General features: G+C 40.7%; 2 protein-coding genes across 2 annotated transcripts; one reads left to right on the top strand and one right to left on the bottom strand.

Moving 5' to 3' along the window:
* Positions 1-31,218: 31,218 nt before the first annotated feature.
* Positions 31,219-132,058, bottom strand: LOC139452428 (cilia- and flagella-associated protein 46-like). Its single transcript, XM_071233901.1, has 70 exons — positions 131,928-132,058; positions 129,050-129,315; positions 125,735-125,799; positions 125,082-125,246; positions 124,695-124,818; positions 122,594-122,688; positions 121,343-121,531; positions 119,945-120,022; positions 116,284-116,383; positions 114,359-114,457; positions 113,872-114,062; positions 113,191-113,287; positions 112,551-112,682; positions 111,912-112,029; positions 110,842-110,971; positions 109,281-109,415; positions 108,629-108,797; positions 108,089-108,222; positions 107,146-107,358; positions 105,710-105,944; positions 104,297-104,446; positions 103,491-103,601; positions 102,464-102,642; positions 101,421-101,552; positions 100,885-101,056; positions 99,797-100,003; positions 98,271-98,341; positions 97,698-97,773; positions 87,476-87,490; positions 86,329-86,436; positions 85,700-85,853; positions 85,268-85,324; positions 84,420-84,608; positions 82,900-83,069; positions 82,368-82,487; positions 80,040-80,129; positions 79,413-79,481; positions 78,565-78,713; positions 77,759-77,857; positions 76,079-76,232; positions 75,822-75,923; positions 74,796-74,849; positions 73,535-73,642; positions 72,901-72,999; positions 71,485-71,591; positions 70,947-71,037; positions 70,067-70,210; positions 68,816-68,896; positions 68,149-68,295; positions 66,969-67,039; positions 66,414-66,492; positions 65,607-65,693; positions 64,177-64,302; positions 63,881-63,970; positions 63,167-63,256; positions 62,226-62,408; positions 61,327-61,424; positions 60,255-60,337; positions 56,930-56,953; positions 53,714-53,907; positions 50,885-51,006; positions 49,937-50,154; positions 49,210-49,313; positions 48,792-48,852; positions 47,911-47,946; positions 44,339-44,441; positions 39,624-39,736; positions 39,031-39,112; positions 33,149-33,285; positions 31,219-32,383 (listed from the first exon to the last, which is right to left on the bottom strand). The coding sequence occupies exons 1-70, from the start codon at positions 131,974-131,976 to the stop codon at positions 31,989-31,991; spliced, it is 8,685 nt and encodes a 2,894-aa protein (XP_071090002.1). The 5' UTR covers positions 131,977-132,058; the 3' UTR covers positions 31,219-31,988.
* Positions 132,059-132,359: 301 nt separating this feature from the next.
* On the top strand, positions 132,360-140,395 carry LOC139452672 (PACRG-like protein). The gene is made up of 7 exons (XM_071234216.1): positions 132,360-132,819; positions 133,012-133,079; positions 134,210-134,300; positions 136,253-136,387; positions 136,980-137,087; positions 138,190-138,270; positions 139,446-140,395. The coding sequence occupies exons 1-7, from the start codon at positions 132,616-132,618 to the stop codon at positions 139,500-139,502; spliced, it is 744 nt and encodes a 247-aa protein (XP_071090317.1). The 5' UTR covers positions 132,360-132,615; the 3' UTR covers positions 139,503-140,395.
* Positions 140,396-144,179: the final 3,784 nt, after the last annotated feature.

Here is a 144,179-nt window from a genome sequence, read left to right as displayed (position 1 = left end):
TATCTAGAGCAGTGACTGATCAGCTGTGATATTAAATCATTCGTCTCTCAGTCGCTTCTATTCAGCTGGTGAGATTATTTCTGCCAGTGTGGAAGATTCTCATGAACAATGGAGCCAAGGAATGCACGAAGTGTCGATGTCATCGCAAAATATTACATTTCTGGCGGCGGAAATGAATCAATTCACGTGGCGTAGTGATGCGATGGTATCTGGCCAGCTCTAACCCCAGGCTGACCCCGTACTCCATCAGATGAGTTGGCTCCGGCAATCAAACATGGCGGCATCGATATTCACACCAGGTGGCGCTGTATTACTTTCCTCACTAGAGGGCACTGGTTTGGTATTCTGGGACGAGAGAAAGAGACAAACGCACAAGCATGCAAACGGGGAATTTCAGTGGAATTGAAATTAAATTTGAGTGTCGTCGTGCGCCAACGTGGTAGTTCTATGCCAAAGCAGAAATACCCTTCGTGTGTCTGTCCCAACCGTCATAACAAGTTGAGGGTTCGATCCCGGGCCCCGTTATACAAAAGACGTTAAAAGATGGTACTTGTTGTTACCCTGTCTGGTACTCGGCATTAAACAAAGACTGGTCGGCTCGGAGTCAGTATACTGTGTCTGAGTGGGGTATTCATGTTAAACTGCGGCATGCTATCTCAGTGGGCTAGCACTATAAATCGGCATCAGTCCGGACTAGGACAAGCAGCTACACACACACATATGCGTGCATGCACGTCGCTGTATAAGTGCAATAATCTTGGACTCGACGTTAAAACCCAATTTCACCTCACCTCACCTAACAAGTTGAGGCGAAATTGTATATTTGAGCTACCACAGGTCAGAGTATTCTGATACCACAATATTTTGTATGCCCATCAAAAAATAAATCACGCCTCAAATTGTTTTTTGGCATATAGGCATTTAGAAATTGGAAATGTGTCATACCCTTAGTTTATTAAGGAATCTGAAATTAATAGAGATTATTGTTCTAAAGTTTGTGGCTTTATTGTACGCAAAGCTAGATTTGTGTGAGGTAGGAAAATACTTTTATACGAGGAACCGTACAAGGTACTGAGCCAAAATGTTGTGGAGAGAACACTTCGTGACTGTAGTCATCTCAGTTATCGGTACATAGGAAAAGTCCAAGGTGAAGGTTAACTACCATCAATAACGCGTATGAAACCAGTTGAAATCGATGGCGGCCTGACATCTCCTGCCCATGGGATAGACGAGTATGCGAATCACATCCTGGGGAATGGTAGCCCACTCGGCCTTCAACGCAAAAGCCAACTGCTGCAACGTCTGATGTTGTGGTTGACGTCCCACAGGTGCGCAATCGGGTTCAAAACCGGCGACCTGGAGGGGCAGGGTAGAACATCAACGTTGTTGTGTAGACAGGCTCTTGTGATCCGTGCTGTATGCGGTCGAGCGTTGTCCTGATGGAATACACCGTTGCCGTTGGCTGAAATTGGGAGGACGTGTGGTCGGAGAATTTCGTTGATATATCGTTGAGCCGTAAGATTGCCCTGAATATGGACCAAACCTGTCCTCTCATGATGAGAGATAGCCACCTACATCATAACGCTACCCCTACCAAATGTGTCCACTTCCTGTACGCAGTTTCCGGCGTAACGTTCTCCCCGACGTCTGTAGACCCGTGCTCTTCCATCCCCTCGATGGAGTAGAAATACTGATTCGTCGCTGAACCAGACATCTCTTCATCGCAGTTGACGGCATACCCTGTGTTTACGATACCAATGCAGTCGTTGTTGGCGATTCAATATGACGCGTCGAACAGGACGTGTTGCTCGTAGACCTGCTGCTCTTTAACGGATTCGTACGGCCTGGTCGGAGATCCGGGTATTTGGGATGCGGTTGAGGTGGCTGTGGCCGTCCTTTCACGTAGGCGGCGCAGTCGGATGTAGCGATCTTGGGCGGGGGTGGTTACTCTTGGTCGTCCCGACCTTGACCGATCACATATTGACCTATGCTGTTGAAACCGATCCCATAGCCTTGTTATGGTGCTGGGCGCTACATCGAAAACCCTGGCTACAGCTGATCGGGATTCCCATCCCTGCAAGCGGCATATGACGTTGTTTCTTTGCACTCCTGTTAATCCTGGCATGTTTTTGAACTGTCACTGTTCGATTGAAGACGCCAGGCGACAAAAAAACCTGCACTTTAATACCGTTCATCGTGCTGCTGCATGTGCAGTTCGTGCAGCTCCATGACCCTTTTGTTAATGTACTGGGTGCGTTTTTTAGAATCGTTTCCCGACTGATGGTTTGCATGTCCTTATGATAATTTTGATCCGGGAAATTTGTCACTGACACTATAACACATTAAACCTCTTCATTTTGCACCTCTTAGTCCGCTATTTTGCTCTTATTGCCAAAAATATCCGGTTTTTTTTAAAGAGTATATGTTATGTCCATCTGTTATTTCTTACATGTATGTCGTGCACGCTCCTTTGAACATTGCCATGTGCATGTACACAAAGGTATGTAACATACACGCACTGAATGATAATGAAAATACACAGAAGAAGTTGGAGATCCATATGACATGATGTAGCCCTGATACGTTGTTTGTTTCTTTGGTTGTTGTTTAACGCCACATTCCAGCTGTAGGGCAGCGGTCTGTAAATAATCGAATCTGGACCAGACAATCCAGTCATTGACATCATGAGCATACGCCGTGTATGCATACATGTGGTAAAGACGTTGGTATCCATAATATTCCTGGTCATATATATCTAGAAATAATAATAGAATATATCAAACGCAATTTGGGTTGTCGATGCATTCTGAACACGGACAGCAGACTAATTGAGGTGAGGTGAGGCGGTCTTTAACGTCGCAGTTTAACATGAATCCGAGCCGACCAGTCCTTGTTTTATCCCCTTAATGCCGAGCGCCAGGGAGGGTAACAACAAGTACCATCTTTTAACCTCTTTTGGAATGACCCGACCGGGGATCGAACCCCGTCCTTCCGCTACCGGAGGTGGTAGTTGACTAAGTTCTGGAAGGGGACACTAACGGAGATGATGAACTTCCAGTCTTCACGTCAAAGATGCCTTGAAGAAAATGCCTTAATATGGCGGACGTGAGTGGTTACCATTTTGGTGAAATCCATGAGCACTGGTAACATGGCAACTGATAACAAACATGTCGCATCTTGGATTCGAACAAATAGTCAGCGAATCTGAACATGACTAAGGGGCGAATTTGATGGTGGCACGTGGTCCTGTGCACAGCGCACAGCTAACACATCAGGTTAAGCGACGTCGGTCGCGGAGAATCCTTTGATTGGCTCCTGAAAGTTTCTGGAGCTTCGCGCCTGCCCCACTCTAGACACATGTAACAGATGTGGCGTCTCCTTGGGCAAGTGACTTTGTTCGAAATGTGCCTCTGTTCACCCAGCAGTGAACGGTTACCCGGTAGGATGAAATGGTTGTTAACCTTCTATCGCCTACCAGGCAGCTTGGGTTGTATACTCCCCAGGGAGATGAGACTGAATCTTGAGTGCACAATGATCCAGTGATCGGGGTAATGATAGCGCTTTGAGCATGCCCCCGAGTGGTGTGGAAATATGCGCAATATAAATAGCCTATTATTATTTGGTCATGATCGGGCCACCCATGCGCTCAGTCTTCAACTGGACGATTAAGTGTCATCGTACCCTGATGGCGTGATTCGCTCCTTATGTTACAGAAACTGTCTGATTTTACATGCATCCGCCGAAACACCACTCATACGTTGCTGTTCACTCATTCGTCCATGTGTTTTGCATCTTGTCGTTGGGGGCATGGGTGGCCCAGTCGTATAAGGCACCGCAATTAGCTGTGCCTCCCTTGCGAGCCAGAAACCTTTTATCGTGGTTCGAATCCCGGTTAGCCCTCATTATGTTTCATTATGATTCGTCAGCATCATACCCCTGTTCGTAGGTTTCACCCAGGTTATTAACGTCTAAAACTTGCATCACTTCAGACATTTCTCCCACATCGTGACATGCCATAACATAACGAGAATAATGTTCAACCCGGTTTTAAACCATACTCACTAACTCATTGTGTTACAGTTAATGACGAAAGGCGAACGATTGCTTAGATGGTAAAAGTGATAAATATATTATTGTTCCACTTATGAATGTATTGTTATTATGTATTATTTTCTAAACAAGGGTCCTTCCTTAATGAATAGTTGGGTGGTCTAGCAGCCAATTGCAAGCGGTTAAAGTGTTGATTTCGTTCGATTTAAAATACAAGTAATTGGATATTAAATAAGAGGTTTGCAGTGCCAGTATATAGCATCAATCATCATATGAGACGCTGGCTTCACCAGTTACGGAAGCTACAAAGGTAGAACCATGATACGGCCACCACTATGATGAGGCTACGGTCGGCCAGATGGGACACGTTCTTCGTTCTTCAGCTGTGACAGATGGATCCAAAGTAATATTCGTAAAAGAACAGATTAACAACTTGGTGGTGCATAAGTACATTTATCGATTTTCTGTAAATCATTTTTTATTTACACTGATACAATTAATCAACGCAATTGTAAAACGACGAGGTATCATAAAGATCCCTTTTAAAAACTCGAGCTGTATAGTTAATAAAACAAATAAAACGTGCTGTGTTAACATTATTGAGAATGAGATTTGTTTTTTTCTTAATCGCTTTGCCCTTATATACTTATAAGATGTTAACAAAGACCGAGCAAATACATCTTTCGTGACGGGTTTGCTGATAGTTCATATAGGCGATCGTCTAGATGTCTCATCATTCACTTCAGTCATACAACTTTACTTGATCATGTCGAAAGTGCAAAACGGCCACGTTAGGAAAAGAATGGGCTCGTTGCCAGCCATATAAACATGTCTGCTGATACCCATACCAATATATCAACGTTATAAGATTTGACTTTTACGGTGGCCTAACAAGGGCCTTCATCGTAACTCTCCCTTGCTGGCAAAGCAGTTGTCAAGGCTGCAACGAGATATTGCTAACAACACAAATAAGGCGATCGAACCTTTTCATTATTCGAAACTCGATAGACTCTTTAACCAGTGGTGGCCAATGCACACAGCGTAAGCACTAACTGTAGCAACTGTGATCAATCCATCAATTGAATACTCATCCATCTCGAAATGGTTTGGTTACAATTATGAAACACAATACAATGATTGCTTTTTCAAGTACAATGTACAAGTATTTCACATCAGTGATGCCTTGTCGAGATAATTAGTCTCTCATTATTGGGGAAATGACTCCATGAAACTATATCCGGAAAGTCCCAATAGATGTTTAATTAAGTAAATCAGGTGGTTGATATCTTTTCTGTATAGTAGTTTTATTATAATATAAATGCGATCCAATGGAGTAATCTTTCGGTTTGTTTAGACAGTGAGTGAGTGAGTGAGTGAGTATGGTAGCCTAGTGGTTAAAGCGTTCGCTTGTCACGCCGAAGACCCAGGTTCGAATCCCGACATGGGTAAAATGTGTGAAGCCCATTTCTTGTGTCCCCCGCCGTGATATTGCTGGAATATTGCTAAAAGCGGCGTAAAACCAAACTCACTCACTCACTCACTCAGTAGACTAGCACTATAAACCTGGCATTAGGCATGACTAGCACTATCAGTCACATACAAACTTGCATGCGTGTCGCTGTGCCATTGCAATGATATTGAACGTGACGTTAAACTCCATTTTGCCAGTAGCCAGGTGCTACAGCACTATACCGTCGGGAAACAATACCACCAATCAGCCAGATCACACATCGCACCCACCCGATCCCAATTAGGTTAGCTCTTTCTACAAACATGGCGTTCTGTGGACCTATGACCCGGAATGCCCTGAGGGGTATTATGTATTAATACAATTTACATTCATATTGACATAGTGACGTAGTTATTGATGTGGCATATGTGAATGTATCACCCATGGGACACCATTTACACATTTAACATTGTCGTTTGTGCGTATGATTGCTTGTTTGTTCTTTTACGCCGCGCTCTCCGCTATTCCAGTAATGTCGGCGGTCTGCACAAAAAGTGTGTGGACCAAAAAACGAAGATTGATGATATGAACGACGAACTGAGCAATTCAGGTGCATGAATACGTAATACTTAGACTCCATTTATGACATGTGAGGAGAGGTGAAACGGTATAACGTTGCGTTCAATATCATTTCACTTACATGGCGACGATTATGCTGAGTTTATAGTGCTAGCCCAGTGAGATACCATGCCGCAGTTTAACATGAATACCCCACTCGGACACAGTAAACTTCATCCGAGCCGACCAGGCCCTTTAATGCAGAGTGCCAGGCAGGGTAACAATACGTACCATCTTTTAAGGTATTTTGATATGACGCGGCCTTCGGGCGGACGCTCTACCACAAGACCACGGATGCAATCTAATTGACTACTGTTTGCCTATTATTAGCTGCTACACTTTACCATCTGGTCATTATACATGTGAGGAGTCTGTCATGTAGTATTGTTTACATGGTATCCAATGGTTTCCGTTGTACCTTACATGTACACAACAACGTCAAAGTCGCAGAACTATAAAAACGGAACAATGTAACTGTTCCTTTATAGTGGAATAAAATGGTGTGTTACTGAAAATAAAAAACGCCTCGGCAATCCTCGGAGTCGTTCCACTTTTATCTACTCGTGTTGATATATTTCATATCAAAAGGCACTCGGGTGAGATTCTCTATTTGTCCATTAGTGAGTGAGTGAGTATGGTTTTACGCCGCTTTTAGCAATATTCCAGCCATATCACGGCGGGGGACACCACAAATGGGCTTCACACATTTTTCCCATGTCGGGAATCGAACCCGGGTCTTCGGGGTGACGAGCGAACGCTTTAACCACTAGACTACCCGACCGTCCCTTGCCCATTATGATCCTCCACTGTCATTCAGTGTACAATGTGCGTATTTATTAACTGCTGAATATCGGAAACCAGTTTTTAAACAGAAGAATGTGGAGTCAGACAGTAATGTTAGATCTAAATTATGTCACCACAGTTAATCCCTTGCTAGCTACACTGTAGGCGTAATGTGGCTCAACATGACTACCTCCGTGAAGATCCGTGTTAATGAGATCAGGGAGTCAGGCTCGCTGATGAATGCCATCGTATCCCAACGGGATAGATCGATGCTCATGATGTCAATCATTGGATTGTCTGACTCGATTCTTGACAGGCCGCCGTCGTATAGCGGGTATGGTGCTGAGTGCGGCGATAAACAACAAATAACGAACAACCGAACTAGGTGAAATATTACCCAGTGCCTATATCTTAATTTTACACTGATTATTCAAAATATCGGGACCGCTGTGAAAGAAAACAGCCGTTATGCTCAGACTACCACCCTTCTCGTTTCTTTATGAATAAAAATAGTTTGTTTGTTTGTTTGTTGTTTAACGCCACAGTCAACAATATTCCAGCTATATGACGGCGGTCTGGAAATAATCGAGTCTGGACCTGACAATCCAGTGATTGATATCATGAGCATCGATCCACGCAATTGGGATCGATGACATGAATCCACCAAGTAAGCGAGCCTGACCACCCGATACCGTTAGTCGCCTCTTATGAAAAGCATAGTCGACTTGTATGGCAAGCATGGTTTGCTGAAGACCTATTCTACCCCGGATCTTTACGGGTCGGAAATAAGTAAAATATATATGTGTGTTACCAAACCCGTGTCCATCTAGACAATCTAGACAATCAAATGTTTATCTTAACCTGGAAGTTTTGTAACCATTGTTATATTTGGGATAACACTTACTAAAGTACTAATTCTTGTACTTTTTCCCGCCCGGGATTCGAACCCACACTGCCAGAGTGAGGCACCTAATCGCAAGCACACAAAGTCAGCGATCTAACCCACGAGGCTGGAAATATTGGTTTGGCGTCAAACCTCGACGGCATTGCTTTCAATTGACAACTGGTTTGCCGATGTCTACTGCAATAAGCTGACCACAACACGGAGATCTGGAATAACTATTATGCTTTATGGGGCGTAACACATAATTCACAAACTCACTCAAATATATTGGAAGGTGATAGCCGGAGATCACGACAACACTCTCGGGGGTCTCGTCAACAGAAGACGGCCGGAGCGCAGTTAGCGTCAACCGTATACAGTGACAATGATTTATGTTGTCAGAGCAGTTAGATCGATTTAAAGACGAGGTTCCCGAAAACCACCACCTCTTCCTTGCATCCCGATTTGAAGTAACTGATGTAACAATTTCGGCGGAAATTATAGGTATTTCCTTGTCATAAAAGCGAGATGCACGGCAGTTCTCCACAGGATGCGACCCATTCCATCTGGGGGTATTTATTGATTAAACCGCACCGTCATATGACAGCCATCTGAAGCCGAGGTACAACCGAAGTAGCCTAATGTCTATAGTTATTGGCACAATGCGAGCCAGATCGTCATAGAGTCCTCTTCATTGCCTTCCCGAAATGCTGAAACCCAATCGCAATGTCTCCCGAATCCAATCGGCCGTGCTTTGCTTTCATTGTTTGATCACATGTCAACCGAGTTGGACAAATTCAGGCACATCACTCTTGTGAATCTTATTATTGGAAAACATCGTCAGCAAAACAAACAGCCTGGAGCAACCTTTGTCTTCAATAAAAGAGCCCCAGCTCGTGTCTTGATCAATATACAGTTCCCTATTCCAAGCTGCCAAACTGCGGGTCCTTAAGACGATTCCTCAGATGTCTCATCAGTGTCGTGTTGTAACTGAGCTGTTTCACTTTGATGTGCATCTATTTATAACTGTCGCAGGTAATTAAATCTATTTTGAATATTATTACAAACAATACCACTGACTTTGTTCCCAAGGGCGTGATTCACTAAAGCTCTTTAGAACTAATGAACTTCAAAGAGTCACATTACTTTCAAGAGCTGTTGGGGATGGTCTCTTTTTCCGGACATCGTGTTACCGTATATGAGACATGGCTTTATTATACAAAGTGCATTGTCATTTTCGACCCAACGCCGCGGAATACAAGCAGTATGGTACAATACCAGTGTCCCCAAGAAGAGATGCTAGTCAAAACTCAATGAAAAGAAGTCAAAATGGGGAAACAAATATCAATCGAAATCTTATTTATATTTAACGTTTGTTTGCTTGTTTTTTGTTTAACGCCGCACTCAAAATATTCCAGCCCTTTGAAGGTAGCCTGTAAATAATTGAGTCTGGGCCAGACGATCTAGTAAATGATATTGTGAGAAACGATCAGCACTGTCGGGGTGCATGTCATCAACCCAGCGACAAGCCTGATAGCCCGATCCATTAAGTCGTCAGGCAAACATAGGTTGCTGGGGACCAATTATTACCCGGCCACTCCACGGGGAATATTTGAACGTGTGAATAGCTGCTACAGGTTACAAATGACGAATATACAATCATATCAGTGATCCTTTGAAAAGGCCACACGGAGTTTTTCCCAGTCATCCATCCTGGAAAATAGGTTCAAGGGACATCATGGGGATGTGAGTGGTACGAAGCCCATTAGGGTCACAAAATTATTCATATTTATTTAGAAAATTCGAGTTTTTATGAAAATTCAAGATGCTATCCTGAAAATTAAAAGTTCTATTCTGGCAACAGCGTCAACTCAAAGCAAAAAGTGACGCTTTGAGAAGTTCAATTTTTTTTTCAGTTTATCTTAAATAATTCAATAGCTGGAATTTTCAACACAGCAATGTGAATATTTAACGTAGCTTCTTGAATTTTCAACTTTTCATCTTGAATTTTCGCTCATAATATCCAGTCTAAAGAAATGAATCGGCAAAGGTCACGCCCATCAGAGGATAATTCTGATATAAATAGCATTAACATTGTAGACGAGAAAAAACAACACCTACTTTCATGGGGATTTTTTGGTCCACATTAATATGTATGCATGAGGATATGAATGAACAGATTGGGTTAATGCGTGAGAAATTAACTCATTTTCAGGAAATGTATGAAGGTGACATGCGTCATTTGATTGAGGAACAAGAAGAGAAAAGTAAAGAGGTCGTCTATCTCTCTTCTGAATCACAAGAACTATATAATCTCGTGAGGGGAAACTGAAATCTGATGTAATACAAATGAGAAATGACTTCAAGCGTAAAGACATTGAAATCAAAGAACTTCGTGAAACGCTCACCACTACATCCACTGTTAGGCGAGCGCGTACCTTTGATGGGAAGCTTGATTGTACCAATTCCCGAAACAAACTATTGCATTCTCAAACTGTGAACTATTTCAATAAGAAATCAGACAATTACCCAAGCCCAAATTCATGACGATTTTCATGTCTACAGCAAATGCAGCTGTAGTTACACCATAGATAAACAACTGAAACAGACTGGATGCTATGTCGTCACGAAACACCAAACTACTTCTGTAAGGTAAATGACGATATAACTCGATTCTCAACCATGAAACTGTATTGACTATTCAAATCACTATATCACTCAATCTGTGTTTGCTTCAGCTGATATGATCATTCCATATACCAAATTTTAAATAAGAATGACATTAGTCATTGCCCCGAGCCCCGATACTTCAGAGTCATGTCTGTACCAAATGCAGACAGGAACTGTTTTCCCACAATGAAGTCTCACGTCAAGTTTAGGCCCTAAAAAGTGGCAAGACCCCGGGACCAAACGGGTTAACCAGTGAGCGTCTAAAATACCCAGGAAGTTCTTAGATACAATATACTAGAGTATATTACTATTATTTCACACTATTGTTATCTACGAATATATTCCACATGTATAATGCCGGTCAAATCCTCCCTGTATGCAAAGGTCACGGAAAATGTAAAAGTGACCCTTCTTGCTACTGGGTACAACATTAAATCCCGTCTTAAGTGAGTGAGTGAGTGAGTTGGGTTTAACGCCGCTTTTAACATTATTCCAGTCATATCGTGGCCCCGTCTTAAGCAAATTGTTAGAAAGATGTATTCTTGAAACAATAGAAACGTGGACTAATGAAAATGTGAAGTCTTGCCTACTATGAGAGAGAGTCACCTGTACACTGGGCTTACCCCGATAATGAGAAAGCGTCCGCCCAGGTTTGGCCTGACGGCCTCTTCTACAGCTTGTATAAATTAGGAATTATAGGATAACTATAGATAATTCTGCATTTATCATACATCACAATGGAATCATGTGTTCGTAATGCTGGCTTCAAGTCTGATGTATTTCAGGTCAAACAAGGAGTTGGCCAAGGTTGTGCCATATCTGCATGGCTGTTTACGCTCCATATTATTGGCATACTGTATCAACTAAACGTCTCTGTTTATGGACTTAATCTCCCATGGGGACATTATCCCGGTATACTCCTTGCAGATGATACAACTTTATTAAGTAGTAGCCCTACGGGCTTGTAGAAACTAGAACATATCACTGAAACGTATGCAAACCGATTGCAGTATAAATACAATGCAAGTAAAAGTGCGATATTATCATTTAGGTGTGCAAGAAAACTAACGCCACCCTCAAACTGCTATATATCATACTCCCGGTGAAGGAGTCTGTTGTATATGCAGGAGTATTTATCTCCACAGGCAGGTTGTCTCTTGAGGGTACAACCTAAGCTTGTGAATAACTCAGACAATTTGTTCATATTAATAAGAACTTTGGATTGCACCTTGGTTGTCTTAAACCAATTGCTGGTGTTCATATATGGGAAAGACTTGTTTTACCAAGTAGTATATATGGCTATAATGTATGGACAAGTCTTTCGCTGAACGTATGTGAAATGTTAGAAATAATACAACGATATTTCTGTAAGAAAATGCAAGGGTTCCCAAAACAAACACCTAATGTAATTGCTCGAGATATGGTGCGTCTAATATCTTCTGCTGGGGAAACCTTTCAACACAAAATCAAAGTTCATCTGAAAACACCTCTTCATGGCCAGGCTAGCACAGTATATATGTTAAGTAAAAGTCATTGAAAAGCGGAAATGGAATATGAAGTCGTCAATCATTAATACAGCTTGCCTCAAAATATTAGCTGGGTGATGAAATAGACAGCTATGTATATGATTCTCGTTTCATTCAGAAAACATTTTGGACCCAATCAGTTAAGCTAAGAGTAAACCTCCATGATAGTGTAAATTCCCGTGTTATCAAGGTTAACTGTCACTTCAAAGATCATACTTCTGGCCTTTTTTGACAGTGGGACAACTCACACTCATCACACTAATTTCCATCATGGTAACAGCATCATGTTGGTTGTTATTAAGATGACATTCCTTTATGCAATATTTTTAAAAACCACAGAATCAAGTTTAACAGTAAATTCCAACTTGAATAACTTCAACTTCAAAGGGTTTTGTCTACCGATGTTAGAGAGATCGTTCCAGAATCGATCCTATGTATTTAATTCCAAGCTTTTATTAGGATTTAACTTCATGCTGACGTTTGACAGTTCTTGGAGGTGTGGCCTCATTGTCATTCACTCTGGGTCACGTGACTTCCGGAATGTATTGTTTACATTACATGGATCCATTTCCGGTTGCAGCCAAGTTCGTATACTTTCAAGTTTCAAAGTTTATCGTACAGTTTAATTGTTTTAACAGTTCAGATATATCAATCGTGGGAGGGATACAGAGACGTACCGGATTCTAGGGCCATAATGTGACGGACCATGCCGAGCGACTGATGTTTCCAGTACAGTTGACAGCCGGTATCGCATCTCGCGATCTCAAGACTATGTGCACGATTTTTCAGTTCAGTCAATAATTAATAAACTCATTATTGAACTTAACATACTTCTTGTGTATATCTTCTGCATTTCGCTAGTTTCGACGTTCGTAACTGTAGATCCTTGCGATATATTTTCGCTAAACCTCGACTCCAAGCTCTGGGATTTATTTTCTCACATTTTGTAACTGGTAGCAGCATCCATGTATTTTAGAAGTTTGTCCACTGGTGTAATTATCGACCAGTCTTTGCCCGTTCCGTTACAATACATTCAATTTAGCAACAGAAAGAGTACTGCAGTCCAGATTGTCACTGTCTAGATACATCGTTATCAGATCCGGTAGTGCACAGAGGTTATGGAAACTTGCTAAACTTCACCCAGACAACTTTGCTTCCATTGCTAGGCTTGCACGCATAGGATCATCCTCTGTACAGTCTAAAGAATGCCAGTGTGGCATTTTTGCCAATTATATTGTGAAACACGTTTTTATGTCATGTTAAATCCACCAAGAAAGATACCTCCTTTTTAATAGAATTGATGTTCTACTTGATGTCAACATATTTATAGAACTACGGGAAGACGTAGATGACCTATTTCTGTCTCGTGGTATACCTGCGCAATAGGAAACAAGTTCAGATTTCCATGTATGGCAGCAGATGGTCCTCACCATATCTTGCACACTAAGAAAGTGGGCGTCAGTGTTATAACAATGTATATCTACTGCAACTGTTGAGATCAACTACCATTAATTTAACTCTTGTGATGCAATAACTATACATTTTATATATGCTGTAATCTTCATATTATTGAGGAAATAATTTAAAAGAATATCCATGTACATTAAGAAAGTGGGCGTCAGTGTTACAGCAATGTATATCTACTGCAACTATTGAGATCAACTACCATTAATTTAACTCTTGTGATGCAATAACTATACATTTTATATATGCTGTAATCTTCATATTATTGAGGAAATAATTTAAAAGAATATCCATGTACATTAAGAAAGTGGGCGTCAGTGTTATAACAATGTATATCTACTGCAACTGTTGAGATCAACTACCATTAATTTAACTCTTGTGATGCAATAACTATACATTTTATATATGCTGTAATCTTCATATTATTGAGGAAATAATTTAAAAGAATATCCATGTACATTAAGAAAGTGGGCGTCAGTGTTATAACAATGTATATCTACTTCAACTGTTGAGTTCTCCTACCATTAATTTAACTCTTGTGGTGCAATAAATATACATGTTATATATGCTGCAATCTTCATATTATTGAGAAAATAAAGAATATCTATCTCCTGCTACCATCTGATATCGAGTTAGTGAATGCTGTTTAAAACTGCTGTCAAACATTTAAAAGCGGCAAAAGAATTATATCACATCGACCGTACATAATGGTGTCTCGGTCGGGCAAACCAGTGGTTGATAGCATGAGTAACGATAGACACCGCCCGGTCATACGTTTTTAACCAACCAATCTTCATTAATCAACTTTCATAACACGCATTGTGAAGTGGGGACGTAATCTGCCCCTGAATCCCAGTTGTCTGCGGATAGTGTGCCATGGCAACGCGTATCACCGCTCACTGAATGAGCCACTGGTGGTTTTCCCTTCCCACGTGCCTCTGATTTATAGGTGTCCTATTACTCTACGTGCAATTGGACTCACTGTATTCGAACAATCTACATCAAATGGTTGCATGTCTTGCGGTGGTACCGACACAACGACATGGCCTTTGGGTATTCATGAAAGTGTATCATCTTTCTCTTCCTCTTTGGTCCTGCACATTGCAATAGAAGCGGTGAAAGAAATCTTTTCCCATTTCATCATCCCTGCTTCAAATATTGACCCTCTATCTGAGAAAGGTTTTTGTTATAAGGGATTGCACTCCACTGCATGTTCTGAACAGGCTGGTCGGGTTTGAGCTGAGGGTACTGATGCGATCAGACTGCTTCCCCCAGACAGATATCCATGATTGAATGACTACGCGTAATTATATAACATCATCGGCAACACTGATCTTGAGGGTTTTGTTTGTTTGTTTGTTTTTTGGGTTGTTTTTTTGTTTTAACGCCGCACTCCACGTTATTCCAGCTACATGACGTCGGTCTGGAGATAATCGAGCCTGGGCCAAACAATTATGAGCATCGATCTACGCAATTGGAATACGATGACATGCATCAACCAAATCACCGAGCCTGACCACCTGAACCCTTCTGTGGCATCTTACGACAAGCATGGGTTGCTGAAGACGAATTCTAACCCGGGTCTTCACGGGGTGATTTGGGGGTTACCCGTATAAACATGTCGTCAGATTACCGGTATCTACTGTGAAACCCGTTCATCCAGCCGGTTCCGTTCCCATTGAAGTCAACCGATTTGCAAATGGTAATTGTCAAGGGGTATGGGATTGGAGGTTAACAGGTATGCAAGTTTGCGTTTCCAAAATAAACTTTTCATGATTTATACAGTTCAAGATGATACATAACAGCTCAGATCGCCATACGTTCTGAACATGATCACTATCGTGAATCGTGAAGATCTTCTGCAACCCATGCTTGTCTCCCCCCGTGAATATCTGGGGTAGAATAGGTCTTCAGAAACACATGCTTGCCCTAAGAGGCGACTATGCTTGTCTTAAGAGGCGACTAACGGGATCGGGTGGTCAGACTCACTGTCTTGTTTGATGCATATCATCGTATCCCAATTGCGTGGATCGATGCTCATGATATCAATCACTGGATTTTCTGGCTGCCGTCATATAGCTGGAACATTGCGGAGTGCGACGTTGAACAAACAAACAAACAAACACTATCGTGGTAAATAGATCTTGCCCGTTCAAAAACCTTCCTTCCTTGTTCTGTTGGTGTTGCGCAGTTCTGCAATGTTAAAACAAATTCATGCAATGGTACATGTACAGTAATGTGCAAACTTTCCAAACTTCTCTGAGAGGAAAATAAACATTTTCGCAATTAGGTTTAATGGGTGTTTAAAATCGAAGGAGTTAATTTTTTTATCCGACATCAAACTTGGAACTGCTCACTAACAATAACTTCGACGACTTTTTTGTGGTTGGAAACGCATTGTCAAGTAACTTCCGTCTCTGTATGTACAACTACGAATCCCTTGCGTAAATCATCTAAGTGCTGTAGTTTCATTTGACGGTTGTCTCTCAACCGCATCTCTTACGGACGAAAAGAACAGACTTAGACGCACAAGTTCCCTCCTCTATGGAACGATCAATCACAGTGACGTCCACGAATAGTTGGACCAGAGTTTCAAGTGGTTTTGAATGTTTTCCACACAAATATCAAGCTTCATTAGTGTGTGGATGTACAGAAGGGTCACAAAGATTTCCTGAACCTTCTTCAAGTCCTTGTTAACAGAAGGCTTTGATGGTGATACGAACTGAACGCCTTTCTCGATATAACCTTTGGACAGTGATAATATTGTCTTTCTAATCTGAATTATAAGGCCATATTGAATGTATTCTTGTTTTTCAACAAATATTTTTTTTAAAACAAATAGATAGCTGGGTAAAAGGAATTTTAAAATGTTTTTATTTCGAATTCATAATTGTATATTAATATACTATGAATTTGTATGGTGCACTTTCCTATTTATAACTGCTCAAATGCGCTCAAGCCATTATAGATGTTATTACTACCCCCATGAAGCATCAGCGTGCACTCAATTTTCATTCTCAGCTCCCTTTGGAGTATACAACCCAAGCAGCCTGTGAGCCGCTAGAAGGTTAACAGTCACATTACCATCTTTATTACCTACGTGGTGAAGATACAGGTGGTAAGATACTAAATCCGTACGTCACATGTGTGTCGTACAAGGTTGACCTCGTTTTATTCGTTTTGATTGGATAACCGTGACCTCTGTCACACAGGAACTACCTTTTTAATTCATAAAAAATCGCGAGACGTCATTCGCTTTTACAACTACATGGCTGAACAGAAGGAATCTCACGAAAGCGAGATACATTTACACACACTTTACTAAACCAAACAAAATCGTCATACGCATCAAATTCGCTTTGCATTCTATATCAGTTATGCATGGAACTACAGCAGACATTATATAATCTAGCCATATCCATATGCAATGTCTACCGATGAAACGTGACGCACCCAACCACTTTCGCGACTTTCAATTTGATTTAACATAAAAGGATAAGCGTGGTGAAATGAAGTCAGTTGAAACTATCTGGACAGATATCTAGACTTACGTTTGATGCTCCGGTTGTGCCATCAGTGTCGCCATTCGAAGCGTATTTTGTGACATTGCTTCCGAAGGAGTTTGTTCATGAATGAACATACACGACTGCACGACCAGATCACTAAAAGTGAAAATTTCCGATACAAATCATTCGAAAACACCGTAGAAGTGTGCCTGACTTCTAAATTTTGTGGCCAAAAACATCCCAAATGTGAACAATAACATTCCCTATCTCCAGCGTAAATCGCTGTGAGTAGATCACGGTTGTCTTTTCTTATTCCGGTGGTGACCTTGCCCTTCGTTCGAAGCTGTCACTGACATGCAAGTTTGTTGATTTGAACGTCTACAGTATCGGGTCGTACAGTTAACATGAATGTCTTTGGCGAACACTCTGATTTCCCCTCTTCCAAAATAGTACGGACATGATATAAATTCAGCTGATAGATCAAGGAAATCCAACCATTTTGATTGCACATCCGAGACACCGGCAGTGCAAGTGACCGACGGTTGGTCCTATAATCAAAGCGCGGCGCTAATGTGATTTTTTAAATTTTCTTTCTTGCGTACAAACAACAGTTACGATTGAATTACCATAAGTTGAAGAAATTCTTCCAAAGGGATCTTGAGCGTCGGTGCTGTTATGTTTGCAAACACAACAGCAAGAACATGTTGTAATGCGTATGCATAGAAACGTCAACAATGCACATATTTGGGTATATATCAATATTCATGCGCAACCAGATTTTGCAACCGGTTTCAGTTTGGTCTGTCAACTAACGAAAGTAGTTATGTATTTATACTTTAATATATATTTAACGTGGGTAATAAATAAAATACCACACACATTCTCGTTAGACACCATTTTACGAAACTCGTGAACTTTCGCTTTCGCTCGGTCAGATATCACAGAAAGTCCACTCGTTTCGTAAAAATGGTATCTAACGAGAATGAGTAGTATTCTCTATCCTCCTACCAAGTATCCCTTCACTTCGAGGTAGGTGGCTTGCGGGTTTTCTCTTCCTTCAATGTTGATCTATGGAGCACCTATTTGTCAAATAACTGATACTGATGTGTACAACGACCTTTAAATAAGACCCTAGTGGAACCCCTGGTAGAATTGGTCCCCAGCAGCCTATTCCTAGTCGTAAGGGGCGACTAAATTTGGAACCTGTCGTTATTCCGGGTTAGAGTTGGTCCTTAGGAGCCTGCTAGTCGTAAGAGCTAGGCCTTAATGGAGGACGTAAGACTTGGTGACATGTCTGATGCATGCCATCGTACCCCGCCGGCTGGCGTCGTTGCTCATGATATCAATCATTGGATTGTTTGGTCAAGACTCGATTATTTACAAGCCACCGTCATACAGCTGGAATATTGCTGAATGCGCTGGGGGAACAATAAACACACACACACACACACACACACACACACACACACACACACGCAATCAAATATGACGAGCTGATAGGGCTGATAGCTACTTACAATTAATGTACTTAGAGGTTGGTTGGTTTGTTGTTTAACGCCGCACTCAGAAATATTCCAGCTATATCACAGCGATCCGTAAATAATCGAGTCTGGACCAGACAATCCAGTGATTAATATCATGAGTATCGATCCACGCAATTGGGACCGATGACATGCATCAACCACGTCAGCGAGCGAGCCTGACCACCCAATCCCGTTAGTCGCCTTTTACGACAAGCATAGTCGCCTTTTACGGCAAGTATGGGTTGCTGAAGATCTATTCTATCCCGGATCTTCACGGGCATAATGTACTTAGAGAGCATCAACACTGTGTTTGTAGTTACAGATGACTAATGAGGATTGGGTGGTTATAATGTGAGACCTGGATGATTGTGTGTCATCGTACTCGGACCCATGCTGTCAACCACTGGTTTGTCTGGCCCAGGCGCATATATTTACATTCGGTTGTGATATACGTTTTCATTTTTTAATGCGTTTTAGCAACCCTCACTCACACATGACGGCTTGAATCGTAACCAATTCAACAGCTGACTTGTCTCCTCGTAGCGGGTGTGATCCGAATGCAAAAATATCCATTGCATTTATTTTTTGTAAGCGGAAATGTGAGACATTATTTAAATATTGGTTTAAAAGACTTCATATAACAGACAACCCTGTATAGACTATTGTTGGCTGAGCAATGTTGACAAGCGTAAAACAAACCTTACTCGGGCAATTACTGTTGACGCTTTGAATATAGATATGGCAATGCATGTTAAAACATCCAGTATTGCCTTTCACAGTGCCACAAGGACATTTTCTACCAGACGGGCGTTGTTATAACCTTCTAGCGTCACCTCGTCATGTGCATGCTCGATTGAAACCCGTGACGATTCGGCATAGAATAGGTCTCCTGCAACCCATGCTTGTCGTAAGAGGCGACTCTGCTTGTCGAAAGAGGCAACTCACTGGATCGGGTAGTCAGGCTTGCTGACTTGGTTGATGCATGTCATCGTATCACACTTGCTTAGACCTTTGCTCCTGATGTCAGTCACTGGATTATCTGGTCCAGACTCTGATTATTTACAGACCGACGTCACTACGTCATATAGCTGGAATATTGCGGCGTTAAACAACAAACAAGCAAACGAGCATGCTCGATTGCAGCCAAATTAATTTATTATCTAATCTGACCAGACCATTCTCACAATACCCTGCTGCCGTAAAATATCTGAGTTGTTATCCCACAGGAATGTACCACCTCCAAGCTCATGTCGACGTGGTACCAGGACCAGGAATGTAACGTGGGTTAATTTTAATATAAGCAAACGTGTTACAGTACACCTTTTTCTTTAACACTTTTAACACTTATCAAACACTGGCAGGCCCGTACAATATATATAAAAACCAGAGATGTCACAGAGATATGCCCCCACGTTCTGGGCATAAAGCAATGTTAGCGCAGAACAGATTAACTGTTGAGATCAAACACAGATATCTTCAAAACTAATGCAACATGCAAACAACAATATCGAACTATCTCCTCAATGACAATCTTCACAATGGTAGCCGGTCAGCCTGTTAATTAAATAACGATCGTATAACTGTAACAAACGACTGAAAGAACAAACTGTAGTTTTTTTAAATTAATATTTTATTATTTTACTATTGTAACGACTTCAAAGATAATCAGATGCATTTTCTGCTGCGTGGTAGCTACGTCACTGCTCAGATTGGATACTATGAGTAACGGAGACCGGTCACATTGACAGTGTAAATTGGTTTTCTCCGGTTGAAGGTGAGGTGAGGTGAAACTGGGTTTAACGTCGCGTCCAAGATTATTGCACTTATATAGCCGCGTGTATGCACATGTGTGCGCGCGTGCGTGCGTGCGTGCGTGCGTGCGTGTGTGTATGTGTTCGTGTGTGCGTGCGCGTGCGTGTGTGTCTGCTTGTACTAGTCCGGGTTAGTGCTAGCCCACTGGGATACCATGCCGCAGTTTAACATGAATTCCCCACTGACACTGACTCCACCAAATACCAGACGTTGTCTGACGTTGTCTGACGTTGACGTCAGCAAATCATTCGCCTGGGTGACGGTTCGCGCGGACTGGAGCATTGTTAAATTGTAGGTTGAACAACGTTCGTGTCACTAAGAACGTTGCCAACGGATGTGACGTGATCTGTCAGTTCACTCTAGCCTCAGTAATGCTATTTTAATAACACATTTGGGGTTTATCAATCGACCGATGCTCATCTTTAAGAAAATTTCAGTTAAATTACTTGACGTCAGTAGATTGGTGATGTTTAAACACCAAGTGAATGACACTATTTGTTTTGATAGTTGTATGTATGTGTGTGTTTTCGTGAATGTTACAGAGAATTAATGCTTGGCTGTTTAAACGTGGGATGTTTTGGTTTGTTATGGTTTTTGATGATGGTTGTATGAATATTTGCATATCTGTGGGTGACTGTGAAAGATTGCGCGGTGATAAACTTATGTTATGACATTTCAACGGCGAATGTTTTGTTCTTTATCCCTACGATATGAATGGATTGCTCCACTGTGACGTCACACAATTCACGAGAATTCGCGATAAACATGGACGTTCGAAAATGTAAGATGATTAAGAACCTATACAAAAATTATTATAGGGCGCTAATATAACCGGTTAGTCATATACTTAGAAATACTAAATAGGGAACGAAATTCTCAATTTTATGGGTACGAAGTTGTTTTGAGTACGAAATTACCGCAACCCAATATATACACACATCCAACACAGCGAATTTCAGAATCTAGTTCGTATCATTAACAGCAATACTCATTACGAAATCAGTATGTTTACATTTCTACGAAAGAGAAGGCTATTTTACTTGGCCGGCCCCCTTTTTATGACTAGGCATTAACTGACTGAAATCTCAATTCAACACGACTTGGCCATGACGGAACTTCTTTTTCGTATCACACGAGGCGCCCCGTACTGTAACTAACCTTTTCCACGATGAGATACCATGGTCCGAGTGTATTGACCTACATACATGTATACATTATATGAGACCATAGACTATGTGTTTAGTTTCCAAACTTCGACACAGAGTACCTATGCTCAATGCTAGACCATCTGGATAACAAAGATTCTGCCATGTAGTATCAGAGACGTAACGTCGTCTCAAACGATGTGTTCAGGTACCGAAGCTCGCACACACACACACACACACACACACACACACACACACACACACAGAGTATGATAATAATATGCTTTCTGAACAAGGGTTGAGACACACGCGTTACTGCAGTGCGATAGCCTTTGCTCCGGCAACACTCTACAGTTCCCTTTCTGAAAGCATTAAATAACCTCAATGGAGTAAATTCAACACTTTCCGTACTATATTAAGGTACTCCACGTGAAACGTGGCCTCAGAATAACAATTACAGACTTGCCTTTCCATCAGGTGTGCCTATGCTCAGTGGGACTGACTTAGGTCGTTTCTGTAATAAGAACAGCTGACAGGGCTACAAGACGTCCAGCTATAAATAGAACTTCATAATAACATACGAGAAAGCGGTCAATAGTTTGTGATATTCATTATCTAACCTCCGATAATCCAATTCATCTCTGCAGAGGTCATCCTCAAAACCGACGAACTAGCCGTAAACTTTTGCCCCCAATGACATCACTTCTTTTGCTCGACATGGTGAAGGATCTGTGAGGTGAGCCTATTTCGGCCCAACCCTGCCATAACACTGACTGGCAGTAGAGTAGACAGAAAAAGTCATTAAAACGAACAAGAACCGGTCCATAACAGCAACAACTCCAACAGGGTCGATGAAGTCGTTCCCTCTCCTTGGCAACGGGGACTGTTGCGAATACGGCCTGCACACAACGCGGAGGAAGAAGGGCTGAACACCAGAGGCGTCATCGGGACTGGGTTCGGCCCCTTGGTAACCGGGTCACATTTAGGAACAGCGGTACCTCTCTGGATCGATGTTGCAATACTCTGCTGTGTTGAACATCATCGCAGTAAATTCGTCATCAGGGAAACAAACCGGTAAACATATCAAGCGTCACCACGCTTGATGAGTTGTCAATGTCAGTGTCAGTTTTATTCTATATCGGTACAAAGCTTTGGCACCCAGGGTCACTAATGTCATGAGTTTGAGGGGTAAAGTTAATATCGCTTCTCGCTAAATTCACACTGCACATCCAACTCAGAGAAATGAGGTCAACGAGTCAATAATCATAACCCGGACTTAGACCTTCCAACCTTGATATTCTGGAAAGATTTGTTGTGTACTTAACCTTGATCCAGATTGGGACTAACACCCCCATGCACTCTTATGTGGCTCAGTGAACAAGGTTTTAGGAAACTTTTGATCTTTGTTTCGCTTCAACATAACAGTCATACTACCTTGGACTGGTATCAACAAGTGAAAAATCCAGATTGGCTCTGTAAACCAATGACGTATTGGTGCAGTTTCACCTACCGAATTTCCTCGATTAAAAGCGCGGGCGTATGTTTCGTTCAGACACTCTTTATCGCAAAGATAATAATGGGGAGATTTCCGTGCATTAAAATATCCACGCTTTTAATCGAGGCTTGGCGTATTTTCGACGACCGTTTAACCGAGGAAATGCGGCAGTTGGTTAAAGTTGTTTCCTAAACAATAATGGTTGGCAGTATTGTCAATGTATTGTGTTCGGTCCACGTTTAACAATCTTACAGCCACAAGACCTGGATAGGAAAAACAGACGTCACACTTCTACCCATATTGAAATCATTATGTAGCCATTACTAACTCAAACACTAGGACGGGTATTACCTCTAGGATAGTCATAACCAGTATCAATCACATAAATCCAAGGTGACTTTACTAGGAGAAACTTGTGGCCCGGTGGTTAAGGCTTTCGTTCGTCACGTGAAAGATTTCCATCATTGGTACAATGTTTGAATCCAATTTTTTGTGTTCCCTATGATATCGCATGCATATTGCTAAATTCAGCATAGAGTCTCGCTTTGGGGCAATGATTGTTTTATTCATTTGCTGTTTTGTGGGGTTGTAAGAGGTTAGCACAGCTCAGAAACATATTCGCGAGTGTACGCACTTCGATCGCTAATTTTAGAAGATGCTGAATATTTAAAGTATGGTTGTTGGCTAGCGCTGTGCTCACAATATATCCCAGTTATATGTTGGTTTGGTTGGTTTCTTGTTTAATGCCAACTATATGACGGCGGTCTGTAAATAATCGAGGCTGGACCAGACAATCCAGTGATTAATATCATGAGCATTGATCCACGTAATTGGGATTGATGAGATGCATCAACCAAGTCAGCGAGCCTGACCACCCGATCCCATTAGTCGCCTTTTACGACAAGCATAGTGACCTTTTACGGCAAGCATGGGTTGCTGAAGACCTATTCTACCCCGGAATCTTCACGGGTCTCCCAGTTATATGAGGGCCGAGTTATATGACGGCCGCTTGTAAATATTTATCGAATCTGGACTACCAAAATCAATGACTGTTATTATGACCAACTTCTAGGACATCGAGGTATGATGGCACGCAATCAACCAAGTCACCGAGCCTGGCCATCCGATCCATGTACTCGCCTGTAAATAGCATGTTACTGGGTTCCTATTCTAACCCGGAATCGCCACGGTGTGGCAATGAACTGTATAGCCAAATTCGGCGTTATGCAAAGCAGATGCACGTCAAACCATCTGCTTGGCGAGAATGAACAGCCTGGATGAAAGTTACCCCAAAGACCTGGGGGATTATGTACTTCAGACACCTCTCCAAAACATATGGGGTCTATTTCTCTAGAAGGGTCTGTTTACCGTTTATGTTTTCAGTCCATGTTTTTCCAGCACTTACGGGATCAAATAATATATTTTTTTATAAAAATCCCAGCAAATGGGTGCCCCCAAACAACAAAACTCGCAGTAAGGGAACACAGAAATTGGACGCGGGACGGTATTCTAACCCAGAGAGTCTTCACAACTTTCTATGGATGGTGTGTAATCGTTTGTCGATACCCTCCTTCCCCTCCGCAGCCCACGCCTTAATGAAGAAATCGTATTTGCCAGTAGATGGACCAGACATTAAAACTCAGATTGTGATGATTCACAAAGGAAGCAAGTTTCTACACTTGGGGTCGATTGGATCTAATCCCATCTCTTCCAGAAATCGATGCATTGTATTGTGGACATGATGAAGTACGTAAATATCTTGTCTGAGTGGACATATGGGGTCTGGAGTGACCTATGGTCAGTCATCAAGCACATCAAGTGGGCCAATGCTATCGGAATCCGGCCGAGGGATTTTGCATGCGGAGTATGTCCTTTGACATTGATGTCATTTGCAATCCCCAGTCCCAAGTTAAACTAGTTTACTATTGGATTTTTAAGTGACAAGTGTGGTTAGGTTGGTCGGTATGGTAGTGTATTGTGGACCAGTTCCAATGGAATGTGAACATAAACGTGATTTATCATGGACAAACACCCATAAAGGTCACCACTTGAAAGAAGTAAATCTGTCCTGGTGTTTCCTTAATCCAATTATACTTGAGGTACGTTACGGTTGAGTGTTGGTTTAGTGCCTGATCGTTTACTTAAACAGGTGTTAATCTGATAGATGGGTTCAATAAGTAAGCGTATCACATATATCTCGGTGACGTGTGTTATTGAACTTTGGCCATACATCGCCAACGTGAATGAGTTTGATTTTACGCCGTTTCAAATGTACTGAAGACTGAGCTCATAATTTCATAAAAATATCCCCCAAAATATACATGATCCCTTGCAGTTTTTTTCAGTATAGTTACTGCATTTCCTTTTTAAATATTACGAATGTCAGTTTAATGTTTGAGGAACGCCAACAGTGGCGCATGTCCTTGCAATTTCGATATACATTACCCATATATTTACAAAGGTTAAACCACGGACGTACACAAGTCCGTGGTAAAACCAGTCAGGTGGTGCTCATGATCAGGGCGAATTTGGGATTCGAAACCTCGTTCATCGGATTCTGACACAACTAAAAGGATCACTTCCATTCGTGCAGCAAATTGTTTCACCAATGCTAGAAAGTTACAGCGAATAACGCTGCTTTTGGGGATGGTCTAGTCCGTCATACAGACCCTGAAACAAACATATCCAATAGAATATCCATAAAAGTCTGTTATATTTAGCAGGTCTAGATTACTGAAAATGAGCCGCCTCCGTGGTCTTGTGGTAGAGCGTCCGTCCGGAGAGTGGAAGGTCCGGGGTTCGATCCCCAGCTGCGTCATACCAAGAGACCGTACTTGTTGTTACCCTGTCTGGCGCTCGGCATTTAAGGGGCTAAAATAAGGACTGGTCGGCTCGGAGTCAGTATACTGTGTCTGAGTGGGGTATTCATGTTAAACTGCGGCATGGTATCTCAGTGAGCTAGCACTATAAATCGGCATCAGTCCGGACTAGTACAAGCAGCAACAAACACACACACACACGTGCATGCACGTCGCTATATAAGTGCAATAATCTTGGACGCGACGTTAAACCCAATTTCACCTCACCTCACCTGAAAATGAAGAGATACTCTTGGCTCTTTTTTATTATAGTTCATAACTATACGTTAACAACTGTGTTTATCCGTAATTAATGTTCATGTTAGACACTAGATTTTAGTCCAGGAGTGGTCAAGCAAAATACCGGAGGGGACGCAGCAGTGTGCTTCACACATATTGATCGACAGTGTGAACAATGATACAAAACAGCACACAAATTAAAGGTCACAGATGTGAGTTGGTCACGGTCGTTAGTATTCCTGCCTACCAGTGCTACCACCCTTTCCCGCATTGGCAAGGGATATGGACGCTTATGCCCTAGGGAGCTTAAGATGCAACTTGAATCCACACTGATATGTTGCCTGGTGCAAGAAGGCTTTGAGTCACTGGAGCAATACAAGGGTGTATCGTTACCAGTATCAGTGGCGTTTCCAAATGGCCTGTAAAGACCATCAGTGTACATTACTTTCACTAACAGCTAAGTAGCTGTGCGAAGGAGTCGTGAGTATGGTACACGTATATACACCTGGAAAAGCATTAAGCGCGGCTTACTACTGTAACATATCGCCATTAAAAACAGGCCTTTGTCAAAATCGTTTCCTGTGATTTTTTGACGAAACACGTTGTTTTTCTTTACTTCGTGACATCTGTGTATTAAACTACAGAAAATGAAACCGATTATATAATGACATGCTTTCGAATAATCCAATCAACAGAATTGTTTGACTTCCCAATCAATTTCTTTTACTTTTTATAGGTTTAACGTTCAAGATTAGTTCACTCATACAGCCAGGTGAATGCGAGGTGGGTTTCTGCTTGTACTGATTAAGACTTACGATGGTTTTCTTATTCTCGCCCACTGAGATACCACGATGCCATGGCGCAGTTTAACATGGATACCCAACTCAAAGTATTACCGACTCCGAGTTAAATAATCCTCGTTTCATCCATTTGTTAACGTCTTTGGTATGACGTGGCCGAGGATCAAACCACCGCCGTCCTGCTATCCGGACACACGCTCTATCCACCTGACCACAGAGGCGATGGAATATTTTTAGAATTTTCTGAAAGATCACATTGCTATTTCCTTAGTTCCAACAATAGTTTAAGCCCGTAATTTGCATGCCAGAAGCTTCCACGTTGATTTTGTATTTCGTAATTGTATAACCTTGGCGTGTCATTTCATCATCACTAAATCATGTAATGTACCGGTCTTTATACTGTTTCAGCCACATATTAGGCTCCAAAAAGGTTGTGAATCCAATGAAACGTATGATTAAACCAGCTCACATAATTCTAACCTTTAAAAAAATATCGGTCACTTGAAATGACATTGATTATTTTTAAACCGAATGTTTTCCTGCCAACAATGATAACACTTTATCATATTGGTTTATCATAAGATTAATTATTTCTCATTGCTTTTGCAATTAATTTCAATCGAGAAAATGTTAAATTGAAGTCAATGTTGCAAATCTGCAATTAGCTCCTTATTTCTAATTTAGCTATGGTGGGTTTACACCACTTTTCAAAGAATTTCCACTATTGCATGGTATGTCAGATTAACGTGGCTTAAACAGATGCATCTTATAGGAGTTATCGCTTGATGAAACAAGGTGTACAAACATATGGTGCTGACGAAAGAATCACAGTCAGGCCTAGAATATCGGATTCGAAGACAAAACCATGGGATTCTGGCAAGGCTATAGTAAATAGTTGAGTCTAACAAGACAGAATGTGTGCATGGGAACTAATTTTATGTTAAACAGATGTTAATCTCAGGAGTACCTAATAATAATGATAATAATAATTCTCCCAAAGAATCCGCGCAATTACTTCTTTGAACACACAGTACAAACTATTTACAGGGTGTCTTACAGATCTCGTGTCATCGTACTGCGCTTCGAATGACATTATCTACATGGAGCAGAAAGGATCCAGAAAGGGATGTTGGAGTTGTAAGGATCAATTGCTGGTTCAGAATATTCAGAATGGCCTATACGTAGTTGGGGATGCAGTACTTCGCGCAGAGTACAAATGTAGACTTACGAAAATCTGTAGTTCAGAGCTGAACGCTCGCACTAAAGTAAATGCCATAAATACTTATGCTGTACCCGTCCTTTCATATTCTTTTGGTGTTGTTAATTGGACGAAACAAGAAATTCAGGGTATTGACACCCTCACACGAAGAATCACGTCAGACAATAGATCACACCACCCCCGCTCTTCCCTCAATCGCTTATATTTACCAATCATTATGGGAGGACGTGGTTTGATTAACGTTGGGGCTCTTCATGGAAGAATTGTTTTGTGCACTTTTGCACACATTTATTTGTCTGATGATCCTCTTGTGTAGCATGTCAAGACTCATGATGACAACAAGGCATTCCAGAGTTTTCTTAAACGAGCCAAGGATGCAGGACATAATCTCAATGTTGATTCTGTTGATGGTTCTGTACTGCTGGATGGTACAGAAATGAGTGTCAACCAAGCGAAGTGCCATATCAAGTCGGCCCAGACTCAGTTTTTAAAGGAGAGGCCATCTGAACGACCCCTGCATCGAGTTTATGTGCAGTGTGTTGAGAAGATCAGCAATCCTGCAGAGTCCTTCGCTTGGATGAAATCGTCTGGCCTGAAGAGTGAAACAGAAGGCTTTCTGTTTGCTGCTCAGGACCAGTCACTTCCCGCTCGAAACCGTCAATGTGCGATTTTGCATCAAAATGTAAATATGAAATATAGATTATGTATTGAATTTAATGAGACTGTCCAACACATTGTCAGTGGATGTCGAGCTTTGGCACAAACACATCATCTTAAACGACATGATGGTGTAGCTCGATCATTTTATTACCGTCTTCGCCATGCTTGTGGTTTTGACATAGAGGTCCACCCATGGCACGACCAGGAATATGTAGAGGGCGTCATGGAAAATGATAAATACAAAATTCTTTGGACTAGGCCCATTTACAGCCTCAGACGTATCCAGGCCAACAAACCTGATCTCGTCCTTTTTGATAAATCCAATGAAATCATTTACATCATTGAATTGTATGTCCCCTTTGACACTAATGTGTTTGACAAGATTGAGGAAAAACATTGCAAATATGCGGACCTCGCTATCGAAATGTCACGCTGGCATTCCAAGTACCAAGTTGTCCGACTCCCCATTGTTCTCGGTTCCTTAGGTTTGGTACATCCCAATCTGTTGACTGACATTGGGGGAGTACCCGGGTTTGCTACCAGGAATACAGCCCTTCTGACAATCTGGGTAATGCAGAAGGCTGCAGTGTTGGGGGAGTCCCATTCGCTGCTTGGGCTGCGTGTAGAGGGGGCAAGGACTTTGAGCTGATGATGACCCTAACCAGCCTGACTATGCCAGGATCACCCAAACCCTCTTTGCTGCATTTTTTATTGTACTACTACTACTACTACTACTACTACTAATAATAATAATAATGCAAAAATTATTCCCATGTTAACACTCCCACTGAGAGAGGAAGCATCACTATCGATCCTACTGCCAGTCTGGACTTCATCACCCAGTTTCACCCCATTGAAGGGCTTCAACAACTGGTAGATTAATATGAAACTTTAGATGAAGCCAGGGAAGACTTGCTGATTGGTCTTTTACAACAGTGGGGTAATCAGTATTTGAGTTGGCCTTGAGTCAATGCAGGATATTAATAGTTACATATGTGGGATTTGTTTCTATGTGTGATCTTAGTTCAGAACGTGTTATTAATTTTCCTAAAATAAGGATTTTAGGTAGTCTTTATTATCAATATTGCATGCTGCAGCTTTATAGTAAATAATGCTTTTGGTCTGATGATATTTCTGGAAACATTCTGACTATTCTTGACAACCAGATATATGGACATAAGGTGTGAAATCAGAATTTGCACCTTAGATAAATACTATCATAAAGTCAAAATATGTATTTATAGACTACCAGTAAATGTAAGTGTTATATCCTAAACGTTATGTGAAGTTAAGTTCTGTTAATTTCTGTGGAAACAGCATAATATATAAATGCAAACATAAAATTTGATTGCTAAATGTGAATGTGTATTAAGTGACATACAAGATTTCAGTATGGGCTTATTTTGAGTGGGTAATCAGGTTGAAACAAATGTAACATACAAATTGGTGTATGAAATCTTGGATGCATCAAAAATATTCAATCCATTTTCTGAAATTTTCCAGATTCTGTAGATGCTGGCTTGAATGACCTTGTCCTTCATGCTAACGACCACATGATGAAAATCCTATTGCCGCAGTTCCACATTGGGAGCTGCGAACGAACACTTCCCAAAGACATGGTTTGTACTCTGGGATGTCAAACCAAAACGTTTCATGCTGTCAAGAATGCTATTTGCACTTCAAGATGCTGTCAGTCTTGTCATTTGAAAACACAATGGCAGTAACATGTATGTAATGGGAGGTGAGGAGAAATGTGGTTGAACGTCTGGGTCAAGATTATTGTACTTATGCATAATATGCATGTGCATATGCGTGTGAGAATGTGTGTAGCTGCTTGTACTAGTCCTGACAAAACACCAATTTCATAGTGTTAGCCCACTGAGATACCATACCGCAGTTAAATATGAATATGTACCCCAACTCAGACAAAATATACTGACCCCAAGCTCACCAGTCCCTGTTTAAACCCCTAAATGGTGAATGCCAGGCAGGGTAACAACAAGTACCATCTTTTAATGTCTTTGGCTATGATGTAGCCGGGGATCAAACCCAGGACCTTCCCCTCTCTGGGCCGATGCTCTACCATAAGACCATGGAGACGGTCATGTTTATAACAACACAAAATGACATAATACAGGTACCTTTAATGAGAGCGTGTTACCTTATACATTTGTATGTGATTTTTTTACAGCATGTCCTTGACCTTTGACCTTGGGGCTTGAACCTTCCACACAAATATCAGTGCACATTTTTTGCAACACATTCGGAAAACAAGGATTGAAAGATATTCTTGCATCACCATCCACAACAGCCAAAGTTGGAGGCCATGGAAGCCACATTGAAAATCAGATTGACACTTCTTGAACATTTCTTTGGTGGGAACAAGTTTCATCTTCATTGGTCTAGTGATTTCTACAGGAGACTTTCTGTCAAGTGAGTGAAAATACACCAACAAAGCATTTCTAATAATCGAAATAAGTTTATTATTTGATATGAAAAATTATATCACAGTCATTTTATAATAAACATATTTATTATAACAATAATAAGAAACTTGAAATCAATACAAGTACAGGATATAAGGACGGAATGTATCATTTCATTTTGAGAACTTGCCAGTACATAACACAATCGTAGTGAAAATTCAAACATAAAAAATAGATAATCAATAAATATTTCACACATTCGTTCCTATCCTCAGACAAAATAATGTGTTTTAATATTTCACTTCAGTGACGACACAAACTTCAAAACAACATATAAATCATATCAATTCCAACATCACATTAAGCATTTTTTGCAAAACTATCAAATTAAACCAAGCAGCGGTTAGCATGGCAGCTGTTTTCAGTTTGTAGAAATGCAAGAAGTTCATCCAGCCTGTGCCAACATGAGAGTCTAATAGCCCAAACATGGCTCTTAGCATCATTTTCAGTAGATTGTAGTAATATATAGAGACCGTTATTAAATGAGCTTTCTGGGTGAGTGAGTGAGTTTGGTTTTACGCCATTTTTTTGTCGGGAATCGAACCCGGGTCTTCAGCGTGAGGAGCGAACGCTTTAACCACTAGGCTACCCGACCACCCCTGAGCTTTCTATGATAACATTTCAGAATTACAAATTCAACCACATTCTTTTGCTTTTGTAATACAAAATTCCACATATAACACAAACCTCAGTTCTCAGATGAGCCTCCTTTGACAGTCTTGCGAACCCTCTTCATTACAAACATGACATAGAGTCACAACATGAAGTCAAAACAGCATCAGATCACACACTATACTGGCTTACACCTGAGATACAATAAGGTTAGGAAGGCCATAACAAACCATATTGAACCAGTCCCTTTGTACGACAAGCTCTTCCTCCTCCTTCGGTTCCTCCTTGTCCTTGTCTGGATCATCTACCCCTTCAGTTATTTCCTCTTTCGACCCGGGGCGACTCTCTGTTCGAGGAGAAGCTTTCTTCCCTCCCTTGATGCTCTCAGTGTCTTTCCCACGGTGAGCATCACCCTTCTGGGCAACCGATTCTCTCCGTGCCCCTCCCTCTACCTTCTGACTCTCTGCTGCAACACTCTCTGCTTCCAGCTGTGCTGCTGCTGCTGCCTCCTGCTGCTGCCTCTTCAGTGGTGAGAACAAGAGCCTCACAGTCTCCCCAGTGCTTCTGCCCTTCTCCAGGAGATCTGGAACATGGTTTCAACAAGTGTATAGTCGACGAAGTCATCTATATCCCCCGCCATTTTAATACGTTATGGTCCCAAACCAGGTAACTGACCAAACATTTCTCTTAGGCCATGTAAAATTGCTGCAGTGGAAATTCTATAATAAACATTTATAAAACTCCTTAATATCAATTGGCACCAGTTCAGTATGTGCTTTATATATAGACATGCAAAGTTTTGTAAGAAAGTATCAAATGGTTTTTGAGTTACGCTCCGGAAACGAACAGCACCCTTATAGAACCTAAGTCCAACTTGTTACCATGGAAACTTAAAAAATAAAAATTTATAAAATTCCTAAATAGCAAAAGGCACCAGTTCAGCATGAGTCTGATAGACATGCAAAGTTTTGTAGGGAAATATTTCGGGACGCTCACATGCACGCACACACACACATGCACACACGGACAGAACCCATTTCTATATCCCCCGCCAACTTCGTTGGGGCGGGGGATAACAAGTATTTATAACTACAATAACACAAATCCGTGAGTTTGGTTTGTGGAACAAGAATGGATAGGATGAGGTCTATAAAGACCACAAATCCTGAATAATTCCTTTCTTCAATCTTTATTTGATTCCTTCATAGTTTTTGAAAAGCAAAGTGATAACTGTTTTGACGATAATCAAATTAGTTGAAACAAATGTAAGAAACCCAATAAGATAAATAAAAGAGTGCTTAAACGGTCAAATGTTTAATGTGGAGAAATACAATTGTCATGCTCCTACCTTTCATAGAGATGTGAAGTTTGTTGGAGTTTTCTGCCAGTGTGCAGTGCCACTGGTTGGCCATGAGACACTTGACTCCAGACATTGTCACCAGCATAGCAGTCTCCACCGGCTTCTCCAGGGCCAGGTTGTTATGACTGAAACACAGGATACATATAGAATACTAAACGAGTTCCCGTGTAATACCAATTTTATGAAACAAGTGAATAGTTGTGGTATCTGACGAGCGACAACTTTTCACGAGTTTCATAAAATTGGTTTTACACGGGAGCGAGTTTAGTATTTTATTTATTACTTGCCATTTATAACGGGGTTTTTAATTATACTGTTGAGTATGAATAGGCTGACACCTACACGATCCACGGCATAGTCCAATTGATTTTAACAGAATAATACTTCAAACACGTCAAAAGTTGAAACGTATGAATTTAATACCATACAACGGTCCACCTTAAGAATTCACAAAATTATCGTAGGGCTAAGACTATCGCAACTCACATACTTTAACTTAGACTAACGACTATCGTTGCGCTACAATACGATCGCCTTGTGGAACGGGCCTTGCACCTCAAAGTTTACAATAACGTCACAATACCCGATGACGAAATTTGTGGAATTTTGTTGCAAGATCCATTTGCGAAACAATGCCATGTGACCTCAGCCTAGCAACAAGGTTGCTGGGGTCATCGAGTGTGCATAAGCTCCTCAGAGTGATCTATCAACTCCACACGCAATGTCGTTGAATAAGCCAAGGGATGTTGAGAGCTTTCAATATTTGTTCCTGAAACGTGTTCCGAGAGTACATAAGCACGCGTTTTGGTATTACACAATGTGTAATACAGCTGTATGTTTATTAAACGGGTGATCTCTTCACGGGCAAGTAATAAAGCAGGTTTGTACAACACAGACACATGTTTGGGTTCATCATTGATTAGAAGAACAAGCACTTGCATTTCTATAGAAACTGATGTTACCATCAAACATTCTTTTGATGGTTCAGAGATGTGCTGAATAGTTAATGTGTGTTTGTTGTTTTACACCCACTCAGCAATATTCCAGCTATATGAAAGCAGTCTGTAAATAACTGAGAGTGGACCAGACAACCCATTGATTGATGTCATTAGGATGATCCTTGCTGTTGAGGTATGGTGACATGCTATCAACCAAGTCACCATGCTGACCACCTGATCCATTTAGTCACTGCATACAAGCTAAGATAGCTGGGGACCTATTCTAACCTGGAATCTCCACGGGGCATAATTGATGCCAAACAATATTTATTGAGGAGGACAAATGTTAACATGCAAATTTGTGTTAAGCAAATCAATAGGTTGACCTGCAAGAACACGGATGTTTCAAACCTTCACATGTCACATTGTTAAGATTTATCTTAAGGTTTGTCAAATACTTTTATGCCACTTCAAGTATCATTTAAACCATGACGGTCAAGTGCTATACCCTTCCTTGACTAATAGAGACAATTGATTCAAATTTGAGTGGTTTAGTTGGGTTGTCATGGCATTTCCGCTTAACGAGGACAGAAAGCTCGAAGAGATGCAGGTGTAGGATGTTTATGGCGATGATGCTGATAACCTGATACTTATTGCCTGCATGTACTTCATTTGCTTCCTTTTAATTGAACTGTTCACAGATGATATGACAAAGAACTTCTTAATGTTGATAAAGCCCATCATTTATGAGATATTTAACAGTCAAAAACTTGATCGACTTATTTCATAATATATCGACAGACAGTTTTTGTCCAATTTCTAGGAAATACACTTAATGCATTATTAACACGAGTTTGCCACTAACGTGGCTATATCCCCCACCCCTGTTGCAGAATTTATGACATGATTGAATCTAAACAAACCCTAACCTTTTTTAACCAAGGTGGAACTTGTCATGGAAATTGGGAAAAAAAAGATGAGTTTGGAACCTAAGTCCATCTTGTTGCCATGGAAACGTAAAAAATAAAATTTTCTAAAATTTCTCAACAGCAAAAGGCACTAGTTCAACATGTACCTGACAGACCTGCAAAGTTTGATGAAAAAATATTGAACGGTTTATGAGTTATGCTCCGGAAACGAACCCTACCCTCACAGAACCTAAGTCCATCTTGTTGCCATGGAAACGTAAAAAAAAAAATTTCTAAAATTTCTCAACAGCAAAAGGCACTAGTTCAGCATGTACCTGACAGACCTGCAAAGTTTGATGAAAAAATATTGAACGGTTTATGAGTTATGCTCCGGAAACGAACCCTACCCTCACAGAACCTAAGTCCATCTTGTTGCCATGGGAACGTAAAAAATGAAAAATTCTAAAATTTCTCAATAGCAAAAGGCAACAGTTCCGCATGTACCTGACAGACCTGTAAAGTTTCATGAAAAAATATTGAACGGTTTATGAGTTATGCTCCGGAAATAAAACGTGACGGACGGACGGAGCCCGTTTCTATATCCCCCGCCAACTTCGTTGGGCGGGGGATAATAAAACATATAACATTAATAATCACTTTAGAAGCAGTTCACATTTTAAAGACAGCCATAGATGGGGGTTGAGTCGAAAAAACGAGAGTATTATTTAAATATATATTCTTTTAATGAATGCATAGGTCACCAAATCAGGGTCAAGTACTAGAAGTGAACCAACTTGTCCAACCTGTAAGTAATACTTAACATAGGTGTTGGGCAACACAGAGCCCTGTAGATCAACGATTATGGTCAATTAACAGCCCCTTGTAAAACATCAGGCAGAAATGTATTCAGAACTTGACAGCTTGTATTGCACTCAAAGTCAACAAGTTTACTTTTTCATCAATCAAAATGTTTTAAATCAGTTTCACTAAACAGACCATTGTAAAAGTCTGATAAATATGTAGAGTAAATGTACAACTTTAACTGCATGCTGAAGTTTATTCATATGAAAGTGCCACTTTCAGGTTTTATTTTTTCTCAAATATACCCATCACACTCTCACAATAACTAAATGCTCATTTTTTAATATACTGAACGTTGCAATAAAGTGCCGTAAAACACACCTACTCCTGCTACAAAACACTGGGAAACAGCAGTGTGTTACCAACAGATAAAAGCTCTATCCTGCACCAGCCGAAGACGGATGTAGTCGTAGGCTTCCTAAGTATAGCCAGCGACTGAAACCAATCAGTACTGCTGCCAAGTCCATTTGAAATAATTACAGTAGTTGGAGACTGTAAAAGCTTGTAGGATGTTTGGGTCAATAATTAGCTCAATTGAAGACATCCCCATCATCTTTGCCTGGTCCTTTGACTGGCTTAGTATATAATGGAAGTTGCTGATGGAGATGTGACCAAGGAAGCGGTCAAGGATGAAGACATGATACATTTCCATCGATTTCACACTCAAAATGTGTGTGTCAACATCCGTGGGCATATAGCGCCATGATGCAAAAATTCTTCACTGCAATCTTACTCAGACACATCATGACCAGAATTGTTTTTCTTTCATCCTAGTGGTATGATGCTCATGCAACATTGTTGGATGATAGCCGGCATCTTCCTGACAGATGATTACATACATTCATGGCTAGGATGGACACAGGACTTATATCAACATGTTTTAATCAGGGACCTAAATAATATATATTAAATTTCATGGCTGTCAGAAGACTTTTTATGCATTCTCCCTACAGAACAAACACACCATTTTTTGTCCTTTGTTGTAAGTTTCATGGCAGTCACTGTCATTTTATGTACTCTCATTATTGAACAATCACTGCCAACTCTGCCCTGAGTTGTAAGCTTTAAGCAGGTCAGGGCCATTTTACGCACTCTCCCTACTGAACAATCACTGCCAACTCTGCCCTGAGTTGTAAGTTTTATGCAGGTCAGGGCCACTTTACGCACTCTCCATACTGAACAATCACTGCCAACTCTGCCCTGAGTTGTAAGTTTTAAGCAGGTCAGGGCCATTTTAAGCACTCTCCCTAGAGAACAATCACCCAAAACTCAAAGATTCATGGAAGACAGGGCCCTTTTATACCCCCTCGATCCTCACTCAACAATCACCCTGTAAAACAATTTCTTCTACATCTGTTGAGATTAAAAATAATTTATTGCTAATTTAAGTAGTTATTATGTCAATTAATGTCATTTGTTTTTATCACACAAGAAAGTAGAAAGAATGATTTCATTCTTGACTATAAACTTGACTGAATATGACCTTTAAGTTTGAGAATCTGTAAAGATAAAACATTTTAAATTTATACTTGATAGGGCATTGGCTAGAAATCAAGAGTAATTAAAGTGATGCCCTGGTCTTAGAAATAATTACACAATAAACTGCTTGAAATCAATATTAACTAAGAAAAGATTTCCGTTATTGACCTACTTTGAAGTTATTCTATTGACAGAAAGATAAAAGAAATCATTAATTATTTGGGTTTTTTTATTGCACAGTTGTCAAATTTTCAGTCAGAAGATCAATAAGCTGAATAAATATACAGATATCTAACTTTCTTTGAACTAATAGATTGAGGACAACTGACAGTACTTTATTTAGATCCAAAGGTACAGTTAAAAGAGAAATGTTCTCGCAACTGTTCTTTTCGTTGGAATAAAGTAGTGTCAGAGTCCTTTATCTATCTTAGAGCACAGCCAAATACTTGAGAATAGTGATCAGCTCATGTAAATTACTGTTCATTTTCTACTCATGGCCCACGAACCCACAGCCCATGTGTAACTCTTGATGTACATGCAGCTCAAGCATCAGTGACTGCAAGGTCACAATACGACATGTATCATGATATATAGGTCACGTTATGATACATATTGCAATGTTTATTTATGTCAAATTACGTGAAAATTTTCTGGACTATAAATATTTCAGCGAATGTTCAAAAGGAAAAGCAAGCTAGTTAGCTGTAGCCGCTATTTTAGTAGAACTTGGAAAGCTAATTACAACATGTACATTTGTGATATTTGACTGACAAGAGCACTGGGGATGTAATTTAACCAGTAGTAAGTATTTATTTAAGCAAGCATATCGTCTTGTCGCATAAAAACTCATGATGCACCAACATGGGTACAATGTGTGAAGCCCATTTCTGGTGTCCCCCGCCGTGATTTCACCCTGAGACTACGTGTCACAACTATTGCTGTGCAAGAGAAGTCAACTGATACCCGACTTTGGTTGGGGCTGTCAACATCTACTGAATTTTATGTATTAACAAACAACTTATTTATATTGACAGAATCCCAAGTTTTACCATATGGAATAATGTAATAATGATGGTATTTCTAAAGATTTCTATCTCAGGTAAAATCATACTGTAAGATAACAGTACAACATACCGAAAACCAACAAACTGTCAATGTCATTGTCTCAAAACCTTAGCCAAAACTTCATTAACCATTAAAACACATTAAAAGAAAAAAATGGTATTTTGAGTAAAATTAATCATTGGAGTCATGTTTTTTTCTGCACGTAAACTTACATTCACAGAATTGGCGGATATCTAACTGGTAAACATATCTGAGAATTTTCATTCAAGCAAATATCAATGAAACATAGAAAAATAAATAATAACATTAACATAATCAATGAAACATAGAAAAATAAATAATAACATTAACATAATGAAACATACACTGTCCCTTTACAATGGCTCTGTGAAACTTCACCTGTATTGCCTCGACATCATTTTAATTCATGACAGTGTATTCCTTTACATGACAGCCTGATGATCATGTTTCCATTGTTGGACTGCATATCTTTCGTGTAAACGTGTACACACCACCTTTTTGGTAACATGTTATTTTGCAGATGCCCAAAGAAAGTCCATGCATGCCTACATCATTGTAATCAACTTGGCTGTCAAAGCTTTAGAAGAAGATGTATTACCTCTTGAGCACATCAACTTTGGACTGCCTGAGGAAGCTCTTGCTGGTCTGGGCCATGTCCAGGAGATACACCAGCAGACAGTCTAGAAACAAGGCATTAAACACAATGGTCAAACAGCTGAAATACTAGAGGGTCATGTGCCTACCTCACCTATAAACATCTACTGTGGCACTCAAGTTGGATTTGATACACATTGCGATACATAATATGCACTGTTTTTGTGTGAACTGCATGTTATCTGAGACCCAGCTGACAAGAGACCTGAGTGATAAAGAAATCTTGCAATGCAAGTGTCTCTTCTGCATTTGTTTGTTTGTTTGTTTGTTGTTTAACGCCGCACCCAGCAATATTCCAGCTATATGACCGTCGCCAGTAAATAATCGAGTCTGGACCAGACAATCCAGTGATTGACATCATGAACATTGATCTATGCAATTGGAATACGATAACATGCTTCAACCAAATCAGTAAGCCTGACGACCCGATCCCGTTACAACAAGCATAGTCGCCTCTTACGGCAAGAATGGATTGTTAACCTATTCTACCCTGGATCTTCAAGGTTGTCTCTTCTGTGAAGCTGTGCTCTATCTCACCTGGTATGTTGAGGGCTGAGAGTTTTGCTGGGGGCAGGTAGGACATCAGTCTCTCCATGCCATAGAACACAAAGGCACTGCTCTCCGTCATGTAGATCTCCCATTCTCCAACACTGAAATCACCAATCAGAAATTTCCAATAATCACAAAATTCAGTCAGGCTCTGAGACTTCATACATTGTGTGATATTATGTAACCAGGATATTTTGCAATACTCTTGAGCCTTACTGGTATACTGGATTATCTTGTTTCATGCATTGTGTCATATTTGTATGCTCGAGTGTATGAGATAACCTTTTATTTATTGGTATACTGAAAATACCGTTATATCCTTTGTTTTACTGGTATGCTGGAGTATATGTGTAACCTTTGTTTTATTGCTATACAGTAAATACCATGTTATTTCCTTTGTTCTGCTGGTATGCTGGAGTATATGTGATAACCTTTGTTTTATTGCTGTACTGTAAATACCCTGTTATATCCTTTGTTTTACTGGTATGCTGGAGTATATGTGATAACCTTTGTTTTATTGCTATACTGTAAACACCATGTATATCCTTTGTTCTGCTGGTATGCTGGAGTATGTGATAACCTTTGTTTTATGGTATACTGTAAATACCATGTCATATCATTTGTTTTATTGGTATACAGTAAACTACGTCCATAACGAACATGTTTACAAGGAACAGTTTCTTGGTCCCATCCATTTCCTGAATATATGCTTATAATGAGCTATAATTATAATGAACTAAAATGAGTGGTCCCTTTGTTATAACCATAGTTTACTGTACTGTAATTCCATGTTATATTCTTTGTCTCTCTTGTTTACTTGATGAATATGTTAGCATCCGTTTTATTGGTATACCGCATTACTTTCGTGCATATCATTCATACCTGATTGATATACTTGTATCATGTATATCATGTATATTATGTGTTCTTCATGAATATAATGTTTGTATACAGGAGAACGGAGAACTTAAACATTCATTTAAACAAAAGTTCAATAATGCCGAAGTTTTGTTCAAAATAATAAAAATCAAATTTCATTTGCGTCCTTCAAACATAATTACTTCCTTTTCCCCTTTCATTATAAGCTGATGATCAGCAAAGAATAAGCTCCTTTCTTCACAAAAGGCTGTCCATGTTATCAGTCATAGCATGTAAAATGCATACATAGAAATGAAGAATTCTCAATAAGCCTTGGGCATATCTATCTAAGCTTTGGCTATCATCTTTACAGATTCATATGTTTAATAACGAATCAGAGCTGTAGTGAGAAGTAAGAACATTTATAACTACTTCAATGATTCAGGCAATAAAAGCTGCAGTAATTTAATATTTCGATCTCCAGATAAATCCACATCCATGCAAAATGAATAAGCTGTAGACAGTCTCAGCAGATATCGATTGATCTGAAGTATCGAAGATAGATCCTGTGAAGATGATTAGATGTACCAGGGTCCAGTGACACAATGTAATCAAAGGACCAACCCATCAAAACACCTATAGTTTAACACAGACACTTGACATTTGCAGCTCTACCATCACTTTGCTCAACTGGGCTCGGGGATCTTTTCCATAGGGAATTATTACAAAGTAACAGGTAAATGTCTTCTGACATATTTAACACTTTTCTATTCTCTAACGTTTGCGAAACCAAAGAGATTTAGGAAGAAATGAGATCAGCATGTCTCTAATTCTAAATCTGAGGACATCAGTAAGTTTCCTGTGTTGATGGCTGTTTGTCCGGAAGAAACCCACTGTGATTATTATCTGACACTTCATTCAGTTAAAGGTGAGGTGAAATGGGTTTAACATCGCGGTCAAGATTATTGTACTTATAAAGCGATGTGCATGCGCGCAGGTGCATGTGATTGTGTACGTGTGTGTGGCTGCTTGTACTAGTCCGCACTAATGCTGATTTTATAATACTAGCTCACTGAGATACCATGCCGCAATTTAACATAATTAACCCAGACACAGTATACTGACTCCGAGCTGACCAGTCCTTGTTTTAGCCCCGTATAACCGGGCGCCAGACAGGGTAACAACAAGTATCATCTTTTACATCTTTTTGTATGACACGGTCCGGGATCAAACCCCAAACCCCTTCTGCTTTCTGGGCAGATGCTAGACCATGGTGGCTATCCATTCATGATCAGTTACAGTAACTCTGTCACATGTCTAATGTTGTTATCCTGTCTGGCGTTCAGAACTAATGTAGGTGTCATGCAATGGTGGACCAACAATCTTAATGGAAGGAGTAAAACTTATACTTATGGACTCTTATCTTCAGTAGGGAGATTTTAGCTGTGTGTGTGCACATGTTAATATATATCAGTATGAAATTGGCATTCTTTCATATATATCATATATATGTATAACACCATGACAAACTCCCACCATCCCCTATACTGCCACACACATTGTAACCAGCTGACAAGCAAGACCTACTGAGGTCCTACTTTCCCTTTCTACCCCCCCACCAGAATCCCTACAAGAAGCTAAGAAATAAAACAATAGGAAAATGAATCCTGACATCTGCTATCATCATTATGGTACATTACAACAAATATGAAAAAACGTCAAATGAAGCATTAAGTGCCATTATCAAGTCACTGTGATTATTCCTCAAGATTAATATGTTAACATCACAAACTGCATGCACACAGAAAAGGTCATATTATACACATATCTTTTTTGGTGACCTGGGCTGAATAACTGATAACACAAAATGACATAGAAAAGGTGGTATCTATCCCTTGAGTGAGTGATCCACAATTAGTGGATCCTGATACAATTAAAGGCAACAACTCTTTACAGCAAATTGTGACCCTGCGACATGTGAGTGTTGTTCAGCCTTTGGAAATCAGACACATCTTACGCCTTCCTGGGATTTACCTGGACCTGCTCAGAGGCCAATATTCGGCCTCAAGTTTGCAGTAAATGACAGTAAAAATTCCAAATTTGAAATACAAAGTTCCCAATTCCTCAGTATTTTCGAAAAATAAGCACACTGACTTTTTTTCAACAATATCATGGTTTATTTCCCAATTTGCCTTCCAAAGGAACTTGGTTTAGAATCCGAGATAAATCCCTGCCGACAAACAATATCTTTGAGTACGAACATCAATAATTCTGTTTCACATGAAACCCAAAGGTACCAAGGCTGATCAATGGTCTCGGACTTCATTCCGGCATCAGCACAGCTTGTGCATGTTCATTCAACACACACTGTATGAATAATTCATAGCCTGATGAAACCTATATGAGAGGGTAATTGCAAACTGTTAGATAAAACTTGGACGTGGACTGGCACACAATCAATGACAATGGAACCAACTGATTTTGACACATGGGACACTGACTTATCAGCATGGGGAGTCAGCTTTACTCGTCAGGCAACAGAAGCACATGGAACCAAATCTACGAATCTTTAAAAATCTTATAAGTTTTATCACAGCCATATTTGCATCTGGTTATGCACCCGGAAAATTGCGAAAGGCATGATGCTTTTTTATTTTTCTGTTGGAACAAAAACAAGTTTATTGATCATGAATTTATTGTAAGTTTGCGCAGAGTAGAGCCTTTGGTGAAATTGGTTATCTCCACTTCATTCCAGATAGCTGGAGTGTTGGGAGATGGGGACATGTATTTTGTGGGACACTGCCAGCTATAACCAGGAGATTCAGTCAAAATATTTGCAGCTATTTGTGGCTATGTGAAGTCAGTAAGGCAGGAGTCTTAATTTCTCAACTCTCCTGCTTGTCACTTTCAATCAGTTAGTGGAAATGAGAATGAATATTTATCTAAAACGTTTTTACTGAAGCTTTTGATGCTGATGAGGTCTTATTTCTTCGACATTTTGATAAATATTGAGAAATTGCCAGAGAGTGTCTTATCAAGGGGATCCGATGTTCCTTGAGACTTATTTGACTGTATTTAGTTTAGAACCCACAATGCAGAGACAATTTCCTAGGGTGCTTTTCAAAGGCTTCCTTCTTTCACACTTTGCTTTATCTATGCATGCAGGTTAAGCAACTGAATACTTCATTATAATCTAAAAAAAACCTATGGCCACTGAGAGGAAGGACACCTTGACATCAACATTTTCTTTCCAAAACAATTAGGGTATCTTTATAGAAACTGATGCTTGAAACATCATAAATGGCAAGGTATTAAAATCCAAGGACCTCTAAATCTTCAAGTTTAAAAGTATGGATGATAACAAGAGCCCTTGAGTCACTTACTGTGTGAAGAGAGATATACATACCCAATCTGTGCCAAAAGCTTTCAGTGTAGCATTTGTTTGTTTGTCTGTTTTTTGTTTAACGCCCCACTCAGCAATATTCCAGCTATATGACGGCGGTCTGTAAATAATCGAGTCTGGACCAGACAATCCAGTGATTTACATTATGTACATCGATCCACGCAATTGGGATCGATGACATGCATCAACCAAGTCAGTGAACCTGACCACCCAATCCCGTTAGTCGCCTTTTATGACAAGCATAGTCGCCTTTTACGGCAAGCCTCGGTTGCCGAAGACCTATTGTACCCCGTTTCAGTGTACCCGCCATGCTAGCTCAAACTCACCCATTGGAAAAATTATAATAGCTTTGAAAGTCAACTTATGGGCTATAATGAGCTGTGGTTGCTGGACAATGAAATTTAATTAGGCCGAGACATGAGCCTTATGGCAAAACTTCTACCTGGGAGTGTGTTCCTCTCCGGTGAGTCCAAGCCATCGAGGTGTAAACTGCTGTTCGTGTTCCTCCACTACTTTGCTGAACTGTTCCACCGGCTTATGCTCCTCTGTCAAAGTAATCATCCATATTACTTTAATACAAGTCATTGGTTGGTTGGTTGGTTGGTTTGTTGTTTAACGCCGCACTCAGCAATATTCCAGCTATATGATGGCGGTCTGTAAATAATTGAGTCTGGACCAGACAATCCAGTGATTGATATCATGAGCATCGATCCCCACAATTGGAATTGATGACATGCATCAACCAAGTCAGCGAGCCTGACCATCCGATCCCGTTAGTTGCCTTTTACAACAAGCATAGTCACCTTTTACAGCAAGCACAGGTTGATGAAGACCTATTCTACCCCGGAATCTACACGGGTTAATGCAAGACAAAAATGAACACAACAATGAACTTTTACTCAGTGAAACCTCATTAATCTATACAGTACACTTCCTTGTGAAATCATATGGATTCATAAACTTCCAGATTTGAAACTCAGCCTGAGCATTACCGGTATGTGTCCGTGGCTATATATTGATGCTCCCAACAAGATTCAGAAGGAGGGGGTTCTGGACTGACAGGGTCCGCACTAACGAAGTGTCATCTTATATGTGAATGTTCTGCTATTTCCAGCATTATGAAGGCATTCAAACACATCTATGACGTCATTCTATTGTCCGAGTTCTCCATTATTTTCATATTTATGTTGTGTGTTGTTAAATGCCGCACTCAGCAATATTCCAGCTATATGACATTGGTCCGTAAAAAATCGAGTCTGGACCAGACAATCCATTAGATGACATCATGGGCATCGATACCGGAATGATGACATGCATCAACCAAGTCAGCGAGCCTGACCACCCGATCGCCTCTTACAACAAGCATAGTTGCTATCAACTGCAAGCATGGGTTTCTGAAGAGCTATTCTAACCCGTATCTTCACTGGTCTTATAATCATGTAACAAGAATTGATTTTGAAAAGCACTGAAACTAACAGTGTCCAATAACATAATTAATTACCGTGAAGCATTTAGAAATTATGAGCATAACCATTATGAATATGGTACTTAAAACAGTTAGGGATGAAATCATGTATCTTCATAAAAAATCTTCATTCAAGAAATGTGCATATTGTAATAAAACATACAACATAAAATAATTTCTAAATGTTAATAATGACGTAAAAAACTTAACTGGCCTCATAATGACTGCACTGGAGGTTTTCAAAAGAAGCCCACAGTAATGACAGAGAAACCAGATGATGTCATAGAAACAAAATGAACCATAAAAGGAACATCAGCAGTGATCGTTAAATCCTCTCACATAAAATATCACAGGAAGGTAGTCCAAAAACCTATGTCTATTAGTGGCATATGCCTGCCATTTGAGCTGACATTTCATGAGACAATGGGCTGTTGTTATGACTCTGCGACCATCTTTGTCCTGCTGTCCTGAATCACCATCAACTAAGTCATCAACTCACTAATGTCTTGTTCATAAGTGTATTTGAGAAACACCATTTGAAAATCAATATAATCATCTCAAGCCATTCACCTTGTCCATCAACAATGTCTGTTCATGCAATGAAATTGGAAAATATTTTCATGAAGGATCTATAGTTACATAGACAGATATAGACGTAAGTACAATGGATGATCCCTGTGCATCTAGGCTATATTTACAGTGAGTGATATATGTGTAATGAAGTACCACTTTGCACTGTAGTCATATGGCATATCAGCTTAATAGGCCCAAAGAAGGGCAAAAATTATCATTATTTTCACTTGTGGGCAAAAATGATCTGCTACAGTGTTGCCATCTAATGGTAAAAGTATCATCATAAAGTGTGCCGCACTTTTCGTTTTTATTTCCATTTTCGAAAAAAATGAAAAAAACCTAATACTTAAAAACAATGTGATCCAATATAGCACACAGTTGTTTCCTTTTACATGCACACTGCTTTACTGTGCATCTCGTGTTATGGTCATGGTGGCAATATAAGTTTGTATGCTTGTTTGTGTAGGGAAGCTGTTTCCCATGTCAATGGTACACAAATCTTTATTTGGTTACATACTCATTTTAACTAGCAAAAAAAAAATAATATAAAAAAAATACCACCGCCCACCCAGCTGCCGGCACTATAATTTCAAAGGTCATTGCCTGAGAACCAATTCTTTTATTTTTTTCAGCCCCACAAGGAATTGTTTGTAAGTCATCCATGTATTTAATTAGTCTCGGACTAGCTGACTTTTTTTTTTCAAACCCTTCTAGGTGAAGGTGAAATGGGGTATAAGATCACAGGATTATTTCACTCATACAGTTACAAGTAAGTGCATGCATGCATGTGTGTGGGTGCTTGAACTAGTCCAGACTTATTCAGCTTTCATAGTGCCAACCCACTGAGATACCATGCCACAGGTTAACATGAATATCCTACTCAGACACAGTATACAGACTCCAAGCTGACCAGTCCTTGTTTTAGCCCATTAATTCAGAGCACCAAGCAGGGTAAAAACACTGAACCATCTTTTTAACGTCTTGGTATGATGCATCCAAGGGGGATTAACCAACTGACCTTCCACTCTCCAGGCAGACGCACTATCCACTACACCATAGAGGTGATCTCAAATCCTCCAAAGTAAGTGTGTGAGACCATTTAACATCACATCAGCAACATGGGAGCCACATAGCAATGACCCAAAGAGATGCAGGCCATGGACACTTTCCACTCTCATGACCCAAACAAGCACAATGTAGTGCAGACAGCCAAACATCGTAATCAGGGTCAGACATGATCTGAGTACGACGACCAGCGATAGAAACTAACATTTTTAGTCCACCCATCCTTATAATGATAACATATAGCAAAACACTTATAAATGGCAAGTTTCTACTAGTTCTTATGATACCTTAACTATTTGGCAGTTTGGCAAGGACTACAGGACTAGTGCCAATTTCTAACGCTGACGACACAATCAACTGTCACTGAGCTGGACCATCTGCTTCCAATTAGTCATCCATTACGACAAGCAAGAGAGTGCTGGATAGCTTTAATCCCAGGGGTTCAGGGACTTAGACGAACTACATATCGAATCAGGCAGCTAAGGGACACATCTCTGCACAGTGAGCTCCAATACTTAAGACCACTGGGCCACACTGCTGTCTCTGCAACTGCTTGATTTCCTGAATCTACTACCTGACCCAATTTCATGGGGATTTCGGGACAACTGATTTCATGAGATTGATTTAAGACTAGGGAACTGACAGGTAGAAAGAAAACATTGGACTAGAGTACCCAAGTCTCTAAACATGATCTGAACATGAGTACTTGATTTTCAATCGTTGTGTTGTCCTCATTTAAGTCAAGATGGGTCCAGATACTGCATCACAACTATGCAGCACTTGATAAAGATATAAGAGACTTCCTCTGGTCAGGTAGTCAAGTTTTTGATGAGAACCTCAAGTCTACCTAAACCCGACCCATATTTGAGTGCCCGTCAGAGCCTGATAAAAAAACTGCTGACATGACCTACCTGTCTCTGGACAGTCCACCTGAGGGTCTACAATGACTGAATGTAGGTCAAGGCTAACATTATACATTTTCACGATGTTATAAAAACATTTGTCTTCATGATTTTGATGTTCAACTGAACCAGAAATGGTTTCCTTTTCATGTATTTATTCATTTGCAGCAGAATCTTACAAGCGGATATGAAAATGGATATTTTCCTTTTCAGCCGAAACTTATTTTCAACGGTGCATGATCCATAATTTGGGGGTGTTTATGGGAGGCCCCCCTTAGCGCCATCAGATTTCATCAAATTTGTGGTCACTAAAATTGGCGGAAATTGGCGGATCCGTGGAAGATTCTCACCCCTGTATAAGTCAACAGTTTATATAAGCATCATGAGAAATGGATAACATCACTGGTAAATAATTATTTCATACAAATTACTTACAGTTTAACAAAAACAACACATAACAAAGCCTAACGTTCACAAGCCTACAAGAAATGATAAAGGTAAGATAAGGTGAGGTGAAATTGGGTTTAACGTCACGTCCAAGATTATTGCACTTATATAGCGATGTGCATACGTGCGTGCGTGCGTGCGTGCGTGCGTGCATGCGTGCGTGGCTGCTTGTACTAGTCCAGACTGATGCCGATTTTTCTTTTGGTATGACGCAGTCGGGTATCGAACCCCGGACCTTCCACTATCTGGGCTGACGCTCTACCACTAGACCACGGAGACGGTCAGAAATGATAAAAACTGTTGTATGAGGACAAAGATTTTTTTTTACTTCTCCTCCCTCAACTTTGGTCAATGGGCTCTACAAATGGTCATATAACTGCTTTAACATCAACTTGACTTGAAGTGTGTGTGTTGTACTACAGGCAGTATATTGTGAAGGATACACTTGAAGTTCATGGTGTCCACTGGCTGCTGCCATGCCTCCAGTTTCCTGTCCAGAGGGATCTGTGAGAAGATGGACAGTATCTGGTTCAACTCAGAAATCAAAATTTATTTTAAAGTTAAGTTAACCTAAATATAATGAATGCTTTAAAGTGATCAATTCAAATAACTTCAATCTCTTGCTTTAAATCAAAATTTATTTTAAAGTTAAGTTAACCTAAATATCATGAATGCTTTACAGTGATCAATTCACATAATTTCAATCTCTTGCTTTAATCTGAGACAGAAAATAAGTTACAATAGGAAAGCAGTATTGTGACAATCCACTTATGATGTAAAATTATGTTTCAAGTGTTGTATTTGAGATTCAGATTTGAGATCGAATATTTTGAGCATCTTTCTATAAATGATGCAACTTACAATTTTTGCTTGTTTCTGTTTGGCCTCCCTGGCTCCGGGGATTCGAGACACAACGGGGGAAACGTCCACTTTCTTCTTCTTCTTGTCTGCTGCTGATTCCTCAACTGAAATGATGAGCATAGAAAGCTGACAAACATTCTTATGTGGACTTAAGTCCACCAGCCTCAAACAAGGCTGACAAACGTGGGCAGTTTACAAGACAGAACCTCTCCACTTACCTATTGGCAGCACCAAACATTATGCTGACCTCTGTCACCCAGCTTCAAACAAGGCAGACAAACATAGGCAGTTCACAAGACAAATCCTCTCCACTTACCTATTGGCTGCAACAAACATTCTTATGTTGACTTCTGTCAACCAGCTTCAAACCAGGCAGACAAACGTGGGCAAATTAAAAGACAGAACCTCTCCACTTACCTATTGGCTGCAACAAACATTATGCTGACCTCTGTCACCAAGCTTCAAACAAGGCTGACAAACGTGGGCAATTTACAAGACAAATCCTCTCCACCTACCTATTGGCGGCAACAAACATTCTAATGTTGACTTCTGTCAACCAGCTTCAAACCAGGCAGACAAATGTGGGCCGTTCCACAAGACAGGACCTCTCCACTTACCTATTGGCTGCAACTAATGTTCTAATGTTCTAACGATGACTTCTGTCAACAAGGCTCAAATCAGGTAGACAAACATAGGCAGCTCAATGAAACAGAACCTCTCCACCTACCTATTGGCTGCTCTTGATGGAATCTGTGATAGAACACTTGCAGAGAGAAGTCTCTAGACAGACTGTAGATGTCATCGGCCTTCAGACAGTCCAGAGCTTCCAGCGGCATCTCAAGGAGGTCGGGATCGGCCAGGATAATGACACACTCCTGGCTGGGTGGTACCTCCACCTTGGGCTCTTTGGACAGATAGACCCCACTCTGTGGAGTTTGTGGGGACCTGCAATTGGGATACATATACTAAAGCATTGATCAGAACATTTCATCTCTTCCTAACTGATCACCAGAAAACTGCATCTTGTATCCCGGCCTGTAGGAATTTTGTGAGAGAAGTCTCCAGTATACAATGCATGTTGTCTTTGCTCAATGTGTCATCATGCCCTGACAATGGATCTTTTATTTCAAATTATTTTATCATCCACTGATTCATCATGGACCGGACTTGATAACTTACAGCCGACTGAGATACAGCTAGAATTTAGCTTCCAGAACTGCGGCATAAAATAATATTCACTCACCCACCCACCTTATCTATGTAAAACTGATTGATTGATTGGTTGTTGTTTAATGTTTTCCAGCTATATGACAGCGGTATGCAAATAATCAAGTCTGGACCAGACAATCCAGTGATTGACATCATGAGCATTGATCCAAGAGATTGGGATATGATGACATGCATCAACCAAGTTAGCTTGCCAGACCACCCGATCCAATCATTAGCCTCTTATGACAAGCATTGTCACCTTTTACGGCAAGCATGGGTTGCTGAAGACCTATTCTACTAGAAACTCCATAATTTAAGGAATATAATTGTTCTGTATACGTGTGCCAATATTTGCTCTGGAAAAATGTGCACAATGAAATCACACAAATAGAGAGCCAAGTATGTCTCTTGTTCTTATGTCTCCTAAAGTGAGAACCTGCACAGCTGCCGCAAGCCTATATCTGACCTGAGTGCAGTGTCGATGGGGGCCATGATGGGTTTCAAGTACTCATCCATGGCAGCCACCAGATCACGGAACTCGTCCTGGAGTCTCTCCTGTTCCATCTCAGCCTCTCCCTCTGACTGGGGCTGCAACATATTGTACATCATCATCACCACCATTGTCCTTATATGTTATTATTCATACATAATTTCAACTTATTCTAGAAGATTTATGTAGCAAGGTCATACTCTAAGATTGAACCATGATAGTAAAAAAAAGTGCAACTAGAGAGCACCTTCAGTATGTCAATGGTCCATTGTCCATCTTTAAAATCATCACTGATCAGCCTTACACTGAAATTCAGCATCAAAACATTTAATATCTGTCAATAGTTATACTGACATGAACGTCTTATTAAATGTTTTAAGCAAACTTTGCAAGATTTACTGCCAAAAATATTTTACTCCCTGCTAAAATATTATGGAATACACAAGGTTTGAACCATATGACACAGTTGTTGACCGAGTATCGCAACAATATCTGTAGGAGTTGAAAACATGGGGTAAAAAAAAAAACAATAAATAAATATAACTGCAAACAATGATGAAAAGTGATATCATGAAGATCGATGATAATCAATGATTGATCAGATGTAAAGACAGTTGAAGGTAAGTGTCCATAATCTCTGGTGGGGGAATTCTAAATGATGAATCGAATCTGTTGATGTGTAAATAATTACAAATAAAGGCATTCATCATCATTTGCAACCAGTGGATTATTTCCATTTATGAAATCAGATTCTATAAACAGGTTCTTAGATATAAAATTTCTGGAAAATACAGAAAATTAGCAACTTATCATCATCTTTGACCGACTGTTTGGAAAAAAACGATTACGACGATTAATTAAAAAAAACATACACTGACTGTCCACGAACATAAAAGGGGCACTGATCTAACGCCAATCCCCGGACTGGTTGTTACCTTTGTTATTGTTTTTTCCCCGCGAGTACCCGGATGATACGCAATGCAACTGAGCGTGACCAGAGACTGGGCTACCGTCTGTAAGGACAGCTAAATAAACTTGGAGGCTGGAGGCAATATTTGTTTTTTTACGCATTTTTGAACACTGATTGGTTAACTGTGATCTATAAAGATTTCGACAAAGGGCGCATGTTATTTAATTTCTTCAGCCAAAACAAACAGACAAAAAGAATGGTGGAGCTCATCGGATGTCATCATTTGGAAATACCCCAGATGGTTATAGTTTAATAATAAAAAAAAGTATCCATGCAGTGAAAGCATTTTCAGATTTCAGATTGCGTCGATAATACGATTACTACTCCCTTGTTGTCATCCACATTTTCTGGTATAACCCTACACTTGTGTATTTGTCGCCATTCACTTGATGCTCAGTTAATGAATTTATTACAGGTACAATTAGTGGTAGCACCACTTAGATTACCTGACAAAGGTTCCCATTTGGCATTTATTGTGTCTGGGGTAATTATTCAATCTAAATCCAGGTTTCAAGTGAGGTGAAATGTGTGTTATGTAATATGCACGTGGCAGCCCAGCAAGAGGTGAATGATCAGTTGATTTACTTTTTTGGTAAATCAACGGATCGTTTCTAGTCATCAAAGGATTAACAGAAAATATGTTGATTGATTAATCACTGTTATCTTGCACAGTGGATATGTCAAAAGTGAGTGTTTACATGTCTAGGTTTACTAAAACAAAGGGAATACACTCATATCATGGCGTGAAGTGCCGATGTAAAAACAACATACTTTGATCAAAGAGTTAACAGATAATACGTTGATTGATTGCTCATTGTTGTCTATCACTCAATGGATTTTTTAGGAACCGTGGACGTTATGAAAATAGTTGTCACATGGGCTTTCTCAGCCGACCCTTGAGACTTGACACCTATGTGAAACACCTGAAACAATTTAAGTGATCAGTTGAGAAACGAACACGGGTTCTAATATCCCGAAACGATATACATATCTTTTAAAATATTTGATTGTTACAGAGACACGTGACATCGAATAAGTTTCTTTGTACAGCTGCAGACAAGTGGGATATTGTTCCTTTGTGTGGATATTCACAGATACATTCCTCGAACAAGGAACCTGCCTAAAATTTATACGCATAAATTTGGCAGGTTGTAATTATGGTATTTGCATTTTGTTTTCCTTCATTTGCTGTAGCATTGAACCGATTCGTTCTTGTTCCTCTACTTCTTGGTTGGGAAATTCTTCAATGCGCGATAGACGCTGTTTTCACAAGTCTTTTCCTTTGTAAGCGTGTATATATTACCGTCAATTTGTAAAATGTGATTCTCTCAGGCAATTTATAAAAAAAAAAATCTGTCCAGATTGACTAAAATTGATGCTACCGATGCTACCCGCTTAAATATACCTACATTTCCTTATTATCTCGAAAACTGTATTTCATTTTGTTGATCAATGTGACCATAAGCCCTTATTACTACCCATAAAAGTGACTAATGCGCTTACGAATGGCGCAGCAGAGGTCGCGAACTAGTCTAGATTTCTGCTATACATCCGTGTACTCGCTGGGAAAAAACAATAAGAAAGGCAACAACCAGTCCCGGGGAATTGCTTTAGATCAGTGCCCCTTTAAACAGTAGTTATGACTAAGCTTGAATGTAAGGGGTCCTTCTTATGTAAGACCACTGTTAACATTTACGAAATAAAGGATCTCAAGGTTCAAACATCCTCAAAGAATCCTCCTTAACTCCGAACAATGCTGATGATCATTCACATTATATTCTGAGACTGTTTTGCAGACAGCCAGTCACTAGACCATGAAGAGTTATCTCCCTTACCCGTGCATCCTGCTGCTTCATCCCATCCTCCAGGTTCTCCAACATGCGAGAGCGGAGCGCCGCCTGTGTGCGCTGGTACTCCTGTTTCAGCAGCATCTGCTGGAAGTTCTGCTTGTGTAGACGGAACTTGCTGATCAGTTCCTCCAGTTGATGTGGGCTAGTGTCGACACCAAACACACGGGCGCGACTTTGTGCTGAGGGGAGGTGAAGAAATTATTGCTACACATTCTTGCTAAGGGACCAACCAGTAGATAATCTGGGGAGGGGGAGGCCTGGAATTTTATTGAAAAAAAATTAAATTGTCCCAGAAAATACTTGAAAAAACATACCGTATTCGACATAATAAGCGCCCAGGGCGCTCTCAAAATTAGAAATAGGGGGCTCTTATTAGAATACTACTTTGGTGAAAAACAACAGGGTTGAAAGATCGTAAATTTCGTGGTTTATGCTGACAGTCTGAAATGTTTATATACGACAGATATATTTTTCCAGAATCTAATTTCCCATAATTAAGAATGCATATAACACACGTATTATACATGAATAAAAAAGTCTTGTGTACATTGATCAATCGGAAGGGGTGCTAATTGGGATTGTTCACTAGCCAATATATTTAAAAATATCGCCGTGGGCGCTTATTAGAGCGGGGCACTTATTACATCGAATACGGTAATTAATCTTCAGAATGTTGAAAAAAAGAAAATCTCCGATAAAGAATACATTGTTGCACAATGTTTTATTCAACAAAAACATTTAGGCTCATAGTTATAATTTTAAAATATCTGGTTTGCAACTGTCAAAATATCTAGTCTAAATACAAAATCCAAGGCCACATCCCCTCTCCCGCCACCCCAGAATATCAAACAGCCAGTCCCTAAGTGTATACATTAGTTTTCAATATAGACTTCCACGTGAAAGAAGAATGAAATATCCATAAGATAGTTGTTACAGAGGAGTAAAGATAGAAACAGCTGAGAGAAACAGAAACTCAATATACTTTACTAATGCTGATTACCATCGTTACACAATGCCAAACTTATCACTATTGATGTTTCTCTGAAATACGAAGTGAAAGACATTCATTTATTGATAGCTTTGACAAACTGACACGAAATATAAGCATCATAAATCCTTGTTATATGTTGCCTTTTGGAAAACCTAACTGATAATGAGAAACAACCAACTGATAAATGTGAAATGATGGATATTAAGGTTAGTTAATGAACAGGGAGTGGCTGGTCGATGAACAATATGTACATTCTTGTTACACAAGAGTAGCATTGTTTGTATAGGTTTAACTATCTACAATGATGATGAAAGTAACTACAAAACAAAACCATTACATGAAAAAACTACAAAAAAACATCATCAAAAGAAACCAATAGCACCTGGGTACTGTAGCTCACCTATCTTACTTTTCTTTTGAGTGAGTTCAGTTTGACACCCGTTTCAAAAGTGTTTCAGTAATGACAGTGAATGAATAAGTCGGGTTTAACACTGCTTTTAACATTATTCCAGTTATATCACTGTGTGTAAGCTTAATGTGGGAGGAAAGCCCGAAGTGATGCAGGTCTCAGACGTTTAACACTTCGGTGAAACCCACGAGCACGGGTATGGTGTTGACAAACCTAGAAACATAATTGGGGCAAACCGGAATTCGAACCCACAATCATAGGTTTCTGGTGTGCCCAAGGGACGAAACTCTGCACAGCGAATCGCGGCGCCTTAGACGACTGGGCCACCCATGCCCCCTTCAGTAATGGGTATGATGCTGAGCAAAGATCTTAATCACAGATTCTAAACTATGACCGGAGGATTGTGCTTGCCTTAGGGGTGCAACACTTCATGGTGATTTGCGGTGCCTAAGAAAACTGGGCCGTTCTTGCCACCATGTACATTACTGTGAGGTTCTATGACATGGAATCAACCAAGTCACTAAGCCTGACCACCTGATCTGTTAGCTGCCCATAGGACAAGCATAGGTTGGCTATAACAAATTCTAACATGGGGATCCATACTTGTCACTTGTCATCAATTCAGGTAGATTTTAGGGACTGGCCATTTATTATAGGAGAGGGGAGGGGGTGGGTGGAAGTCGCGAGATTAAGGGGTGGTTGGGAGTTTGGGGGTGTCATGAAATAATGACACACAATCTAGTTATTTGAAGGGGGATGGGAGGCCGGGGGCGGCAAAATATAATACAGTCCTAAGATCCAGCCTGTCTCACTGCAGTTTATTAAGCTTAAAAGACCACATCAGGGCTTGAATGGCTAAGTTACAGAATAAATTCAGTGATGCTCAACATTGTCAGGACCGTGCATGCCAAGATTTAGCTTCATCGATCCAGCACTTCCATTGGAGAAGATGTTTATAGGCAACAGCTGACACTCAAGATGGATAAGAAACAAATTAGCCAAGACGTGAGCTCTCGTCAGCATAAAGCCAAGGTGAGATAAAAAATGTTTCTACCATCAATAACTACAGTGTATTAGAATAGTGCTATATCTGCCTCCATGCAATGTGAACATTATCTAGTAATGGGAACTGTGGCTGCTTATATAAATCATATAACTAACTGCATGAATGTTCCTATAGTGATGTGCATGATGCATGCACACATCTGTGCATGTTGCTGATTTCCTTTGTGCGTGCACTTATATGTCAATGAATACCATTTATCACATCACTGTCATCATGTTGTCCTAAAATAGAACAGACAAAATCAATAGTACATGCAGCCGTATATGTATTGATGAATTCTGGTAGTGCAGCCATATATTAATTTTGTCCTGACAAAAGATCTTTGATACATGTTCCAGTACATGGAAACAGGCTGAGAAGGAGAAAATCAAAGAACTGCTGTCAACACTAAACAGTCATTTACAATATCAAATAACAGTAAAACATCATAAAACTACTTTTTGCAAATGATATTTATTAAATATTGTTTTTAAATTAGCCCTCCAGCTGTTCATAATGTTCACTTACTGAAAGACATATTTGATATTTCTAAGCTAAAAATCTCAGATGTTAAAATTAATTTGTTGAAAGTACTGCAATTTGAACCTTTGAACAAAGAGAACATGTGTTACTGCAATTAAGACACTATAAAACACAAATATTGAAATAGACTGTCTGATGGTTGATAGCATCTCTTCCAAACAAGGTCTATATGTTATTGGTCATGCACGTTATGTATCTACTACATCTATATACCTGCAGCAGCAGCAGCCCGGGCAGCTGAAGAGAGGTGGTAGTGCATCACACATCAAACATTGCAAACATTATGTGGGTGAGTGAGTGAGTGAGTTTGGTTTAACGCTGCTTTGAACAGTATTTCATTTGTTCAACTTCATGCAGCTCAACGTGGGAGGGTGCAGGTCTGAAAAGTTTATCACTTTGGTCATCTTCCTGAGGCAAGGGAGTTAACTGATTATAAAAGTCCAGTATCCACCTCGCCAAAATAGACCAGAATTCCTGGGTTCGATTGTAGTGCCACCAGTGGCTATAACGAGTTAATGCCCTTCTATGTCCTTCCTATTGACCAATCAGATTCCACCTCTGATATCACATGCCTTTGTTTCAAATAAAATTGTGGCACCAGTAAAGGTGATCCGATCAATAATCAAGGTTTATATTGTAATAAAACTGGTCTTACTTCGTGAAGTGCATCAAATCACATGAGCACCTTGATTAAAAACATGAAAGAAAAAATATCTGTTGATGCTAAGTTGATGGTACACATGCTTTGCATGTCCTGCAGTCGACTGAAATCTGCACTGCAGTTTACAAACCGGATGCTGATTTTGTTACTTGATTTTGATTGGACTATGCATATATAGACTTGATACTCCAGCCAAGATATAAATCCATAATTGAAGCCTAGTTTGGCAAAGGTGGAAACTGGACTTTTCTAGTCAGTTAACTCCCTTGCTCGGGAAAATGCACTTTGGTGAAGCTATTAACATGGGTAGAGTACTGACAAACCAAGAACGCGGGCAAAATGGGATTCTAACCCAAGATCATAGGATTCAGTGACACATGCGAAATAACATTTCACAGGGCATCGCACAGACTAACACATTGGGTTTGATCATGCTTTGAAAAGAAAAGAACATTATCCTAAACCAATTCATCTCTGCAATACAAACTGCCAAAAAAAACTGAAGTCACTATTTCCTCTTTGAAATCTCAGCTTGAGACATTTCTATTTCACCAATCTTACAGTTGCTAAAGCGCACAGAGCATGTTTATTATGTAAATTGTTACACTATTTATGCATTGATTTCTTCCCACCTGATTTCATTAACTGCTGTGATAAATGTGTGTATTTGTTATTAAATGCCACATTCAGCAATATTCACGCTATATGACAGAGGCTTGTAAATAATCAAGTCTTGACAAACCAGTGATTGATATCATGATCATCTCCCACACTGTCCGAGTACACGGACACACCATCAGTCCCCGAGTCTGACCACCCGACCCACGACCAGCATAGGTTGCCAGAGAACACTTCTAACGGGGAATCCCCATAGCGGTTGTAATGAAAAACTTAAAATAGGTAAAAAATCGAAGAAGAGCAAGTCTTTAAACTGTTTTTTAAATTTAAAAGGTGACTGGAAAGCAAAAATCTGTAAATCATGCAATTAAAAAGTGTGTCCTATTGTGCAACTTAATCCAACATGTATTCATGGTTCAATCAACAGAACCTTTGTTTTAATAACAAGAGTATGTATTGGCTCTGAAATATTGTCGTGAGTATATTGGTCTAAAATTTCAAAACAACTAATAAGTAATATTGTTTTCGTGTTCTGTTTGTTTGTTGTTTAAAAATGCACTCAGTGATATTCAAGCCACAAGACCATGGCCTGTAAATAATAAAGTTGGACCAGACAAATCCAGTGATCGATATTATAACGAGGTACACCATCGGGGTCTGATGACACGCAACCGCTTCAGCAAGTCATCAGTATGAATGCAGATGTTGAAGTATACACTTTGTATAAAAGTAAAAACAATTCATTCTTGAAACTGATTCATATGTTAGCAATTATTTGACAAAAAATATCAAAATGAAAATAAGGGGGACAACTGAATGAGTATGATGGGTTTAGCATGACTTTGAACAGTGCCCCAGTTATATCACAGTGTCAGTATCAACTCTATTAGTGTGATCACTCCAACACTTAGTGACAAGGCTAATAAAAAAATAATAGTCTTGGTTCACAGGCACCGCCCGCATCATCTTAAAGTCTGCCTTACGTTTCGTTTTTATTTCCATTTATTTCCCCAATTTCTAATACTTAAAAACAATGCAATCAAATATAGCATGCAGTTACATCCCTTCACATGTGCACTGCTTTACTGCGCGTCTCGTGTTATGGTCATGGCGGCAATAGGTGTCTGTATGCTTGTATATGTAGGGACGCCCTTTCCCAGGTTGATGGTACACAACTGTCTTTCTGGCGACATACTAGTTTGAACAAGCCACAAAAAAAAACACTGCCCATCCGCACTATATTTTAAGTCATTGCCTGAGAACCATTCTTTTATTTTTTTCAGCCTAATGTGCTCTGCTATTAAAACATTCCTTCAGATCTATTTCCTCATTACACATAGTGATCAACAACACATTGTTAAACAGATCCAGTGAAAACCATATTAACCTGAAGTCCAAGGGATCCTACAAACTCGATCCCGTTACCTGTCATTCTGGACTAGCAAATCATTGATATAAGTGAGTGAGTGAGTGAGTTGGGTTTAAAGCCGCTTTTAACAGTATTCCAGTTATTTCACGGCGTATCAGTTTTTTATGGGAGGAAAGCCAGAAGTGATGCAAGTCTCAGACGAAACATAATCGGGGCGAACCAGGATTCCAACCCACAATCATAGGTTTCTGGCGTGCCCAAAGGACGCAACTCTGCACAGCGAATCCCGGCACCCTAGACGACTGGGCCACCTGTGCCAGGGCATTGATATAAGACTGAAAAGGGCTCTGCTTTGACCAAACATTTACATACATGCACCTGATAAGAAGCACCATTCCTTATTGTCATCCCACATGAACATTCATGTATCCTTGGAAATATCTACATGACAGACTTCATATTAATAAATGTGGTAGACACCACTGCGACCTTCTTGAACAGTTGCTACAATGACAATGAATATCCTCTAGAAAGTTGCAAGTACTGGTTCATACTATATCGTACAAAGAAGCCGAGTAAGAAATGTAAGGTTTGTCAAATAACTATTTTAATGGAAAAGTTGCAAAACAAGGCATTAGATAATTAGATTCTAGATTTTGTATTTCAATATAAGTATGACACTTTATAAACGCAATGTTTTCGACACAAAATGAATTCAGGATAAATCTTTTTTTATTCGTTTGGAAATAGTATGTGGCGCTAAACACTTTCTATGTGACTATATATCTGAAATAAGGTATGGAGTTGAGGTTAATGAGGTTTCACTTTCACTGGTAGACTTGACACACACAAGACTCCCCACACCCAGGGCTGGTCATCCCTCGACCTACCTGCCATCTGTTTGGGGTTAGGTTTGCCTCCCGTTGGGACAGGCTTGTTCAGTTTGTCCAGTAAGGCACCATACAGGAATGTTCTGCAAACGATAAAGGTGACATCTGATTATTTTGAAATGTCTCGAAACGTGTACAAAGTGGTTTCCATTGATTCTTATTAACATTTCTGCACTCTTCATTTAGTAGCTATAACTTCAGATATAAGTGCCGACCTTGTTACAAGATAATTAGTGTTAGGAAAGTCTTCATGTATACACAGCACATTTCTTTCATGATTAGTTAATGTGGAAATCTGTTAACTGTAGGTTTTCACTAGGAACAGTATCTCCAGATTATCAGGGTTATAACTCCAGATTATCAGGGTTATAACTCCAGATTATCAGGGTTATAACTCCAGATTATCAGGGTTATAACTCCAGATTATCAGGGTTATAACTCCAGATTATCAGGGTTATAACTCCAGATGTCTGAAACTACAATACAGATACCAACCAATCTGCTGACGAAGGTAGTACTATGCAATGCTTCTGTGATGTTGCATTATCTTGAGTGATTTTGTAAATGTTCATGCCTAATACTCCATGAAACAATTTACAGTAAACTACAGTTATAACGAACTCTAATGGACCACTAATTTTAGTTCGGTATAACCGTAGTTCGTTATAAACATATATACAACATCTATACAGCAAATGGCCAGGATAAAAAATTCAGTTCGTAATATCCGTCAGTTCGTTATAAGCGTGTTTGTTATAAATGTATTTTACTGTACTTGAAGCACAACCTGCTACTGCTCTGTGATACAAATTAAGATGTTTTGTTTGTTGTTTAATGCCACATTTAGCAAGCAATATGAATGATGGAACTCTGTAAATAAATCAAATCTGGACCAGGCAAACCAGTGATTGATATTATAAGGAACGTATTATCAAATGACCCGGTCTCTGAGTCTGATCAAGAGATCCAAACAGTTTTCTCTACTGACATATATAGGTTGCTGGGGACCCGTTGTATACCATAATCCCCATGGAGAAGATGTCTAGATATATGACAGAATGTCATGACTTACTTATCAGGAGAATGCTGTAATACAACAAAGTTGAAGTTGGGAGGGAATTCCTTCAGCAGCTCTAAGTGGTTGGGCAGAACCTCAATCCTCTTCCAGGCCTGTTCACAAACAAATAAAATATAACTGGTAAATATCAGAAAAAAATACTGTTGTTAGGTATACAGTTTGTGTAATCAAGGATAATATCCTACCTAAATATTATCCTGGGGGACGTTTTACTCTAGAGTATAGTATAGGATAGGATTAAACACACCGGTATGGGTTCACTATGGAGAATCATCCTGACACTAGAGAATTTCATCCCCGGGATATATAATAGGCTAGGATAGTATTCACTCTTACATGTGCAGTCATTATCAGTGGGGGGGGGGGGACAGGTGGCCAAGTCCTCTAGGGCGTCACAATTGGATATGCAGAGTTGCATCCCATGGGCACGCCAGAAACCTGTGATTGGGTTCGAATCCCAGTTCGCCCTGATTATGTTTCTAGGTTTGTCAGCACCATACCCGTGCTCGTGGTAAGTGGTAAGCGTCTTAGGCCTGCATCACTTCGGGCTTTCCTCCAACATAAAGCTGACATTCCGTGATATAACTGGAATACTGTTAAAAACAGCGTTAAACCCAACTCACTCACTCACATCATCAGTAGCAGCAAATGATTGTAGGGATTGTAAAATGTTGTCGGTGGTAGGAAATGGAATTAAGAGTTATCTGTCCCTGATGATATGACATGACATGCTTGATCATTAAATTTCTTAAAACAACAATGATTAATTCTCATTCATATGAACACCTCTGATAGCTTCTGATTTCTGAAGGTTTTGCTCATTTCTCAAACCAAAATGGTAGTCATCATACTTTGTCATTTATCTGGTTTGTCTAAGTGTCAGCTGTGCTTACCTGCCAATCTTGTTCCAGTGACGCCTCCAGAGACTCCATGAGCGGGCTGTTCGCAAGGTTTGTCTTGATGTCTGAAGACAGCAGGTTCTGTCTCTGGTGGAGCAGAGCGGCCAGGCGTGATGTGACAGGGTCAAGCTGGGACCGATACAGAATGCTCTGCATGTTCTGGGAGGCGGAACAGCTCTGCAAAACAAGCCAAATGGTTTTGAATAAGACTACTGACATAGAACTGAAAACAAATAAATACAAATGGTAACTATCCCTGCAAGCAGACAATCCAGTGGTTGATATTATGAGCAATGTCTGTTGCCATCAGGGTATGATGACACACAGTCTACCAAGTCAAACAGCCTGAATCAAAAGCCTCTCACGGCAAGCAATAATAGCAAGCAGTACCACTAAGAGAATACTTGTCAGCTATCAGGAATTAGATTAACTGATCCAGGTGAATTAATTTTGCAATTAAAAAAAATATCTATTAATGTTAGATGCAAAAAGGTTATCTAAAAGACACATCAGGTAAAACAATATATAAATGCAAAGCCATTTCAAAAATTATCAAAACATTTGAACATAACAGGCCTATTGGCTCACTTTTTCCAACCAATTTGCGATTTTGCCCAACCCCTTTCTGACAATTTCTACATAAAAATCCCAAACCCCAATGAGCTACAAATTGTGTATGTTTCTTTTTGATGTAAATAGACATGTCTGGACCAGAAAATACAGTGATTGACATCATCAGCATCCATCTACGCAATACGGGTATGAAGACATGCATCAACCGAGTCAGCGATCCTGTCAGTCGCCTCTTACAACAAGTAATTCTACCTGGATCTTCATGGATTCTGCCTGTACCTGGATTACGATACTGTAAGTTGTGTCTGGGTTATTACTGATGCTATCAGTCAGTCCAGAGAATATTCTCAGCATCCACTCACCTGATGAAGAGCCAGGAAGTTGCTGGCTGCTGCGGCATCAAACTGACCACAGCAGTCTACTAGTTCCAGGGAGACCACACCAGCTAAATCCTGAAACATCAGACAATTATAGTAATGCAGGTGTACAAACTGTAGGTAACAAATAGGGGTGACCGGCTATCCAGGGTATTATTACTATTACAATAGTACGATCACATTTAACAAAAATGTTTGTGATATTAGCTATAACGAACATGCGAAGACAAAAACAAGTTTTAATTTGAATGTTATCACTATTAATATAAATTGATTTGGGGGACTTTCAAAAGAATGAGCTACCCAAATGCCTTCACATGACGTGTAAAAGAAATAGCACTGTATTGCTTGCATGTGCAGTTCATGACAATGAAGAAATAACTGATATCTAATATATTTGATATTTATATAATTATCAAGCATTACACATAATGCAATCTCATGCTGTTCAACCAAAACGTAATCCCAATGGAGACCTCTTAACCAGAGAGAAACACTTTCATCAAATAAATAGCTCAACCACCCACAACCACCAGGCATCACATGACCCAAAACTGCATTCGACACCCTGTTTGTTTTTCGATCATGGATGTTATAAATTGACAATAAAATCTTGATTTAGAAACCAAATGATTCACTAAATTCGTAGAGTATTAATAACAGTTCTATAGATTCTGTCATTGCACTGTTTTTACTGACTGTGTATTTGTTGGCGAGACACAGATTGAGACATTGGGTGAGACACTCAGTGGCCTGGCTCAGGTAGTACTTGGACACTGCATGCTGGCTCTGAAATACACACAAACACTTTATAATGAATCATCCACAGTTGTTTACTATCCACAATATATAAACATATTTCCAATATTACTGTGTACCTTTAACAATATGAATTCATTATATTTGATGTAAAGTCTACTCGATAATCAGTTGGTAGTGATAGGTATTATTGACATCTCAAGTAGGCAATGAGTTCTTAGAAAACACTATGCTACCTTCATCTTCTTGATCTGCATGGCATACTTGTGATGATGTCGGTCCTGCAGTTCATTCGACCCATCTTTCCCACCCTCCTCTTTCTGCCCTTCCTCACCACCCTCGGTGGGCAGTTTCAGCAGGTCCTGGATCAGACAGAACACTTAATAGATACAAACTGTTTATGCAGGTAGGAAAACTATGTTGGATTGAACTTATTTGCCGAGCCCATGTTGAAAAGTGGATAAGAGTCAAATCTGAAAAGCACTATTTCTTTTTCAAACTGTGCATGCAATATGTGGAAATGTGAGACCTATAAGACCATTTCATGAACACTGCACAAATGGACTTTCATGTCATGATATGTATTTCAGCTGTAACAAACAAATGGTTTATTTGTTTGTTTGTTTGTTTGTTTGTTTATTTGTTTGTTTGTTGTTACACTTAGCTATATTCCAGCTATTTAGTGGCATCCTGGACCAGACAATCCAGTGATCAATATTGTAAGCAGCAATCCATGCCGTTGGGGTATAAAGACACGCAATCATTCAAGTCACCAAGCCTGAGCACCTGATCCATTTAGTTGCCTCTTACAACCAGCATAGGTTGGTGGGGACCAATTCTCAACCGGAATCCTCAAAGGGTTACAAACAAGTGGCCAATATTGTGAACATTAATTCACAACAGAGGAGCTTAGTAACACTTCAAGTCAGCCAGGACACAGATGTAAATGTAGTTGCCCTGGCCTTGTTCCACAAAGAGGCCAAATATTAACACTTTAACAATCGCAAGTTGATGTTTGATTCACATGATTAGTGAGTGAGTGAGTTGGGTTTAACGCCACTTTAAACAGTATTCCAGTTATATCACGGCGTGTCAGCTTAATATGGGAGTAAGCCCGAAGTGATGCAGGTCTCAGACGTTTACCACTTCGGTGAAACCCACAGTGCAGTCTGTGCAGGACTACTTGATCTTAAACAGCCTTTCATATTGGGGCCATATATATAACTGGAATATTGTTAAAAGCAGCATGAAAACAAACTCACTCGCTCCTTCTACTAGGCACCCATATAGGACACTTTATTTTTAGTGTGAGTGAGTATTGTTCTACACAGCATTTAATAATGACTATTCCAGCAATCTGACAGTGGGTGACACAAGAAATGGACTTCTTATTATCAATGTGTGTGGTGAATAAGGCAAGAGTGACCAGTGAATGTTTATAATACTTGGCTACCCTGGTTTTACGCCGCTTTTAGCAATATTCCAGCAATATCACAGCGGGGGACACCAGAAATGGGCTTCACACATTGTACCCATGTCGGGAATCGATCCCGGGTCTTCGGCGTGATGAGCGAACACTTTCACCACTAGGCTACCCAACTGCCCCCACCCCCCCCTTTGTTTTGAAATGGTAAATAATTACAGACAAAACAGGTACTGTACTCACCATCTCCTGAACCAGCCAGTGTGGAGGGGGGTCAGGCCCTGCATGTTGTGCCTGGATGTGCAGACATTTGCCGAGAATACACAGTGCCTGTAACATAGTAGCATCAACATATTACATAACTCGCCTTCGGTCGTCAGATACCAGAAATATTTACTCGTTTAATATAATTGGTATCACACTGGAGCAAGTTTAGCATTCTATATTTTCAAATGAATTCAATTTGAAATGATTAATTGCATGTAAAAAAAACTTCTATAGTTTGCCTCCAATACAAATACTGCATGTAGTTGAGATTCATTTGGAGTCATTTTAGTGGGAGAGGCTAGGTAAATTGGGGTTAAGCGTTGCGTTCCTAATTATTGCACTTATATAGCAACGTGCATGCACGTGTGTGCGTGTGGCAGCTTGTACTAGTCCTGACTAATGCCAACTTTATAGTGCTAGCTCACTGAGATACCATGCTGCAGTTGAACATGAATACCCCACTCAGACACAGTATACTGACTCCGAGCCGACCAGTCCTTGTTTTAGCCCCTTAATGCCAAGCTCCAGGCAGTGTAACAACAAGTTCCATCTTTTAACATCTTTCAGTATGATACAGCTGGCGATCAAACATCCGATCTTCCGCTCTCCGGGCAGATGTTCTCCCAACAGACCACAGAGATGAGTCATCTTAGCAGATAAGCAGCTGTTCACATGCAGCCTCCAAGCAATTCCTAAGCATCCTGCTCTGATATACAAACATACCGGTAGTGTGTGTAGGTCAAGGTGCAGTGCTGATTACAAATGTTGTTGAAGTACACGTACCCGTGCCCGGAGATGTGAGATGTTCCCACACAGACTGTGTGCACTCAACAAGGAGGATACAGCTTCATCAGCACAGTTTCTGGACAAAGCACAACACAAGAGCAATCATTAATCCTGACTAGAAGAACCTAAGGAAGAGAATTTATGGATGTCAACTTCCTTATTATGAGGAACACACCACGTTTTGGAGTATATGCTTACTCCTTCATCAGGTGAAATAAGAACCTAGTTTGCTTAAAGAACACCTGCAGATTGAAGATTTTCAAAAATCACAATGAGCGATGACTTAACACTTTACACTTCAGTCAGCAATATTCTATCTACATCACTGTGGCCTATAAGTAATCAAAGCCAGGCAAACTAGTGGTCGTCAGCATGAGCAATGAATCATGTTCTCAAGATACTGGTTCTCTTTTCTAACTTGGAATCTCCTCAGGATTGAATACACTTATATAATGCCCCATGGGCCTAGTTATATGATGTGTATCATATCTTCAATAAAGTATTGCAATACATAATGTATCATCACGTGTGTTGTTACAATGGTGCACGTACTGTTTGCTCTCCTCCCACTCCTTCTCCATGTGGGTGTAGGTTGGAGTTTGACGAATCAGGTCCTCAACCATCTGGCAAACAGAACATTATCAGATGGAGCTGTTCTAATAATTGTCATTTACATTTTAAAACATGTTTCAGCATCAATTAGATTTAGATTCAAACTTGTCATTAGCATTAATCCTAACATTTAAAATAATGGATGGTTAAAAAGATGAAGGTTCCATGAATAACAGACTTGTTAAGGCTCATCCATATGCCAGAGTTCACAAATAATATGTGGCTTGCTAGTCTAAAGACTGGTATTTTATTTTGCTATATGTTTTTACAATGTTTAAAGATCTTCCTTTAAACTGTTCTACCTTTTCTATTGATACAAGCTGTTAATATTCTGATACATGTATTGTAACATTTTATGTATTCTAAGGAAATTATCACATTTTCTTTTAAAAAGTTCTGTTAAAGTGACCCTTGTTGGAATTCTTCAGGAAACAACTTGATGTAAATTATATATACAGGGTTCAGACGTTCTGAGATAATGAGACAACATAACGGATATATTGTTATGTAAAGCTAGGACCTGACTCTACACAATATTGTTATGTGAAGCAAGGACACAGACAACCCCATGTAGTTATGTGAAGCTAGGACTCAGACAACCCCATGTAGTTATGTGAAGCAAGGACACAGACAACCCCATGTAGTTATGTGAAGCAAGGACACAGACAACCCCATGTAGTTATGTGAAGCAAGGACACAGACAACCCCATGTAGTTATGTGAAGCAAGGACACAGACAACCCCATGTAGTTATGTGAAGCAAGGACACAGACAACCCCATGTAGTTATGTGAAGCTAGGACTCAGACAACCCCATGTAGTTATGTGAAGCAAGGACTCAGACAAACCCCATGTAGTTATGTGAAGCAAGGACTCAGACAACCCCATGTGGTTTTGTGAAGCTAGGACTCAGACAAACCCCATGTAGTTATGTGAAGCAAGGACTCAGACAACCCCATGTAGTTATGTGAAGCTAGGACTTAGACAACCCCATGTAGTTATGTGAAGCAAGGACTCAGACAACCCCATGTAGTTATATGAAGCAAGGACACAGACAACCCCATGTAGTTATGTGAAGCAAGGACTCAGACAACCCCATGTAGTTATGTGAAGCTAGGATACCTTGAGCACTGATCCCTTGCGTTGGTCCTCCAGTTGCTGGAGACGAGACTCCTTGGCCTGAACGTGCAGGATCTCTGTCAGGACATCGCCTAGCTCAATCTGGATGTCCACAAACTCTCGCTGAACTGGCAGACTCAGGTTACGTGTCTACACAATCAATTTATAACAAACAGATTACAGAATATTCATTCAAAAAATATTCATCATTAATTCAGCAAATAACAGAATCTCAGTGAATTAACACAAGAGATCCAGAAAGCATTCCTATTCAGGGTGGCACACACCAGGGTATCCTGGCTGGCTGTACTATATATATGGGGAAAGAGGAGTTAAACACAATAGTTAAGTTCACAACCTGGATTTTGTATCAAGAAATGTTGCCATTCAGTTTCAATTTTGGACTTTCACATCCTTATCAAATAGCAAAATTTTGATGGCATTGTTTGCTGGTTGCCCAGTCAGATGTGTTCAACGCCTCTGAGAACAGCTGAGGTAACAAAGATAATAACTACCCCAATGAAAGCAATTCGTCTTAAGATTACACTTCATCTCTTTGACTGCTACCACATTGAGAACAGAAATCCCTGTATGTTATTCAACTTTAATTACGCATATGTAGTGATCAAGCAAGGTTACACTGTATGTTTTCCTAACTAAATATACTGACCTCCTGAAGCCCAAACAATGTTTGCACATCCACATAGACCTCTTCTGCTAATGATGCCGCCTCCCTCAACACCATGACAGACTGAAACCGAGACATACCATATAACACAGTTCCAAGGTCGATTAAATTGCTAGCCTGTTGGCCCCTGGGAGGTTAAAATAACAGAGGGCTTTCTAAAAAGTAAAGTTGATGGCCCGTCTGCTAGTCAAAATTTCACCCCTTCTCTGTGTATGTTTAATCTCTTTAAATGGATCATATAAGTAACATGACAACCGGCCCCCCTTGGAAGCCAAGATTTAATTTCAGAGTGCAGGAAAAAACATTTTAGGGGTGAGTTCTAAATTTTTCAGAGCCCTGATAGGTGGCTACGAGACCTAAGTTAGGCCACTTAGTGTCCTCCACCATTTAGTTTGAGGCCACTTAGTTTGGAGAAGGGCCAGTAACCGCTAAAAGGAGCATGCCCTGCTGTCTACATACAAAATTTGTTGTTAAATCTACCCCTGCAAGGACAGGGTCTATGAATATCAATACAATGAGTTGGTTGTATCTTCACAAACTAACAACTTTTAACCCACATTTATCGCAAAAAAGTATTATGAAACAAAACATGTGCCATATTTTGATAACCACGAATTTGATACTGATAATCTATTCAAGCCACAGGTCTGAATATATCTAGCAAGGAGTAAATGGATATGGTTTTACACTGTTAACTTGTCAGCAATACTGCCATCATATCCAGACTCTGCATTCCTAAATTGTAATAAAAGCATCAGTGAAGACCAACTGAATAACTGTCTTGTTTATGCAGATTTATGTAATACATTTGATGAAGATATACCAGGTCATGATAACAGACAATCGAGATCCATCTCTAATATGATTGTGTGCAATACTCTCTCCCTTATCTGACTTATCAACAGTATGTTTGGAGGAGCGTTGGCTAATGTGTTTATTGTTTTATTTACGTTGTTTATGAATCGAAACAAGCCAAAATTGCACAAGTGATGAATAAAATTAGACTTTTTTCCTGTCCCTTCGTCTAATTTTATGAAAAAGCTTAAAAGTTGGCAAGTAGTCCCAGGAACTTATTGCTCCTATTCTTATTTTATCCCCCAATCAACAATATTGTTAAGAGTTCACTTGAAAGAAAGAAATGGTTTCGAAATGTTAGTTTCTCTATGATCATTATCACTTGGCTTTGGAAAACAAATCCATACACCATTTAATAAATGAAAGAAGAGTCTGAACCTGCAGGTAGTATGTATGAGCAACATCTTTCTCCAGAGCTTCTCGTGCTAGATGTCGGAGGATGGAGGCGTGTTTCTTCATCAGCGGGAGGGCCTCCTCTTTGTACTGGAGTTGAAGCAACTTCTCAGTTGCATTCTCAAATTTCTGAAAACATCATAGACACAGATACTTACAGTCACTGAAGTGTTTGTTTGTTTGTTTGTTTGCTAAATGATGCCTGCCTGTAAATAGTCAAGTCTGGACATGACAAACCAGTGATCGAGGTTATGGCCAACATCCCATGCGATCCGGGTGTGATGGTAAACAATCAACCAAGTCGCCTCGTATGAAAAGCATCATTTCCCTGGGGCCGGAATCCCCATGGGGAGTGACTACAGTGATAACAGTAAAGTGTACTTCAAATTCATCATGCCTCAATAAAACACTTTATATTATCTTGCAAATTTTAACTCACAGCACAACACAACATACACATTTTTAAGTGCTGCGATTGTCTTATTAAACAAATTTTCTTTTGATTCGCAACATTTAAGAATGTCAAAAATGAGCATTTCTGATTAAATGCAATGTTTTCATACTTACCTGACGCTACACAGTGCTTTAGCTTCCCTACCTTAAACAAACAGACAGTAGTCACAGTACTGGAACGAAGAGCTGCTGAAACAAGACTACAGCCTGTGCCTTGGCATCCATGAGTTATCCCCCTTAGCCCCTACTCCCTCATACTCTTCACTTTATGACAGCAGACGTAGTGTCTACAGTTGGGCCAAATGGTAAGGCGGAGGAGGAGGATGGAGTCCGGGAGGGCCTATAGGTGTAGCGTCAGGTAAGGTAAGACATAACTAACTAATTAATTCAATTACCTGAACAGTTTACTCACCTCACAAGCAGAGAGTACCCCTTTCATGATCTGAGGGTTGTTGACATTCTTATGTTCTTTCAGTAGGATGTCAGCCTGGACACACGCCAACCTAGCAACAGTCAAACATAGGTTACCACGCTTGCATATGATAGTCAGACTATTACTAGACTACCACAGACAGGAAAAACACTATATTTTAATGAAATTAGGAGCAATGATGTTGCGTCAGGATAAACACATTTGATACTTTTTTCGCATAACTTAAGCAAAATTGCGTCAAAACTGCATAATCCTGGAAAATTGGTTGTATTGAACACGTCACCAAATGCTCAAACTTCTGATTATTCATTTTTAATATCTGTTTCAAGTTCAAGTTGTAATAATAATAAAAGAAATAAGACCATATTTTACAGGATCTAGGACATTTGTTCAAAATCAGATACATGTGCAAAGGAGCAGACAGGTAGCTACCCAAACCAGCAGACCGGCAAGCTAAATGTTTCTCTGACTGGTAACACATTACGACATTAGTAGCAGCAGCAGCAGCAGCACTGACCTGCCCTCCAGGTCAGCCAGTATGTAGCCAGTGACATTCATCCTGTTGGGTCTCTCTTCATACACCTGGGTGAACTCATTCAGACTGTGCAGTAGGATCTTCCTGGCCTGTTCAGGAAATCAAATATGCCAAGGCATGTCATAACACATCTTCCCAAGTCAAGCTTGTCCACCGGCCTATAACATGGTTTAGTTTCCACCCATGCCTCTTCAAGCCTACTATTATATTACTACAATATGAGTTGACTATCGCATATATTAATAGTCAAATCAGAGAACGTTTTACAAAACCACCATCTGTGTTCCAAAAATGTGGTTGCTGCCTCTGACCACAGCCATCGCCTACCAAATTTGCAGTGAAATTATTCCCAAAATTAAGCCAAGACAAATATTTTGGAAGTGGTTCAAAGTTTTCAATTAACTCCAAAGTACTTTTATATATTTTAGTGCAAACTTCTTGTTTTTAAGTGAAATGACTGAACGCTTATTACAGTGACAGAGATGCAGTATTATATTTAGACGACCCCTTCCTGCTGAGCGCATCATGCTGTTGCGATGTGCAGTGTTACTTGATACGGTGTAGTCTCACTAAGTCTTTATGCCTCTGTTATTGTAAGAGCTAAATGTTGCAGTAATAAGTATCTTTACTGCGGTAATCTGTCATTTTATTTGTCTGATTGGATATCACGTTTTCATCACAATGGACATCACTCATGTTCCACATGGGACGGCACAAGATCGAGCCAAGAAAAGTAGGATTGAAATGGCAAGGGTAGAAACTAGGCTTTGATATAGGCTTTGATTCTCCTGCTTCAGGAAGACAGTTATAACAATGTGCACAGAGAGGTAAATGTGACGCAGGTCGCACATGATTACAACTTTGGAGAAAACCACAGGCCTGGTACGGCGCGAATAACCTCCGAAATCATTATTGGGCCAAAACCCCGGAGCACAACAATCAGCAGATCCTGGTATGGTTCGGGAACACAACTGAGCCAACACTGCCTCCTCAAGAATATTTAAGGGTCATTGATACCTGGTATCTGAGGAGAGTACGGAATCTGTAGAGTAACTTGCTTTTTTAAAAGACAACATTTTGCTTCAGTATAAGAAATTTGATATTCGGGATCAAGTTAATGATCAATATTTTCTTATATAATAGGCTTGATCAGCAATCTTAGTCCAGGGGGTCCGGACCCCTCCTCCTTTTGAAAAACAAATGTAGTATGTCGTAGGCAGTAAAACTGATTGAGTGAGGATTTTGATATTTTGATAATGCTGGATAGGACCCCTCCCTTTTAAAAATGCTGGATCTGCCTTCGAATGATATCTTTAACTCTACACAAATATGCAACTGTGAGATAAGAAAAACATGACATGTCTTTGTGTTTCAATGAGTACTTCTGTAAATACTGACCGCTCTCCTAGCCTGTCTGTTCTCATAATCGTGCAGTGTAGCATCCACAATCAACACAGTGGTTTTGTACCAGAACATCTCGTCTCCGCCGTGTGTGTCCTGAAGAAGTAATCAGCAGTGATTACGTCAGGATGTCAAACTACATTTCGTTCATTCGAGATTAACCAAGATAAATTCTAAAAAATACACATGCATTTACAAGCATGAAATACTCATATCCACTGCCAATATGACATGTCTGGTTGTGTGCAAGGCATTAGCCCACCGGAAACGAGCACTGTGCTATGGAAACTCGAAAAATATTTTTTTCCGCAACCCAAACTATCAAATGGCACCAGTTTTCCTCTAGACCTATCTCTGTGCCAAGTTTGGTTAAGATATCTCTCATGCTTTTTTAGTTCTGCTCCTGGAAACGAAATGTAACAGATGGAAGGAAGAACTGATGGACAGTACCCATTCCTATATCCCCCTTCAGCCTTGTGGCGGGAAATAATGAGACACACAACAAAATATAGGGGAAACAATTGAACCTATATTTGGTCACAGTAGCAATAAGGGTAAGTACATGATTCCTTTTTCTATGTTCAAACAGAACCATCTTCCTGTCTCCATTGCAACATGGGCTAGGTCTCACCTGCGCCATCCTACACAGGTTGACTGCCTGGCCGTACTGAGCCTCTTCGTATGACAGTCTAGCCAACAGGTACAGAATCCGGGCTTCCAGAGGCTTGTCCTTGAACTCCTGCAGCATCAACACAAGAACGGGTAACTTGTCTTGTGTAGCGAGTAAACCTGTTTTGAATCTATTTCGGCATTTCAGCTAATAGTGGGATGGAAGTCCAAAGTGGCGCTTCAATCAAATACAACAGCAAAGGTGTATTTATGACCAACAATGTACCATACTCAGGGCAAACCTGGATCTAAACCCATAATCAGCAGATCCTGGCATGACTAACAGATGCAACTCAGCCTTAGGACACAATACATGTGAGTGAGTGAGTGAGTGAGTGAGTGAGTGAGTGAGTGAGTGAGTGAGTGAGTGAGTGAGTGAGTGAGTGAGTGAGTGAGTTATTATGTAATTCACAGCAATATTCCAGCTATATCAAGGCGTGGGTTTGGTGAACCAGGGATTGACAGCATGAACAATAATTAATATTGTTGAGGTGAGGTGAGGTGAGGTGAGGTGAGGTGAGGTGAGGTGAGGTGAGGTGAAATTGGGTTTAACGTCACGTCCAAGATTATTGCACTTATATAGAGACGTGTTTGTTTGTTGCTGCTTGTACTAGTCAGGACTGATGCCGATTTATAGTGCTAGCCCACTGAGATACCATGCCGCAGTTTAACATGAATACCCCACTCAGACACAGTATACTGACTCCGAGCCGACCAGTCCTTAATGCCGAGCGCCAGACAGGGTAACAACAAGTACCATCTTTTAACGTCTTTTGGTATGACGCGGCTGGGGATCGAACCCCGGACCTTCCACTCTCCGGGCGGACGCTCTACCACAAGATCACGGAGGCGGCTTAATATTGTTGAAGTACACCGACACACAAGCAACCAGGTTATACACTATGAACATCATTCTTCATTTCAGTCAGCTCATACAGAAAGCATGAGTTAATGGGACTCCTTATACCATATGTCATAATATCTTGACATAATGTAAACTTCTTACATGAGAAGATGCTGCAAGTTAAATGTGTTGAAGAGATACTAAATCTGATTGTTTCACAAAGTTAAAGCACACATGTTATGAGTAAACAAATGTGTAATGTAAGACTGCAATGTTCCTAACCATAATTTTAAAAAATACCACAAAAGTTCTATGATATGTATCCTTGGATACAGTAAATGATACAGTTCACGTGAATATAGTGCAGGATGTATCTCACCTTTGCAGCTATGATCGCCTCATTTAAGAATACTCTGGCTCTGGAGTACAATCCCTGAAAATATATGAATATGATATGAAAGAACTGAAGTGTTTACAATAAAGTGTTCAAGACATTAATGAGTTAGTAAGCCCTGTCTTGTTACCTGTCTGAAAAGGACCCCTGTCTGTCAGTTTTGTCATATTACCTTTCTGACGAGGACCCCCAGTTAGTCTTGTCCTATTACCTGTCCGACGAGGACCCCCAGTTAGTTAGTCTTGTCCTATTTCCTGTCTGATGAGGACCCCCAGTTAGTTAGTCTTGTCCTATTTCCTGTCTGATGAGGACCCCCAGTTAGTTAGTCTTGTCCTATTACCTGTCTGATGAGGACCCCCAGTTAGTTAGTTTTGTCCTATTTCCTGTCTGGTGAGGACCCCCAGTTAGTTAGTCTTGTCCTATTTCCTGTCTGATGAGGATGCCCAGTTAGTTAGTCTTGTCCTATTTCCTGTCTGATGAGGACCCCCAGTTAGTTAGTCTTGTCATATTTCCTGTCTGGTGAGGACCCCCAGTTAGTTAGTCTTGTCCTTTTACCTGTGTGATGAAGAACCCCAGTTAGTTAGTCTTGTCCTATTTCCTGTCTGATGAGGACCCCCAGTTAGTTAGTCCTGTCCTTTTACCTGTGAGATGAGGAACCCCAGTTACTTAGTCTTGTCCTATTTCCTGTCTGATGAGGACCCCCAGTAGCTTAGTCTTGTCCTATTACCTGTCTGATGAGGATGCCAAGTTAGTCTAGTCCTATTACCTGTCTGATGAGGATGCCAAGTTAGTCTAGTCCTATTACCTGTCTGATGAGGACGCCAAGTTAGTCTAGTCCTATAACCTGTCTGATGAGGACCCCAGTTAGTCTTGTTCTATTACCTGTCTGATAAGGACCCCCAGTTAGTTAGTCTTGTCCTATTTCCTGTCTGATGAGGATGCCCAGTTAGTTAGTCTTGTCCTATTTCCTGTCTGATGAGAACCAATAATTGATTTGCCCTGTGCTATTACCTGTCTGATGAGAACCTCTGCTGTGTCAGCCCAGATATCACGGAAGGTGACAGCTCCCAGAATCTTACCCAGATGGGATTCAGTCTCATGCACTTCTTCCAGCTTATATGAAATAACAATAACAATAATTATAATTACAGTTCCACACACAAGAATTTCCTTTCGCCAGATGCCTGATGAGAAGAACCGTGTTTATTTCAAATTTTGATAAATGGTTACAAATCTAAAAATCTTCAGGCTGAATTAGGATGACATACCTTCTCTCGACTGAAGCCCGGTGTTCGAGGTGTGGGGCCACGTTTCTGAGCATGAGCCTCATGTGCCAGCTGTGCCAGAGTGGCCTTGACCCTCATCTCCTCCCGAGCAACCTGTGTCTGCTTCTCCTTCATGAAGGCAATCTCCTCACGGGACCTGGAGCAACAAAAACAACGACTAGTGTCAGGGAGGACTTGAGGCTACTTTCCAGAACAATAACTCTTGCAACAAAAGTTATGACAAGCAACGAACAAAAAGTGAGGTGAAAACAACACATATTTCAATGACACACCTTTAGCTTTTGTAGTTCCAGAGACACTATTGGTATATGGTCTCTGGTAGTTCTAAAAGGTTTGGAGGCAGGCTCATCAGAAAAATCAAGATAAACAAAAGGTCAGGCCCAAATATGTTATTAATAGATGCAGCCAATTGGTTTCATTTCATTTTTATAGTAGATGTATTTGAAAACAGGGTTAATCAGTCCATTTTACTGAAACTCCCCTGATGTAATAAATAGTAGTATCAGATGCAGTTAATCATCATAATGCATTGTCACTGGGTCGTAAAACCAATTTCGCCAGGGTCTAGCAACTGTAGCACTTGCCATGCGGTCAGCACATTTTGGCACTGTCCAGCACAGCTAAGTGTCTTTATGTTCATTAGTGTACTGTTAGAGGATTTGTTGAGAATGAAAATTAACAAGCATGAGATACTCACATCCCCCGCCAATATGACATGTCGGGTGTGTGCAATGCATTAGCTCCTGTGAACTATGTTCACTGGGCCTTTTTGTAAAGAAATATAGTATGTTTTTCAAGATCTGCTCCGGAATTGAGGACTACTGCCATTTTCAGTCTAAATCAAAGTCGTTGCCATGGAAACTCGAAAAATAACTTTTTTAAAAATCCCAAACTATCAAAAGGCACCAGTTCACCACTAGATCTATCTATGTGCCAAGTATGACGAAGAAAAATGGTACGGTTTTCAAGATCTGCTCCGGAAACGAGGACTACCACCATTTTCAGTCTAAATCAAAGTCATTGCCATGGAAACTCAAAAAATATTGTTTTTAAAAATCCCAAACTATAAAAAGGCACCAGTTCACCACTAGACCTATCTATGTGCCAAGTATGACAAAGAAACATGATATGTTTTTCAAGATCTGCTCCGGAAACGAGGACTACTGCCATTTTCAGTCTAAATCAAAGTCGTTGCCATGGAAACTCGAAAAATAACTTTTTTTAAAATCCCAAACTATCAAAAGGCACCAGTTCACCACTACATCTATCTATGTGCCAAGTATGGTGAATAAATATGGTACGTTTTTCAAGATCTGCTCCGGAAACGAGGACTACTGCCATTTTCAGTCTAAATCAAAGTCGTTGCCATGGAAAGTCAAAAATTTTTTTTTTTAAATCCCAAACTATCAAAAGGCACCAGTTCACCACTAGATCTATCTATGTGCCAAGTTTGGTGAAGAAATATGGTACGGTTTTCAAGATCTGCTCCGGAAACGAAATGTGACGGACGGACGGACAGACGGAAGGACGGACGGATGGCACCCATTCTTATATCCCCCTTCCACTTCGTGGCGGGGGATAATAAACCCAGTCACATGCCACATTTTGAGAAAATATGAAATGATGACTGTAAAATTACACTGCAGACAGTACAACACTTACTGAGCCTGGTCTTCCTCACTGATCTGTATGGGGGAGATGATCTTGTCATGGAAGGTGACACCGGCCTTGAGGTCCAGCTGCTGACACACCTCTATACTCCTGGACATCACAAAAACACATCAGTCTCCTCTAGCCAAGCATCCCATCAAAAATACTTCAGTCTCTAATTCCACGCTGTTGGGTCATGACACACAATGAACCAAATCCCAGAATCTGACAAACCGATCTATTTCGTCAACTCTTATGACAAACGTAGGTTACTGGTGATCTATTCTAAACAAATCCTCATGGACTTTCCCCCCAAATGAGCTCAATACGGGTACCCAAATTAATTATTGGGAATCAACCTGGATATTCGATGTAATTAGCAAACACTTCATGAACTAGCCTAGGGGTGAAATGATACAGCAAGGTCATGATACAATATGTATCACGATACATAAGTCACGAAACAATACGTATTGTGATACGCACATTTACGTCAAATCGCATGGAAACTTCTTAACAAAAAATATGTCAGAGCAGGTTCTAAAGGAAAAGCTAGCTGTATATTCGTAGTGGCTATATTTAGTAGTGAACTTGAAACGCTAATTACAACATATTTTACAACACATCTGACTAAGAAAAAGGCCTGGGGTCATTAACAAATAGTGAGTAATCTATTTCAGCAAGTGTATCGTCTTGTATCAATACAGAAAAAAAACGTATCGTGTATCATATCATCACATGAAAAACTCATGATGCACCAGCACCAATGTATCGGTTCACCCAAACTAGCCTACCAGCTTCATCCAAGACAAGGTTACCTGACATGCACCAGCACTTGCAGAGCATTGTTCGGGAGGATGCTCCTGGACAACATGTCCTGGAAGGCGAGGATGGGGAGAGACAGGTGGGTATAGCCCAGTTGTTGGAGCATCTTCATCAGAGCATCTAAGTACTCCAGAGTCAACATCTGGAATAGCAAAGAAGTCAAGGGTGAATAACACCTTACACCTTAGTGACTAGTCAGCATCAGTCCAGTCAGTCTATTGTATAGATTGATTAACAATAATATTAATGGGTTGGATCTTCCTATAGAATTCAGTTTCAGAAAGTACATATCACAATACTCAAAGACGTGTGTGAGTGAGTATGGTTTTACGCCGCTTTTAGCAATATTCCAGCAATATCACGGCGGGGGACACCAGAAATGAGTTTCACACATTGTACCCATGTCAGGAATCGAACCCAGGTCGTTGGCATGATGAGGAAACACTTTAACCACTAGGCCACCCGACCACCCCCAATACTCCATGAAGTAATTTGTAAAAACTTTATTGCAAGATTCATATAGTAAAACAATGACATTGCTTTGAATATCAAATATAGATAAGGTCTTCTGTCATCTCTACAAAATATGTGATTGAACTACTACAGCTTTGTTTGGAATATTCACTAAATCACAAGGGTGAATGGCAGCAGAAAATCTAATCTGTGTTAATTTGCTCTATTTTTTTCCATGTAATTAACGTAGTGGAGGGGGTAGTTGGGGGTCAGTCTGGAGTCCAGTCACCTTCTCACTGCAAGTTATGGTACCTCAATACCTTAATAGCTTGAGTTTTTTCTGTACAAACATGTAATGAAACAACATTCTAGCCTGAATCCAACTTACTGGTTTCTGCAGTGTTTCAGTAGTGATGCCAGTCTTGCTCAGTGTCTCCTGCTTGAAGGCTTCCAGGACCTGAAAGGTTGCTGTCTGATATCACTTCACATTCCCAATGTTAAATAGATGACAATGCCTTAGTACTAAATATAAGTGACTATAGGGGTAATTTCATGACTGACTAAAAGTAATACCATCTAACTGTAAGCCTTTGAGGCAGATCTGCACTGACCTCAATAAGTGAAGACAGTTACTGAAGCATAGTACAGCTATACAGTACAGGGGATATTCTGAAGGTCTGTCATCGATTGTAATCCCTGTTGTATGGTCTCTTAGTCTTAACACAAATACATGTCAAGATTGAGAAGTTTCTTTGTTTTAAGTATACGCAAGTGTGATCGAGACTATGCACTTCAGAAACAAGAACTTGTATTTCTGATTCATGGCTTGAACAATTGCTCTTTTATAAAATTATTTTTGTTCCATCAAGAAATCCATCAAGAAAATAGGATGAATGTCAAGGAATTTGTTTGGGTAAGCCATTCAGCTTAAGGTACAGATATTGGAATCTCAGTATATATTTGACTTGATATTTATATTTTCTCAAAATGGAACGTTAAACAAGTGTGTGTCTACCTCATCAGGAGCATCATACACGGCCCACTCCTCTGTTGTGGAGGGCAGAGCATCCAGGGGACCCTTCCTCTTGGGCTTCTCCTTCGGAACCTGATAGGAATACAGGGAAAAGATGAAGATGAGTCATACAGACATCTGAGTGTGGACCTTTGCCTTTAGATGCCTCCTTTGGAAGCACTTCTGAACTACCTTGTGATGAACACGATCACTACTTCCACCATCCATTCAGCATGCACTTCCACATGCTATCCATGTATCGCCCAGTGCAACCAACCACATCCCCTAACACAAGTTACTCAGGTGTTGTCCAGTGCAACCTACCACATCCCCTAAAATAAGTTACCCAGGTGTCGTCCAGAGCAAACTACCACATCCCCTCACTCAAGTTACCCAGGTGTCGTCCAGTGCAAACTACCACATCCCCTAACACAAGTTACCCAGGTGTCGTCCAGTGCAAACTACCACATCCCCTAACTCAAGTTACCCAGGTATCGCCCAGTGCAACCAACCACATCCCCTAAAACAAGTTACCCAGGTGTCGTCCAGTGCAAACTACCACATCCCCTCACTCAAGTTACCCAGGTGTCGTCCAGTGCAACCAACCACATCCCCTCATTCAAGTTACCCAGGTGTCATCCAGTGCAACCTACCACATCCCCTCACACAAGTTACTCAGGTGTCGTCCAGTTCAACCAACCACATCCCCTCACACAAGTTACACAGGTGTCGTCAAGTGCAACGTACCACATCCCCTCACACACGCTACCCAGGTGTCGTCCAGAGCAGCCTACCACATCACCTCACACAAGTTACACAGGTGTCATCCAGTGCAACCTACCACATCCCCTCACACACGCTACCCAGGTGTCGTCCAGTGCAAACTACCACATCCCCTCACACAAGTTACCCAGGTGTCGTCCAGTGCAACCAACCACATCCCCTCATTCAAGTTACCCAGGTGTCGTCCAGTGCAACCAACCACATCTCCTAACACAAGTTACACAGGTGTCGTCCAGTGCAACCAACCACATCCCCTAACACAAGTTACACAGGTGTCGTCAAGTGCAACCTACCACATCCCCTCACACACGTTACCCAGGTGTCGTCCAGTGCAACCAACCACATCCCCTAACACAAGTTACACAGGTGTCGTCCAGAGCAACCTACCACATCCCCTCACACACGCTACCCAGGTGTCGTCCAGTGCAAACTACCACATCCCCTCACACAAGTTACACTGGTGTCGTCCAGAGCAACCTACCACATCCCCTCACACATGCTACCCAGGTGTCGTCCAGTGCACCCCTACCACATCCCCTCACACAAGTAACCCAGGTGTCGTCCAGAGCAACCTATCACATCCCCTCACACAAGTTACCCAGGTGTCATCCAGTGCAAACTACCACATCCCCTAACACAAGTTACCCAGGTGTCGTCCAGAGCAACCTACCACATCACCTCACACACGCTACCCAGGTGTCGTCTAGAGCAACCTACCACATCCCTGCACAAAAGTTACCCAGGTGTCGTCCAGTGCAAACAACCACATCCCCTCACACAAGTTACCCTGGTGTTGTCCAGAGCAACCTACCACATCCCCTCACTCAAGTTATCCATGTATCGCCCAGTGCAACCAACCACATCACCTCACACAAGTTACCCAGGTGTTGTCCAGTGCAACCAACCACATCCCCTCATTCAAGTTACCCAGGTGTTGTCCAGTGCAAAGTACCACATCCCCTCACACAAGTTACCCAGGTGTTGTCCAGTGCAAAGTACCACATCCCCTCACACAAGTTACCCAGGTGTTGTCCAGTGCAACCTACCACATCCCCTAAAACAAGTTACCCAGGTGTCATCCAGTGCAAAGTACCACATCCCCTCACACAAGTTACCCAGGTGTCGTCCAGTGCAAACTACCACATCCCCTCACATAAGTTACCCAGGTGTCGTCCAGAGCAACCTACCACATCCCCTCACACACACTACCCAGGTGTCGTCCAGAGCAACCTACCACATCCCCTCACACACACTACCCAGGTGTCGTCCAGAGCAACCTACCACATCCCCTCACACACACTACCCAGGTGTCGTCCAGAGCAAACTACCACATCCCCTCACACACACTACCCAGGTGTCGTCCAGAGCAACCTACCACATCCCCTCACACAAGTTACCCAGGTGTTGTCCAGTGCAATCAACCACATCCCCTCACACAAGTTACCCAGGTGTCATCCAGTGCAACCTACCACATCCCCTCACACAAGTTACCCAGGTGTCGTCCAGAGCAACCTACCACATCCCCTCACACAAGTTACTCAGTCTAACCTCCTTGTCCTTCTTATCCTTCTTGGCATTAGCAGACTTCTTCCCTGCTGCAGCATTGGCCTCTGGTGGGGGGTTCTTGGCCAGTTCCTTCATCACCGGTGCGGCAGCAGACATGCACACCTACAGTATCAACAGTCAAATCTGTAGAGTAGCAGACTATCATATAATGCGCCAAATATTTCCATAAAAGATGTCTTTCAGGAGCCATTTAAAAGTATGTTTAAAGAAATACATTCTCACAGCAATCTGGATATATGGCATGATATACAGGTATACAGTCTTTTGGAAACATTTTTAACATTCAGAATAGCAAAATGAGTAGATCAATATGTTAAAAAAATAGAAATGTTTTTGTGTTTTGAAATATCAATCATTAGAAGTATGAGAAGGAGTAGCCATTTTGATGACCATGTTCCTATTAAAAATTGCACACCGTAGAACAATCCTTAGATCCTAAAGTAATTATAAGTTATGAATGGAGTAGTCTGTGTAATTTAAGGAAAGTGAGCGCTTGACACCGACTCCCACCCACCTTCCACAGCTGCATGAAGTAGCCATGTGCCATGAGGCAGATATCAGCATAGGCCGGGGAGTTCCTCCCGTGGACATCAGCAAGTACAACATGGGCCCTGATCAGGGCATCCAGCTGACCTATGTCTGTCAGGTCACTGATGGTCAGGGCAGGGTTGGCTGGCAGCACACCTGTGTAACAATCACACCAGATCCTCACATAAATGTGCACCAGTAAGTGTACTGTTTTTAGTGGGCACTGATTAGCAGCCATAACAGTAAAGTGATAATGTTCACATAAAGAATGTCTTTAAGCTTGTAATGAAGTAATGTCAGTAGACGTCAGATGTTAAAATGGTGACCAGACTAAGAACACACAATGCCATTTGGAAAGTGGTCAAATGTAACAATTGTTATATTTGGAATAACAATTTCTTTGTTAAGTATAGATTCTAGTACTTTTTGGGGTTGAGTCCCATCCAGGATTCGAACCACACTGCCTCAGTGAGCGGTCTAATCGCCAGCACACAAAGTCAGCAATCTAACCCACTCAGCCACTGAGGCTTCCACAAAATGAAAGTCTGATAACTGGTAGTCTAGATCACATACTTTGTGTACCTCTCTGACACGTGTAAATTGGCACGGTTCCCACACTAAAATGAACACACAATGCCATTTGTAAAGTGGTCAAATGTAACAATTGTTATATTTGGGAAAACACTTTCCTAGTAAAGTACAGATTCTAGCACTTTTACTGGCGATTAGATACCTCACAATGGTAGTGTAGGTTTGAATCCCGGATGGGATAGCCAAACTGTTTCCATCATGTAGGTTATTAAAACATTCAGTGTGAATGACACTTTCTCAGGACAAGCAATGGTATTTGGCTTGGTCCACGAAAAACCTGGTTTTTATTGATGGTTCAAAGAATGTCAAGATTGTAAAGATTTTAATGGAAGAGTTATGTTTCCTTGCCTAAATTATGCTGCCATGGTTGCTAACAACTTTAATTAGTTTTCTGACAACAAACACATGCCTGATGATGGGGGTCATTTTCAAACTAACTTTCACATAAAAAACAATAATTTTACATGGTCTCACATTTAGAACATGTAGTATAAAATATTAACTCAAACATTACAAACAAATCTCAGATTATCCATTGTCTTAATCCTCGGAACATTAGAAAGTCCAGGAATCAAAGTTTATTCCCCAACAGCATCCACAGAACTAAAACTGCCACATCTAAATGGTATATACAGAACAACACTTCTCTGTTCATAATGTCAAACTGACCAAACAAATGTTATTCTAACTGTATAGTACAGTTCTTTATACATGACCCACAAAACATGTTTTAATTATGCCATGTTTAAGAAAGGCTTGCAGTCATATTGTTAAAATACATTTCAGAATTTTAGTCAAGATCCAAATGGTTGACATCCTTTCATATCATTAAAATTGAAGTAGGAATCCAAATATATCATATTTCATAGAAGAAACACCTTATGAGGTGTACAACCCTTGTCTCCCAGTACTGACCTATCTCTGCCTGTTTGACAACAGGGATGTAGTCTGCAGGGTTGATCTCACTGTCACTGTCACTGATATCACTACGCCCATCAGACATTTTACTCAAGGTGTCTGGTGTCTTCTTCCCTCCTTCGGGGGACTTTCTACCAGTCTTGCCCTTTGCTGATGACTTGCCCGGCTTCTTCTTTTCTCGCTTTGCTATGATGTAACAATTAAACAAAGTGAAAATATAACTAAACTTCTTCACAAATCAAGGAGGGATCATATGCTAGATGATCTGTTTCCAGCTTTCAGTTTAAGTCCAGATGTTGTCGTGAGTGTCTTGTGTGAGAGATTGTTGCTTTGTAACTAGGGCATAATAAATGCCTGCTAGACTCACATACACATCATAAACTTTGAGCAGACATACCAAAAGCGTTTGCATGACTTGAACGTTTGTATTGCAAAATTGCCCAAGTCTAGTATCCCTAATTGGAAAGAGGCTACAGTGAACACACTTTGAACACTGAAATTCTGTTTTACAATATAATGCAATACAACATACTGCTATTTTTTAACAATTCATCTCTGTTCAACATAGTTCTACTTTTTAATAATTTTACCAAGATGAAGATGCTGCTAAAAAAATTTCTTTTAATTCACTATTCAACAGTCATCAAACAGTTGACTATCATAAAAAATAGAATAAAATAGCAAACAATTTCATAACCCAAGATCACACGATTGTTCTTAACAGTGTCTGAAGTTTACCGGGGGGGGGGGGGGGAATAGTAGGAGAGGAGGCGGCTCCTGAGGTCCTTAAATTTAGGCCCACACAGTGAAATAGCAGCTTGACCTTCTAGTGAAGACCTTCTCACCTTTCATTTGTCCTTTCTTTGTGTCACCTTTCTGTGCTGCAACCTTCTCACCTGCAACTAATGTTGACAATACATTGAATCCCACAGTTTCAACAGTGATGACAACACAATAATAATCACTCAATAAATGAAACACTAATAATAAGTGAAAAAATAATCATCAAATTTAGAAACAGACTACAGTAGGATTCAAACCTTTTTGATCTGCAGACCCATGCATGGCACAGTAATGAACCTCTGTACAGCAAATTGTTGTGTTTTAGATGACTGAGCCACCACTTACCCCCTTATCAAGAGATTTGTTTGTTAGTTTGTTGTAAAATGATGCACTCCAGCTGAATGAAGGCAGTCTTAATAATTGAGTCTGGTCCAGATAATCTAGCGGTTGATATCATGAGTAAAGATCCTCATCATTTGAGCACTATGACTCACCCTCCTGCTTGTCTCCACCAGCCTGGATGTTGAGGAGGATGTCTATGGCCCACTCTATCTGGTCTATAGTGTCTTGCAGGGGGAAGTCATTGACATACAGCCACTGGCCGAACTCTATCAGGTAGTCCACCTTCAGCCACTCATTGCTGGGGCTCTGAAACAGAAACATACTCATTACCATGGCAGCATAATGACTGAAGGAGTTATGGGACAAACTCTGTTACAACATATCTGGTGCAAGGTGTGCACATGTTAGGGAGGATCCCAATAATGCTTACAAATTAAAAATACTGGAAACTGAAAATTCACCGTACATCTGTTGTTCCACGGCATACACATAACACCTGCATCTACAGTGATGGTAGGTCACTTACATTGAGAGCCTCCATTGCATACTGGTAGGTCACTAACATTGAGAGCCTCCACTGCATACTAGCAGGTCACTTACATTGAGAGCCTCCTCTGCATACTAGTAGGTCACTTACATTGAGAGCCTCCACTGCATACTAGTAGGTCACTTACACTGAGAGCCTCCACTGTATACTAGTAGGTCACACTGAGAGCCTCCACTGCATACTAGCAGGTCACTTACACCGAGAGCCTCCACTGTATACTAGTAGGTCACTTACATTGAGAGCCTCCACTGCATACTGGTAGGAGGACATCTGCTCTATCGTCTCCTTGGAACTGAGGGCAACTCGCCTCCACATGTGGGCCACATAGTCCTCACTCTCATCCTGAAACACAGCTACCATAATTACAGGAGGCTGCAGTAAAACTAATTGTGAAGATATGGGCAATGTGGAATTCCAGGTTGATCAATCATCTAACTGTGTACACATTAAAGCACTTGTCAAGACAACCCGGTTAGAGTCATGCATTTCATAATTTGTTTAAAAAAATAAATTACTTAGAATAATAATAAATATGATGGCGATTTGCAAATAATCAAGTCTCAACTAGACAAAAAACAGTGATTAATATTATGAGCAACCATCCACAATGTCATAAGTATGTGCTGAATGTGTTGCAGTAGTCATAATGCATGGATCCAATTACTGAACAGGGGCCAGCCATGTGTGAGCTGAGGAACAACAATAGTCAAATAAATGCAAGTCACTGCAGGATTCGATGACATACACATGTCAGCCAGGAGTGATGGCCAAACCAGGAAGTATACCTCATTCCACTTCTACTTAATAGAAGTGAGTGAGTGAGCTGGGTCTATCACCGCTTTTAACAGTATTACAGCTATATCACGGCATGTAAGCTTGGTGTGGGAGGAAAGCGTAAAGTGATGCAGGTCTCAGACGTTTACCACTTCGGTGAAACCCACGAGCATGGGTATGGTGCTGACAAACGTAGAAACATAATCGGGGCGAACCGGGATTTGAACCCACAATCATAGGTTACGGGCGTGCCCAAGGGAAGAAACTCTGCACAGCGAATCGTTGCACCTTGGACAACTGGGCCACCAGTGCCCCCACTTAATAGTAGAAATACAATGCTTGGTTTAGGTTTAGAAGAACAGATAAACTTTACTGAATCTTAACTTCACATATGTATAAAGCAAATGCTAGCTTCTAACATGGCTCTTATAATGTGAAAAACAAACAGAAAAAGAACCTCTCATTCAGTTCCAACAAACAGTTCAACTCAACTTTAAAAGAAACTGTAATACGGATGTAGTAATAATACATATTTAATAAACTGCAAACAAGTAAAAATATGACAAGAATATTATGTTTTAAATACTTCAACAAAACCCAGTCCTACCTCATGTAAATAAAGCTGCAAAAGGTGACAGGGTAGTGTGACAGGTCAGCATTGATATAATAACAAATTATTCACATGACACTTCAATCCTTTCAATAAATCTACTGAAGTGTAGGTTGTGATGTCACTATTCAAAAGTAACTTTGTTATCATCCTCCTCATCATCATGTTCATTATCATCAAATGAATTGCTTGCAGTTGTAAATCAATGTATTATCCAAACCGTCTCCTCAAGGTGAGAAAGTTAACTGACTATAAAAGTCAAGTTTCCACCCTTGCCAAACTAGGCTGGAATTTCTGGACTCGATTATAGCGCAGCCAGTGGCTATTACAAATTCTGTCCCTTCTATGCCTCTCCTATTGACTAATCAGATTCCATCTCTCATATCACTTGCCTTTGCTTCAGAAAAAATGGCAGCGTCCAGTCAAGACGATCTGATCGATAATCAAGATCTATATAGTAACAAAACAGTTCTTACATCACGAAGTACATCAAATTCCATGAGCACCTTGCATGATGTTGACTGGACTATGCATAAACTCCTTAGTCCAGCCAAAATAAAACTCCATGATACCAGCCTAGTTCGGTAAGGGGGGAAACTGGACTTTTATAGTCAGTTACCTCCCTTGCCTGGGGAAGATGTACCCAAACATTAACATCATTAAAGATATATGTCAGGAATTTGTCCTTTTATGACCACTTCAAGTAGGAGAGTTATAATTTGGTTCTTTGGTAACATAGATAAATAAATTCATTCAAATCCTTGAAACCAAAAGAACAGAATTATTAATCTACTCTTGGAGCTCTGAAATCAGCTGGTTACTAACACAACAATTTCAGATCAAGTCTTTATGTTCTTTGTGGTTTACAGTTCTCTCTAGTTGCTACTTGTGCTGCAGTCCCATAAGAATGATATATTCCTCTCACTTGTATATCAAACCATGCCAAATACAAATTACAATTTAAGTAGAAGATATCAGTTCCATTTCCCACTTGTACAAAGGCATATTACATTCAGTGTTCATTTCAGAAACTGGAAAAGTGGGACCCAATGACCCCTACCTTTCAAGGGCCCAGTAATTGAACCAGCCAATAAAAACGTGTCATTGGGATTCGGGAACATATCGCTAAACAAGGTTATGATAAATGATTAATGTATTTTAATCTCTAAAATGTCATATTTTGACAAAGGAAACATAGTGTTGAATATAAGTCAATAGTCGAAGGTACAATCAAAAAAGTATTTTAGTATTGGGACATTATGTTGCACTCTTTGGGCACTGTGACATTTATTTTTTTGTGCCATTAAGGAATTTTGAGTGTTAAAGTCCCCATGGCCTGTGTTCTGAAATGAACAGTGTATTACACACATGTCATAAACACAGTATTTCAGGATGAAAAAAACAAACCAGGTCTACATCTACTCGTGGCGATGTTTGTGAAAATTATTTTCAAGTGCACTAAGTTGATACTTCCCTTTACACATGTAAAAAATTTTTACAAACCTGTAGAGGTTATGAATTCTCTGATGAAATCCTCCTTGGGGCACTTATTGCATTTTCCTTGCTCAAGAAAATCTACATGACATAGTTGTAACCATTTTCCTTAATAAAAAATGTTACCACACAAAAAACTTCGTTTTTGTATGATATACGACCACCCTTACGGGGCCTCACCACCAACGGCGCCTCACGCCAGGGGGAGCAACTCTCACCCAAATCACTTTCCATATGTCAAATGCTGACGGAATGTGGGGAGGTGGGTGGCCGTGCCCCAAGGAGGATTTCATCAGAGAATTCATAACCTCTACAGGTTTGTAAAATTCTCTTTCTGATTAAATCCTCCTTGGGGCACTTATTGCATCAGGACAGACTCCCAAAGATAATCTAGGAAGTGGCATCCGTCAGCAACAGGCGTAAATAAATACATCGTATTTGATTATTCAACAGAATAAAATATTGAGTTCAATAAATGGAACCAACCTTATCGTGAGGCACCACCGTCGAAAGGCGGGGGCTGGAGACAGGGCGTGGTCGACCATATATTATGATAAAGCCTGTTTTCGCGGCTTGTCATAAGTTGAGAATTCGAAACACCTCCCACCCCCACACTTTTTTTGAACAAGTGATATAGGGGCATAGATCACGAGAGACCATAACCAGCGCTGAGCTAGGCCAGAGGGTCCCCGAGGATCGAAGGAGCGCGTGCGCAAAATACGAGTATTATCGAGTAGTAAGGACTGATATTTATCGACCGCAGAAGATAAAATCCGGACCATTACCGAGCAGTATAACCGGAGGACTGTCTAAAATCTCGAATGCTCAATCGGCTAGAGATTAGAACTTTGCCCCGTTCGGAGAACTGACTGACCAAACCGAGTACGCTCGCTTGAGTGTTTGTCGAGTTGGTAAGGTTTGATGAATCGTGCACGGCTGGCTCCAAATAGCCGCGGAGCAGATCTGCTCAATGTGCAGAGCCGCGGCGTACGCTTTTGACGCAGCCACTGCTCTAACCTAATGAGCCTTCAACCTGGTAGGGGGGTCCCTGCCTGTAAGCGTATACGCTGTACAAATGGTTGAAACTATCCACCTCGAGATAGATTGTTTACTCGCAGGTGAGCCAACCTTCCTACCGCCGTAACAGCAAAATAGTTGGTTATCCTTACGGACACCAATATTTCTGCTGATATAGGCCATGAGAGTCGTGCGGACATCCAAGACATGAGCATGTCTTGCAGTGGTCCCCGACGCGGAAGGCTGTGAAAGAGCAGGTAGCTCAATAGGAGCCGTTCACGTGGAAGCGTGTGCGACCCTTTGACAGTAAGAGTCCGGTAGTCGAAAACTGACTCTGTCCCGGTGATATTTATCGACCGCATGGAAGACAGTTATTTCGGGATCGGCTGACATAACACGAATGTCGCCTACCCGTCTGCCGGACGTTACCACCACAAGGAACGCCGTCTCCCAGCTCAACAGCTGAAGAGAGAGAGACCACAGATCCCGAAAGGAAGGACCGGACAGCCAATCGAGAATGATTGACAAGTCCCAAGGGGAACTGATCCGCCGGACTGGCGGTCGGATCCTGTCCACACCTGCTAAAAAGCGCTGCACTAATGGGTGTGCACCCAGAAGTGCCCCGTCGACAGTGACGAAAAGCTGCGATAGCTGTAGAGTAACCCCGGACTGTTGATGCGGCCAGGCCGTCATCTAGTCGCGACTGGAGAAACTCAATCACGGATACGAGATCTGCAGAAAAAAAAAAAAAAAAATCTGCAATCCCTCTATCGACACACCAGGGCGCATAGCAGGCCTATCTATCGTACTGAACGTTTGTCGAATCTCTCCGCGAAGCCAGTATTGTGTCTGCAACTCGTGCAGGAATACCGCTCTTCTGGAGGCGATTCCTGACAGTGGCTAAGCCACCCATTGAATCCTGGGATTCGGGTGGAGGGCCCCGTTCTGGGATAGGAGGTCCGGTCATAAAGGTAATATAACAGGAGGCTGAGACAGAAACCTGAGTATTACATGAAACCCACTCTGCGCCGACTAAAGAGGTGCCAGGAGCACAATTAGTCGCGCAGGCTGAGTGCTTAGCTGAGACAGGACCTTGGAAATCAGAGGTACTGGGGGGAATGCCCACAGAATTCTGTCCGTCCAATCTAGCTGGAAGGCGTCCGGTGCCACCGACCTCGGGTCGTGGACTCGGGAGCAGAACGTTGGTGTCTGGTGATTCATCACAGACGCAAACAGATCCACCTGTAACGGCCTGTATAACAGGGAGAAAATCCCGAATATCCCCGGGTCGAGCCTCCACTCGTGAGGAGCGAGGATCCGGCGAGACAGAGCGTCCGTACGGACGTTGTCCACCCCCGGGAGATAAACAGGTAGCACCCTGATATCGTGAGAGTCGCACTATAGTAGGAACTGCCACGTCTTTCGTCGAAGCGACGGAGACGCCGTTCCCCCCTGCTTCCGGATGTAAGTCATCGCCGTTTGGTTGTCCATCTCTAGACGAACCACTTGGCCACGAAGCAGACCCGGGAAGCGTTGGAACACCAACCTGACCGCTCTCAGTTCTAGCACATTGATATGCAGTTTGATCTCCTGCTGGGACCATAGTCCCGAGGCAGTGTGATCATTCAGAACGCCTCCCCAGCCGGAGAGTGACGCTTCTGTTTGAACTGTGAGAGACGGAACGGGAGTGTCGAGGGGGAGCCCCCGGGACAGATTCCCGACCTCGGTCCACCACTGGAGGTGTGTAATGAGCCAATACGGAGTCTCGAGCACAGTCTCGAGATCTTCCGAGTTCGCCCAAATTCGACAGAGTGCTTGTTGAATGGGACTCATTCTCAAGCGCCCCGCCAGACCAAATCCACTGTCGCCGCCATGTTGTCCAGTAACTGGAGCTATGTACGAGCAGCGTGACTTGCGCTTAAGGGACTTGATATCTTGTGACAGAGATACACGTCCTCTCACCGTGTTGAAATTAGCCACTAGGAAGACTAGATTCTGAGTGGGGCTCAGATCTGACTTCTTGAGACTGACCATCCACCCTAGCGTGATCAGAATATCTATCACTTGTTGTGTAGCTATCTGACTCAGGGATTGCGATAGAGCTCTTAGTAACCAGTCGTCGAGGTACGGATGGCAGAACCGACCTTTTGACCTGGCCACTTGGGCGGGACTCAACATCAGCTTGGTGAACACCCTCGGGGCCGTGAAGATCCCGAATGGTAGAACCCTGAACTGATAACACCTCCCGTCGAAAGAAAACCTCAGGTATTTCTGGAACTCGGGGTGTATTGGTATGTGGAGATAGGCGTACTTAAGTCTATTGACGTTAGCCATTCTCCTGTCTCGACAGGTGAGATCACTGTTTGGTGACTAGGAAACAAGTCGAGTAGAAGCCCTCGCTTTCCTGTCCCTCGGGACCCGGTTCGATCGCAGCTTTCATAAGTGCGTCGACCTCGGCACGGAGGAATTCCGCCTTCTCTCGGGTAGCAGGCACCGGAGTGTGCTTTATCCCGGAGAAGGGGAGGGGCGGATGATGTTTCCACCGAGGCAAATGGCCATCCCTTAAAATGGACGGGGTCCGGGGATTGTGATGTAACTGTCTCCGATTCCTTCAGGAATAGAGTCAGTCGGCCGCCTACGGGGACATCCGGCTGGAGGCAGTGAACCCCGGCTGTCGGCAGTTCGATAACTTGCGACTGTGGGTTCACCCGGGGCTCTTCGGGCGCTAATGGGAACCCATCGTTCCCAGCCCCGCGAATAAGCTGTTGGTCTCGACCAGCTGCCTTGCCCCGGCCCGTGCCTCTCTTGCTCCTCCCGGCGCCCTTATACCTGAAGGAAGCGGCGGCTTCCAAGCAGGTGTGGACGTCTGACCCGTGCGTTAGCGTAGGGGGGGACAATTGGAGAGGCCCGCTTACGCGGTTTTAACGCTTGGTACCTCCAACATGGCCTCATGAGTCTTTGATGGAAGTATACCATTGAGCGGCCTCTCGGACCACCTGCTGAGCCCCAGGGAAGAGGGTGGCACCCTCTTATACGGCAAAGCAAGTAAGTCTTGGCATGTGTAAGTCGAGTATTTAGATACCGACATCCACCGCCTGCGCATGCCCATAACAGCGCACATCATCTGCGAGGCACAGCTACGAATAGCGTCCCGCGTAAGATAACTGAACTTCCGTTAGTTGCGCGGCCAACTCCGAAGAGTCGACCGGCCCCTCTCCCGCTAACTCCCTCTGTACAGCCGACAGATACGCGGAGTGTACGGACACACGGAGCTGTTGGCATGCATTATGATATTGCTCCTCGAAGCATATGTAAGCAGCCTTCAACTCCGCACCGCACGCGGGAAAGGGGGGGCAACAGCCGGCCCTGCTTGACCTTAGTCAAGTTGGGTGTCTCCGACTCTGGCATGGGCGCAGCCACCTGAGGCAGTACCTGGACAATCCTGTCCCGCACGTGCCTCTGCACCCGGCCCGATGCCGAGTCCCGGTGCCGAGTCCCGGTGCCGAGGTGCCGGAGGTTCAAGGGAACCCACCTGGCACCGGGCTAGGTATCCACTAGTGGAAGCCTCGGCCTCGGAAGAGGCGTCTGGCTCCGCTAGGGAAAGTTGTGCGTCGGTAGTGCACGGGCCGAGCCGGCGCCCGCCACCACTACGCTGGGGATCGACCGCGAGCCAGAGCCGAAGCTCGGTCTCGGATCGTCCCCGAGACAAAGGGAACCAACCTTGCTCCGGGGCAGGTATCCACTAGTGGAAGCCTCGGCCTCGGAAGAGGCGTCTGGCTCCGCTAGGGAAAATTGTGCGTCGGTGGTGCACGGGCCGGCGCCCGCCACCACTACGCTTGGGAGCGACCTCGAGCCGGAGCCGAAGCTCGGTCTCGGATCGTCCCCGAGACAAAGGGAACCCCCCTGGCTCCGGGCTACGAATCCACTAGTGAAAGCCTCGGCCTCGGAAGAGGCGTCTGGCTCCGCTAGGGAAAATTGTGCGTCGGTAGTGCACGGGCCGGCGCCCGCCACCCCTCCGCTGGGGAGCGACCTCGAGCCGGAGCCGAAGCCCGGTCTCGGATCGTCCCCGAGATCAAGTGGCCTGCCTCGGCCGACGCCGGGCATAACACAGATCTCGAAGCCGCGTCCGGCGCCGACAACGGGGAAGGCTCAGCCCGTAGCTCCTCCGGAGCCGAGACTTCACCTCCTCCATCATCGACGCCATCGGCGACTTAAGTAACGCAGAACAGTCTGCCAAAGACAGTGCAGGAGAGGGTGCAGTGCTTACTACGGGGACCCTCCAGCCTTCTCCCCCGGCCCCCGGAGAGGGAGCGGGGGAGACAATCTCGGCAGCTTTTTTACCCTTTTTAGATGGGGAGGGAGGGGGGGGGGGAAATGTCTTAGTAGATCTGATATCTACCCCCGCCTTTATAGACCTCTTTAAAGTGGAACAAGTCAACTTGTCTCTTTTGGGGGGTAAAGGCAATGTCCTCCGCCAGACATATCAGGCAGCGTTCGTGCCTGTCTTAGAACAACCCGTACACAGTTTGAAGGTCTTTGTAAACAAGACCGTAATTTCTGAGGTGGGCGGGAAGGGTATTAACGTGTATCAGTGCGATATAAAGATCGGAAAAATACGTGCATAAATTGTGAAACTAGAAGCAAAGGCGTAATGTAGAATGCGATTTGTAACGCGATACTAATAGCCAATGTCGTAGTTTAACTATAACACCAAAGGGGCGTGTTACGCGCTAAGATGAAAAAACCCGTAAAAAAGGTAAGTGTAGTTTATAAATTAACACACCACCTTGGGTTTTGTAAAGGAAAAAATTGTAGTCCAATGCTGTATGATATAACAAAACCCCAAGCCGTTTCTTAATGGCCTTGGTGTTACATGTATCAGCCCGTGGGACTACAATATGGACGCCATTACGGCCATTTGAATTCAAAGGTGCCGTGCACGTGGCGTCAATTACAACTCTATAACTTCACAATGCGAGGTATTACGCCTTTGCAATGAAAGAAATGTACCATACATACAGTTTGGTCAGCCATGGTTCTTGTCGAACGATAGATTTCTCTTATTTTGTCTTGTGTGAAAAATCAACACGTCTGTCTCTTACAGATGACATAAGGAAAGTGATTTGGGTGAGAGTTGCTCCCCCTGGCGTGAGGCGCCGTTGGTGGTGAGGCCCCGTAAGGGTGGTCGTATATCATACAAAAACGAAGTTTTTTGTGTGGTAACATTTTTTATTAAGGAAAATGGTTACAACTATGTCATGTAGATTTTCTTGAGCAAGGAAAATGCAATAAGTGCCCCAAGGAGGATTTAATCAGAAAGAGAATAGATAATTATTCAACGTAATGTAAATATTTCTGATTGAAATTATATACATATAATCGTGATAACAGCACTATTATAAAAAAGATGTTTACAAAATTATATTGCACAAAAACTAAACTTAGTCAGTTTTCACTAAATGTCACATGATGTTGTTGGCAGAGATTTGAAATCCTATATGCTTTCTATAACACCAACACCCTTAAGCAGTGACCACCATGTGACAACCATGTGACAACCATGTGACAACCCGATATGTGCTGAAGTCAGATAAACCTGACATGTGGCATATCTCACCATCAATACCTTCCATAGTTCTGCTTCCTCCTTTGTAGCAGTGGTGGTTAAACAAGTGCTACATGTCAATCAGGGATTTCAAACACAAAGTCTGACATTCAGACAGAATAGTAAACAGGGTATTAAACCTTATCATACTTCAGAGTATTACAAACAAATATGAAAATCACCAAGAATTATCAAACTGTCTTTGATATAAATCATTCTTAATCATTGCTAATACATTGCACTCTGACAAATCTGCCCACTCCATAATCCATGGATTTATCTAATAGGGCTGGGACGGGTAACTCGGGTACCCGGGTCAGGGGGGTACTGGTAGGACTACCCGGACCCGTGGTTAGTCACGTGATATATTGTTTCATGACAAAAAAATCACTACATAACTAAATGGTTACACGATAATTTTAAGTCTCTAATGTTTCTTCATGAAAATGAACACGTTCCTTCGAACTTAAATATGTTTGAACAAAGCTAAAACTTTAGTCAACTTCAGTGTATGCATGACCACATCGTTTTATACGTGTATCTGAAAACAGTCTGCCAGGGCTACTGTCAAACTATTCCCAATTGGACATTTTGTACCTATCTCTTGACACCAACAGCGGGTACTCGGGTAGGGTCGGGTAATTGGGGGTAGTAAATTTCGACTCATCCCAGCCCTATTATCTAAGATTCCAAACTAAGATCCTTGGAAGGCAAATTGGGTAACAATATTATTTTAGTTAAAAATTGGGATTTTTAAAAAAAGATCTTACTTTCTTAATTTCAGAGGTATTTTAACATTGCATTTAATGTACTAATGTAATATTGAGCCTGTTCCTCATTATATTGGTCCTGTTATCAGAGAAATACCAGTCAATTAAGCTAACACTTCAGTTAAAGAGTATTTAAATACATGGGAATAATTTCGGAATAATTGACATTTGCTTCATATTTGTGACCACATATCTGTCTCTGATCAAATCTAGACAAATCTATGTAATGTCATTCCCTATACGCCAGTCATAAACTGTAAATACAAAAGGTTTTCAGTACTTCCTTTCATTGATAAGATCTTATGCTTTTATGTCAATCGAACCAACTGGTCAGCAGATTGCCAAGAAAATATTAAAAAAGCAACAGCCATTTTTTTCTGATAATTATTTATGAAACTGAATACACTATTCATGCTAAATGCCATGATTTTCTAATTTTGGGTAAGTTATAAGATCTATTACTTCGAAAGAAAATATTTGTGAGCAGAGCAAGCATAAAATGTTTAAGTCCAAAAGATTTCAGCGCTTTGAATCCCACATAAAACATTTTTTCAACCAATCACATTGCTGTTAACCACCATGTGTTCTCATTCCACTATTTTAATTCCCAGATTTCCCAGGATATTCAATAAGTAATGAAAACATACCTCAAAACTTACGTTTTCACTAATGCACATTATAATTAAACTTGATCCGATGATAATTATGCATCAGAACAATTGAATGAACTGATAACGTAACGGCTGCTGTTTGTAAACTTCCTGTCTGTAATGTCATGTGACTGATCAGGCTGTGCATCTATTTTTAACTTGGCTGTAATGGAGAACCTTGAAAACATGTGACAGTAACAAGATGGCGCCTGACTGACTTTTCTCAATCGGTGAGGCATTATCATTATAAAATTAACAAGACATGGTCATTTGACCATCCAAGTGTTAAGAGAAATTAATGTTTTCAAAGATGAGACTTAATTTTAGTGTATTGGGATTGTTATTAAATACATAATCAGAAATACTTCTTTGAAGCTCGAAGACCCATAACACAAGATACAGTAAACTACGGTTATAACGAACTCAAAGGGACTACTAATTTTAGTTCGTTATAACCGTAGTTCGTTATAAGTACATATACAGCATGACTACAGCAAGTAGTCGGGACCAAAAAGTAAGTTTGTTATATCTGTCAGTTCGTTATAACCGTAGTTTACTGTATATGAAAACACATATCTGGTTTGAAAATGAAATCTGCAGAATGATGTATAATTAGAACAGTTACAAATTATACTTGTAACAATATGACCACAATGACAGTGAGTGACAGATCAACTCCTTACCTTGAACTTCTGAATGTCCATATGAACCGGCCGGCCCAGTTTAGCTTTCACCATGACTCGGTGCTTAAAGATCAGACTGAAAACACAATCATTTTTCTGTTAATAGCTAGATGATAGATTGAACTTGTAGCAGCATGACTACCCAATGTGTATAATTTTGCCCTCTTAAATGAAACTATCAAAAAGCCAATTGGAACTTAAAATAAATCTGAAAACAGAAAATAAATGAAGTCGTTGAAATGCAGCTAGAATGAGGAAGAACACCCAGGCATGTAGGGGCAAAGACAGCTGTAACACGTTACAGTCAACAAAGTTCATATCCTTAACTTGTCATCAAGTTTGGTAAATACTACAAAATGCTAATAATTGTCAAAACTTTTCATATGTATTGGGAAAAATATTGGGACATTTCATATTGTAATACATCAATAATACAATAATTCAAAACGCATTACAGATAACTCATTCAGATACCATAATGTATTATTGCACTCTGAAATGCAATTCTTTCAAGTAACACACTTCTCTCTTCTTTTAATACTTGATATGAATCAAAAACGTATGATAACTCACAGTCTGTGTTTAGTCCTTGGCATATCATTGACAGCCTGGTCCATAGACTGCAGAGCCATCTCCCATTCTCCCTTAAAAAACACAATGTCAAAGTATTGACAGACGTAAGTAGAGTGAGTGAGTTTGGTTTAACAGTATTTCACCACTTGGGTGAAACCTACATAGACACCGAGAAATATCTTCAAGGAGAATCTAAGGTTCAAATCCATGATTGTTGGTTCTGTCAGGTCTAAGGGATGCTACTCTGCACAGCAAATTGCTGTGCCTTTGATGACAGGGTCACCTGAACTGTGACTACAGACATGGCATCTTAAACAATCAAAGTTCATTCATTCTGATGATTAGCTAAGGCATTTAAGTCTTTGACAGGCGTTTAGAAGTAACACACATAAGGAAGAGAATTTATGAATGTCAACTTCTCTATTATGAGAAACAAAACGTTTCGTCAGGTGAAATGGTAATAAAGAAGTTGACATCCATAAGTTCTCTTTTTTATCTATAGCATTTGTTTAAATTTTCTATTCAGGGCAGGTTTGTGATTCATGTTACACTGCAAACAGTGAACTATCATCTCATACTATACCGTATTCGACGTAATAAGCGCCCCGCTCTAATAAGCGCCCATGGCGATGTTTGCTAATATATTGGCTAGTGAACAATCCTAATTAGCACCCCTTCCGATTGATCTATGTACACAAGACATATTTATTCGCGTATATATGCACTTGTGTGTTATATGCACCCTTAATTATGGGCAATTAAATTCTGGAAAAATATATCAGTCATATATAAACATTTCAGGCTGTCAGCATAAACCACGACATTTACGATCTTTCACCAAAATAATATTCTAATAAGAGCCCACTTTTTCTAATTTTGAGAGCGCCCTGGGCGCTTTTTACATCGAATAGGGTAATTATGCCTGGAACAGACAATAATGTGGTTGATAATGTGAGCATCTACCAAAGATGTCACGGCACATGTATAAGGGCAGAAACAAATTTGATTTAAACATATTTTATTTAGATTGAAATGGATTGGGAACAAGTTATCCAACTTAGGAAATAAGTGAATGTGGTTATACTTTTTTCAGTCATAATCACAGTGGCCTGTTAATAAAATAAGGACCAGATAAACCATGGAGTGGTAAATAGCATGAGCAACGCTGCACATGACGGGTTACGAAACACAAACAGCCAATCACACATTGGTCCTTACTTAACACCTGATCCCTAATTTAGTCATCCCTAAGGTACTGGTCATATATCATTTTATGTAACATATTTCCCTGGCCCCAACTCCCCAAATACATGTAACATTTTTTTATCACTCCTCCTTTGCTGTGTCAATTTTTCATTCACGATCCGAACAATTAATCTCACCGGCCCCCTCCTCACCAGTCCCTTACAATAATCACAGGATACTTGGAAGTTGGATCTAAACCCAGAATCTCCACAGAAGCAAAATCAGCAAGGTCATTGCCAAAACTTGGTCAAAAGATGTGATGACCAATCTTCATCACTCACCATATCTGTGTACGACTGGAACAGAACTCCATACAGGGCTGCTCTCAAAGTCAAGTCCTCTTCTGGGTTGCCGATCATTCCTGCTTTCTTGTCCTTGGTGTCCTTGGTGTCCTTGGTGTCCTTGACATCCTTGTTGTCCTTGACCTCTTGGTCCTTGACCTCCACTTCTTTCTGTTCTTGAACTTCACCCTTACCATCAATCTTATCCTAATATTAAAAAGTTCAACTTCAATCTTTCTGAACATTATGAACCAACTGCAGTTATCATAGAAAGAAACACGAAATTAATCTGAAGCAAAGTGAATTCCAGAATTCATCAAGGATGTCCGCTGGACTGTGAGAAGAGTATTTCATATTTTCTAAGATAGGAATTTCTGAAATCTTTATCCAACTGTCCAAAGAATGAAGGTGGTTAGTGCACATTTTATTGAGTGCAAGCCTCACTTGTGAGCTACCATGTGAAATTCACACTTTACTATGGAGGCATTTAGGGAAATCACTCACAGTCTTAACAGTTTTACATAAAAGTATAATTAATACTAATTATAACATTTAACTTTTTAAAATATTTTAACATGTTGGTAATATGTTAATCTATCAAAAAAAAACATCATAAATTCTCTGTCAATGTGAACATTTTTTATCAAATGGGCAAAACATGGTCATTTTTGTATTTCCTAAATTTCTAACTTGCAGCGACATTCCATTGATGACATCATTCAGTGCTACGACATAACGCAACATGGTACCTAATGCATTGACATCATAGTCTAAAGAACATTGGAGCCCCACTCTCATTTACTTTTGTTGAGCAATATGCGACCTGACAAAAAATGGGACCTGATTCATTTTTCTATCTTATATAATGCCGTATATTTGATGACTTCAGTTTTAGTCGATGAGTCTTCATTTAATTGCTTCATAACGGTGACAGATTGACTTAAAATATGTTGTTGGAAGACTCCCGAGACACAGCAGGTTGCACAAAGACACAAAGCCATACCAGCAGACATGCTTACCGAAATTTGACCTTACCTTACTGTGTCACACCAACAAAATAAATTCAACCGTTACAAATGATATGTTACCTCCTTCTTTTGTGGTTTCTCGGCTGTTGCTGTGATACACTGAAGGATGACCCGGATTGGTTCTTTCAGAAGCTCTCGTTCTATTGGCTGACCAACCAAGGGGAGACAAGCGTTCCAGTAATGTCTCGCTGCAGTCATTACAAGCTCATAGTTGTTGGCATTGCGAGCAAACCTGGGAGAGAAGCAATCTGTTACTGAGCATCAATAGTACATGTAGGACCCAGAGGTGACATACCGATTTAAAGAAGCATGTATATATTTGAGAAAGATATATTTGTACATGTGAGAGAGGTTTATATAATTTACAGAAAGTTCATACTGTACATGGAAAACAAGCAACACTTAAAACCTATATGGGCCAATATACTTACTCCTTCATCAGGTGATGAGCATATGCTCAGGTGACGAAGGAGTAAGTATATACTCCGAAACGTTGTTTTCCTCATAATAAAGAAGTTGACATCTATAAATTCTCTTCCTTATGTGTATCCCTTCTAAAGGCCATTCAAAGACTTGATCATGAGGACAGTATGTACCTTGAACTGTTGAGGAAGGCTTCCATGGCTTCGCGGCGAAGTAGGTTCTTGCCTCCCATGTTCTCTATGAGACTCTGACCCTGAAGACCACTGGCATAACTCAACATCTCCTGCTCAACCATGTACCTGTGGCTGAAAACAAGGATATGTCACTTACAAAAATGTCATAATTCCTTTGATTTTGCATTATCATACATCTTCTCACTAAAGTTTAAAAAAAAGGTGCACCAACTCTTGACGAAGGCCAACACTTTATGATAAGCCATATACCGTATATCACCATCCATAACGTACATTCTTGGTACCTAGAATGAGGAGAGATAAAAGGGGTCCCTAGTATATTTGTTTGTTGTTTAACGCTGCACTCAGTAGTATTTCAGTTAAATAATGGCAGCCTGTAAATAATGAAGTCTGTCACAGGCAATCCAGTGATTGATACTGCTGTGGCAAATGATCCACGCCATTGGGGTATGATGACACGCAATCAATCAAGTCACCAAGCCTGACTACCCAATCCATTTTTGTCGCCTCTTACGACCAGCATAAGTTGCTGGGGTCCTAGTCAAACCTGGAATCCCGACAGGGGACTATGTTTGTAGAGAGGGGTCACGTCCCCTTTTAGGCTGGGTTGTATTATAGATGGTGTTGTGTGGTAGTTCAAATACTGTTTGAGACATGGTCTTGCTATTTTGATAGCAAAAAAAATATTTTGACATACAACACATTTGTACTAAAATTTCAAATACTTTTTATGGGTCAAATTATTGTATTTATGATTTATGCATCCATGTATGAACAACTAAGATTGCGTGACTACAAACACACACACTAAACAGCTTGTTTTTTGGAAGAAAAAGCATGTACATCATACACTATAGAGATATGGAATTACTTTGCTGCGCATTCTTATATACCGGGTATATAACATTTCAATGTACTATAGCAAACAAACATCATGGGACACTGGGGACCTACTCTCCTCCGATACATGTTAGATCCACGTTAGTCTCAACTAACTCCTAAGTAGTTCAAGGAATACTTACGCCTCTAATTTCTTTCCCTTTGGTGCCGTTCCTCCCACAGCAAATTTCAGAGCGTGTTTGCTGCATCTCATGACGAGGTTGTGATGTTTGATGAGGTAAGCCTGGTATGTGAGTCGAGACCAGATCTGCAGCTCTATAAACTTGTCACTCCACTTACAGTCCTCAACCATTTGTACTATCTGTGTAAAAGGATGATGATGATGATAATCCTCAAACATTACGCTGACATATTGTGATATAATCTGTAGTGACCTTTCTTATGAATTGGTAAGTTTCTGGACAAATTTAAAATTCAAACACAGAGTTTGTTTGTTTGATGTTTAACGCCGCAATCAGCAATATTCCAGTTATATGACGGCAGTCTGCAAATAATCGAGTCTGGACCAGACAATCCTATGATTGACATCATGAGCATCGATCCACGCGAATGAGATACGATGACATGCATCAACCAAGTCAGCAAGCCTGACCACCTGATCTCGTTAGTGGCCTCTTACAACGAGCATGGGTTGCTGAAGACCTAAATCTACCCCGGATCTTCATGGGTATCAAACACAGAGAACAATGTAGGATGGGAAACTCAGGTTGTAGACATGCTCTCTATCATGTGCATGAACAAAATTGCATGACATTCTAAGGAAATAGTCAACTTGTCTGGAAGCTTTTGTAAAATCTTAGGTCACCAGAATGTGGGAACATCCCCATTCGGTCATGTGTCATTGTGTTGAGTGGAATACACCAATCAGGACCCCGAAGCAGTGCCCATGACGTTCAACAGAAAGCTCATTCACAAATATCAAGATGTTATGTTTTGACGCAGTTGCTTTTCAATAACATATTCTATATTCAAAGGATGAGTGAAAATTCATTTATGCGTCAGTAATATTCCAGCTACATTATTGTTGACAAACAAGCCACTGTAAAAGAAAACAGTGGATGATATATTAGCAGTGAGCAATGGCTTTGGTGTACCATGCCACACAACAATCACTTGGGACATAGAATAACAGAAAAACATTTTACGTACATCTCCAATGAAAGGTGTCTCCTTGAACTCCAGAATTCCATTCTTAGACAAACACAGCATTTCCGTGGCAACAATAGCCCTGGTCATAGGCCTCTGACCCTCATTGTTGTGCTACAAGCAGGAAAACATGAATACAATAACCATAACCCTAAAGACTAGAACCCTAGAATGAATAGCCACGGCAAATATTGGTGGCATGTGGACCTGTCCACTGTCAGCTCTACAAGATATTTATCATAGTTCATTTCATACCTGACCGCCTCCGTCGTCTTGTGGTAGAGCGTCCGCCCGGAGCAAGCGGAAGGTCCGAGGTTTGATCCCCGGCCGCGTCATACAAAAAGACGTTAAAAGATGGTTCTTGTTGTTACCCTGTCTGGCGCATTAAGGGGCTAAAACAAGGACTGGTCGGCTCGGAGTCAGTATACTGTGTCTGAGTGGGGTATTCATGTTAAACTGCGGCATGGTATCTCAGTGAGCTAGCACTATAAATCGGCATCAGTCCGGACTAGTACAAGCAGCCACACACACACACATACACGTGCATGCACGTCGCTATATAAGTGCAATAATCTTGGACGCGACGTTAAACCCCATTTCACCTCACCTCATTTCATACCTGAAGTGATGTACTGTGAAATGTCATCAGGCTTGTAAACATCCTTATTAAGGAGAGACCTTGTCTGGGCAATATGGCACCTAGCTAGTCTAACCCATGTCCATAGAAACACCATTTTAAACTCTGTCACCTCAGAATTAATGATAATGAATAATATAACACTGCATGAGAAAAATATAACAATAATTACATCATCATCAGTGCCCAGGGTCTTGCTGATCTGTAGCTGCGCCATCTGTTTCGCAAATACCCAGGTCTGGAGAAGTGGCAGACGTACAGAGATCGGCACTACATCCTGGGGGTTGTCTCCCCTGGTCACTTGTATCACATATTCGCACACCTGCACAGAACATCGATAAAACTTAATTTGCCTCACATCAAGGTAACCTTATACAAACTCTCTTTTAATTATTAATATATGCTACACATGTGCTTCAAAATCATCAATATGGTGACGACCAAATGGACCAAAAAAAATTCAAATTACAGTGACAAACCAAGTGACAAATTATGTTCACTTCCTCCAATTGGCCTGTTCACAATGCAACCGATGAACACCGTGCCATAATATTCTTGTGGATATGTTCAATCCCCCAAATGCCATGGGATCTTCATCCAAAATGGAGTACTATCGAAGGAATATATGTGTTCTTTGTGGATCTTGTTTTGTTAAAACAGAATTTCCTGATAAAGGTGGTAAAGAAAAGCTGACATGTGATTGGCTCAAGAACCCATACATCCTTCATTTCGACTGGGTGGTCAGAGCTCAGGCTTCACCTGACCCATGGACCTAAATATTTAGGTCCCTGCCTGATCCAACTTTCTGTATGAATGTACTCAAATCTGAATGGAGAGAGGTGTCACATCAGAGCAAAAGATCTGACTTAGATGGCATTGGCAGATTGTTAAATCCTGTGATTTTAGTCAGTTAATACCACTTTGAACAGTATTCCAATTACCATATTCGACATAATAAGTGCCCAGGGTGCTCTCAAAATAAGAAATAGGTGGCTCTTATTATAATAAAATTTTGGTGAAAAAAAAGAGTCAGAAGATCGTAAATTTCGTGGTTTATGTTGACAGCCTGAAATGATACAAAAGAAAAGTCTGTGCGTATTAGACACGACAGATATATTTTCCAGAATTTAATTGCCCATGATATGGGGTGCATATAATACACGAGTGCATATTATACACGAATAAATAAGTCTTGTGTACATTGATCAATTGGAAGAGGTGCTGATTGGGATTGTTCACTGGCCAATATATTAGCAAATATCGCTGTGGGCACTTATTAGAATGGGGCGCTTATTACGTCGAATACGGTATATATCATGCAGTATCAGCTTAATGTGTTGGAAAGCATGAAGTGATGTAGATCTCTTTCTAATTGGTAATCCACGAGAACAGGTACTGTGCTGACAAACTTAGAAAAATAATTGAGCGAACTGGGATTCGAACTCACGGTCAGAGATTTCTTGCCTGCTGGCCTAATGGATGCAACTCTGTATAGTGAATTGTGACGACTAAGCAGGCTGGACCACCCATGACCCCCATGTATTTTAAAAAACAAAACCACCTTCCTTTACAATGGACAATTTACCTCAATTGCTTTCTTCAGATCTGGCATGGCATCAGGACTGATGGTCACAGTGTAGGGAGTCTTGCTCTTGTTGCCGGTGACTGCACTCTTTCCCTTACTCTTGCTGGGCGACTTATCTCCCGGGGTAGGGGACATGGTCCCTTCGTAACCCTCCCTAGGGGGAGGCTCGGGGATCCAAGGCTTGATGAGGCCAGTGGACAGGGCGTTACAGATGTTCACAAGCATCATGGTTTCTCTGCAACAGACAGATAACACTGATCCAATCTCATCAAAATCAGATCTAAGTTCTCCCTATCACTAAACAAAGATCTGAGGACACCCTGATGATTACGGGTCACGTCAGAACGACCTTTCATCCAACCAATCAGAGCGTCGCTTATCAATCATGAAAGTGACACACGGAATGTGTTTTCAAATCATGCAACCTCGAAATATTAAACAGAGGGTATTCTGAACGACAGTTACAGGTTTTATTATTATATCCATACAATCTAGGCCATCTATAAGCCATTACAGAATGTTCTTTTTATCAGTTTTAAAAATTTTAATCGAGAATACGTCAAAATATGTTTCGAAGTGTAGTCGCCAGTTTGAAACCAGTGTCGTAAAGCTTGAGAAAGCTGTCTTCTGATTGGCTAAAGTCATTTCATTGATCGGTCAAAGTTAGTAAAAGGTCATTCTGACGTGCACCATAATGGGATGTCTTCAGGTCGTTGTTGAGCTATAGCGAAAACTAAGATCTGATTTTAATGAGATTGACACTGATCACAAATGGATTTTTTAACCAATTAATTAGAAATTGGTACCGCGAAGAATGAGTTAGAAATGTGAGGGGGTAATGTGAGGGGGCTGTTTGATAAAGTTCTACACTGAAACATTCATTATCATAATCATAATCATTAGGACCACCTAAGTGATCTAGTGGTAGAGCATCTGTATGGTCAGAGGTTCAATCCCCGGCCATGTCATACCACAAAGACGTTAAAAGATGACACTTGTTGTTACCCTGCCTGGCACTCGGCATTAAGGGCGGCATGGTATTTCAGTGGACTAGCACTATAAAATCAGCATTTGTCCAGACTAGTACAAGCAGCCACAGCCACACACAGCCACACACACACACACACACACACACACACACACACACACACACACACACACACACACACACACACACACACACACACACACACACACACACACACACACAATGTGCATGCACGTCCCTATGTAAGTGCAGTAATCTTGAATGCAATGTTAAACTCCATTTCACCAGCTCATGATCTTTAGGATCAATGTTATTGCTCATTGATTTGAGGATGCCCTTGACATTTGTATAAGGCTCTACAAAGAAGCACTCATTATCATCATCACCATGATCATTGTTACAGCTCATTGAAAAGCAGCCAAATGGCTGATAATCCAGTATCACTCACCCCGCATGTCCCACTGCCTTGAGGCCACTCAGGATGGTGGAGAGAGTGTCGATGACCTCCCTGTGTCTGTCCTGGGTGAACACGTGGTTGTTGTAGTTCCACACATAGGCGGCTCCGCTACACACCAGCCACGGCTCGTCCAGCTCCATGCCCAGGGCGAGGCCACGGAGAAAGGAGTTGGTGGCACACTCCGACAGAGAGTTGATCCAGTCACTGGTACATGGGGGGGGGGGGGGGGGGGAGCAATAGGATTATGGTGGTTATCTGGATTAGCTAAATCTTTCATTGCAGCAAATCTTCTGTGTCCATTTATCAATCATAATTATGGTTATGTATTGTGTGGAAGCTAAATAAAATGACATTTTAAATATTCAGTGCATATTTTTGGGTTGTTTGTTTAACGCCATACTCAGCAATATTCCAGCTATATGAAGGCAGTCTGTAAATAAGCAAGTCTTGACCAAACAATCCATTGATTGATAAATGCAACTGGGATTCAATGACATGCATCAACCAAGTCAGCGAGTCTGACCACCTGATCCCGTTAGTCACCTCTTACGACAAGCATGGGTTACTGAAGACCAATTCTATCCCGGATCTTTACGGGTCTCAGTGCATATTAGTGCACATATGAAACATAAGAAAATGGATAAAGCGCAGGACTAAACAGGAATTAAAAGGTTTAAAAAGTACTTTGATTATTTCACAGCATGCCAGGTTATTATGGGAGGAAATGGTTGCGACACAAATCTTAGATGTTTACCATATTGGTGATACCTCTATGCTGACAGATCAAGGGATAGAAGTAGGATGAATATTGAATTCTAATCCATAATCAGTTGGTCCTACTGCATTTAACGAAGAGTTGTAGTGTCTTTGTCTCAGATGATACGAAGAGGAACATGAGAGAACAGAAGGTGACGTCTGTACTTTTGTAACTCACCAATACTCGATCCATTCCGGGTCCTCCTCGGGTTTCTTGGCCACATATCCCTTGGGATGCTTACTCTTATCCTCGGGGGGTATTGGCTTGTCATTCAACTGGACACCCTCGCTGCGGAGGAGGTGGACCATTGCCTAAAGAGATTAGGTCAAACTTGGCCTTTACTAACACATGCATCAAATCTTGGTATACAGATGGCCATAAAAGATGGGATAGGATCAAAATGGAAGCTATTAATGAAGATAATACAATAATTCATCACTAAATATTTTTACTTTTTTAACATAACTTGAGCAAGTATGCTGTTTTTCGCAATATTCTAGCCATATGACATCAGTACTGTTATTAAGGATGTTTATGTACTGTAAACATGTGGGAGATAGAGTCAAGGTTTTTGGTGTGACGAGCAATAGCTTTAACACTGCTCCTTATATAAGGAACAATCACTTATGTCCTCTGTCTCCAAATCTTTTTTTATTCATCATGTTTATATATATTTGATTAATGTTTGTGGGTATAATAGATTCGAGTCATGCTGACCTCTCCCTGAATAAAGTTGACCTCGGCCAGAATCCTGATGAGGTCTTTATCATAGAGACTGACACTGACTGGCGTTGTGGGGCGACTCCCCAACCGGCTCCCTGTCTTCTCTATGGGAACCTCATCTCTCGACTCCCTCTCTGCTGTACGACTCCTTTCTTGCTTGGGGCTACAAATTATATATAATTCATCATGATAGCCTGTAACCATGGTAACCAGTGGTAAATCAGCAATGATCTATGCTATCAGGATATGAGTGCTTGAGTATGGATTCACGCCCCTTTTAGCATTTTTACAGCAATATCACAGTGGCGGACACCAGAAATTTGCTTCATACATTGAACCCATGTCAGGAATCGAACCCCGGTCTTCGGCGTGACAAGCGAACGCTTTAACCACTAGGCTACCCAACCGTCCCCCATCAGGGTATGACGACACAGACAATCTGCCAGGTCACGTTCTCAACCATCCAATCCCCATTGAAGCCAGGTCTTACCACAAGCTTGAGGTGCACCTGATTCAACCATCACAGCATGTTATCCTAACATCTACCTTCTTCATGAAGCAAACATCTAAGTTCTTATGAACATTGATTCTTCAATTTGCTGCTACTTCACTTGTAGCCAAACACATCACACGTGCCATCTCTCACCTTTCTGTCTTCACGAGTGGGGCAGTCCTCCATCTACTGTCGTCATACAGAATACAGAACCGACTGGCCACTCGACATACATCCCATACCTCCTGCTTCCGAGCAGTCTTAGCAAGATCTGCCCACAATCTGGCCCTGGAACACAAGACGACTCATGTATAGCTTAAGCTAAAGGTATGACAAGTTAATATATTGTTACACATTTGAACATCTACCTTCAACCATGCACACATATTTCTTATTCGCCAGGTCAACGCATGAGAACCATGGATGAAAGGATTTGTTGCACTTCAACCCCCACCTCTGGTCTCATTGCCATGATTTATTTGTTTATTAGCTCAAACACCTCTTATTTTCACACTTAACTTTAGGCTACAGTAAACTACAGTTATAACGAACTAAAAGGGACCACTTATTTTAAGTTTGTTATAAACGTAGTTCATTATAGGGACATATACAGTCTATATACAGCAAATGGAGGTCCTACGTCACAATAGGAGCTTTAGAGGTACTACAACACAACTGGAGCCTCAGAGGTCCTACGTCGCAACAGGAGCCTGGGAAGTCCTACAACGCAACTGGAGCCTCGGATGTCCTACAATGCAACTGGAGCCTCGGAGGTCCTACGAATCAACTGGAGCCTCGGAAGTCCTACGACAAATGGGGCCTCAGAGGTCCTACGACACAATTGGAGCCTTGGAGGTCCTACAACGCAACTGAAGCCTCGGAGATCCTTTGTCACAACTGAAGCCTCGGAGATCCTTTGTCACAACTGGAGCCCCAGAGGTCCTCTGATGCAACTGGACCCTCGGTGATCCTACGACACAACTGGACCCTTGGAGATCCTACGACAAAACTGCAGCCTGGAAGCCCTACAACACAACGAGCTTCGGAGGTCCTACGATGCAACTGCAGCGGTAGAAACTAACAGTTTCAGTCCACTAGTCCTTATAGTGATAACATATAGCAAAACCCTTAAAAATGGCAAATGTCTACTAGTCCTTATGATACCTTTACTATTGGGCAGTTTGGCCAGGACTACAGGACTAGTGCCAATTTCTAACCCTGAACTGGAGCCTCAGGGATCCTACAATGCAACTGGAACCTCGGTGATCCTACGACACAACTGGAGCCTTGGAGATCCTACGACACAACTGCAGCCTGGAAGTCCTACAACACAACAAGCCTCGGAGGTCCTACGATACAACTGGAGCCTCGGGGATCCTACAATGCAACTGGAGCCTCGGTGATCACAAGACACAACTGGAGCCCTTGAGATCCTACGACACAACTGCAGCCTGGAAGTCCTACAACACAAAAAGCTTCGGAGGTCCTACGATGCAACTGGAGCCTCGGAGATCCTTCAACGCAACTGGAGCCTCGGAGATCCCAAGACACAACTGGAGCCTCCGAAGTACTTCGTCACAACTGAAGCCTCAGAAGTCCTACAACACAACTGGAGCCTCGGAGGCCCTATGATGCAACAGTAGCCTGGGTGGTTGTACGACACAACTGGAGGCATACTGACCGATACACCTTGAGGTGTGGGAATAACTCTTACCTCTCTCTCTCATTCTCATCCCCCAGTCTCTTGAGATGACCTTCAGCTTTCTTTACACACTTGGTGAACTGTCTAGCCTTGCCAGACAGCTGTCTGATGACGGTCAGTGGTCCCTTACCTCCGGCAATATCTGCAATATACCACCACTTGCTGAGTTGTACCAAGTCATGATTGTTCTATGAATGGTATAAGTGACCATATGTCTCCCTAAATATTTAAGTAGGTTTGAACTTCGTGCTTCTCAGACAAAAGCAAAGTGAATATCTATTTGCGAAGACTTCTGACAAAAACGTAACACTGTTTAGAGAAAACATCCTCTCATCAGAAGATTTACTTTGGGATTTTGTTGAGCACTACATTTAAATGTTTTTAGCTCCTTGGAAAATAAAAACATTCATCCAGTGTCTAGAAGCAACAAAATTCTCTTTCGTCAATACATCAATGTAGGAGACATGTATCAAAGGTCCAGACAGTGGTTTGTTTGTTTGTTTGTTTTATGCCACACTCATCAATATTCCAGCTACATGATGTCTGTCTGTAAATAATTGATTCTGGCCCAGACAATCCAGTGATTGACATCATGAGCATCAATGGATGGGATACGACAACATGTATCAACCAAGTCCTGAGCACCTGATCCCATTTGTCGCCTATGTTCCAAGCATAATCAACTCTTATGGCAAGCATGGGCTGCTGAAGACCTTTTCTAACCTGGATTTTCAGGGGTTACTTTAGTTTGAAGGACAGTAGACAGAATCGAATTAGATGATGTGCCCCAATGGAGACTCTGAGTCACAAGTGGTTGCCATCAACCTATGATCAGGTATGGCTCAGTGGTTTGGTGGATTGCATGTTATAATATGCTGATATTATCAATCACTGGTTTGTCTGTATGACCTAGTTATGTACAGGCCTCCCATCATGTAGCTGAAATATTGGTGTGTGTGGCATTACACAACAAACAAACAGATGATGTGAATAGCTGTTGTAGACTGTATCCCACACACAGAAAGAATCATGTCATCATGCCCTAAGTTCACTTGTATATTCAAGTCCATATAGATAATAACCTTTAGTATCGCTCTCACTGTCCAGAACCAAGAGGAAGGCATCAGGTGCCAGTGCTTCACCAGCCTTGACCAACAGTGACCGCTTCATCCGGATTGTCCCCGAATCTGCTGTACGTGCCTGAGACAGGATTACAGAACATTAAGCAGCGTTTGTTTTCACTATGTTGCAGGATTAACCTATCTATGCATTGTCTTTCAGAAAACTAATGTTCAAACTTGACATTGATTTGTGTTCCAACTCAATACAATCTCATGATGATTACCATGTATGTTGTCTTGCTTACTTCTACTATTGTTCATCTTCAAGCCTTATCCCGGACATTATATTTAGACTCTCATTTCTTAAACCACATTCATTCAAACAAACATTCTGTTTTGTTTGGGGTATTTCTTCTATATTATTATTCAGTATGAAAGACATCTATGTATAGGTCTGTAAACATCTTAAACCTGATGACGTTAAATAAACATGACCATATAGGCTAATATACTTTTCATATAATTTTCAAAAATATTTTGAGGAATGATTGAAACAAATTATCAGTAATTCATTTTGAATCAAATTGATACCAAAAATTGTTATTGTGACTAAACATTTGTTTTAAATGTATGTGCTGTGCTGTGCTGTGCTGTGCTGACCTGTTCTATGATCATGGCAGCCTGGTCCTCGGGTCTCTCTGGAGCCTTGTACAGCTCTGACCTCAGCTCCAGTCTGTGGAGCGACACCTCCAGCCTCTCTCGGTACACACCGCCATCATCCAGCTCCAGGGCCTGACAGGATTCAATACACACACTGGTGAGTTCAGAATAATCTTCAAACAACGATTATCTATCCAAAGTGAAATAATTTAGAACATCCCAAGCCTTTAAAGAAAATAACCCCACTCGTGAAAATATATCTCTTCCCTCCTCCGTCACTTGATGAGAGGATATGCTCATGTATATCGTCTGTATTAACTATGACTGGGAGCATGGATTTTGTTGGTTGGTTTGTTGTTTTACGCCGCACTCAGCGATATCCCAGCTATATGATGGCGGTCTGTAAATAATCGAGTCTGGACCAGACAATCCAGTGATTGATATCATGAGCATCGATCCACATAATTGGGATCAATGACATGCATCAACCAAGTCAGCGAGCCTGACCACCCGATGCCGTTTGTCGCCTTTTACGACAAGCCGAATCGCCTTGTACGGCAAGCATGGGTTGCTGAAGACCTATTCTACCCCGGATCTTCACGGGTCTGAGAGCATGGAGAGGGAGACAGAAGCTACACACCTTCCTGAGATGCTCCATGGCCACCTGGATCTGTTCCCTATCCTCCTCACACTTGGCCAGCTCCGTGTGCACCTGACACCGCAGCAGGATCAGCAGACTGAAACACCCACCACACAGATGACACAGAGGACACCAACACCAGCAAGACTCGCAATCAAACTATTACGCTGTCAAGATATTACTGACAATTTTACACAGTAACAAACTTCTAAATCATTGCTCATGCTTTCAACCACTGGTTTACTGGCTCTGACATAATTCTTCACCAAATGCAGTGTTATAGCAGGAACATTGCTGACTGGTTCGAATCACCGTTCGCCCGGATTATGTTTCAAGGTTTGTCAGCACCATACCCGTGCTCGTGGGTTTCACTGAAGTGGTAAACGTCTCAGACCTGCATCACTTCGGGCTTTCCTCCCACATTAATCTGACCCCTGTGATATAACTGGAATACTGTTAAAAGTGGCGATAAACCCAACTCACTCACTCACTCTTACTTTAACATTCACCTGACAAACTTAGCACTAAGATCATTTTGCGGAACAGGGCCCTGGTATTCAAACCATGATAGGTCTCTGGCATTAGTAAGGGGCACAGTTCTGCACAGTGAATTGCAGTGTCTTGGACAACAGGGCCCTGTGATCTTCATGCTATGTATGCAGAGTGTTCGTGTGACCTCACCTCTGTATGTCTTCCAGAGCTTCGGCCAGCAGTGTCAGGGGTTTCCTCACAGTCTGTCTGAGGTTGTGCTGGAGCAGAGGCAGACACAGGTTCCACTGAGTCACACAGCCAGCCTGCAGGATGTTTGGGTCCCCCTGTCTGATCGCATTCATAATGGCCTCCTCACAACGCTTGATGGCTTGTTGACGAACCTGGAGGAATAAAGGTACATGGAATCGTTTGGCTAATAGTTTGTAGACTGTTTGGGTCACATAAGTGCTATATTGTCTTAGGGTTATCATAATTTCAGAACCGTAATATAAATTTATTTCAAAGGTTTAGTCACCCACATTCAGCTGTGTGCATACACAGATTTCACTAAACATCCACAAAATAGTTTTTTAAATCCCTACAAGAGCATAAGAATTGTGTCCAACACTGCTTGTGACAAAACAATGTGATCCACATGTACTGAATGTGTGTGATTATGATCTGATTCTCGGCATACCTCCACGGCAGACTTGTGGTAAGATTCCTGTTTCTCCCCCAGACACTTGACCATCAGCTCACACTGCAGAAACTCCAGCTCCAGGTAGAACCCCTGCTCCTGTACACACACAACAGTACTTTATGTCAGCGCTACACCACGACTAGATACAAACCTTTCTCCAAATACCCACCAACCATACCGAAAGTCAGTGTTCAACCAAGTGAAATGGAGGGTCATTCACCAGTAACACACCTACTGGATTTTTTCCAAAACAAGGAGATCAAACTAACACTCTTGGAATTAAAAATAAACTCTAGTGTATGATTGATTATGCAAGTTCATTCAACTTTTTCCCGATTATCGAACATTACCCACGTTGGAACACTATCTACTTTCAATGGCGACAAATGCAGCATAAGGAAGAATGTTAAAATTCAAAATAAGTGCATGCCATGTTTTTGAAATATCAAATTTCCACTGTTTGAGAAATCATGCAAATGCAGCAGAAAGACGATATCTGCATATTTTAAATGCAATGTTATGTTCTTAAATGAGCATTGCAAAGTTTAATAATATTATCCCAGGCAGTATTCAAATTTAAGGGAGTCCTTGAGATCTGTTTCTTTAGAATTTGAATCTGAGGACCCACTAAACTTCAACTTAAAATATTAGGGTAAAGACAGGGACCCTTGTCTTATTCATGTGATAGGGATTTTATCCATGTGATCACCCTTATCCATGTGATCACCCTTATTCATGTGATCTCCCTTATCCATGTGATCATCCTTCTCCAAGTGATGACCCTTATCCATGTGATCTCCCTTATCCATGTGATTGGCCCTTATCCATGTGATCAGCCCTTACCCATGTGATCTCCCTTATCCATGTGATCAGCCCTTACCCATGTGATCTCCCTTATCCATGTGATCAGCCCTTATCCATGTGATCTCCCTTATCCATGTGATCTCCCTTATCCATGTGATCAGCCCTTATCCATGTGATCTCCCTTATCCATGTGATCTCCCTTATCCATGTGATCAGCACTTATCCATGTGAGCAGCCCTTACCCATGTGATTGGCCCTTATCCATGTGATCAGCCCTTATCCATGTGATCAGCCCTTACCCATGTGATCAGCACTTATCCATGTGATCAGCCCTTATCCATGTGATCTCCCTTATCCATGTGATCTCCCTTATCCACGTGATCAGCCCTTATCCATGTGATCAGCCCTTACCCATGTGATCAGCCCTTATCCATGTGATTGGCCCTTACCTATGTGATCAGTGATCAGCCCTTATCCATGTGATCAGCATTTATCCATGTGATTGGCCCTTATCCATGTGATCAGCATTTATCCATGTGATTGGCCCTTATCCATGTGATCAACCTTATCCATGTGATCAACCTTATCCATGTGATCAGCCCTTATCCATGTGATCGCCCTTATCCATGTGATCTCCCTTATCCATGTGATTGGCCCTTATCTCTGTGATCAGCCCTTATCCATGTGATCAGCACTTATCCATGTGATCTCCCTTATACATCTGATCTCCCTTATCCATGTGATCTCCCTTACCCATGTGATCTCCCTTATCCATGTGATCTCCCTTATCCATGTGATTGGCCCTTATCCATGTGATTGGCCCTTATCCATGTGATTGGCCCTTATCCATGTGATTGGCCCTTATCCATGTGATCTCCCTTATCCATGTGATTGGCCCTTATCCATGTGATTGGCCCTAATCCATGTGATCAACCTTATCTATGTAATCATCCCACATACATGTGATCAGCCCATATCCATACAATCAACCCACATCCATGTGATCAGGTCTTATCCATGTGGTCAGGTCTTATCCATGAGATCAGCATGGATGTCAGAGCTCATATTTTGTCTCAACACAAGTCACAAAAGTAACATAGATGTTTCCATACACTTACCTTAACGACACAAGTCTTGGTGTGTTCCACACAAGCATCACCAAGGTCACCAAAGTCTTGGTCCAGACACATTCTGCCCAGCTCTAGCAGTAGATAGGGCCTGAAGAGATATCAAGAATGGCTGTTTACACTGATTCAGCTTGCAACTACACCCACTAGTCCTAAGCCTATATGGTCTAGTAAGCTCAGCCAATAAAAATCTATACAATAACACACAATACTTCTGAACATTATGCCTAGCACCAGATTCCGTCTAAAAGTCTCAATAGTGTTTGACACAGACTGCTGATTCTGATGCGATGTGCATCACGTACATACGTTATCTCATGTAGAAAATTATACTTTAATTTTCATTGTTGACATAAACAAATGTATAAAATATACAAGATTCCACTACTGCATGATTTATCACAGTTTATGTCAAACTTGATAGCAGATGCTCGTCATAAACACAGATCCTCCTGCTGAACTGCATACACAGGGTTGAAAAAATCACAATGACTATATTTACAGCATATTAGCCTAATAGCCATTACGTTACCAAGGTTACATGCAGATATGATGAATAACCAAATGAATTTAAATACAAAATAATTCAGCACAACATAAAATATTGCACATATCCTACACAATATAAAGATAATCAAAACATATGTGAAAATATCCTGTATATGCTGAATCATAACCAGATTAACTGGCAATATGTACATATGTACTCAATAGTAAAATATATAGATAAGCAGATGAGATTCACCAAAAACCAATTATGGAAACATCTCACTCAAAATGCTCTAGGGAATGTTTAGAGAAAGATCAAGAGACAAAGCATGAGGAATATATCAGCTATACAAAGGAAAGAATGTTAAAATTTCAAGCAATGAATGACAACATCAAACCATATATCGGGGACACACACAGTACCATATATCGGGGACACACACAGTACCATATATCGGGGACACACACAGTACCATATATCGGGGACACACACAGTACCATATATCAGGGTCACACACAGTACATAGTTATAAGACCCGTGAAGATCCGGGGTAGAATAGGTCTTCAGCAACCCATGCTTGCCGTAAAAGGCGACTATGCTTGTCGTAAAAGTCGACTAACGGGATCGGGTGGTCAGGCTCTCTGTCTTGGTTGATGCATGTCATCGATCCCAAATGCGCGGATCGATGCTCATGATATTAATCACTGGGTTGTCTGGTCCAGACTCGATTATTTACAGACCGCCGTCATATAGTTGGAATATTGCTGAGTGCGGCGTAAAACAACAATCCAACCAACCAACACAGTTATAATAAGATTGACAAGTCTTGATAATGAGCTGATAAGAAACATTGTGCTGACATGCTGGAATATCACAACCATGATAATAGGACATCAAGTAAAATATAACATAGCCTTGACTTGGCGAAGTCTGATGGTCCATCATATTACATACTGCACTTCTTAACCCTACACGCCCTTGTCTCCCGACTTGCAAACCTCTCACATGGCACAGGCAAGGAGAGAGATTTAATTATGCTTCATGTGATTGTGTAAGGAGAGTATGCAAAATCTAGTAAGAGGGCTTATCTCCCTTGACACAAACATTCTTTGAGACTGAGAAATATTATTTGCCTTGCCAAGTCTAATTCTTGCTCTCATAATCAGCTGTAGAACAAAAAACAATTATTATTTGTTATTCTTATATGGTATGTACAGATATCAGACTATTATCATATACATGTGAGCAGAAAACAGGTTGCATACACGATGTAGGGCAGTATGTGATTCACTGCGTCATGCAGCCTTCTTGAGTGGTGATGCCCAAAACACCATGTCTAATTTTGTATATTGGGGTCAGCTATTGTCTTGCAGAAGGCTGTATCCTGGGAGAGGTGGAGACATCTTACATGGCAACCAATCATACATATTTGTTCACAGAATGGTAGGGCTGGCTATCGATATAGATTTTAGAGATCGATAATCGCTAACTATATATCAATCAATTATCAATAAATATACCAGTAGTAACTCTACGCAAATAAGAATCTGAAAGAAATCAACATATTTCATGCCACTGGTGAGCTGCATGACACATTTATGCATGCATTACATTGTGGACATTTGAGATATAACAAAAACAGTTGCTGTCTGTCTTCGACAATTGACATTATTGACAATAACAAGTGTGTTTCAGTAATCTCATCTTTATTTCATCAAAACAGTTTAGAGTGAGTTATTATCGATGATAATAATTTCATATCGATAATCATTAATATTTCTTCCCATCAACGATAATTCTTTTTAACATGTTTAACCAGCCCCACATCATGGTAGTGTGAACTCCCTCTTGACCAGATTCCTAGGTTCCCCCAGCCACTCAGCTACTCAAGTTCTTTATGAAAATGCTGATCATGGAAAACATATGCAAATAAATTAGATTGCAAGTTCTGTGAGATGCAAAACATTACAGCAGTTTGTATCATAATATGTATATCAAACTTGCAGATTCACTGTATGTTCCAGATAACAGACATTTCTAATCTGGTAAGAAACCCAATGTTAAGAGTGTCTGTGATTTATTTTCTTCTTGAAATCCCCACCATACAATAGACTCAAGGCATCTGACCCTGTGCATCCCTAATTTTTCTTGGAAATCAAGCCAATTGCAAGCTGCCACATGTCGCTAGCCTACCCTCTCCGTGTTCATGCCTGGTCACCCATAATCTATCACTGAGCGCCCCAAGGACTACAATATAGATAGAGCTAAATAAATCCCTGTAAACCTATGGTAGTCGCCAGTATGTCAGACTGTGTTAGATACTACTTGATTTGAAGAAATATCAAAAGAAATAAACATGAGAAAATCATCTGTTGTTTCTAAAACCCAGGCTTTTGAATTTAAGTGAAAAACTATCAAAATGATCAATTCACCCAAAAAACAGACTTACTTTCTCCATAACATAAATAGGTCCATTATAGTCTTTTCCCCCTAAACGACCAGCTATTCATTGTTTCTGATTAGCAGTAAGTGTCATTAATTTACCGCAATATAGGCCATGTACTGGTAAAATTTAACCCTCTCGGTCCAAAGTACTTTTTATACTGCTGGTCCAATGAACTGTGATATTTATAACAGAACGGAAACACAGCTATTACTTCCTTTGGCTGCATTCACATTTTGATATGAGCCAAGGTTTTTGACCAATAAAAAACAATTTTTAAAGTCAACCAGGTGGCACCCATTTGCTGCCTAGGTCTAGAGATTGTAATTCATCCTATGTATCAAACTAAGGGTTATCATTCACTGCCAAACTGGTAAAAAATGCAGACTTGTAGTCCATGAAACTGCCATTCAAGGGATGTAACTGAAATTTGCTGGAACTGCCAATTAGCCTTGACTATTCCCCCTTTAATACAATCAAAGGGAATTCATTGTCTTCCCCCAAGGGTTGGCGTAAAGAAAAAGAAGGTGTGTGAAAGAAAACCTGTAGCTACACATATATATATATATACAACTTGGTATGAATACAAGATTTGAGGACATGATACACTTACAGGTATCAAGGTTCAAAGCATGATAACACACCAATGATGACTCATCACAGACCTATTAGTACTGAGGAAAGGTTTCTACACTGAGAGTCTACTCGTGACTACTCACTTGTCAGCACTATCAACAGCTATTTTCTTGGAGGTAGTGGGAGTGGGGGTTCGACGACCTCCCTTACCCGGACTTTTCCTATAAATCAGTTAAACAACCACAAACTAACAGCTTGAAAATAAAATTAACTAAAGCCAAAACAACCTGCTTGCTTCTCATGGATCAAGTACATGTATTAAAGCCTTTGACAATCAGTCCTTATCTTGTCATATGGGAGGACAGATTTTGGTAATTTGTTTGTATAAAAACATTCTTTCTTGTTATAAATAGTTTCTCCTTGTGATTTGAAATACAAATTCTTTAGATTATTGGCATTAAATTGTTGTTAAGTCTCAACTGAAGTAATAAGACATAACCCAAATTAGTTTCCAATTCATGTTTCAAAAAATTGAAAAAGGGTCAGTTCTGTGCATGATGAGAAAATTATACCGTATTCGACGTAATAAGCGCCCAGGGCGCTCTCAAAATAAGAAATAGGGGGCTCTTATTAGAATGTTATTTTGGTGGAAAAAACAGAGCTGAAAGATAAATTTCGTGGTTTATACCGACAGCCTGAAATGTTTATGTACGACAGATATATTTTTCCAGAATTAAATGCCCATAATTAAGGGTGCATAAAACACACGAGTGCATGTTTTATGCGAATAAATAAGTCTTGTGTACATTGATCACTCGGAAGGGGTTCTGATTGGGATTGTTCAATAGCCGATATCTTAGCAAATGTCGCCGTGGGCGCTTATTAGAACCGGGCGCATAATTACGTCGAATACGGTATTTGGATTTATATCTGTCTAATATTCACATGTGCTTGAGAAACAACCATTCTATATCATAAGCAGTATGTGTTATTTGTAACAATAACATAACAGGTTAAAACTATTTTCCATGATTAATGTAACTATAGAACACAAACATCTAAAACTGTTATTAATATCAAACCTTATACCACATAAAACTTCTACAAGAAATATCGTGAAACATTTACAAACAGACTTTAAATGTTTACAAATATTTTCATTGAATAATGACACAAGCGTATTAATTTATCAAAAGGTGACAAATGTACAAATAAAAAATTAATCATTTTAATTAAATAATAAATATAAATAATCCAATGTGTACTGAAATACTCGCTTCTAGCATGTCAAAAGAAAGTGAAACAAAAAAGCCTAGCAAAAATGTGGTCACTACTTCAACTATAAACTAAATCTAACGAAATATTACATAAATATGTTTCCTGTGTATCAAACATGCTAACACTGGTAGTACTTGATAATAACTATTCGAATCAAGAGAATGACACTTAAAGTAATATGATCTTGAACAAAGAAATAAAAGAAATCATGAAAATGCCAAGCGAATTAAACATGACTAATAACTAATATTTCTGTTTCTTACCTATCCTTTGGAACATCTTCCTCTTTGCCTGTGGGTGACGTGCTTGGTGACCGTGGGCGACCGGACACACTTATCCTTGAGTCATACCTAGCCAGTCTCCCAGTGGGCAGGGAGTGTGGAACACCCAGCTGGTTCAAGATGCTCTGGATCTCACTATAATATTCCTTCTGTTCCCCTTGGTCCAGAGAGCTGCAGGAACAAAGTACATTTCCGAGGTGAAGATTTATTTTTTTTAGATTTTAGGGTTTATTAAGTAATCATGACTGGAAATTGACTTTGTAAAACAGCTGCGAACAAACCAGATGTTACTCCAAAATGCAACGATGCTATGATACAACAGATGAAACTGAACCAGTCAAGTTAACAGATTGCAGAGAAAATCAACAACAAAATATTTTCTCACAATTTTTTTACCAAATTCAACAAATAATTTATGTGATATTCATGTCAATATGCCAACAATCTCATTAAAATCAGACCTCAGTTCTCGCTACCGCTAAACAAAGATCTGAGGACATCCCATTAGGGGTCACGTCAGAACAACCTTTCATCCGACCAATCAGAGCATCGCTTACCAGATTATGAAAGTGACAGTCGGAATGTGATTTCTGATCATGCAGCCTCGAAAACTTTAACTCCAAACGATAGTTACGGGTTTATCGACTATATCCATACAATCTAGACCTTCTATTAGCCATTCCAGAATGTTGTTTTGTTCAGGTTTCAAATTTGTAATCGAGAATTTGTCAAAATATGTTTCGAAGCGTAGTCGCCAATTTGAAATTAGTGCCGTAAAGCACGAGAAAGCTGCCTTCTGATTGGTCATTCCATTGGTCGGTCAAAGTTTGTGCAAGATCGGTCTGACGTGACCCCCAATGGAATGTCCTCAGATCTTTGTTTAGCGGTAGCGAGAACTAAGATCTGATTTTAGTGAGATTGATATGCCAAATATTTCAAATTTGGGTCACTTTAGTGAAGATTGATCAAGAAAAACATTCTCTATCTTTTAGATTACCAGGCTCTGAACCCCATTTAACAATGTTTTTCAAAACTTAGCATCCATCATTCACTCTTGGACAAGGCAAACCAGAGGTTGATAGCATGAGCAATGATCCACGTCATCAGAATACTATGAGGTACTATCAACTAAGCCTCAAAGCCTGACCACAGACCTGTTCCCCAGAGCTGGTGAGGGACCTTCTCATGATGCTGAATCCATTTGAAAAAATGATGCAATTGAATTATACTCACACTTTAATCTTGCAGATCTTGTAGTAGATGGAAAGCTCTGGTGAATTCTTCACATCTTTATGAATCTTTGCAGATTCAACAAGCTGATGACGAACCTACAAGCAGTAGATATTAAACGCATTTATCAAACCTCCATGTCAGCATGGTGAGATCTGATTGGTCCACGTGATCTTCATAAAATAATATGTACCCTGCTTTGGAGGGAAATAGATTTCTCAGCAAGTGAATAAATCTCTTATACCCTGCCATGAGCAAGACATGCTGCACCTAGATTTCTGAGAGGCAGAATAAATCCCTTATAGTTATACCCCACTTCAAAGGAAAAAGCTGCACGCTTTTTCCCCAAGTCAATGAAAGTCATGTGACATAGCACAAGTTAATCTCAGCTCAATCAAACAGCTGTTTTCTATCAATTTTGAAACAAAATATAATATATATACCAGGAGCCGGAGGCTCATCAAATATATATTCCAAGTGACAAGTAGACAGCAATAGTTTTAAGCTTATCCTGGTGACCTTCAGTGTGAACTTGGTCTTGATAAGCCAAGCCTGCAACAAATAGTTAGATTCTGTTCTGGCCACTAAACACAAGTGCTATCATAAGGTGAGGTGAGGTGAAATTGGGTTTATTGTCGCGTCCAAGATTATTGCACTTATATAGTGACGTGCTTGCACGTGTGTGTGTGGCTGCTTGCACTAGTCCAGACTGATGCCGATGAGATACCATGCAGCAGTTTAACATGAATACCCCACTCAGACACAGTATACTGACTCCGAGCCGACCAGTCCTTGTTTTAGCCCCTTAATGCCGAGCGCCAGACAGGGTGACAACAAGTACCATCTCTTAACGTCTTTAGATATGACGCGGCCGGGGATCGAAACCCCAAACCTTCCGCTCTCAGGGTGGACGCTTTACCACTTGACCACGGAGGTGGTCAGTGCTATCATAAGGAATGTCAATAAATAGACAATGATAGATCTGCTGACCACCCGATCCCAGTTTCAGCTTCTTCTTACGGCAATGCTAACATTTAAAATATCAGTGAAGGTGGGTACCTGGTAGGTATTGAGTTTTCGTATTCTTTCTTTATTCATTCATTCCACCAAATTATCACTGACAACAGACATGGAGTTATTCGAAACTAAGCATGAATGTCTGGGGGTTCTTGCCAAAACCATAATGTCATAAGTTTAGACGGTCCCTTAATCAAATGCTATAAGAGCAGACCTCAAGGGACAGGGGGAGCCCTTAGCTTGGAACACTGCATGTTGACTGCTATATCCCCCTGGATGTGTGGATTGACATTGTGGAATACAACACATATATAACATGTCAAAGCTGGCAAAAGGCTTTTTTTCAGTCAGAGCTATTTTGCAGAGAGTTTGACGGAAACAAAGTTCATTTCATTTGAGCCCAAACCTGTACCAGCTTGGAATCCCCATGAGGTTATAAATATACAAAAACATACTGATGACATAAAATAGCTAATTCACAATAATTCAAGCCAAATGGATAATCTGGATTAAACAAATCTTTCAGCAATGTGATTTTGTTAAGTGGCAGTGCAGATTGTTGAAAGTTTATCTGTAGTAATTGTCAGTGGCAGCAAATGACTTAAAATGTTGAGGGCTGAAGTGGCCATGTTGTAACAAGAAGTGCTAATTAGAGTTACCCCCTTGATTTTTTACAAACACATGACAGCGGGAAGGTCAAGAAGTTTTGATATGACAATTCCTACAAAACCTTTTTCAACCTAACCTGCATCTTACCTTCTTGCCAAGGGCGGATTGGAAATCTATCTGAAAACATTGAATTTCCACCAGCTTCCAACACTGTTCCAGATTTAAGAAAGAAGCACGGGCCTCTTTCAAGACAAATTCAAATCAATCGTGAGTGCACTGACATATGTTATAAGGCCTGTTACTTATTGCTGCAGACATTTTTTTTCGCCATCATATTGCCTTTTGTGATTCCAAACCTACAACTGTGTGTTTCAATAAAACTTGTTGATTATGCATTGATCTTGTGGGTCATACACTGATTTCACAATTTAGTTCTGTATGAACTGATTTCTGGATTAACCTTGGCATTTCCACTCACCATGAGCCCAAACACCTGCTTGTAGAGTGAGGGCACATTCTGCTTGATGAAACTGGCTGCTGCTGTAGCTATGTGGGAGGCATCTCCTCTCCTTCCTGCATCCAGGTGGCACTCGATCAAGGCACTGAACCAAACATTTAACACAACATTAAGTTTAGGGTAAGGATAAAACACTCCTTGGTTCAAAACGTAAAACTGCGAGCGAGGAAAAAGCCCCAGGGACATTGGACCAAGTGCTTATCCCGAGCTCAAGGTTTCAAGATATTCCCCTGAGCTTAACTTCCCCTTTTCAAAGTTCCATCATCATGGCTGAGAGATTAATTAAAATTATCAAAAACATGATGTCTTGCTGATGCGGCAAGCATCAATAGTGAAAATTGTCCTCACATCATCAGCTGAGCCCTCCATTCATAGTCCTTGTCTTCAATGTCATCCAGAGCTTTGACCACCTGGTGTAGACTGCGAGCCAGGTACTGCCGAAAGTTGGGCTTGAGGAAGGGACGACAAAACTGCCAGTACAACACTGAGGCATTGTACACCAGGAAATGGTATCTGCAAATATTATAGACATGGCAGGCTTTTAAACAACCAAACACTAATGTTAACACGAATTGAAGATGAACATTCATGGGAAAATGTCACCTGTTATTGCCTTTACAAAGTTACCGAAGATTCAAGTTTTGAAACAATTATCAATAATAACATAATTTGGGACGTTTGGATATTATTTGGGTTGTATAAAATATCTCTTTTCCCAAAGGAAACAATACATTATCATGATTCAAAATTAAGAAGGCAAGGGGACTTTGTCATAACCCTAATATTTACAAATCCAAGTTTTAGTAGGTCTTGAGATTCAAATACTTTAGCAGAGTCACTATCCTTACTTTCTACCACTGCAGTGTAAGTAGTGAAATTACAGCAGTAGACTGAGATAGTCCAGATATATAAATCAGGTGTACCTTCCCCTCATGGATCAAATGTGTCAGTACTAACTAGATTTCACATTACACATGACAAGAAAGGCTGGTTTTATCTACCTTGATGTCTTCTTGGCAAAGGAAATTGCTTTCAATAGATACACAACAGCTTTCTCCAATTTCTCCTGAAACAAAAACAATAAGATTAATTTAAAATTGTAAATTTTACAAAGAAATTGTATATTTATAATACTTATCCTATCAGACACTATGCATTTATCCTTCTTCTTTCAATGCTAAGTGAAATATGTGCTTAAACAAAGGTTTCCAGCTTCTAAAATGAATTCACCTGAACACACCCAGCATCACCATGGTCACCACCCAACAATCTGGGTCACACATGCTCTTCATGGCAGTTGACCTACACATGCTGAACACATGGTTTCTCTTTCTGGAGCTTAACAGGCTGGAGGAATTGTGTTGTGGGGATGGACGGGTTGGCACATAGCAAGTGAGATAGGATAAATATTATGAATATACAATTTATTGAAAATTTACAATTTTTGAAACTTAACCTATCTCACACTATGCATTTATCCTACAGTTGGATGGGTTGATGGGTTTGTGTTATTTAACGCCGCTCTCAGCAATATTTCAGCTATATGACGGCTGTCTGTAAATAAACGAGTCTTGACCAGACAATCCAGTGATTGATATCATGAGCATCGATCTGCGCAATTGGGATCGATGACATGCATCAACCAAGTCAGCGAGTCTGACCACCCGATCCAATTAGTCATCTTTTACGACAAGCATAGTCGCCTTTTATGGCAAGCATGGGTTGCTGAAGGCCTATTCTACCCCGGATCTTCATGGGTCTCCACCACAGTTGGAAGGTGGGGCGCAACTCCCTAGTCTATAAAGATAACAACTGTAGGATAACACGAGGAAGCTGGAGCTAAGCAGTGATACAAAACCATATTGTGTAACATTGTCTAGTGTCATAAGACAAAGCTTGTGAATAGGGATGAAACACTCCCAAAAAGTGTTGCATGTGACCCTGATACAAGAACTGAGGAAAACACATGAAGTCAAGTCCAACATGTGTAACATGTTCATACGTGAATGAGCATAATTATAAAGTTAAACAAAACAATGTAAGACATATAACCGATTCTAAATATATCCAGCTGCTCCATTCTACAAGATAGTTGTATCTTGGGATGTGCGCCGATCCATGGAAATGCCCTGATTCCTGGAAGTGTGCTGATCCTGAGAGGTTTGCCGAATCGGGGATGTGCATCGATTTGTTGAAGTGCGCCATTCTTAAGAGGTGCGTTGATCCTGAGAGGTTTAGCCAAAACCGGGATGTGTCCGCCGAACATGAGAAGTTCCCCAACCTGGGAAGTGCACCGATCTTAAGAGGTGCAACGATCCTGGGATGTGTGCTGATCCTGAGAGGTTTGCCAAATCTTGGATGTGCATCGATTTGTGGAAGTGTGCCAGTCTTAAGAGGTGCGTTGATCCTGAGAGGTTCGCCAAACCTGGGAAGTGCACCGATCTTAAGAGGTGAGCTGACCCTTGGATGTGTGCCAATCCTGAGAGGTTCGCAAATCAAGGGAAGTGCACCAATCCTAGGAGGTTCGCTGATCATTGGAAGTAAGCCAAACCCGGAAAAATGATGACTCATGGAAGTGCACTGATCCTGGGATGAATGCCAACTTGAAAGGTTTGCCAAACCGGAGAAAATTGCCGATCCCTGGAGGTGTGAACGAACTGGTACTAGCAGCGACAATTGCGGCATGGTTGCTATAGCAACTGTCGTATCAGCAATAATATGAGAGGGCGATGAAGGCAACAACCTACTCAACCCATCTACCTGGAAGCAAGAGAGGGCGCGACTGACCATGAAGAGCATGGTAGGAACATCCAATCCAATTGGGCAAGAGTGGATGAGTCATAAGAACAGGATCGATCCCGGCGACGCCAAAGATTCCAGTATCGATACTGTTGAAGGAAAACGATACCAGGTGGACGAACGATCAGCTGAATATGTATAGGAATAGTCCTCAGATGGTCTATCCTTTAGGCGTTGATCGCAAGAAAAACTGAAACAGTGAATCTTGGATGAAGGTCGGTGACGGCGAACACAGACAATTGATCAGGGATGCATTCATATATGTCAAGTCGAAATGGGAGCAACTCTGTCTTAAGCCGAAGTGAAAGAATCGATAACACCAGCATTATGTGAAGGAGCAGGGTATGGGCTAACGATCTGTGAGCGCTGGCAGGGTCGGCGATTGGTGCTGTCAAGGCTGGCGTGAATGAAATGTCTTTGTAGAAAACCATGCAAACAACTGAGGCTGCTGGTTGCTCCAACGGAAGCATCGATACAGACGTACTGAAGACAGATGGAACCCTTTGTTTTCCACCGAGGATTAGCTGTGAGGATGTCACACTGGCTGTCAGGTGGTTGAGGGGACTTGTTTAGTAGATTTAAGTTATGACACAGGGTTAGAAATTGGCACTAGTCCTATAGTCCTTGACAAACTGCCCAGTGGTAAAGGTATCATAAGGACGAGTAGAAAATTGCCATTTTTAAGGGTTTTGCTATATGTTATCATTATAAGGACTAGTGGACGAAAGCTGTTAGTTTCTAACACTGTGACATATGCAAACCACATAAGCTATAAAGTTTCAAAAAGACATCCATGAAGTTTTAACAACTATTGAGCTCAGATACATTGAACAACTCAACAACTGCAATGGTTAATTTGCAGTTGTACCCACACTTGTTATAGCATTGTGATAGTTGTCAACTAATGCAATAGTATATATATATAAACCTACTTTAAGGCTTCATAATTATAGTAATCAATGCATCCTGATTAGTTTGTTTGTTGTTTAACAACGCACTCAGCAGTATTCCAGCTATATGATGGCAGTCTGTAAATAATTGAGTCGGGACCAGACAATCCAGTGATTGACATCATGACCATCAATCCACACAATTGGGATGCGATGACATGCATAAACCAAGTCAGCAAGCCTGACCACCCGATTCCGTTAGTCGCCTCTTACAACAAGCATAGTCACCTTTTACAGCAAGCTTGGGTTGCTGAAGACCTATTCCACCCGGATCTTCACGGGTCTCCTGATTAGTCAACTTATATGACAAGTGAGGGAGTAAGTGATGTTTTACGTCGCTTTTAGCAATATTCCAGCAATATCACAGTGGAGACACCAGAAATTGGCTTCACACGTTGTACCCATGTCATGAATCAAACCCAGGTTTTCAGCGTGACGTGCGAACGCTTTAACCACTAGGCTACCCGACCGCCCCTATATGACAAGCATTGAGTACTGTGATTCCATTGAATTGACCTCCAGGAAAACCCCACTGTGTCTAATGTTAAACATGATCAAAGCACTCACTGGATTGTTTGCATTCTGTGGAGCAAGGAGCTGAGCCTGACATAAGTATGCTCGACACAGGAACTGGTTTGGTGGTGGAGGCTTCATGAAGAACATCTTTAGACATTCCTTGGCCATGTCTGGTGAGCCATTCTGGAAGGCAATCTCAGCACAGAGAACATACAGATCACAGCCAAATGGTTCCGGGGTATCCACAGCTGGCCTTGTTTCAGCAACATTCCGCAAGAGGTTATAAGCTTGTGTAAGTTTGGGGTTCCTCTCTGTTCCTATTTGGAAGATAAAGATGTTAAGCACTGTTAAAACACATTGTCATTATGACGGCAACAAGAACTGGAATATGCATTCAAAGAAGCCCCGAAACTTTTGGTCGGACAACTCGTGAAACAGTCAAAACCCAGTATATATTTTTTCATACCTGACCAAAACGGTTCAATCAACTAACTACTGTGATACAGTTTTTTTCTAGTTTATTTTTCTAAAATAGATTTTATTCCATTAGAGTTGAGATGGTTAAATGTCTCATCATACTCAGAAGCATCATATTTTATTAGCTGGCTTGCCGTGCATTCACACAGACAGATAGTTGAGGGGTTTAAAATACTTACTTGTCCTTTCTATCGTCATTACAATAATGTGATTGGCCAGTCAGCAGAGCACAGTTAAAATTTGCCAAAAATGTGCAAAATATATCACCATAACCCAATTAATATGGAGTTGCTTGCATACAAATAGGGCCAATGTATGGATATTTTTCTAAATAACAATAGTACATCACTTTGTGTAATTACCCAATGTAGTCTTTGAGCCTGTATACCCCGATATCTTACACATCCCTATTTATTGATCTAATGGAGGAACCACCTATGCATAAACTCTACAGCTAGTGGAAAACCCATGCAGAAACAGATTATTGAAATATAGGGCGAAACCGCATTATCAGTGGTTCATATTGGGAAAGGGAGGTCACTCTCATTTTTAACGAGAGCTATCTACCTTGTTTTTGTATTTGTGAGAAATGGTGTCTCCCATGCTGTACGTTGTTGGTCCAGCTATTAAATGCCCAGCTTATACCTAACGTAAAACATATTCTTAATTAAATAGTTTAATGCATTATATATTTACGTTTCCATCCGTACATATTCTAAGATTGGTTTAGTGCTGATAACCATTTTCTAAAATGTGGGCAGACATTTTACCCGTCATCTATCATGTCTATGGTGATCAAAACAAGTGGGCCCACATTTGTATATCGCCTAGCTTCGTTAGGTTGTTTTGTTAGTTCTGATAATCAATTCCTAAATGTCGGCAGATGTTCTTCCGTCATGTTGATTGCAACAGGAGGGACCACATTTATTAATTGCGAAATTCTACTTAAATATTGATAATCATTTTCTCAAATGTGGGCCCACATTGTTCCAATCATATATGGTGATCGAAACAAGTGGGCCCACATTTGTATATCATTCTTCCGTCATAGTGATTGCAACAGGAGGGACTACATTTTGTAATCACTAAGCTTCATTAGCTTGGCTTACTTATAACCATTTTCTAAAATGTGGGCCTACATTGTTCCTATCTTATAGTGATCGAAACAGGTGGGCCCATATTTGTAAATCGCTGGGCTTCATTGAGTTGACTAAGTCATTTAGGCTAGTGGGCTCACATTTGTCATTACTTTGCATGGGTATGTGACATTATATATTATTCTCATTTTGTAATATTGATGGGAAATATCTGTATAAATTATTTAGTGTGACGTTAATTCCACAAAAGGCACACAAATTCTTTGAAGATTGAATAAAGTCATCATGGCTGACCACAATAGGTTTGCAAAAATAGTTACAAAGCAAGAAACTTAGATCTACTTTAAATTAAATTTACAGAGGCAATACCATTCATTCTACTTTTTCCAGTATAACACATCAATCTAATCATAAGTTTTGGTGGCGATATAAGCCTGAAAATATGTCTCCATTTGACTTGATCTCAGACATGATACAAGCCTCAAACTTTTCCGAGAACTTGTTCCATAAAAGGAATAACTCATGAATATCAATGACCCCACGACCTAGTTTGGCAATGTTCGTAGAAGTGAGTTCTGCTGTATTGTCATCGCATTTGTACATTCTAATCCAATTATAAGTCATAATACTTATTTTAAATAGACAAAATAGCAGTCTGTATTGTGCGTTTGTTTACATAGTACATATTCTCAACAACAAGTGCGTTTAGTTTCGAATGTGGGCCCACCTCAAACTTTTGATTAGGCAAACAGAGTTAGCTCCCTTCTCGAACCGACGATAATGCGTTTTTGCCAAATCTAGCGAATACGTACACCATGTCAACATATCAGCTTGCAATCCGTTGAAGCATGAAGTGAATAGGTTACCGGTCTGTTATTACCTCAAGTTGTGGTAATAAAATTCTGACAAGTATGTGTATAGATAGGGGAAATTATCTGGGAGTACAGTCACAAAACCAAAGGAAATATTTATTTTAAAATCTCAGAAAAATATGAGAGTAACAGGCAACCAAAGTCTGAATAGGATTTATGAAGATGGTGTTCTTGGCCGTGAGGTTCATGTCTTGACTTTTGGACCCCATCGGTCTCTTGACTAAGAGCAACCATCATCACAAATATTGACTTCAAAAGATTCCAATTACTATTTTCATACGATAGAAAGAATGTCATGTTGCATATCATCTACAGAAGGAGCAAATTTTATTCATTCGTTTGTTTGTCAGAGTATCATTTAAGACGAAGCCTTGTCTAGATAAGGTAGCCCTACAAAAGTTGCAGGTGCTCGTTTCTTCTGTCACCTGGCCAGTGTCAGCTGTCAGTGTGAAAATTGTCTTGCTGAGACTGTATAAAGTTTACCTGCGTATTTCTGGGCAGAAACGAGAAGTTTTCTTATGCTTGTGTCCATTTTCACGGCTTGATTATTGTTGTCACTTATTATTGTATCATCATTTCACATTGAACACTTGCAAAGTTCTCATTTTCTCAAGGCGAACGCCATGTTGTTAGACGCGAAGGAAAACCGGAAACCCATGCGCAACATAAATAGTCCATGTATTGAAGACAAATATTGTTCGCAAAATGCCAAGTTTTAAGAAGGGGAGAAAACTTTGATAATATCTTTAGATGAGATGAAAGGAAATGTATGTTTTCCCTAAATTTCTCTACTATTCAACTTTTGTATTGTCATGTTCATAAGGTATTTCTACGCACTGAAGTGACAAGTCGTGCCATAGCAACAAGCAGGTACGCCTTCCCATGATGCAATGTGACAGCTGTCAAAATGGCGGCCTCCATACAATGTTTTGAAACTTGAAAGTAGGCACGGTGTATGCCCCCGGATTTATGATTTTTTATTCAAGTTGACATTGTGAAATGTCGTTATCATTTAAATCTGTTTTCATAACGGTGAATCTTCTGTTGTGTCTGCTGCCATGCTTATAGTGAAAGACACTCCACGATAAACCAAAATTTGCTGAGAATTTGATACTTGGGCCTTGTGTTTATTTTTTGGCAAAGTAACAATACTGCCTATTCAGAAGTTAAGATGGCTAGTTCTGGTAGTGTGAAGGGCCGGACTAGCTCACATGGATCGGCAGGATCCAGGGGCTCTCGTACCCCACCAACAAGTGCTGGAAAGGTCCCAGTCCACAAATCAGCCAGTGCCAGTAGGCCTAACGCTGATGCTGCAAGAAAACCACTGAAACCGTCCAGGCCATCAGACAGACTGAACCCTAAAACAGTTGATCCTGTAAGTATGAAAAACATTGGATGTTACAGTTACAAATTTAAAAGATCCGAGTAAGTTGGTATGACTTCACTCGTACCACCTCTCATACCAGATATGCTTGTAATGTGTCTAAAATACATATATCTGAAAGTATCATGTTTAAATGTAACTTCTTTAACATTAAAAATCATGTTGTGAAAACTGTTCTTGCAGTTTGCCAATTCAAAGAAGAATCAGTCAGCTTTCGCATCAGTGTATTCCAGTGGAGGCCTACCATGCAGGTGAGACGGTCACTGTGGTGTAACCCCATTGTGTCAGTTGACTGCCATTTTAACAATTAACTTCTTTCATGAGTTTCTCTATTTCGTTCATTTAAGGAATTTGAAACACTTGTACATGGTTTTGAAAATATCAATAAGTGTCATGTTTGATTCTTCCGCTGTTACTCACAAGTTCATATATAATTAGTTCCACATCAACACAATGATGAAACTGACAAAATGATACCTGGTATAAATCCATTTTTTGTTGGTGATTTCTTTTTCAATCACAATTCAATTGTGTAGTATGTTTCATATGACTCAATTTCAAAACTTGACCCTCTGACAGCAACCATTTGGCTGACTAACGCCTCAAAGATGCTGCCTAGCTATTACTGTACCATCATTATAATGTAGTTGTATGTGATTTGACATCACAAATAAAGTCTTGTGGACCCACTGATGGACTCCTGTATCTGAAGATTAGTCTTTTAGAAACCCAATCTAACCACCCTCGGAATACTACTAACCCATGTCAAATGAAGTTTAAGTCAATGATTCATATGCTCCAGTGAACTTACTAGGGCTGGCTAATGATTTAGATTATTGACATTAATTATCGCTCAATATTGATAAGTAACTTTAACAAATTTGCAAGAAATTCCTGAAAGAAATCAACATATTTCATGCCACTGGTGAGCAGTTACACACTTATGCATATATTACTTTGTGGACGTTTGAGATATAACAAAAACAGTTGCTTTCCGTCTTTGACAATTGACATTATTGAAAATAAAAAGTCTGTATCGGTAAATCTTAACTTTATTTCATATAGGTTATGTAGGTTATTATTGATGACAACAATTTCATATCGATAGTCGTTTATATTTCTTCCCATCAACGATAGTTCTGATTATCAATCTTTTGTGCCAGCCCTAGAACTTACCATGCTTGTTTATATTTCACTTCAACTTGATCAGTTTATCTGATTTCTGTAATCTTTAGGGTATTGTGGGGATCGAAATTAAAGGGACATTATTTTCCCTGTGTGTCCCAGTCCCTATATTGTTCCCTCTTGTATCTTGTGTGTACTGTTATCAAAGTTGTTAATAACCTGGTCACTGTGGCAGTGTATTCTTGTCTTGTTTCAGATTGGTCCATGGCAGTGTGAAGCACAAGATAGCGTGGGACAGTTCCCCAGAACATGTACAGTTTGACCCTGTTCTAGTCACGTTAGCGGAGGTGATTATCAATAGTCTGAAGACCGCCTTTGTGGTCTAGTGGTAGAGCGTCCGCCCGGAGAGCGGAAGGTCCGGGGTTTGATCCCCGGCTGCGTCATACCAAAAGACACTAAAGGATGGTACTTGTTGTTACCCTGTCTGGCGCTCGGCATTAAGGGGCTAAAACAAGGACTGGTCGGCCCGGAGTCAGTGTACTGTGTCTGAGTGGGGTATTCATGTTAAGCTGTGGCATGGTATCCCAGTGGGCTAGCACTTTAAATCGGCATCAGTCCGGACTAGTACAAGCAGACACACACACACACACGTGCATGCACGTCACTATATAAGTGCAATGATCTTGGACGCGACGTTAAACCCCATTTCACCTCACCTCACCTCACAACAGTCTGAAACATTGGGGATCCTTTAGGTGCAGAACGGGTGTTCCAGGTCCTGAGATCGTATCCCACTTGTGACCCAGTTGTTATTTAGACTATGGACCAACAATGTTTACAGGTCTTGCCGATGTTGTCACTTCCCCAAGTGTACAGTAGATACACCCACTCATCTGATGGTCGATGACCAGATTGTTGAAACAAAAATACATTCATACTCGTGAAACACAAGTTTCACAACATGTGGTGTCACCCTGGGAAGGTGACTTAGTTCCAATGTGCCTCTGTTCACCCAGCAAGGAATCGGTACCCGATATGTGATGTAGATGTAAAACCTGTCTGGCTCCTGCAGGCAGCTTGGGTTGTATACTGCCCAGTGAGTTGAGAATGATAACTGGAATGCATACTGATCCACTAGTCAGGCAATAAATATACCACATTTGAGCAGAGATGTGTATGATGTAAACCTGGGTGGAATGGTAGGGACATCACTGCACAAATGATTTTAAATGCATCTTGTCCACATTGATACATATCAATACATTCTTGCTCAACATAAGTTTCAAGTGCGCTTAAGGAATGGAGCATAGTCTGTCATCTGTTTGTGCATCGCCTGTACATTGATAACATTATTTATCACATTATTTATCATTGTATATTATTTATCACTTTAAACATGGTAAAAGGAAAATGTTTGCTTCTCTTGGGGTTATTATTGATTTGTTTGTGTGGTTTCACTGTTGTTAACATGGTTGGTTTGAAGACATGTTAAGCTTGAACAGATAGCTGGAACGCATCTTGCTTCGTGGAGAAAAGGGAAAAGTATGACATGGCACGTGCTGTCCGAGCTGTTCACTTTGGTTTTGAGATATCGTCGCATTAGGACGTACGTTCGTGACTGTGGTTTGATAGTTCAGCTCGATAGGAGACATATTCGTCAGTTTGGTTTGAGATATCATGATAGGACGTTCATTGAACAATTTTAGTTTTATAGCTTGTCAGGATAGGACGTAGTAGAACGTGTTAGTTACAATAGGATGTCGCAATAGGACACAGCAATGCTAGCCAAAATAGGGCTAGACTGGTAGATTGATAGCAATGGATTTTGAGAATCATATTTAGTTATTTTTGTCACATTTACATTTCTTCATCTTTTATTTAGAAGAGATTCACGTTTAGCAATGTTTAGTTCCCCGAATTTATTATCTGAATTATTTCATGACATCAAGATAGTCACGTTTAAATCCCTCGCATACAACAGTGAGGGAATTCACATTTTTGTTAATAGTTAATATTCCACTGCGCAAAAATGGTTGAGGGAGGCACATTTGGCTGAGTGATCTAAGGCTTTTGTATTCCATTTCCAGAGTTGCATCCATTTGTCAGGCAAGAATCCACCTATAGTAGGTTCAAATCCGGATTTCCCAGAACATTTGCTTTGTCAGCACCATTCCCATGCAAGATGTCTCTGACATGCTTCAAACAGGATCTGGAATGCGGTGATATATAACAAATACTGTTCAAAGTGTAATTAAAACTTTTGAAACTTACTCAGGTTTTGGGTTGTTTTGTTTTTCAGGGCTTGAGAGAAACTGTTCACCCATACACATTTGTCTCATGTGCTGGATTTAAGGAGTTGTTAGAAGTCCAAGACTCGGGTGATAAAGCAGCTCCTCTCTTACCAAAGTTGGCACCATCTCTCAGAGCAGCTCTGGTAAGCATAACAGCAAATATGATGATGTACACAAATTGATTCTTTATTTACAACTAGTAGCTGTACTGAACCTTTGAATTTAAGGAATATAGATGTTGAAGTCCTTAAATCAACCTGTCTTCATTGATGCCACAGTTTCTAAACATGCTACAAGCCACAATATACACAAAGCTCAACTCTTTTATTGATTGAAGCATTTCTAATATATAAAGTATTATATGAAATATTATTATATGTTTTAAACATTTTGCAGTCATATCATGTATTTGCTCGCATTATGACCACAATTCTAAGATCCATGATTCTTTTGTACAGCCAATGCTAAACAGACTAATTAGCATGCCAGGTCAACACTCCCCCATTCTCCTTCCCCTAAGAATTCAGACATGACTACGTCTGTCATACGCTTTACACATTTAAGAAGTAGTTTGTCTTTTACACCTGAGATTCATTTGTTTTCATTTTTGAAGTCTAAAATGACTTAAGATTTTCCCTCATATGTTACAAAGGATGATGTTAATTATTCTGCTCTGGAAGTAAAGTCTTTCGGTGATTACAGGTCTTTGGATGTGTGAGATGTTGTCTTTTTCAGGCTCACAGAGATGCAGGTGTGTTTGAGAGATCTCTGGATGCTCTGCAGCAGCTAAGTGACTCCGTGGGGCCAGCTCTGAATCCACACCTTAAAAACCTGCTCATGCCAGTGAGTGAACCTTCTTTCTGATATAAGATTACAGAGCCTATTGTACAGGAGCTCTCAGAGTGATCCCTTTGATGGCAAGTGTATCAGTAAAAAGGATGCAAGTCATATGTATGGAATCAATGTACTCAAGGGTGATGCTGCATATTATTTTAAGTTGTGATTTAGAAATGAACTGTTTATGACCATTTCATTGCAGTATAAAAACACCATTATTTTTTCAATGAACGCAGATGATGTTCACATTGATAAGAAATTTAATGATTAACATTCACAGTTTCCTCAAGAATATTACGCCTCTTGAAGAACTGTAAGGTTAATTAAGCTCTGTTATATGATGTCAACCATATAAATGTGCTTCAGTTAGTCCATCAAACTTTGCAAATGTTCCTTGTTGATTCAGGAACCATAAACAATCAATCCACATGTTTGTTACCTTCGGTCTCTCTGAAAAAATATATTTGCAAGTGGTTATGTGCAGAAATATCGTTTATGTTATATAAAAATATATGAAAGCTATGCGATAAATCACAAAGAACAATGAAGAACGAAGCATGGTTCTGGGGGATTCAAACATGCTCTTGCAACTTGATGACGTCTTATATTGGACAACAAAAGTTTGGAGAGGGGATTGTCTAGTGAGATGTTCCCCATAGATGTAGCTGGGGAACACAGATAAACGCAATGGTCGAACGATCGCATCCAAAAGTGGGAGAGATATGATATATGCTATTTGGAGAAAAGGTACACGTAATGGACAGGAGGATTATGATAATATGTGGGAAATTCCCACCCGTGCTAAAAATGTACTTGTCAAACATTGCCGAGTTTGGATTCTATTAAGTTAGTCATCATTATTTAAAAACATGTAAATGTTTTAATGCTTGAACATTTTATCATCATCCTTAAAGAAGCTGCACATAATGTTGCTGTCTCATGTAAGAAATAAACAACTCATGGTCGTTGTTTATCGTACAATAAAATACTGCAGGTATATTCTCCCTGCAGTGTTTTAGTGTACATTAAACAATGACCACGAGTTGTTCATATCTTGAATAATGTTTATAAATATGTTGAATTAACATGATATTTCTCTCATGTTTAGGTATCCAAAAAGATGATGGATAAAAAATACAAAGAAAAGTGTACAGACATCCTACAACAACTGGAGCAGAATGGGGGGAGGGTGAGATACGCCGACACATGACAACCTTCATCCTTCATGTTACCATGGCTACAAAACCAGTTGCTTTCATGTTTACTTACTTAAACATTTTAGAGCAGTGACTTGATATTAATTAGCCAGTGAAGGGGCATTGGTGCCTTTGGGGCCTGAAGTGCCACATTCTCCCATGCATAATTGCATCCCTTTATCTGGGGCAGGATCTGCTTCTTTGAAATTTGCATTGACTGTGATCCTTGGCCTGTCAGCACCATACTTGTAAAGTGTCTTTGACCTGTAGTTACTTAAGGCTTTCCTGACCGCCTCTGTAGTCAAGTGGATGGTAGGTTGGTGGTTTGATCCTCTGGCCTTGTCATACCATAACACATTAAAAGAAGGTACTTCTTCTTCCGCTGCCTAGGTTTCAGCATTAAAAGGATAATACAAGGCGTAAAAACTCGGGAATCACTGAATCTGAGTTGGATGGTTTCCTAGTAGGCTGGCACTCTTAAACAATATAGTAGTAGTACAGACAAGTGCAAGGAGACCCCCCCACGCACACACACACACACATGCATACAAGTCAGTATATATAGGTGCTTCTTTAACGTGATGTTCAGCCCATTTCACCCCACCTCCGGGATTTCCCCCACATTAAGCTGACATGCCTTGGTAATATTGAAAAAACATTAAACCCACCTCACTCACTCACTCACTCACTCATGTCAAATCCTTGAACATCTGGGGAAGAATAGGTCTTCAGCAACCCATGCTTGCCATAAGAGGCGACTAAGTTTGTCATAAGAGGCAACTAACGGGCTCGGGTGGTCAGGCTCGCTTACTTGGTTGATGCATGTCATCATATCCCATTTGTTTAGATCGATGTTAATGATGTCAATCACTGGATTGTCTGGTCCAGACTTGATTTTTAACAGACCACAGTCATATAGCTGGAATATTGCGTGGCGTCAAAACAGCAAACAAACACTCATGTCAAGTTGCTGAGTGTTGTACAACCAGTTAATCACATGTTGACTTTTGAAGTCATGATTTTATCACCCATATTGTTTCATCAAGTCAATCTTTTTAAAGTTCCAAAGTATTTTGAGTAATTGTAGTGTATGAAATCACAAATGAACCATGTATTTAACAATGTTTGATGGCAATTTTAACATGTTATTTCCTCTTGTATTTTCCAGGAGGTTCTACCAATAATCAAGTCCAAAGTACCAACTTATTCATCTATTTATGGATAAAACATTGAAAAGTGATTTGTATATAATTTTGTTGATTGAGATATATATGTACATGATGTATATTAAATCGACTTATCATGTTGCTTGTTGCTGTGTTGTAATATGGCACACACATTGCTTGCTTGTGTTACCTATGTCTCACTCATGCACATGTCAAGCTATTGTAGTTATTCTGTTAATGCATGAGCGTCCACTAGCCTTTTTATCAAAGTCTTGGTTTCACCCTTGCCACATCAAGCCCACTTTCCTGTGCTAAATATGATTGGATTATCGTAATATCTGAGAACATTTCACAAAATCAACATCCACGACTGTACGTCTTCGTACTAAAGTGTTTTACCACTGCCTGTCTTTGTTTAGACAAATATTTTTTGTCATCTTTTAAACACTGCAAACGATTGCCTATGTTTTTGTGTCAGGGATGAAATTGTGAATGTTTTTGGTATCTGATCAACCTGGTCGTCGCCTATGGCAGTTGCCACCTTTGTAAGGCTATATGAGATAAGAACAGCGATCTGATTAGATATCTCCTCTTCATTACAAGGGGCACAACTTGTGATCTATGCAAGGTGGCGCCAGGATTGAGCCAGTTATAATTTTTAATTCTTTGGTTGATAGCATGAACAACAATCCAAGGTTATCTGTTGTGACACACCGTGATCCCAGTCAGTAATTGTAACCACCTGATTCTCATTAGTTGTCTCTTACTACAAACATTGGGCCTCAGTCTGGCCCAGAATTCTTAAAGAGGTGGGTCAGGTGGGTGTGATGACATGCAGTGTTAGATCAAGACCTGCTCAGAGGCTGATATCCTGTCCTGTCTGTAGCAAATGTCAGAAATCCTGAATTAGGAAGTAAGTATAAGATTTATGGATGAACAACTTCTTTTTTAAAATTAGGATGACGTTTCGGTGTAGGTTCTGACACAGTTATTAAGCAAGCACTTCCTTGATAATGGTGTTGGAACCTACACTTGCTAGAACCTACACTGAAACGTCGCTCCTAATTTTAATAAAGAAGTTGTTCATCCATAATTCCTGCCATGGGCACTTAGTTTGGAATCCCTGAAAAAAAACCTTCAAATGACATACATACATGACACACATCCTCTCAGATTTAAATGTTTGGTAGCCAGTAACAATTTTTGTTTTTCATTTTATTTTATGTATCTGTGATTTTTGTCTTTGAATTTGACTTGTCATGAGATGACAACTGTTTGTTTATGTGTTGTTTGTTGGTACTTATTTTACACGACTTGCTCCATCCAAGCGAGGTCCTTGACCGGAGGCGTAGGTCACAAGGTTTTCAAATCATTTGATATCCTGTTTTCATAATTGTCAAGTCTTCTATTGGTTGTGGCAAGAGTAAGAAACATTGTGATTACCCTTCCTGACATAATGGAGTACCATTTACCATATCTTTATTCCATTGTTATTGAGTAAATGGAGATATTGATAATATATGGTTGAGCATACCAAAAATCAGGAACATAGTTGTGCATATGATATGTTATGAACATATTGTTTTCAGGAGATTGTTCTAATGAAGAGAATTATATGAGCAGTATTATTTTTACAAGATGATTATATATGATATACTCAAGGGCAAATACAACTGCTTTTATCATACCTCCATCTCAGAATGATGAGATCTGAATGGTTCACGTGATCTGGATAAAATATTATATCCCGCCTTAAGAAAAAATCACTTATACTCCTCCACTAACAAGACAGGCTGCATGTGGATTTCTGAGAGGGAGAAACCCCCCATACTCCTCATCTGCATGCTTTTTCCAAGTCAATGACAGTCACGTCACATAGCACAAGTTAACCTCTTGTTCAATTGAACAACTGTTTTCTATCAAGTTTGAATTTGTTTTAATTCTTTTAACGTCATATTAAAGTAAGATCATTTTTGTTGTAGCAGTATCACTTTGGGTTCATGTGGGTTCATGTGGATTTATGCGTTCCTTGTATAAAACCTAACGGGGGATGCATAAAACCACATATACCTGAGTGATACTGCTACTACTTATAATGTATTTATTGATAACTGAATAATTAATAATGGTTATGTTAGAGACTATATGGCTCTGCAGATCAGGGAACGGTGGTCCAATCATCTACGACACTACATTTTGCTGTGGAGAGTTGTGTCCCTTAGGCAGCCCAGAAACTTATGATCGTGGCTTCGATTCCCAGCTTCATAAGTTTCTAGGTTTATCAACACCATACCTGCGGTAAAGATCTTAGACCTGCTTCAGGCTCTCCTTCCACATCAAGCTGAAATGGCCTGATGTAACTGAAATACTGTTCAAAGTGGCATGAAACCAAACTCAATGAAGTGTTTACACAGAAGCCCACCTGTCAAGGCATACCAAGGATGCTGAATTATTGTCAGAGGGGACGAAAATAACCAGACATTTCACCATATATGTAACATGTGTACAAAATAAAAATACATCTGTGCATGATAAGTATTTAAAAACCTGACCACTCAGTCCTGTTAGTCGCCTCTTACGACAAGCATGAATACTAAAGAACAATCCGTGAAGATCTGGGGAATAATAGGTCTTCAGCAACCATGCTCGTAAAAGCTGATTATGCTTGTCGTAAGAGGCAACTAACAGGATCAGGTGGTCAGGCTCGATTACTTGGTTGATGCATGTCATCGCATCCCCATTGCGTGGATCGATGCTCATGATGTCAGTCACTGGATTGTCTGGTCCAGACTCAATTATTTACAGACTACCATCATGTAGCTGGAATATAGCTGAGTGCGGCGTTAAACAACAAATGAACAAACAAAAAACTGAAGAACAATTCTTCATGGTGCTTTCCAATATGATGGGAACCTTAGCCTTTGGGTATACCCAGATGTGATATTAGACATGTTAGATAGGGAAATAGGAGTATTTTGTGCATGTCAAGTTAGGTTGTATTCTTGATGTCATTTCATTACAATCTTTTACAATACTTTCACAGTTTGGGATCAACTATTTAATGTGGTGCAATGTTCCAGAATGCCAGGTTGTCAGGAACATTACAAAGCGTTTGACCCTCTTGATCTGACATGGGGCGGTCGGGTAGCCTTGTGGTTAAAGCATTCGCTCGTCACGTCGAAGACCCGGGTTCCATTCCCAACATAGGTACAATGTGGGAGCCCATTTCTGGTGTCCCCTGCCGTGATATTGCTGGAATATTGCTAAAAGCGGCGTAAAACCACACTCACTCACTCACTTGATATGACATCACCCTGAAGGTCTGGTTCAGGCAAGTGGCTGACAGCAGAGCAATGAATCCTGCTGGTCCAAGTACATTGACAGGCAATCACAGTCACACATTGTAACCAAATCCTCATTGTTCTGGGGACAACAGGGTAGCTTAATAATTAATGTTTTGCTTGTCACGTCCAAAACCTACTCTTGGTTTCCTGGGTACATCAAATGCCATTATATCATCTATGACTGAAATAATGTGAAATACAGCAAATATTCACTCACTCATAAGGGGGATCTTACATCAAGTATGGATTGCAAGGGACCTATTCTGACCCGGAATCCCCAAGAGGCACATTGAATGTGACAAATGAATTGTCGTCTTTGCTTTTGTTTGTGAGGATTTCAACAGTATAAGATTGTGAATGACAAACAAGCACTAATGATTTTAAAAACTGCTTTGTTATTCAGCTTTTGTTAGCTGGTGTTTCATTTAGGTTGGAGGTATAACTGTGTATTCTGAAATGTGTATTTTTATTGCTATTTGTAATTGTATTGATGAGTCATGAAGAAGATTGTTATCAAGATTAAGAATATTGCCAGTAAATGTATTTGGATTGTTTTAATGAAATAATAAATCCATGAAGATGAATTCTTTCTTTTTTTCTGAGTGTATGCTGGTTCCAAAGATATATCACATGAAATGACAACATGAACAGGCAAAAAGGTGAGCTGTCATGCACCACCAGTCATGTCTAAACTTTACATGAGCTGGGAATTGCAAAAGGATATGGGAAATTGGTTCATGAATTTTCAATTTGAACATATTGGAGCAACATCCTTATCAATAATGGACTTGCATGCATAAAGCCTACAATGCCCATAGCAAGGATGACCCCGTCCCTCTGTTTGCTCCTACGAACCCTAAGGTGATTTTTCACTCCGCACAAAGGATGCAAATGTAGACAGGAAGTGCCATCATCCCGTAATGTTTGCCACACAGTACAAGGATGACGAAATGGTGGATCAAGTCTCTTGGACATCGTTATTTTTAGTGATGTCACTATTGGTTCTCCCAAGAGCTGTCTTAACCAACCTAGCTAAAAGGTCATTACCATGCACGGTACCCACACAGTATCCCAATTGCATACTTGAATCCTATACACAAGATTCAATTGTTTAAATATCTGCAATGGAGTCCATGGATATTATTGCTTCATGACGGATTTCATCAACCCATTTCAAAGCTAGACGTATTGCCATAGACTCAAATATGAAGACCTATAAACAGTCATCAAGTCGAAACTGATGAAATCCATAATCTAAGAAAACCACAAGTCACTACTTTAAATAAGCCCAAAGCATTGACATAGTGTCCTCTTTCGGCCAAATAACGGGTGATTTCACTAATGTTGCATTTATCTCACGGTTCCCACCCACGTTATATATTTTATGGATGA

This window comes from Haliotis cracherodii, unplaced genomic scaffold (assembly GCF_022045235.1).
Source record: "Haliotis cracherodii isolate W230 unplaced genomic scaffold, xgHalCrac1.p SCAF_9, whole genome shotgun sequence".
NCBI lineage: Eukaryota > Metazoa > Mollusca > Gastropoda > Lepetellida > Haliotidae > Haliotis > Haliotis cracherodii.
The sequence above is the reverse complement of the archived record's forward strand: the minus strand, read 5'-3'. Positions and strand labels throughout refer to the sequence as shown.

Excerpts from the sequence above, each read along its gene's own strand:
- LOC139452428 (XM_071233901.1), bottom strand. The coding sequence starts at position 131,976 with ATGGACACAAGCATAAGAAAACTTCTCGTTTCTGCCCAGAAATACGCA. Across the intron at positions 60,338-61,326 it reads TTACAGCATTCTCCTGATAA|AACATTCCTGTATGGTGCCT; the intron begins GTAAGTCATGAC and ends TATCGTTTGCAG. Across the intron at positions 33,286-39,030 it reads AAAGTTGATGTGCTCAAGAG|TCATAACAACCTGGCCCTGG; the intron begins GTAATACATCTT and ends CCTGTGTTTCAG.
- LOC139452672 (XM_071234216.1), top strand. The coding sequence starts at position 132,616 with ATGGCTAGTTCTGGTAGTGTGAAGGGCCGGACTAGCTCACATGGATCG. Across the intron at positions 132,820-133,011 it reads ACCCTAAAACAGTTGATCCT|TTTGCCAATTCAAAGAAGAA; the intron begins GTAAGTATGAAA and ends CTGTTCTTGCAG. Across the intron at positions 134,301-136,252 it reads TTCTAGTCACGTTAGCGGAG|GGCTTGAGAGAAACTGTTCA; the intron begins GTGATTATCAAT and ends TTTGTTTTTCAG.